The 144,179-nt window shown below is 38.9% G+C and overlaps 5 protein-coding genes across 11 annotated transcripts in view; 1 reads left to right on the forward strand and 4 right to left on the reverse strand.

Annotated features, from left to right (window-relative positions):
- Nucleotides 1-7,314, reverse strand: part of LOC117411060 (DNA polymerase zeta catalytic subunit-like) — a 60,811-nt gene extending 53,497 nt beyond the window's left edge. For both annotated transcript variants that reach the window (XM_059025832.1, XM_059025830.1), the window contains exon 1: nucleotides 6,374-7,314. In XM_059025832.1, the coding sequence (XP_058881815.1) occupies nucleotides 6,374-6,512 (139 nt within the window). In that variant the 5' untranslated portion in view covers nucleotides 6,513-7,314. The remainder of the gene's footprint in view (nucleotides 1-6,373) is intronic.
- A 14,211-nt stretch (nucleotides 7,315-21,525) lies between these two features.
- On the reverse strand, nucleotides 21,526-33,465 carry LOC117410939 (probable G-protein coupled receptor 139). Its single transcript, XM_034017903.3, has 3 exons — nucleotides 33,305-33,465; nucleotides 26,005-26,125; nucleotides 21,526-25,636 (listed from the first exon to the last, which is right to left on the reverse strand). Exons 2-3 carry the CDS (start codon nucleotides 26,078-26,080, stop codon nucleotides 24,645-24,647), a joined length of 1,068 nt encoding a protein of 355 aa, XP_033873794.2. The 5' UTR covers nucleotides 26,081-26,125; nucleotides 33,305-33,465; the 3' UTR covers nucleotides 21,526-24,644.
- A 7,076-nt stretch (nucleotides 33,466-40,541) lies between these two features.
- LOC117410990 (tyrosine-protein kinase Fyn) lies at nucleotides 40,542-115,516 on the reverse strand. 5 transcript variants are annotated; one of them, XM_034017975.3, is made up of 14 exons: nucleotides 115,297-115,515; nucleotides 91,330-91,396; nucleotides 63,734-63,990; nucleotides 62,438-62,534; nucleotides 60,790-60,888; nucleotides 56,371-56,474; nucleotides 55,501-55,650; nucleotides 53,450-53,614; nucleotides 53,039-53,194; nucleotides 51,516-51,695; nucleotides 44,691-44,767; nucleotides 43,819-43,972; nucleotides 43,346-43,477; nucleotides 40,542-42,243 (listed from the first exon to the last, which is right to left on the reverse strand). In XM_034017975.3, the coding sequence occupies exons 3-14, from the start codon at nucleotides 63,978-63,980 to the stop codon at nucleotides 42,035-42,037; spliced, it is 1,770 nt and encodes a 589-aa protein (XP_033873866.1). In that variant the 5' UTR covers nucleotides 63,981-63,990; nucleotides 91,330-91,396; nucleotides 115,297-115,515; the 3' UTR covers nucleotides 40,542-42,034. The 5 variants fall into 5 exon arrangements, with proteins under 5 accessions (XP_033873866.1, XP_033873868.1, XP_033873869.1 ...); XM_034017977.3 differs by lacking the exon at nucleotides 115,297-115,515 and adding an exon at nucleotides 102,986-103,236; XM_034017978.3 differs by lacking the exon at nucleotides 91,330-91,396 and having other exon boundaries at nucleotides 115,297-115,516.
- Nucleotides 115,517-132,222: 16,706 nt separating this feature from the next.
- LOC117410938 (cellular communication network factor 6-like) lies at nucleotides 132,223-138,943 on the forward strand. The gene is made up of 5 exons (XM_059025835.1): nucleotides 132,223-132,339; nucleotides 134,657-134,936; nucleotides 136,234-136,446; nucleotides 137,422-137,615; nucleotides 138,662-138,943. Exons 1-5 carry the CDS (start codon nucleotides 132,292-132,294, stop codon nucleotides 138,941-138,943), a joined length of 1,017 nt encoding a protein of 338 aa, XP_058881818.1. The 5' UTR covers nucleotides 132,223-132,291.
- Nucleotides 138,564-144,179, reverse strand: part of LOC117410766 (tubulin epsilon chain-like) — a 7,934-nt gene continuing 2,318 nt past the window's right edge. The window contains exons 6-12 of one of the 2 annotated variants that reach the window (XM_059025834.1): nucleotides 144,085-144,179; nucleotides 143,542-143,729; nucleotides 142,817-142,989; nucleotides 142,463-142,603; nucleotides 142,050-142,190; nucleotides 140,773-140,947; nucleotides 138,564-140,291 (exon numbers count right to left, since the gene is read on the reverse strand). The exon at nucleotides 144,085-144,179 is cut by the window's right edge and continues 27 nt beyond it. In XM_059025834.1, coding sequence (XP_058881817.1) covers nucleotides 140,133-140,291; nucleotides 140,773-140,947; nucleotides 142,050-142,190; nucleotides 142,463-142,603; nucleotides 142,817-142,989; nucleotides 143,542-143,729; nucleotides 144,085-144,179 — 1,072 coding nt within the window. In that variant the 3' untranslated portion in view covers nucleotides 138,564-140,132. The remainder of the gene's footprint in view (nucleotides 140,292-140,772; nucleotides 140,948-142,049; nucleotides 142,191-142,462; nucleotides 142,604-142,816; nucleotides 142,990-143,541; nucleotides 143,730-144,084) is intronic. The other variant, XR_009328970.1, reaches the window with a different exon arrangement.

Consider the following 144,179-nt stretch of genomic DNA (forward strand, 5'->3'; position numbering starts at 1 on the left):
ACTTTACCATAGATGTGTTGTCCATATAGCTGTGATACATTTTAATATTCTAATTAAAATGTGAATGGACAAATCAGCTGCAGAAACCAAGAATATTTTTCACTGGAGAGCATACGCCGGGAGAAAAAGGGTTTATTTTATGAGCATCATATACTGTAGTGTTTCCTTCTGCAATACTGCAAGTTTTCTCTTTTCACCACAGCCATTCTTTTCAAATGAGGACATCAGCATTGTTGCAGGAGGGAGCGAGTTCTGGCTACTGTGATGCTCACGGCAAGACAAATTCTCTCTTTCCTGTAAACTTTCCTTGCGTAAACTTTGAGTATTGTAGTCGATTTATGACCCATGTCAATGCAGCCAAAACGAGACACAGCAAAGGTACTGTACAGAAATGCATACATGAGATACAGCAAAGGTACTATAAAGGAATGCATACATGAGATACAGCAAAGGTACTGTACAGGAATGCATACATGAGATACAGCAAAGGTACTGTACAGGAATGCATACATGAGATACAGCAAAGGTACTGTAAAGGAATGCATACATGAGATACAGCAAAGGTACTGTACAGGAATGCATACATGAGATACAGCAAAGGTACTGTAAAGGAATGCATATAAACACTGAAAACGGTTCTGTAACGCTCTTCAAGTCAATGGGACACAGAAACCATTTGAACACACATACAGTCCTGGCTTGCTGCTTACGAAACCTAGCAACACACAGACCGCAGACCTGTAACTCGTGGTACTGGAAGATAAACATGCGAGTGGTTTCTTTCACCCTGGGTAAAAGGACCTCACTACCTTAAAATGGGCCCCACTAGGAGGCTAGTACACAAAAAACCATTACCCCATTGAGTGGCTTCTTTTCACAGACCAGGCCTGATGAAATGCCATTCAGTAATTATTTTGGATAGATAACCGAATTAGAAGAAATACAGTATATGCATAAAACCGCCCATTTCAATTGACCACCAGCTGTATCCAGAAAGGCATTATTCAATTAATTTAAAAAGGCCTGCCTGTTCTGCTGAAAGACAGCAGGTAGAGAGCAGACACACATGAAAGCTGCAGCGCCCCCCACTAGTTCAATGTCAATACACAATAGGATACATGGCTGACTGTTTACTACGTGCATTCTCTCCAGTTACTCTTCTTTGGGCTCTTTCCTAGTAACACGTCTGTTTGGCTATCCAGTTTGTTAAAATTCACGAGAGGCACTTTAATGCTGAAAACACACAAGCTTTGTTCACTGGAAACAAAAGAAAAGACAATAAAAGAACTTGGTATCATTTCATCGCATTAACAAGCCCAGCAGCATCTTCCCTGTTTCGAGGTGCATGGAATTGATGGAGATTCTATTGGCACGACTCCCCGGCCTGAAAGCAGCAGACAAACCTCGTCCGTCACCAGCTGTTCTTTCAAAATTATCTTCACCCCTGACAGCAGGGTGTTAATGTCTAGTGTGGCTGTATACGTTTAAAAAACAACTCAAAACAGCATAGTGTACTTATGGCAGGTCAAGAGACAGATACACACACGCACACACATACGCGCACCCCCCCGCGCACCCCCCCCCCCCCAAAGCAGCAGCAGCAGGAGGTGGTTTCCACATTATTAAAATATAAAGAGTTTATCAGAGCCTAGAACATCCAGCGTACTGTACAAATGGAAGTGAGACAGAAGTGTGGCAGCACAGTTCAGAGGGCATAATTACAGTAGCAATCCCAGCACAGCAAAGCAGACTAGATGGTGTGAACAATTTAAATTGAACATCATTGAAAAATCTACACATTTGTGAGGAATTATGGAGAGCGTTGGCATAACAAAAAGACAATTAGTAGAAAAACGAAGTGCAGCACTTTGTCCACACCACTTCCCCTGTTACAACAGTGCATAACATTTCAGCTAATTGGTAAACGTACATTACAGCACTCACAAAGTGCCTGTTATGCAGTGAAGAAAGGAAAAGTAAAGAACAAAGTGTAGTTCACAGAACAGCAGCAGACTGCAGACCCGTTAACCAAGGAGCCTCCTGCCATGAACACCCATGAACCTTTTTCTGCGGTGTCACACATCAACATGTGAATCACAGGGCTGCACCACTAACCATGTAACTGGACGTGATCAGATAACCAGCACAGCAACACATAACAATAATACACCTGAAGCTGCCATGATAGACGACAGAATATTTAAATGTGTTGCTCCAATTCTGTTCTATTACAGGCAAAGTTATGACATATAGCAGATTCATCCTTCATTTACATTGTGATCTGGCTCCCTTGCCTTCTGTCTAAACCGGTCCAGAGATCACCCGTAAATGCTTTTCTTTCTCATTGACACCTGGGGAATGCGTGGGTATGTTCTCTATCCAAAATGGCTTTAGACAAATAGCACCTAATCCCGTCATTCCAATAACTACTGCACTCTGGCAGTCTGGACCTTGCACAGCTACTGTTACTACACCAGTCTCAGTCTATTTACACAAACAACTAAGGAAAATAAAACTGCACCACACCACTGGTGATCCCAGGACAACCAGTGGCAGTTTGCAGTTACAATGTATCCACTGGTCGACCACAACTGATTTAATGCCAATCTGTATTGTGGGTGGTGTGACAGGGAGACCATGTCTCTGGTTCTTGGGTGCATGTGTGCCTTTATGAAAGTAGCTGGGGCGCGTTGTTAAGGAAATAATTGAGCAGGTAGGTCACTCGTCACTGAGCTGACCGGGGGGTCCAGATTGGCTAGGGGGCGTGCCCAGGGAGGTTGCACGGAGTTCAAAAAGCATCTGCGCTAGCTCCAGGCTACTGCACGGCCATAGTCATACAGACGGGCGCTGAGCAAAAGATTGCTGTGTTTTGTTTAGCGTTGTGTTGCAGACTCGTATCAACCCGGGAGCTGAAGCTATGGAGCCAGCACTAACCCCGGGAGGACCTACCCCTGCACACAACCACAACCCAGGAGAGCATCCACGTCGCATGATTAACTACTACACAACCCTTCAACTGCAAGGCGGTGCTCATGAAGGCATTGCCTAGCCAAGGTTGTGTGAAGAGGCAGGAGTCGCTGTGACAAAGCTGGGACTCTGGGAGCTTGAACAGGAGCAAGACACAAAGCAAAGCTTTGAACAGTGGCCATATAAAGGCTGTGTGCATGTGCTGTAGGGGTGTGCTTGAGGTATAGAGGGGGATATAGCTGGATTTCTAAAAGTTCCTGGCTAGAGGGAAAACCAAACTGAATTACAAGAAGTCGTTTGCTACAGAAGTTTAAGACACAAACCACCGAAAATATTCCCCAATATTATTTTTTGTACAGCTTAAATTGGCTTCCTCTTGTTATTTGCTTTGAGTTATTTAGGTTTTAAGTAAATTACTCAAATTCAGGAGATTCCCCAGTTCAAATCCCAGCCCAGCCAGTGAGTCATTCTGTGATATTTGCCAAGCCGTTTGAACGCTTTCAGTCTGTGTCCCACCCAGCTGTGAAACTAGGCAGGCCCGGGACACCACAGGAATCAAGATGCCACATCCCAGCTTGACTTGAATATCAATGCAGGTTAATCATTTCTAAAAGAGATATCTGGGCCAAAACACAGGCTTCTACTGTACTTACGCTAATGCAAAGCTTTGTGAGGGAAAAAAAAAAGGATTCTGTGTTTCAGAAATCCTGATTGTCTAGGTCAGAGATAATTACATTTATTGGTGTGTGCTGGATGTACTAATATATCAGCTAAAATGTGAACATACAAACTAGGAACAGACTTTTATGCTTTAACTGAAGAAAATAAACATCAGCTACCCCATTTTGAAGCAAACAATATGCTGCTGTAGCTCATTTGTTAACCAGAGCCTACTTTTCATAAAGCCTTGTATTTAATTGTAGTGTATCCAGTACCAAACAAATAAATATTAATAATGCAACACTACTAATAAAACAACAACAGCTGTTGATAAGGTGTGTAATAAAGTATTTCATAGCATATATTGGTTGTGTATTGAACAGGTCAGCCATGGTGCTACTGCACTTTACAGTACAGTAAGTAGTTCAATGCCGGGGTCTAGTCTGTATACTGCAATCTGCAAAGCAAAACACAAAAGAATCCAGGCAATCTAGGACAAAGCACCAGGAGTGAGATAACAGACATACAATTAGATTGTAATCTCTTAATTACCAACTGTGTCACCAAGTTGCATTACTGGTATACTGTGAGGCCACTGCTGCTCAGAAGAGAGAAGCTTGGTGTGTATTTGGAATATTAAATAGATTTCAAATTTTAAAATGGATGGTTCACAGACCCCTACAGGGCACTACTGGTAATATTCTTCTTCAGGAATAGAGAGGAATTAGATTCCAAGTGCATTCTGTGGAGTTCATCATATTTAATAATACTATTGCAGGATTATAAAATGAAGGCCAGTGGATGTGGGAGGTATTATTCAGATTAGAATAGATAGTCTTCTGATTTTCTACCATACATAACAGGATCCAGAACAAACTGAAAATGGAGGAGACTTAAACATGTGGCCAGCAGTGTCCCTGGATCTCAAACCAACATGAACCGCTGCATGTTGAAACAATACCAAATGCATCACGGTGCCAAACTAGACATTTATTGATGCAGGAGGACGTTGCCACCTGATCTCTGCTTGGCTCAGATACAAACTGAGTCTTGCTGGGTAGACTTGCAATTTGTCCCTCATGTTCAAGATGTGCAAATACCTTAACCAACACAGCAAATGGGTGGTGTTTTTAGTGCTCGGAGAGCAAATCAAAAAATCTCATATACATTTTGCCTTAACTAGAAAGCAAAATAAAAAATAACCCAATGACACGGTTTAAAATCAGTGCAGAGGGACCCTAAACACACGATTCATATAAGACATTCCTCCGAGAATGAACTATTCTACTTGTAAGAAATGCCAGTATGTTGGAATCCATCTCAATTACAGGACTTAATAATTTAAGCTTGCATTATGCATATTACCTTCGCTGTTCACTTTATGCAGGAGGTGTGCTGGTGGGAGAACACAACGTGCAACATGTCTATGGCAGACACTGAGCTAATGCAACACTACGATATGAATTTCTGGTTCTGGTTCAAGGCTTTGATACCAAACGACAAGTCAGTTGGCCACATTGTATGTATTATTGCTATGGGAACAAAATGATGATGCCATCTGTCAAGAGGTGTTGGGTGTCCTTGTGAAAATACTGCATTCTTCTGCCTGTTATTAATGGTCAAGGTGACGGAACCCTTCCTTCAGACAAAAATCTGTGCTCACATTACAATAGCAGATAATACAGCTCTTCTGGGCCTTTAACTGTACGTTATTTATCATTTAGTGTAACTCCCCTGTCAAGTATCACTGCCCAGCAGCGAAAACTGACATTTTAAACACCATGTACAGGAATGTGACTAACAATAGGACTACAAAATCAGTAGTGTACAATCGGAGTGGCTCACATGGCTAAATTAACTCCCTGTCCTACTCCCAACAGAAGGATTTGCATAGGAGGCAGAGTGGTCCAGTGGTTAAAGTCCAGGGCTTGTAACCAGTAGGTCACCGTTTCAAATCCCAGCTCTGCCATTGACTGACTCACTGTGTGACCCTGAGAAAGTCACTTCACCTCCTTGTGCTCCATCCTGCGGATGAGATGTTAAATCAGTGTCCTATTGTAAGTGACTCTGCATATAATGCACAGTTCACAGCCTACCTCTGTAGAGCGTTTTGTGATGGTGGTCCACTATGAAAGGCGCTATATAAAAAATATATTATATATTTACAAACAGTCTTGTCTCATCCAGTCACTAGTGCCACATGTGAATGTTTTAATGAAGTGATTCATATATCCATTAAAAGGTCTAGTCTGTGTCACAAATTCCAAATAAAAACATACCTTTGAACACTGGCTATTCTTGCAGAATCAAGGCGCCCTGCATTCTGAACACTTAACAGCAGTGGTATACAGTGAACAGCCATGTGTTTTCTTCAACTGCCTAGTAATGGAAATTCAGACAGTTTGCTAGATTGGGTCACTTATAGATGCCTTTTTCGATTATCAAAATGTTGAATGATAGAAATCCCATTCATTAAAATGCAGCAATCACCCCTAAACACAAACGCCTATCCCATTCAATAAAGGCAGCAATACCCACTAAAACACACGACTATCCCATTCATTAACTTATCAATTGCGTGTTTTTTTTTCAATGGGCTACAAATGCATCACGAGAATGATGTGCACCTAGAACTGACCTCCCCCAGAACACAGGTTGAAAACCGAAGTGATATGAAAACACATCACAGGCATACTGGCTGCGTTTCCTTCTTCCTCAGATTTAATTATGAAATCCACAGACATACCTGCGGGTGTTGCCCCGAAGATGCGAACCACCGGCACTCTCTTCACATGATCTTCTCGGAACTCGGAATAACAAACGTCCAGGTCCTTCAAAGGATTAGCCATGTAGTAATCAGCCGTGACTATTCGGACGGCAAACATGATTGCCAACGGGTAGTGTTGCTGCGACTACTAAATACGATAAACTCAAAACAACACGTACAGATACGGACATGCAGTTAAAGCTGGTGTTTTTCCTTTGTCCTAGTGATAGACAGAGATAAGAAATCCTTTTTTTATAGTATTATTTATTTCGTTGCTATATTATTGCAAAACAAAATCTCAGCTGTTTAGTGTCGGGGTGCACGTAGCTTTTCCCCGTATTGATATCTGAGAAACATCAAGATGCATAATCCGGGCTGCAGTAGTTGTAACCATAAATGGCAGGTTATGGTGCCTGGTGCTTGTTCTGTCTCGCTTTTTAGCAGATCGTGAGTTTAGCACCGATTTTCGAAGGAATTATGTGTGCACCAAGCTCTGCTTAGCATGCCAGACCAGATTCCAGCCACCACTACTCCTCTCCACGTATCACGTGTACTGCTGGCTAAGTAATCGCTTCACCTTGGGGGGATTCAGATCACTGTATGAAAAACAAAATGAATCCAAACGTGTCTTGTGTGGAAATCCTTTCAGTTTTGACCGTGTCCTCCCAGTAAGCGATTAAATACATAGTTGTTCCCCCACCCTCTCTATGTAATATGAGCACAGCCCTCTTGAGTAACCATAATCAACACCATTCCTCTCTATGAAACCCTCCTCTCTCCTCCTCCACAAGCTCCCGACCCACTGCAGCTCCAACCACAACACCATTGCAGGTCAAGGGGCCTCGAAGTCGGAAGTACCACCCGAATCCGTCACATTTCTACTATTGGCTCACATCAGTGACCTACATTCAAAGAGACTGACGCTCTCACAAATTATCAAAACAAACGGGCTTTACTTTGCGCATTTTTATTTTACTGTGCTCTGATTGGAGGGACTAGACTTTAAGCCCCTATATGATTGGACCGAAGTGTCCAGAATTATGACGACACTGAAAAAATACACACACCGTGCCGGTTTCTAGGAGCTTTGGTTGGTGGTGCATCGCGCGCGCCGCGCTTCTGCTGTGGGGCAGGTCTTTTTGTTTGCAAAACATTAGGGAACTTGAGCAATTGGCCGTTATGTATTCCAGGATCAAAATACTGTATTGTGACACCCCATTTTGACACGTTTATGATATGGTCGAGAAATGGTTTGTGAGTAAAGAAACAGAAGAAATACTACAAAAGACTTTGAACGGTGTATATGTTTGTAGTCTGTTATTAAATAAATCAGGCATTGATTAGTGTTGCTGTGTCAGGTGTTACTGTATCACACAATATCCGCTCTTATTTTGTGGTGCCTACCGCAGAGGCAGTGTGTAGTTGTCTTATTTGTCGTATCGAGTGTTACTGTAGCTTATCACAAAAGCAGGGTTTTTTTTTAGGCGCCTGGTTTATTAACTGTTACTGATTGATGTCACATGTAGCACTGGGATATTAACAAAACAGAACCATACTGCTGCTGTCTAAAAAAACATTATATTATGAATGGTCAAATACATCATACAGTGCCTAATTTAATAACTAATGTAAATAATGTGTTGTGTGTTTATAGATAACGCTGACCAGCATGTATGTGCATGTTTTGTGGCTTGTGATCGGTTATGGTACAAAGGGGTATGTCTTGAGAACCGTTCGCCTAAATGTGACTAAACTTTGCATGAATTCGTCATGTAGAGCACAAGAGAGAGAGAGATAAAAAAAAAAAACTTATTTGTATTCACCATGGTAACTTGCATTTTAATCGCATATATTTTTTTGCTTCAGTGCATTAAGTCTGAGTTTGTTCTGAAAGCCTGGCAGTGATAAAATGAACCAGTTTGCTCATACAACAGCAAATGATAAATGTAGATGCAGCATCCTGGTGTATCTTATTTCTCAGAGAACAGGCTTTGTCTAGACAGGTATACTCAATATAAACACTGCATTCCCTAGAACATAAATTACCTTTTCACTTAATAGTACAGTAAATATGGATCTGTCAGAACAAAAAGTATTCAAGCAGCAAATGTATTTCCTAAGAATTGATCTTGGCACAAACTACCACGTTTCTTCTCGAAAAAGTGAAATGGTTCATAAACCAGTATTTGTATCTCCCAACTGTTGTATCATGTTAGTGGGTGATCACAGAAAAGTATCTAAACACCAGCGGTTTTCTCACAGATGGATGAATTGTGTACAGGTAACCACAAAACAAATACTTCTGTATTTTTTTTCTTAATCTTTTCAAATCTTCTTGTTATTGTGTAGTGAAAGTAGCTCTGAAAAACTACAGGCAAAAAAAAAAAATGACAGAAAAATCACAAGAAACTTACTGTGTTGTGTTAACGAGGACATTGACTGACAACTGCTGCTCACGTGACAAAGCATGTCTCCAAAGAATCCCATGATAAACCTCTTGATGGAGTGGCAGCTTGAAAGGTGTACAGCTGGATGGGGCCCTGGATATGCCAATATACAGTGGCTCTCAAAAGCATTCACCCCCCTTGGACTTTTCCACATTTTATTGTGTTACAACATGGAATCAAAATGGATTTAATTAGGAGTTTTTGCCACTGATAAACACAAAAAAAGTCCATAATGTCAAAGTGAAAAATAAAATCTACAAATTGTTCTAAATTAATTACAAATACAAAACAGAAAATAATTGATTGCATAAGTATTCACCCCCTTGAGTCAATATTTGGTAGAGGCACCTTTGGCAGCAATTACAGCCATGAGTCTATTTGGATAAGTCTCTACCAGCTTTGCACATCTGGACACTGCAATTACTGCCTATTCTTCTTTGCAAAATTGCTCAAGCTCCGTCAAGTTGGATGGGGACCTTTGGTGAACAGCAATTTTCAACTCTTTCCACATATTCTCAATTGGATTGAGGTCTGGGCTTTGACTGGGCCACTCCAGGACATTGACCTTTTTGTTTTTAAGCTACTCCAGTGTGGCTTTGGCTGTATGTTTGGGGTCATTGTCCTGCTGGATGATTAATCTTCTCCCAAGTCCCAGGTCTCTTGCAGACTTCAGCAGGTTTTCCTCCAGGATTTCTCTGTACTTTGCTGCATCCATTTTGCCCTCTATCTTCACAAGCTTTCCAGGCCCTAACACAGAGAAGCATCCCCATAGCATGATGCTGCCACCACCATGCTTCACGGTAGGGATGGTGTTCTCAGGATGATGTGCGGTGTTAGGCTTGTGCCAAACATAGCGCTTAGCATTGATGCCAAAAGCTCTATTTGTGTCTCATCAGACCATAGAATCTTCTTCCTCTTGGTCTCAGTCTCCCACATGCCTTCTGGCAAACTCTAGCCGAGATTTGATGTGAGTTTTTCTCAACAGTGGCCTTCTTTTTGCCACTCCCATAAAGGCCAGTTTTGTGAAGCACCCGGGCTATTGTTGCCGTATGCAGTGTCTCCCAGCTCAGCCGTGGAAGGCTGTAACTCCTGTGAAATGTTCTTATATCCTACCCAATTGGTGCTTTTGAAGAACCTTATTCCAGATTTGCTTTGAATGTTCCTTCATCTTCATGATGTAGCTTTTGTTAGGAAATGTACTAACCAACTGTAGGCCCTCCCAGAGACAGGTGTATTTAACTTGAAATCATGTGAAACACCTTAATTGCACACAGGTGGACTCTATTCAACTAATTATGTGACTTCTAAAGACAATTGGTTGCACCAGAGCTTATTTAGGTGTGTCATAGCAAAGCAGGTGAATACTTATGCAATCAATTATTTTCTGTTTTATATTTGTAATTAACTCCTAATTAAATCCATTTTGATTCCATGTTGTAACACAATAAAATGTGGAAAAGTCCAAGTGGGGTGAATACTTTTGAGAGCCACTGTATGGGTGATATTTCTACTAGACTGGAGTACCATGTAATATGATGACTACGGTAGCCCATGATTTTGGTTATTTAAAAAAAAAAAAAAATAACCCAATGTTTAGTGATGTAATTATTCACTATTTGCAAGCAGTCATATTTGAGGTACCAATAACATGTGAAGTATGACAGTAAAAACAAGGACATGTTTTTGTTGCACAAATAGCTTTACAACCAGATGATAATAATAAACATAGTGAGTATAAGTAATTTAGTAAGACATTTACACTGTAAAGTGCTGCTGAAATCCAAGGCTGTACACTAGCTTGGGGTAGGAACTAGAACAGGTCCTGCCTGCGTAAAATGTTTATACAGTAGACTGTTGTAGACGACTTTGTATTTATGTAATTGGCATCTTTCCCATGTTTGCAGTTCACTTGAGGATGCCCGTATATCTTTATGCCTCATTCTTCCCTCCAGCAACCAGTCGGATTGTTTGCTATACAAGTGTTTGAAGCCTCATTAGGATTTAACAAGTAGAGCTTGAGTTAGTGAACAGAATACAATGCCACTGTATAGTATCAGCACAATATAGCCTTCAATATGTGCTTGCTAATCATGTCGGTACTGCACTGTGAAAAAGTACATTCAGGTTCACTAAATTTGGCCAAGCAGTTCTGAAAATATTCCCTTCACGAGCCTAGAATATATGCTTGTTTAAATGTATCCACTTTTTAAACTTTAGCTCAGTAAAGTGATGCTGTAGAAATATTTATGCATAAAATGTGATTTCCCCATTTTTAGTCTCAGAACATAATTAAGAGTTGTTCGTACCAAAGTGTATGTTGGTTCACATTCATTTGACATTTGAGCGTTATTTGGAGTTCTCCTTCTATACAAAACCAAAAAGATTCAAAAACTAAACCCTGAAAGCATATCAGTACTCTGCAGCATTTGATATGTGCTGCTATTGGGTCTAACTTCAGAATCGGCAGCTGTCTCAGATGGTCATACTAGATCATCTATCAAAGAGTAAAAGCTCCAGTTTACAGTACCTGCAAAAATCAAACAGCTGTATTTCCAGTTATTTCATTCATTGTGTGATGTCATATCTCCTCAGTGCCACATTGCTACTTAGCAATCCTTGCACATCTCAGCCTCTGCAAAACCAGCAAGACGGTGTAGTGAATGTACTCTGTCTCCGTTTTGAAATGTCTGCTATTTAAAAAAATGTACTGCCTTGGGCCAGACTACATCATCCTGCATTGCACCCCCGAAGCCTGCTGAGGCCACGTTCAGCTCTGAAAGGCGATGTATGTGGACTCATTCCAGGACTGCAGATTAGGGTTCATCTGTTTGCTTGCATTCCCCTGTAGGAGACAAGACACTTTGCATGAAAATGGTACTGTATGCTACACTGGCGTGTACTTCCAGGGCTTCATAGCTAACATTCAGTAATTTTTAAGGCATTTCCCACTGCAAGTTTAACCAAATAGTGTTTTTGTGAACATAAAATGCATTCTCCAATGATAGTAACGTGTAATGTTAAACGAGTGCTGTGAAATGTTCATATTTATTGCACTATATATTCCCTCTAATGAAAGCTGTGGGTACCGGACATTGAGAAATATTTTGGTATTAGTTTTGGTCTTATCTAACAAGCAGAATGTCACATGGACGCAATGTGACACACATATTAGGGCAGAGGTCAAGGTTCAGTTCAACCCGTAAATATGAAGTCTTTGTCTAAAATGGTTTCAATAGGGCTGCTAATTATCAAAAGGACCTCTGTCTAAAATTCCACAGCTGTGGCCAAAAGTTTTGCATCACCATATAGAATTAACTGATTTTGCTTCAGAAAGTCAAATGAAACCTGCTGAATAATGTTACATTAACAACTTGAATTACATACTGCTTTGTAGTTTTCTATATACTTAATGAAAAATGTGACATTTCAAAATCTAACATAAAATAGTGTACTACTATGACTTCCGGTATACTTTTCTAGTTTCTTTGATTACATGGTGTTAAGATCTAAATTAGGTTCATATAGTTTTTTTTTTTTTTTTTTAATTGTCTCAATCCTAAAATTCTAGGTGATGCAAAACTTTTGGCTGTAGTTGTACCCTTGAGAAAATGTGTATTTATAGAGTAGATGTGGTTTTGCATTGTGGCTTATCTGTGGGAACAGTTCTGTAAATAATGCACCTTATTTGTATCCAAGATAAGGGTTCTATTGAAATATGGTAGACTTCCAGCAATTGTTTTTTTTTTTTTCTCTTATAGTTTACTTACATTATGTAAACCGTTTTTACTACTTTGGTATCTCTGTTTAATCACAAGGTCTGGTATGCATGTATGTTTTGATTGCGGGCAGAGTAATTTATAGATATGCCACTTGCTACACAAGCCTGTTGTAAATGATAGGATTCCATATTACAATAAGGAATGTCTCAGCTTCAGCAGTTGATTAAATGTACATAGAGTACATTATTTACATGAATTGTAAGTACTAGCCTGAGTGCACACTGCTCAACCAACTGTAACACAAAGCAACCCCAAAAAGAAACACGAATGTAGGGACTTCATTTATCATGCATCACAACTTAATCTTCCAAACCACATTGCTGTAAGCATAAACCTGTATACTGTGGCTAACTAACACTGCGAGTACACACACGCACACACACACACACACACACACATATATAAAATGGAGCCAATCCCAACGTTGCTAATGCCAATGAGACCCGGCCTTTAAGCTGTGTTTTTAGAACACGCTCCAATCAAGACAAAAACCTTGTGTTTACATGATTATTAAGAAAAAAAAGATTGATGTTGACATTCCACAGAGCGCGTGCAGGAAAGGAGTAGTTACACTAGCAGAACCTGTGGTGGAAGATTCAGATTATGCCGACAGCTCCTCAGTTATTTATAAATCACTGGAAAATGGAAATGGAAGCTCATTCAGTCAATTTCACACTGCACATTTCACACCATTTGTCTCTATACCCCTTTGTGCCTCATCATCAGTAAAACCTGGTTAAGCACTCCATGCTATAGATCTTTTCTGTGCAACCCTTTCATATCCTGCAGCTTTAACACAGATACATATTTTCTAGTTGAAAAACAGAAAACATACAGAGAAAACAACATCATTTGTATGCATCGATTTTCCCCCAATCCTGACACAAAAATAAATTTTTCCTGGTGTATAACTTGAATGGTTTGTGAGCATATAGATTCTACTGAAATCTGGACAGATGCTAAATTCAGTACATTACAGCAAGCAAACCAATCAAGCAAACAGATAAACAGGTGTAATCTATATACAGGTAAGTACCATTTCAACCAGAATGGACACATTGCCACCTAGTGGTCAAATATTATTTAGCCCTGACAGTTTAAGGCAACATTTTGCATTCAGTGTTTTGTTCTGTTTAATATCCCATTATGTGAGTCAACAGAATCCTATACCATATATTGTTTATAATATATAGTTAACTAAGAATAATGTAAACAGTATAGCTCATTTTAATGTGACATCGTTTCCATCAAACTATCTAACACAAATATATTTTAGACGGCTGTATCACATCAATATCACGGTCTAATGCACGTACTTACAAAAAACTGGGCTGTAGCATGCGTACCCATGCTTTATCATGCGTTCGCTATGCTGTAATATACTTTTCTTCAATGCCTTTACTATGATGAACTTCTATAAGGGGCATCTGGAATAGGCAGGTACCTAGAAGAGTCTGGTCCACCACCATAACAACACAAATATATATATATATATATATATATATATATATATATATATATATATAGTATGTTGCTTGCACAGAGGTTATTGCAAGTCATTTCCTTGTAGTAAAGGCAGCACACTGACCATTGATAAAGACCTAGGTGCGGCTACAAAAAAAAACATTCTAGAAAATAAACCTAAGAGCCAGAACACCGCATGAGTAAATATCCCCCAGTATTTCTGTACCCCTACCATGTGCTCTGTTAACGACAACAGCATTCCATTTGTAAAAAGCTTTTAATGCAAGAGACACCTCAGAAAACTGTAAACTGTAAACACAGAAGCTACTGTTACAGAACACAGACCTAAACAGCAGCAAAGAGATACAATCAGGCAAGGAAGGTGTTGTATCCCGAGTGAGGTGTGAGGGACAGCACTGAGGCTTGTTAAGGAGTCACGCTGGTTTGATCTGGCAGGTGGGTAGCTTCCCCACGTGGGGGGGGGGGGGTGCAGGCAATGTATTCCACCTTAGCAGGAGCCGCTTCTCATCCAGGGGCCACCTGTAGATGTGTGTACTCCATAACCAGCCAGGGAGGTGCTCCTACAAGCACACAAACACATCGGAGGCATTTAAAGACAAGAACAAAAGGCTTCAAATACAGTTTCATAGCAGGTTACCCCCTTACCTTTTAATGCTGTTTGCAATCACCCTGTGGTTCTTATTCAGATGCTAAAATACTGTTGTTTTTTTATTTGATAAGGCTGTGTTGAGGTGCTTTGGACTGAGTTTAGAAGTGGTTCTTCAGTTATATCTGCCAGCCACAGACATGTGTACGCTAGATCAGCCAGACTGTCTTTATGTTAGGAAACGCCAGCGCCATCTAATGAACATCAACTCGTGTTTCTTTTTGTTTTGCAGGCCATACAGAGTAGGTCTTCACAAGATATCATTGGTGCTTTACTAACAGAAAGACAGTGGCCGATCTAGCCTATGTTACATACAGAATATCTTTCGATGCAACTAGAGCTGAGGGAATAATATGACAAATGCATTGTAAAGCATGGTGAAAGTGTAGTGGAAGTATGGTATGCATGCAAGGTAAATAAAATCTGTATATCGTAAAGCAGCGACGCAGTGTTGCCAACTTCACAAAGCAGGAAGTCGCCAGAGAAACCTCACATTCTAAAGTCACCAAAAATGTCGCTAGACGATTTATCACTCCTCTCGGAATTGCTTAACCATTAAGAGTAAACATAAACACTATTAAATGTATTAATGATGGCTGATCATTTTTAAACGTGTTATATTTGTATGGATTATCTACCCAAACAGAATCAGTTTGATGTAATTGACTAACATTAACTTTATTGTAACATTATGCATCACTTATCACGGATTTAGTACATTATGTGTGTTTAAATAATTGATGTCGTTCTCTTCCGTTAACAAGGGGCAGCTGTAGTTTTAGTCGTTATTTACATTATGATTAGCAGGTCACTCGCGATCTCTTTGGTCCACAGTCGCAACCAGTTCCGCAGCAACTTTTCAAAGCTGTGCTGTGCAGGATCTACAGATTTCTGCAGGTGGAGTTGAGGGACGTCACGCAGCAGCCCTCGAAGAACGCGCATCTCCGCGATTCTGTCCAGAACTGTGGAAACCTGCGCTACAAGAACGCCACCACTGCACTACTTCAGGACGGGAGAAGCGTGGTGTATTGAGCTGCTTGTGACTGATGTTGTGATGATACAAGTTGGCGACTTCTTTTCCTGAAAATCATTGTTGTCGGCAGTGAAAGTCACTAGATTTGTCGCTAGTCGCTTTGACAATGTTTTTGTCACTAGGAGAACCCAAAAGTAGCAAGATCTAGCGACAAAATCGCTAAGTTGGCAACACTGCAGCGACAGCGAACCTATGGCACGGGCCTGGCCAAAGTGGCGCCTAGTGAGCAGCTATCTGCTTTTTTTTTTTTTTGCCCGCCAACTAACAGAGCTGAGTGGCCCTTTGGAAAGCCAGTCAGTTTGATTTGCTAGGATGGCCCCGCCCTCAAGTAACTGAACACTGCTTACTGTAGCCGTTATTATCTGCGCGTTCATGGTTGGTTGTTAATGCTGGTGAGATGCTTTATTCAGACACTCGCGGACACGCGGGGAGGAAGGGATCGTTAGCCTGACGCTTGTGGCATTTTGCTGACAGTCATCTCCTGTACTAAATGGAGAAATGACCACAATCTTTCATACTTCACACAAGGGGTCGGGGGTCTGCGATCCTAAAACAGGTCGGAATTACATAATCCGAGCCCTTTCGGGTTACGTCTTTTCTAAAAAGATGTACAACTTTCTGCACGTGCCTCTGCAGTCTGCAGGTTTCACTGGCGGCAACACGTGTATTTTTGCATTGAATTTAAAGCAAAGGTCCTACTCTGTTTTGATTGTCAAACCTTTTCCTTGTCATAAATACCGAAAATATATCTCACTGTCACATACTTGTATCTCAAACTATGTATTAATTGTTTGATGCATTCTATTTTTTTAAATAGTATTTTAATCTTCAAACTATGGGGAAATGTGTCAGAATGTGTTACCCCTCTTCATACTGTGGGGAAAAGCAGGTTGTAAATGCTCAAAAAAAAAAAAAACCTTTCCAATTAAATTATGCCTCTATTATGTACAGTACATTTGTGGATGCTCCTTCTTTTCAAGGTAGTTTGACACCACAGCAATATTTTTCTAAAAAAAGAAAAGAAAAAATAAACAATGCCATACAAAGTATATTATCACCTATTAGTCTTTTAAATAGTTATTTTACAAAATGTAAAAGCAGTAGATATGTCTTAAGTAAAATATAGCACCTCCCTGTCTGCAAATACTAAACTAGAACAATCTGCATTACAATAATCCAGTAATCCCAAAAGCACGTATTGTAACTGTTAATGTGGGTTTTAACCACCAGGGGGAGCCCTTCTATCAATTAACATACATGAGGATGAGAAATATACTGTGTGCTTTGGAAAGAGACACATGATCAAATGCATGTCCACCGAATGAAAGACAATACGAAAAAAATAATTGTAGTATGAATGATAAATTAATTGAGCAGGCAATATTCCCTACAAAACAGCTTGTCCCAATCATTTACCCTAAAATATAATTCTCTCGTATGTTTATTACACTGATATATAGTTTAGTCTTCTGTTTTATGTTTAAACTTGGTGAGTCACCATGATTTAGCTAACATTTCCAACAAATAAATCTGTGAAAAAATACATGTAACTTCAATCCATTTTTTTTTTTTAAACAGATTTTGGTAAAGGTGCAATCAATTGCGATGTGATGTGTTTTAATTCTCAAACGAGTACACTTACCATTAATTATACATACTTTTTTTTTACAAACCATTAATTATACTTTTTTATTTTTGCCAACGTAAACTGGAAAAAGACAATTTCTCTAAAAAGAAAAAAAATGACGAACAAGACAAAATTAGTCCACCGCAAAGTTGCAGAAGTAAAAAAAATGTACACGACCCAATGTATTGCATATAATAAATATTCACATAATCATTTCTTAATGGTGGAAAATATGATAAATTCAAATTAAAAAGATGTAAAAGACGAAAACTGCATAACGTACCAGATTTCAACGAGCGCGTCCCTGCTTTCTAAGCGGAAGTTGTTTAGGCATGCGCAAGCAAGCGCAGTGCCCGGCTACGTACCACTTTTTATCCGCGTACCTGAAAATAACACCACACCGGTATATCTGAAGCTAACATGCAAGCCCACGCTCATTGATGCGTTTGATTTGGCATTGCTGCGGAGCTGCCTTAATTACACTCCTACTTTTAACAATGTGTTTGTTAACATTTATGTATTTAGCTAAATCTGGGCTTTCTTTTGGGTTAACTCTAGGAAAAAAATAAGCCATTTACATTAAATCCCGGAAAAAACACATTAGTGCATTCCATAAATGGAAGCCGCCATTTCGGCTCTGTTCACTGCAGTTTCACTGACACTCGCCACTTCATAATTTCTCTGGTTCTGCAAGTCCTAGAGCGATCGTCAACAGCTCATTTGAAAGGCAAGAACTTGGACTAATTAGCTGTCATTTGTGTATTTATTTAAAATGTTTTATCATTTCATTATTATTATTTTTTGACAGAACTGCCCCTTTCTTTAGTCATAGTCGCTCCCACCTTGCCGACTCTCCGCACCCCACACTGTGCGCACCATTGACTTACAGGCACGCTAGATAGAGGCCTGTATGACAAGCTATCATTTGCATTGCTTTTGAACCACTTACCATTGTGTGGGTGTATTTGGTGTGCAATCTGTGACCCTCTGAACTGCTCCAAGCCTGTTCCCACTATGTCTTGCTTACACTTTGGGCTCACAGCTACAATTATCACCACCAAGCTCTACAATACAGTGGAAATTGAACAGGTGTGTTATATTGACTTCCTCCTCTGCTACTCAACCCAACAGATCCTTAATAAAGCGGAAATACACTAAAACAGACAAAGTATAATTGCTGGCCAGATGATTTTCTCAGCCGTCTGGATTGCAATGATACCCTCATCCATTGGAAGTTCTCTGTTGACCCCTTTAGTAAGTAAAGTTTATTTGTTAATGGGGGTTGAAGTGCACCCCTAGTGGTCTTTTTTTCTGTACTGGCCTTATTACAGAAATCCCACCTTGCTCAAAGTTGATTATTATTATTTATTTATTTATTTATTAGCAGACGCCCTTATCCAGGGCGACTTACAATTGTTACAAGATATCACATTATTTTTTACATACAGTTACCCATTTATACAGTTGGGTTTTTACTGGAGCAATCTAGGTAAAGTACCTTGCTCAAGGGTACAGCAGCAGAGTCCCCCACCTGGGATTGAACCCACGACCCTCCGGTCAAGATTCCAGAGCCCTAACCACTACTCCACACTGCAGCTACTTTATCAGTGATAAAGGAATAATATCTGTTTTTTTTAACACACCAAATATCCATAAACAGTAGTAAAGTATATATAAGAACATATGATGGGATAATACACAGATATACTCAGAGAATACAAATATTTAGTAACTAATACAGTTGTAAAAACTGCTAAGAACTATATTCTGGGCATTAGTTGATTAATCGGTAGACTAACCAATCCACATTTTTAATAAAGGTAATGATCTTATAGCGGTTGTCCTGCAATAGAATCTATAAAAAAAAAAAAAAAAAAAAAAAAAAGCCCAGTGGGAATTTAGTCTTTTAAAAGCCTTTTTATTATTAAATTTTTTTTAGTAAATGTAACAAATTTTCACAGAACAACTCTTCATTCGGGCCACTGTCAGTTACATACCTGAAAACATAAGACAGCTGGGCTGCGTTTATCATTACAGCTACGTACTTGGCTTCCTTTTCCCCTTTTTATCGCATCTAGCAAAACCTGAGACACCGACGAGATAAAGTCGTTCTGAATCTTGTTAGAGGTATCCGAGAATACTGTGGCTATTGACAAGTGATTGCTTAACATGCTGTCGTAGAAAGTATCAGAGAAAGTAATTCCACATAATTACCTCTATATGAGGAATTGGTGTCTTCATTGTGCCCTCTGAAAGCCAGTTCTTGCTTGCTCATTGTGATGTATTTTATCCCTACATTTCTGCTCATCCAGTTGAACATCAGTCCGGGTTTGTCCGAAGGTTTTGAGTGTTACAGTGGCTCACAAGTGACTTTGGGAAAGCTCATGTTTTTGTGCTGACTTGGTTAGACATCCTAGATTGCTGTAGCCAGAGCTGTTCCTGTACTGAACAAAAGACAGTTCCAGCAGTATTATTTTTTTTTAATTGACAGCTACCGGTAAGCTACGGATACCTCTAATAATTTAAATGTTGGAAGTGGTGAGTATATCCCTTCCCTTCCTGTGTCGGTTTGGGTATTTGTGGTATATACTTCCTTTTTTTTTTAACAATCTAAATTTTTTTCTATGAAAATTGATTCATAACCAAATTGACTACGATGCCTCTGTTGTCTGATGAATTTATTTTTTATTTGTAAAAAGTAAATCGAAATATTACTTCGACGTTCTCAATATAATTCTCGATAGCGCTGTATAATAAGCAATATCTCGCAAAATTCAGCTATTCTTACACCACTTAGGCCTAGCATATTTATGTCCCGCCTCTGCTCACTCATGATTGCACAGCTGCAAAACCAGGGCAGATCTTTGACTCTCCCATTGGTTAAACTTACTCAAGACCATCAGCCGATTAAATTGTAAAAAAAAAATGAATCTGCGATCAACTCTTTAGTTGATTAATCGGTCCGATTAATCTGTTTATCGGAACAGCCCTAGTTTGTACACAAATCTTCTGCAGCTATTACGGTACAATGCAGGGTATATTATTGAAGGAAACTGTTTAGAGCTGAACTTTGAACTTCTTGCTGAAATCCGTTAACTTTGCACTTTATTATTCTTATTGCTTCCTGTTAGATCAAAGCACTCAAGCAACATCATGGAGCTATATAACTAGGTACGCACAGGATTACTGCTTTGAAGCATAAAACAATAACACATTAAGATCTGTAAGTAGCTTCATATTTTATTTCCTATGTTTTTTTTTTTTTACAGTCTCCTTATAATCTTACGTTTTTATGATGTTTGCAGTTATCCTGTATGATTCTTATTGCAAGTACTCAACGACACTATTTTTGTATCTGCGATAAGGTCTGCTCTTCAGTTCTAGTTGTCTGTCATAAAGATATGTGTAACAATGGCTAGAGTGCAGGGGGGTGATGTGGGTTTTGCTGAATCCAAGCCGTTCACAGACTTTGCAGAACACCTTGAATTCAAAGTTGCGCCCTTGATCCGAGTGGAGTTCCTGGGGGACCCAGAATCTAGAGATAGAACCCTTCACTGAGGGTGTCTGCCACTGTCTGTGCCTCATGGTTTGGCAACGCATATGCTTCTGGTCACATGGTGAAGTAATCCACCACTGCTAACACAAACCAGTTCCCTGTTTTGGATGTGGGGGAAAGGACCCAGGACATCGATAGCGACTCGCTCCATTGGCCCGCCAACATGGTACAGTTATAAGGGGACGTGAGACTGCTCCTTTACAATATATATATATATATATATATATATATATATATATATATATATATATATATATATATATATGTAAAACTGGCTTCAAGAGAACAAACTACATAGGAGTTATTGTGGTATATTTCCTCTCAATACTTAGCCAATACCATTAATTGGCCCAGTAAGCCTGAAAAGTTGCAATATAAAAAAAAAGTATAGGGTGTTAAAAGCCCTTTCATAAAAGGATGCGTGAATGTTTCTTAACTTTATTTGATCCTTCGTCAGTGGCACCCCAGTGTGTTTAAAATGAACATACAGTATTATACAGTTTGAAGAAATTCAGAAGGAGAAGGTCAAGGAGAAAACACAAATGGATTAATTCGCTATTCCAAGCTAATAACATCTGTTTGTTAGTGGCTGCTCTTAAGAGCCTGCCTTGTAAGAAGCTTCATTAATATGTTATATTAAAAAATGCTGTAGCTGTAATTGATAGAATTCAACAGCTGCAGTAACAAGTTGTTTACTCTGTAAATACTTTTGAGGCAACCAGATAAGAAGCAATAGAAAGTAAATACAATACTTGGTTAGAATGAAGAAACCCGCTTCAGTGAAGGGTGAAGTCAATCATTCACCAGGGCTTTATTAGCAGTTGAAATAACCACAAAACAAAAACACATTTAAACAAAAGAAACTGCAGCAAGAGCTAAGAGCTGATGCATACACACAGATCAGCCTCAGCTGAAGCCCTGAATTAAACAGTGACAAAAGGATACTCCAAATATTTGCTGCAGAAATGACGACAGCAGGCCATTAACAGAATAAACAGTGTTGAGACAAGCCTTGTTCTTCCACAGTATGCTGTCAATCACAGTGTATTTGTACAGGGATGGAGCACTCTCCAAAGATGGGATCAAACTCTCCTGAAACCTGGATTAGGCCCATTAAGCCATAACTGCGGGCTGCAACATCTAAGCACATGAGCCCAAGTACACAGAGTGTTTGAATCCAGAAATGCAGCTCTTTGGAGTTCAGCCTATTTCAAGGGCCTTCAGTTTTCATAGATTCACACTGGATTTGCCAGAACTAGTGGAGAGGTTATGGTATAACTAAAATTATATTCGTAATATAAAAACACTTAGAAGCATTAGCAACAATTTCACGTTATAGCTTGATTGCTCTGATAAGAATGGTTCAAGGCTAACTATCTACAGAAGCATTAGCTGTCTGAATTCATTTCATAGTCACAGTGTAGAAAATCTGAAACATCATGTTCATTCTAACCTCCCACGTCCTTTATGGTTGAAAGACAAGATGATCAAAAAAAAAGAAATCAATTCCTGTTTAACATGGAAAGTCCCATTGACAATTTACAATCCCAGAATGACATTTCAACATTGTACAACAAGCTGCATTAAGACATAAAGGTACATGCACTTAAATACAAGACAACAGTTTGTTGAGAGGTATTTCATTACTTCTGTTTACAAAAAAAATGCTTTCCAATATTATTAGTGCTGATCGCTACATCATATTCAGTTTTATGAGATTTTTAGATCCATTTGGCTAAAAGCATTAGTTGCTTAAAGTTATTTGCTCGTTTGCGTTTGCAATCTTTCCTATTGATTATTCCATCACCTAATTGTTAGAATAATACTATCTTGTTTATTAAAGCCTTATATATATATAAAGAGAGAGAGAGAGAGAGAGAGTGAGTTGTAGTCAAAAGTTTACATACCCCAATGGAAATGTATCAATTTTTAGAAATTTCTCGAGAACAAAGAATTATAGAATTATAGGAAAAATCTTTTGTAGCAAGTTTTGCGTTTGTAGATGAAGAAAAAAAGTCACAAGAAATAAATGTCTACAATTATTTATTTCAGCATTTTTTTTTTGCAAAACTCAATAATTCAAAAGTATTCATACCCTGACAAGGAAAATGAAATTAATTTACTGCCCTTTAAACCAAGTTTTGTAGCAGAGGATTTGAGATGATTAGCCAATATCTTTTGGTATGCTATGGAATCCATTTTACCATGTATTGGAACTAAATGTCCTGTGCCATTAGAGGAAAAACAGCCCCATATAAGGATATTAGCACCTCCATGCTTGCCAGTAGGTATAGTGTTCTTTTCTTTGCACGCCTCACCAGACTTTCTCCAAACATAATGACTATCAGCGTGACCAAAAAGCTTGATTTTTGTTTCATCACTCACAAAACCTTTGACCAGAACTAATATCCATCATTCAAATGCCATTTTGCAAAATTTAAGCGATTGTCCTTGTGACATTTTCCTGATTGTTTTTTTCCTTTCCCTGCGACCATTGAAACGTTCACCATACAATACTCGAGCTATGGTTGAAATGGAGACCCCTGTCCCAGTTGCAGCCAATTCACTTTGAATATATTTGGCAGTCAATCTCGGATTGTTATTAACCTTCCTCCCAATTCTTCTACTTGTTCTTGGTGAAAGAACCTTCTTTCTTCCAGACTGAGGGAGCGTTGTGACAAAACCATGAGTCTTGTACTTCTTGATAATAGAAACAATAGTTGAAATTAGGATACTCAGATAATTGAAAATCTTCTTGTATCCTTCTCCAGCTTTATGACAATAAATAATGTTCTGTCTAAGGTCTTCAGACTTATTGGTAATGACAGCAATCATCCTATGCTTAACCCTTTTGTTCAGCTACAATCCAGCATTTTCTAGAATTAGGTTCTGCATTATCATATTGAAATTTCTAGCGCCTTGTAGACAATACTATCATAGCATCAGAGTGTATGAATACTTTTGAAATAGCATTTTTGGAGTTTTGCTTAAATAAATAATTGTAGACATCTAAGTCTTGTAACTTTTTTTTTCCTCATCCACAAAAGCAATTTGCTACAAAAGAAGTATGTGCGTGTGCGTGTGCGTGTGCGTGTGCGTGCGTGGTTGAAAGGAGGTATAGGTGCAGTGTACAAAAATGACACACCATATAAAAATACTTTTAACATCCAACAGTTCTATATTTTTCACATGGCAGATAGAAAGAAGAATGTGAAAGGAGGAAACTGGAACTGTCACAAGTTGGGCAATGTGTTAGTTTGGTGTGATGCATAAAGTTGACAATGTTAGTAGAACTTTGAGAATAGCTGACACTTATATATTTTTTTACCTTAATACCAGAAATATATCATTTTTTTCCCTTTGTTTTCCACCACAAAAAGCTCATTTTTTTGCTGACCCAACACTACACAGTAGTATATGTTGAGTGTAAAGTTCTTTGTATTTCTGCTAGCGAGGCAGTCTCGTAGTGTTAGCTCAGTGCAATGAAGTCCAACTCTGTTTTGCATTTGTTTTGGAAAAACAATCTTCCTCAGTTTTTATTTCTTCTAAATGCTAGTTTACCTAAACGTAGTTATGTTGTATTATTACGGATGACTGTTTAATGTAGCATGAATATCTTCAGTTTCGGGTAGTTAGGCAACATGAATTAGTAGGGGGCTCTGTTTTGTCTACACATGCTAGTTATGTACAACATCGACGGGATCCCTGGAGCGATGCATTTTGCTACCCGTTACCGAAAAGACTTTCATGGTTGTCTGGGTGAAATGGGAGCCCAGCTCTTTCGCTCTTGTGTTGGGTTTCAGCAGGTTCCGCAGTTCCTGCCTGAACCCCTTGCTCACCATGCAGTACAAGAGGAAGTTGGTGGTGGAGTTCAGATTTTGCAGCATGATCGCAATGTCGCCGAAGACATTGATAGACAGGTTGTAGTCATCTCTGTTGAAATCTGGGTAGTTGTATGCAGTCCTCAGGATGCAGTAGGTCACGAAGCGAGGGAGGCACAAGGCAACAAAAGTAAAAGAGACTGTGAAGAGAAGTAGGATGGTCCTTCTGACCATGCCTTTGGTGGTGACCCCTTTGATGATCCTCTGCTGTTCCTTGGTAAACATCTTGCTGGCCTGGGTGAGATGGTATCCAATGAGAGAGTTGAAAACAATGATGAGGGTGAAAGGGATGCCCCCAGAGATGAAGGTGTTGATCCAGACCACCAAGGTGGAGAACATAGTGTTTTCATAGAAGCACCTTGGTAAGGTGATGTTCTCTCCATCAGTTGTGTAGTTAAACATTGTGACACTGTTGATCCAGTAGTCTGGAATTGCCACCAGGTGACAGAGCAGAACCACAGCCAGAATTATCCTCACAGTGGCTTTGGAGTGAGAGAAGTGCATTTTGACCTTTGTCATCCTCAGGACGAGGTAGCGTTCTATGGTGAAAACCACCACGATCCAGGTAGAGCTGAACAAGGAGCCATACTCAAGGAAGGTGAGGATCCCACACCAAGGGTAAGCATGCCAGAAAGGGTGATCTAGGAGAAAGGATAGGGACAGGTCCAGAAGTGCCACCCACAGCAGGTAAAAGCAATCTACAATGGCCAAGGCACTAAGGTAGATTATAGCTGTTTCTGACATCTCACATTTGCGAAACCTGATCATATAGAAGGTGAAGAGGTTGACTGGGGGGGAAAAAAAGAGAAGAATGATCAGGACTTGTTATTCTTTTAAATCCTTTTAATATCAATTCAAAGTGATTTACAACAACACATTGCAATAATAAAAAACATACACCCAATATTATATATTGTGCTATATACTTCATATGTGGGAACATTTCAGTAGTGTCCAGCAACTTACTTACGTGTACACCTTCTATCTGGTGTATTTGTATTTGTTTGCTTACTTACTAAATATCTGATTACCATGAATAAATAACTGTCCCCTCCTGACATGCAGAATGGTTTGAAAGGACATTCTCAATACTTGCTGGCTAGGTAATAGAAGGCTCTTCTTTCTTATAGAATATAAAATCAATACTAAAACATACCTGGAATCCCTATACCAGATAGTATGGGGTAAAAAAACTTCTGAAATGTGACTAGCAGATTTGTACTTGGCATCATCCAGGCTTTTCAGTAGCCTCAGGCAGAGACATAATCAATACATTCCTAAAACATTAAGAAAACAGGATTAAATCTGATCTGTAGGGTAGTTTCTGGTATTATTACTAGAATGAGAGCCCAAGGACAACTATGCTGCTGCCAGTGTTATTTTGCACTGTAAATAAAGTTTATTGTGCTTGTAGACAGTCTGAAAAAAAAAAAACTGTGATGGGGAAACATGATATTTAATTTGTGAACAATCTCAGTTTTGTTATATTTCTGCTCATGCTTGCAGGATAATGAATAAAGTAGCGATTCCCTCAGGACACAGTAGATTGGAACAGATATCCTTGGGAACAACCTTAATATATCATGTGTGTGCGAGCTTGCAGAGCTCTGTGTTGTATATGTTTCCTTGGATATTTGGATGTTTGTTTCCTTGAATGCTTGTGATTCATATAACTTCTGAACAACTTGTTGGAATACATACACTGCTGTGCAAAAGTCTTAGACATGTTGCATTTTTCTACTCTGATACATTATGAGCATAAACAATTTACTCAAAGCCTCCACTAATGTTTTCTACTATCATAACAACCTTGACTTGCATAAAGAAGGAAAAACATTGAGTGAAATAGCTTGCATCACTCGATTTTCAAGGTGTGGTATCCAAAGCATAATCAACAAGTACAGAGAAACATCATCTGTAATTGACAAACCCAGGACTGGAAGACCCAGAAAGCTGTCTAACAAGGATGAGCAATACTTGAAGATAATAGCCTTAATGAATAGAAAGAAGACAAGTGTTGAATTGACAACAGAACTGGCAGAAGGCACAGGTGTCATTGTCCATCCATCAACAGTCCAAAGCACCTTAGTTCCATAGTCCAATTTCTGTGTTCTTGTGCATATTTTAGCCTTTTAGTCTTGTTCCCCTTTCTTAACAGAAGTATTCTTACAGCAACACATCCTTTTAAGTTGATTTCAAGAGTGATCTTCGTACTGTTGATGGATGGACAACAACACCTGTGCCTTCTGCCAGTTCTGGTGTCAATTCAACACTTGTCTTCTTTCTATTCCTTAAGGATATTATCTTCAAGTATTGCTCATCCTTGTTAGACAACCTTTTGGGTCTTCCAGTCCTGGGTTTGTCAATCACAGATGATATTTCTCTGTACTGTTGATTATGCTTCGGATACCACACCTTGAAAATCAAGTGATGCAAGCTATTTCACTCAATGTTTTTCCTTCTTTATGCAAGTCAAGGTTGTTATAATAGTAGAAAACACTAGTGGAGGATTTGAGTAAATTGTTGATGCTCATAATGCATCAGAGTAAAAAAATGCAATAAGAAATTGTGGCAAAGTGCCCCGCCCCTGTGTGCATTTGTGTGATCTGTGTTGTATGTTGCGTGCGTGTGTGTGTTAATGTTGGTGTATAGATTGGTACACGGGATATAAACGGGTCTGTGTTTCACGTATATTTAAAGTGTAGATTTGTATTTAGGCACGAGGAGAGCACAAATCACTTCACGTGCTGGTTAAATGTAATATGTGAGCACGGGGTTGCACAGAATTAATTCACGTGCTGGGATTCAAGTGAATGATTAATTAGTAGTTGAATCCCAGCACAACAGTATATATAGATGCACATTTTCACTCAGTCGTGGTTGGTGTTCGGTGAGTGGAGAACGGGAGAGAGAGGAGAAACTAGAAAGTGAAAGAAAGAGAGAACGTAAATATTGCTTTACTCACCGTGTTTGTTCGTCCCTGTTTGTTAGTGTGTGTTCGTTTTTGTTTGTCTCTTTATTTTGGCGCAAGTGCCGTGTCCAGTGTTTTTGTGTTTCAAACCTTTTTATTTTCTGTTTATTAAATGCTGAGCGCGATCACGCGCCCAGCTTATACCAAACCACATCTCTCTGTTTATTTACTTCCTGTTTCTGGTCTGACGCCACCCACTCTGGCCGTCTTTGTGACACGTGGTGTCATCGTGGGATAACAGCGCCTCCAAGCGTCAGACCAGGAGAGGGGGTTTTGTGTTTAAAAAAAAAAAAAAAAAAAAAAAAAACCACAGGACTGGTTTCAAAAAAAAAAAAAAAAAAGTGAAAATGGAAGGCTGGAGAGACGGCTGCTGGGACCTGGAGGACCTCCTCGGGGGCCTCGAGGACCAAGGCTGGTGCATGGTCTGTGGAGTCTACGGACACACGGTGGCGATCTGCCCCTTCCAAGGTGAGGAGGAGGAGGAACCAGATAAAGAGGTGAAGGACAGGGAGGAGGAGTGCCGCCTAAGGGCCAGGCATCCACGGCGATGTAACAAGCCATCGCCGGGGTGCCTCCTCTGCGACCAGGATCACCTGTTCGCCCACTGTCCCTTCCGCAGCTATGGGGAGGAGCCTGAGCGTCCACAGACCAAGCGGGAGGAGCCTGAGCGTCCACAGCCCAAATGGGAGGAGCCTGAACGTCCTACGCCTGAGTGGGAGGAGCCCGAACGTCCTACGCCTGAGTGGGAGGAGCCCGAACGTCCTACGCCTGAGTGGGAGGAGCCCGAACGTCCTACGCCTGAGTGGGAGGAGCCCGAACGTCCTACGCCTGAGTGGGAGGAGCCCGAACGTCCTACGCCTGAGTGGGGGGAGCCCGAACGTCCACAGCCCAAGAGGGGGGAGTCGGTGCGTCCACAGCCCAAAAGGGAGGAGTCGGTGCGTCCACAGCCCAAAAGGGAGGAGTCGGTGCGTCCACAGCCCAAAGGGAGGCAAGTCGGGGCTTCCACAGCCCTGGGACCCAAGCCACCAGCAGAGGGAAAATGCCTGCTGGTTCAGCCCCAAGGGCCGGAAGGGGAGGAGTTACAGGCCCAACCCCCTGGAAATTTTTGGGGGGGAGAGGGGCAGGAGGCTGGTGTCCCCCAGCAGCCTCTATTCATGCTGCTGAAGGCAGCACGGCGCGCACCAGCCCAGCCGCCACAGCGGAGGGAGCCAGCGCCGCCAGGAGCAGAGGAGCTGCCTCTGCCTCCGCCACCTCCACCGCTTCCTCCACTAGGAGCAGAGGAGCAGGAGCTGCCTCTGCCTCCACCACCACCAGGAGCAGAGGAGCAGGAGCTGCCTCTGCCTCCGCCACCTCCACCGCTTCCTCCACTAGGAGCAGAGGAGCAGGAGCTGCCTCTGCCTCCACCACCGCCAGGAGCAGAGGAGCAGGAGCTGCCTCTGCCTCCACCACCTCCAGGAGCAGAGGAGCAGGAGCTGCCTCTGCCTCCACCACCTCCAGGAGCAGAGGAGCAGGAGCTGCCTCTGCCTCCACCACCTCCAGGAGCAGAGGAGCTGGAGCTGCCTCTGCCTCCACCACCGCCAGGAGCAGAGGAGCTGGAGCTGCCTCTGCCTCCACCACCTCCAGGAGCAGAGGAGCTGGAGCTGCCTCTGCCTCCACCACCGCCAGGAGCAGAGGAGCTGGAGCTGCCTCTGCCTCCGCCACCGCCCGGAGCAGAGGAGCAGGAGCTGCCTCTGCTGCCCGTACCTCCGCAGGGAGTACGGTGGCCGGAGCCCCAGAAAGGGGAGCTGCCGGCCACGAAGAAGGGGGACGAGGTCTGGAGACCACTTTCCCCAGCAGCAGTTTCGCTGCAGGAGTTCTTGTGGCCGGAGCCCCACAGGAGGGAGCTGCCGGCTACGAAGAAGGGGGAGGTCGGGGGACCACCTGCCCCCGCAGCTTTTTCGCTGCAGGATGGGACCAACAGGCTGTCAGCCGTGCCACTACCGGCAGGGGTGCTGACAGCATTGCCAGCCAAGGGCCCACTGAAGCCTCCCTTCCCAGCCCGAGACTTTGTTCTGGACTGCTGGGTTTTTAAGGGGGGAGGTGGCCGTTGAGGCCATGTGTGCTGCGCACAAGGGGGGGTATATGTGGCAAAGTGCCCCGCCCCTGTGTGCATTTGTGTGATCTGTGTTGTATGTTGCGTGCGTGTGTGTGTTAATGTTGGTGTATAGATTGGTACACGGGATATAAACGGGTCTGTGTTTCACGTATATTTAAAGTGTAGATTTGTATTTAGGCACGAGGAGAGCACAAATCACTTCACGTGCTGGTTAAATGTAATATGTGAGCACGGGGTTGCACAGAATTAATTCACGTGCTGGGATTCAAGTGAATGATTAATTAGTAGTTGAATCCCAGCACAACAGTATATATAGATGCACATTTTCACTCAGTCGTGGTTGGTGTTCGGTGAGTGGAGAACGGGAGAGAGAGGAGAAACTAGAAAGTGAAAGAAAGAGAGAACGTAAATATTGCTTTACTCACCGTGTTTGTTCGTCCCTGTTTGTTAGTGTGTGTTCGTTTTTGTTTGTCTCTTTATTTTGGCGCAAGTGCCGTGTCCAGTGTTTTTGTGTTTCAAACCTTTTTATTTTCTGTTTATTAAATGCTGAGCGCGATCACGCGCCCAGCTTATACCAAACCACATCTCTCTGTTTATTTACTTCCTGTTTCTGGTCTGACGCCACCCACTCTGGCCGTCTTTGTGACAGAAATATATATATATATACATATATATATATATATATATATATATATATATATATATATATATATATATATATATATATATATATATATATATATAGCCTTCATAATGGTGGTGGAACATGCACAGCTGTTACATCAACAAAGCCATCCCCAATGATACTGAAATCATCTTCTCACTGGTCATTAATTAATCTATGAACATAATCAATTGCTGTGTTGGGTAAACACCCTTCCATTTATTCTGATTGTTTTATTATGTTTGCCTTTTGTGAACTGCGCTTCATTATTTCTACAGTAAGCCATTGCAATCGGAACATTTTGAAAAGCCTATCCACTGTGCTGCCGAGAATGTGTATCAATTTTATAAAAAGGTAAAACGTAAAGAACAACATTTGTTTTAAACATTAAATCCCCCTGGTTTGCACTATCTACAACTTCACCACACAGACATCCTGCATGAAAGAGGCTTCACAACAGTGAAGATGGATGATTATAAAAGGATTGGATGAAACATTAGAAACCTCCATCATACTGTGTGGAGCCCCGGTGGCAGCCAGGGCACCATTGATTCAATGTGACAAATCTGAAAGGCATTTGAATTGTCGTGAAAGAACACATGCCATTCCTGAGTGTTGCCTCTTATCCCTGGGGGTGGAAACATGAGGCAGTCTGGTCTCCAGAATGGCCCATAGAGACATAAGCAGTGTGTGCAGTCTGAGTACCTGCTACCTGCTCTTTATCAAAGTCTGCAAGATGTGCTGTCTTGCCCATTGTGTGATTTTGTATTAGTTTTTTTCCCATTTTCCATGATTCCTTAATGTTCTTAGTCTCTATGCTTGGCACATATAAAGCATCCTTAAATAAACCAAGAAATGTGTTACTTTTAACACATTTAGTACCATTATGAATGGGCCTCTCTTTATATTTTAATAAATTTAGTAACATTATTAATGGCCACTCTTTTAACACATTTAGTAACATTATTAATGGGTCTCTCTTTATATTTTAATACATTTAGTACCATTATGAATGGACCTATCTTTATATTTTAACACATTTAGTAACATTATTAATGGGCCCCTCTTTTAACACATTTAGTAACATTATTAATGGGCCCCTCTTTTACCGTGCTTGGAATTTTCAATTCTTCACCTGTTTACGTTTTCAGAAATTCAGGATATGCAGCTATTTCCAATCCAACTCAATAGGTAAAGTGCTGCATCCTGGGACCCTTACTGTAGGACACATGGTCTGATTGGAGCTGGATGATAAGGGAATACATACTTTTCATTTATTGTGTTGTCTTTGAGATATATGCATACTCCAAATTGAAGTATAAAATAAAAATGAAAAAAAAACAAGCATCTCTTCAGCAGAAGAAAAGGGGTGCAATGCTAATATTAAAAACCTTGTAAGCCCTCCTTAAAGAGCTTTAGATTTCTGCTATTAACCTTTCAAGTGAAATGGCTTCTTGCTTCCTCTTCAATATGTATACATGCTCCAGAGTGGCGCATCCAGTAAAGGCGCTCTGCGTGTAGTGCAGGATGCACCCTATAGCCTGGAGATTGCAGGTTTGAATCCAGGATATGTTATTGCCGACCGTGACCGGGGGTTCCTAGGGCGTACAATTGGCCGAGCACCACCCGGGTAGGGAGGGTTTAGGTCGGCAGGGGAGTCCACGGTTCACCACGCACCAGCAACCTCTGTTGCAGATAGGGCGCCTCCAGTTCTGCAGTGGAGCCATCAGATCTGTGTTGTCCTCCAGCACTATAGGTCTGTGGCATTGCTGTGGATCTGCTGTGCGAAAAATGACGGATTGGCAGGAACACGTTTAGGAGGATGTGTGTTTCAGCCTCTGTTTCCTGAGTCGCCAGGAGGTTGCAGCGGTGAACCGGGATACAAATAATGATTGGGCATTGCAAACTGGGGAGAAAACCGGGGTAAAAAAAACCATTGGAAACGACTAAATTAAAAAAAACAAACTAAAAACTTGTATACGTGGTGACATGTGACCATTTAAAAAAAAAAAAAAAAAATAAAACACGGCCCGATATTATAGTTGGATTGCTCTTATGGTCCAAAGATCAAACAGAATTTGCAAATCCTGTTTTTTTTTAAGAAAATGGTTGCTTTTTCTCTTACATTGCATTGTTTTCTATTCATTGTATTTTTTAAGCCTGTGATTCAACTTGAAAAATGAATTTCATTAATAACCAAGATACTGTGTTTATTGTAATGATTTTATAAGTAATTACAGATTTCAATAAGCTCTTAGAGTGGCTACTGTTATTATTGTTACTTATCTTTAATAGTTACTATTATTATTATTATTAGTTATACAAAAATAACAAAAACGATATAGCTATACTTTTATAATTGTAAACAATCTAATTTAATTGGATTTATGCAAGATATATATGTATTGTGAATGCTATTATAAAAGGTACTGTATACAATACTATATTATATATGTACAGTTTAATACAATAACATTCATTTTTTCTAATTATAAAAACAAATTAAAACATACAATGTATTTAGTAATCACTAGAACATGATTTCAAACAAATATCTAAACACAGAAGTAATCTATCAATTTCAATAATCCTATCTTTCTAATTATCCATTTAGAGAAGTTTCAACAGTATTTATTTAAAAACCTACAAAATACTTTCCCAGCCTATCTGGAAAACTATACATCACTGAATAGTTTTAGGTGCAGGATTTCAGAACATTCACCTACCTTTGCAATATAAAATGTTCACATCTCTATTTTCCCCTCGACGAATACATCAAGCAGCAGGTAGTAAAACACATCTTTATACTAGGTGGTGTGTTGGTCACTGAGGGGAAAAATGATTACTCGGAACAGTAAGTGCCTCTGTGTAGATTAGGGTTAGGATTACTGTGGGGAGGGATTTCATAAAAGCAATTGCCAAAATCTTTAAATACACATAAGGTACACACCTGTCTTATTTAGAGTTACTCCCACATTTAAAATATATAACTTCCCTATACATTTAGTTAAAAGAGCCAACCTCCCAATGTTTAACATGCCTTTATATATATATATATATATATATATATATATATATATATATATATATATATATATATATATAGTTGTAGTCAAAAAGTTTACATACCCCAATGGAAATTTATAATTTCTAGACATTTCTCGAAAACAACGAATTTTAGGAAAAATCTTTTGAAGCAAAAGTTTTGCTTTTGTGGATGAGGAAAAAAAGTTACAAGAAATAGATGTCTACAATTATTTATTTAAGCAAAACTCCAAAAATGCTATTTCAAAAGTATTCATTCCCTCTGATGCTATGATAGTATTGTCTACAAGGTGTTAGAAATTTCAATATGATAATGCAGAACCTAATTCTAGAAAATGCTGGATTGTAGCTGAACAAAAGGGTTAGGCATAGGATGATTGCTGTCATTACCAATAAGCCTGAAGACCTTAGACAGAACATTATTTATTGTCATAAAGCTGGAGAAGGATACAAAAAGATTTCCAAGCATTTGAGTATCCCAATTTCAACTATTGTTTCTATTTTCAAGCACAAGACTCATGGTACTGTCACAACGCTCCCTCGGTCTGGAAGAAGGAAGGTTCTTTCACCAAGAACAAGTAGAAGAATTGTGAGGAAGGTTAATAACAATCCGAGATTGACTGCCAAAGATATTCAAAGTGAATTGGCTGCAACTAGGACAGGGGTTTCCATTTCAACCACAGCTCGAGTATTGCATGGTAAAGGTCTCAATAGTCGCAGGGAAAGGAAAAAAACAATCAGGAAAATGTCACAAGGACAATCGCTTAAAGTTTGCAAAACGGCATTTGAATGATGGATAGGAGTTCTGGTCAAAGGTTTTGTGGAGTGATGAAACAAAAATCAAGCTATTTGGTCACGCCGATAGTCGTTACGTTTGGAGAAAGTCTGGTGAGGCGCACAAAGAAAAGAACACCATATCTACTGTCAAGCATGGAGGTGGTAATATCTTTCTATGGGGCTGTTTTTCCTTTAATGGCACAGGAAATTTAGTTCCACTACATGGTAAAATGGATTCCATAGCATACCAAAAGATATTGGCCAAGCATTTGAAACCCTCCGCTACAAAACTTGGTTTACAGGACAACTGGATGTTCCAACACAACAACCATCCAAAGCACACATCAAAATGTACTTCAGAATGGTTAAAGAAGAATGAAATCAAGGTTCTGGAATGGTAGTCAACGTCAAGTCATTCTCAATCTAAGTCCGATTGAGAATCTTTGCTATGAGTAGAAGAAGGCTGTGCACAAGAGAATTCCTCAGAATTTGAATGAACTGGAACAATTTTGCATTGAAGAATGGTCAAAAATCACTAAAGAATCATGGCAAAAGTTAATTGACAAATATCCTAATCGTTTGAAATTATTATTATTATTATTATTTATTTCTTAGCAGACGCCCTTATCCAGGGCGACTTACAATCGTAAGCAAATACATTTCAAGTGTTACAATACAAATAATACAATAAGAGCAAGAAATACAATAACTTTTGTTCAACTTTTGTTTTGAAAGACCTTATTATTGCTAACGGTGCCTCAACTAGCTATTAATTTAATTTTCCTTGTCAGGGTATAAATAGTTTTGAATTAATAATTGTAGACATCTACTTTTTTTCCTCATTCACAAAAGCAAAACTTTTGCTACAAAAGATTTTTTCTAGAACTATTTGTTTTCGAAAAATTTCTAGAAATTATAAATTTCCACTGGGGTATGTAAACTTTTGACTACAACTGTAATTATATATATATATATATAATTACATATATATATATATATGTAACAAGTAATGGGTTAACAACTTACAGCTGTTCTGCAGCAATGGAAGTAAATTAAGCCTTGAAAGTTGATGCTAACAATTCCTGCAGGTGTCCCAACTTTTGTTGATTACTTACAAACCCTCTGTCTGTATAAAAGCAGTGTTGGAACAGACTGTGTTACTACACCCTCTTAAGCATTATTTGGACAGTATTGTACTGCAGGAAGTAGTATATTGCTCTCATAATGGCGAGAAAGAGGCAATTAACAAAGGAAGACAGACAGACCATTATAACCCTTAAAAGTGTAGGTCTTTCCTTTAGAGAAATTGCAAAGAAAGCCAAGGTGTCAGTGAGTACAGTTTCCTACACCATCAAAAGGCACTTGGAAACTGGAGGAAACTCTGACAGGAAGAGGTCTGGCAGACCCAAAGCCACAACAGAAGACAAGTTTCTTAGAGTCAACAGCTTGCATGATAGGCGGCTCACAGGACAACAGCTTCAAGCACAGCTTAACACTGGTAGAAGTAAGCAAGTCTCAGTTTCAACTGTGAAGAGAAGACTTTGAGCTGCAGGTTTGACAGGTCGAGTGGCAGTAAGAAAGCCATTGCTAAGATGGCAAAATAAGAAAAAGAGGCTTGCCTGGGCCATGAAGCACCACCAGTGCACTACTGAAGACTGGAAGAAGGTCTTATGGACCAATGAATCAAAATTTGAAATCTTCGGTTCATCACGCAAGGTTTTTGTACGCCATCGAGTAGGTGAAAGGATGGTTCCTCGGTGTGTGACACCAACTGTCAAACATGGAGGAGGAAGCGTGATGGTCTGGGGCTCTTTTGCTGGATCCAGAGTCGACGACTTGCACAGAGTGAGTGGCACCCTGAACCAAAACTGCTACCACAGCATTTTGCAGCGCCATGCAATACCCTCTGGTATACGCCTAGTTGGTCAGGGGTTCATCCTACAGCAAGATAATGACCCAAAACATACCTCCAGGCTATGTCAGAACTACCTTAGAAGAAAAGAACAAGAAGGTAGGCTTCAAATCATGGAATGGCCAGCACAGTCTCCAGACTTAAACCCCATCGAGCTGGTTTGGGATGAACTGGACAGAAGGGTGAAAGCAAAGCAACCTACAAGTGCAACACATTTGTGGGAACTTCTGCAAGAGTGTTGGGAAGAACTTTCCGAACAATATTTGATTTCCATTGTAGAAAGAATGCCACAAGTGTGTTCGGCTGTTATATCTGCAAAAGGTGGCTACTTTGATGAGTAAAAAATTTAGATTAAATTTTGTTAAACAAAACGATTCCATGGTTTCTTTTTTTTATCTCAAATTGTTTATTTGTTCTATGCTTTAATTTCAGAGTACATTGAAACATTAAACTGCGTAAATTTCAATAAAAACTGGAAAAATTGAGGTGTTCTAAAACTTTTGTGTGTGTGTATATATATATATATATATATATATATATATATATATATATATATAATTAACATTGGACATGGATTCTCTTCTCTTTCTTTATCTTTGGTAATGCTGAATCACTGTTGTCTAAAGCAGGGCTTGCCAATGGTTGGCTATTGATTCATAAATGGTTAATTGAGCTAAAAAATATAACTCTTCTGAATGATGCTATTTAAGCTTTTTAATGGGCTTGAAAAGAAAACAGCTGAATCTGTAGTTGTAGGTCAATGTACTGTGCAGTCAAAATACCGCATATTGAGGTTGTGTTCTGAACAAGCACAGTGATGAATGAGCAGAAAACTACTGCAGCAGTGTTCTAGTGTATTTTCTATTATTAAATCAGCTATTACACACACACTATATATATATATATATATATATATATATATATATATATATATATATATATATATATATATATATATATACACACACACACAAGTAGAAGCCTTTGGGCGACTTTCACGCAATTTGATTGGCTATTGGAATGCTGAAATGTGAAGATCATAACTGGTTAAATACCAGCATGCTGCACCCACAAAAACACATTGAGATTCAAAACAGGCACAACCCATTTGCCTGTTGGACCGTTCTGTAGTGAAAAAGTGACAGACCACATCTTGTTTCCAGGAACAGAGGAACTGAAGCCTGTTTCTGAGAATTAGCCAGGGGAGAGGCTATTACCCCAGCTCTTGAAAAATGTCATTGGCCACAGAGTGGACCGGACCTCGGTTTAACGACTTGCCTGAAGGATGGCACCCCCTGCAGCACAGTGTCCTTTATCACCATACCAGGGTACTGCTTGAGCTCTGACTCCAATTGCACGTCCTGCAGCACCTGGTTTTACATGGAGCACCGGGCTCCAACCTCGCTTACCTTCTGAGAACTGACACAAACAGATGCCACTAACAGCTCACCAAGGCGACTGCACGTTGACAGCTACTTAACAGGAGGCTGCTTAATAAAGATGCAGCAGTGTTTTAGTGTATTTGTACTATTTAATCATCTTTCACTAGTGTTGAAGAGTAAGAGGGGGTGACTGCTTAGTACAAGTCTTACTGTGCAAGCCATGCTTTTTATACAGTCATCAAGTCCTTTTCATCTGAAGTGTTTTATCTATGCCTCTTGGTTCCAACCGTACACACATGTACCCAACAGAAGTGAGGTACAAACTTCCCAGTTGATACCTTCCCAGTGGTGCAGGGGAGAAAACAAGATTTATTCAGGGAACAATTATATATTTTTTAACACAGCACACAGAGTTGTAAATGCTGTGCCTCTAGTAATCCTGCTTTATCCCACTCTTTTAATTCACGTACGCTGTTTCAACATATAGAAACATAATTTAGACATGATATTATTATGTCTGACCACCCTTGACGTAAAACTACAGGAAACTAAGGGCCCAATTCAATTACATTTAAAATGATAGGTACATTGACATAGAATCCAGTTAATAGCAAATCGGCTGGTGATCCGTGTTTCAATCGGCTGGTGATCCGTGTTTCAATCGGCTGGTGATCCGTGTTTCAATCGGCTGGTGATCCGTGTTTCAATCGGCTGGTGATGCGTGTTTCAATCGGCTGGTGATGCGTGTTTCAATCGGCTGGTGATGCGTGTTTCAATCGGCTGGTGATCCGTGTTTCAATCGGCTGGTGATCCGTGTTTCAATTGGATTTGTTGTTGATTTTCAGAGTTTCCCCCTTGTTCCTGGTTCTTGCTGTGTGTTTGGAAAAGTAGGAAGAGTAGGAAAACATATGCTGCTAAAAGAAAGATTTGGCTAAAAAGGCAATGTTTGTCCAGAATAAACAATAATGTTTACCAATTTGGGCACAACTGTCTATTTCCACACTTTATTCTGACTATCATTAGTCTAGATGGGATTTTGGCTCCTATATTTTTTATACGGTACCACATTGTACCATGTACCATACAGTCAGATAGAACCTTGGCTCACAGCCTTATTTAAAAGCATTTGGATTAATCATTCTAATCATAGTAGCAGAAACTTTTTTTTGTCTTTGCTAAACAGTTTTGTTTGAACTCCAGGAAAGCACAACCCTAACCTTTGTGAACTTGTCCTATACACTGTAACATGTAAACCAACAAGTTGTGGAAAAGGTAGAAAAGTACATGAACATGTAAATACTTTTCTAGGCAAAATGCTTTTCTACTTTTTTAGAGGCAAAATACTTCTCTACTAACCTTAAGATGTTCTCTCCAGCTGCCAGTACTGCAGATGATTTCTGAAAATCTTCACAGAGGTTCAAGTTATCCCTCCTCAAGATTAGTGTTTATCCAAACAAAAAGGCACCAGGTTCATTTTGCATTTCAATTGCAGCATCCAGATCCATTATATGTCTCCATTATCCAATCCATGTACACATGCACGATTAACCTGGATCTTCAGTGAGTAAACAAGCAAACAATTCATCTCCAGATGAATCGGTTATCATGCAGTAAAGTGGGTGGTATTAAGGTGTAACAGCTGCTTCTGCAGTGATTTGTGGATTATTGTGTATTTTATACTAACTGCATGTCTCTAGGTATGACCACATTTCTTAGGTCTCTTTCAGAACTTAAAGTATGTTCAAACAATGTTTCAGGAGTGAAGCCCATGTAATAACCATCATTTTCATTCTCTAAAGAAAATGGAAATGATTTCGCTTTGGTGAAAATTGCTTGATAGAATTTGGAAAGCGAGCAATTGTCTCTTGTTATCTTTCTAGAGAATAGGGCTCAGGTGGAATTATTTAAACGTTACACAAAGCATGTTTTTGTGGAATCATGAATTATGAATGGCAATGCTTACTGTCACATATAAATACATAAAAAGTGATTTTGCATTAAGGCTTGAAAGTTTAAAATGATAAACGGAAATAAAAAAATTAAAAATAATTACCAACCATACAATTAACTATTTTACAAGGATCAAACCGCTAAAAATGCAGGTTTATAGCCCAATAAGGTCATTTCCCCATGGTGCATCTTTTCTGATTGAATGCAGGTCAGCATGGCCACACATCATTGTGACTGCTGTAATAAAGACATTGCAAACACAGAGTATAACCTGGCTCTAGATTCTCAATAGGCAGTTTCTCAGTGATGTGTCTTGGGTTTCACCATCTTGCTGTGCTGCTGCAGTGCTTGGTAAGATTCCTGTGGGCTGACCCACTCTTTTATTATTGACAAAGCAAGACTATGGATTGCACAGTAAGTAACATCAATGGAAGCATTTTAAAAATAGAAAAAGAAACTTGAGCTAATGTATTCCTTACCTCATGTTCTGCTCAACAGTGACGCATCTACTTGCTCTACAAATCACTCAACTCAGGGGAAAAAAAAGATTGTTAAATAGGTCTATTTCCATGGTTATATATTCAGTAGCCCAAACAATTAGAGACTAGAACTCGCGATTCTTATAACATCCACACCAGGTTTCATCCAAACTGGATGAGCAGTTGAGAAAATAATTCTAAGTGGTTTCATAGGATTTTTCATCAGACTACACAGGAACAGAGTGTATGTATTAGCTTATATAGTCCACTGTGACTCAAGATGCTACATAGCAAATCAGCAACTATACAAGACAATTATTATTATCTCAAATGAGACTTTATTTTTTTCTGTAGCCATCTATTGTTAAACCCACAAATGCTGTATAGAAAGCCTTAAGAAGAGATGCCTTTTGTGAAATTAAACTGAACCGTGTAAAATGTTTATTGTTACCTTGTTTTTAAATGACAGTTATTGAGTTAACAAAAGCAATGTTTTTACAAAAAAGAAAAAAAAGAAGGAAAAAAAACAAGCAAGCAAATAAAAATTATAAAAATAGATAGGAATAGATACCAGGAAAGTTACTGGCATTTTAAAACCATAATGTAGGATTTAGGAAAACAAACAATAAAAAAACAGGAACAACTCAATACAAGTGAACTATTGTATTTGGTTAAATATTTATAAATGTAACAAAACTTTGATCTGATAAACATGGTCAGTTGAACATAAAAAGAAGCCAAGTGGTTTTCCAATGGAGAGGTGCTATATTTGCTGTTTTAGAAAGGTGTGCATAGTAACACAGTGATTGAAGCAGACACAGACAGGATCATGACTATCACTGATTGCAAGGAGCATAGCTTGTAAACACTTCTTTTTTTTTTGTTATGTATAAAATTAAGTAAAGCACGAACACAAGACAAGTTGGAATGATTCAAAACGTTACTCTATGTACAAGGCATGATACGATGATTAAATGCAATCACACATCTTTTAAATAGACCTCATATCAGTTCAGTATACATACTTGCGGTGGAGAGAAGTACTCTTCCACCATTCCAGTTAAAATGGCAGCACTGTTACCATTCGGTATGGTTTGATCTTTTTAAGGGAGAGATGTTGAAAACGCATCATTTTTACACATTTGGTTGTAATAACATAAATGTAGTTATTTTTTAACATTGTTACAATGTTAGCTATACATCTATGGACTTTAGAAAGGAAATAGTTTTAAACAAAAACAAAACAAAAATTAAAAGCAGTGCAATATTATTTGAGGACGTTGTCATGCTTGACACAAGCCAATAACACACTTGCGCCAAAGTCTGCACATTACTGACTCGACAATAAAATAAAAGAAACAATAAAACATGGGATTTTTTCTTTTAAATTGCAGTAAAGCATCCTAGAATAGCAGGGTTTGTTTTTTAAAACTGGGAATTGAGGCAACTGCATGCCTTAAACAGCATCATATTATAATACTTTAGTTAAAAGCAAGAGTTTACTAAAAGCCAAGGAAGAGCAGTGGATTCTTTATACATCAAGACTCGAAGTCTAGACAAATGTACATTAATTGTTTAGATAAAAAAAACAGGACCAAAAAGGGATAAGTAAACAAGCAATTACTATTTACATTGAATAGACATTTCATCTTTATAATTCCTTCATATTCCCCAGCCCCTCCCAAAGAAAAGTACCCACACCTCTTTGTCAACCAGTTCTTAAGTTATTCTCATTTAAATAGAGTATTTCAGGTGTTTAAAGACAGTGGCAATGGTTGAAATCACTGGAAGCTGTACATGTCTCAGGTACTGGGCATTGCCCCTTTTTTAGGCAAAAAGTCAGAAGCTACAAGGGATGCACCTGAAGAGCACAGTCTGTAAGCAAACAAACAAGGGGGGAGTCAGGGGGCTTTAGAGGTTGTCTCCAGGCTGGTACTGGGGCTCGGTCGCAGTGAAGTAGTCTTCCAGGAAGGCCTGCAGATATTCAAAGGTGTGTCTCTCTTCAGGGTCCTTCTTCCAACACTGGACCATGAGCTCGTGGAGTGAGCTGGGGCAGTCTTGGGGACAGGGCATCCTGTATCCTCGCTCCACCTGCTCCAGCACCTCGCGGTTATTCATTCCTGCGCAAACAAGAAGCAGCTTGATTTCATATTGAACTGTAATGGTTACATGTAGGTAAATTCAGCGCATATAGTCAATATGAATGGGGGGGGGGGGCCCAACCAGTACTGAATGCAAGTGTTATCATCTACAGTGTGAAGCCGGTTCGTCCCTCAACGCAGTGCAATGGAAACGTTTGCAGAAAACCATGACCATAATGCACAATTCAGCAGGTCATGCTGCACTGGGCTGGCAGACAAGTGAAACGTATGGGCGACAGGAAACAGATGTGCTACAGTGGCCCAAATCACAAAAACTGGTCAAGACTCGTGTGTTTCCACTGCAGCAGTGCACTGGGAACTATGTGTTGTGGGTTTTGGTAGCAGGTCACTCTAATTTTTGTCTAGGCAGTGTACACTTTACACGCAGTTATATAGAATGCCAGAAGAAAACAAAACGCTAGGGAAACGCTAGTAAGATATACAGGAGATATCAGTGTGGTACTGTAATTATCTGTCTCACGTCAGATGTGGTAACCCACAAACCAGAGAAGCATTCATTCTGCTGCAGGACAGTGTTCTCAGTATCACTATTTGTGGAGTCAAGTACATTCTGTGAAGCACTTTCAGGAATTGAGTATATATAGTGTATTACAGTTTATGCTTAGCTTTGAGTTATGCAATGCGAAGGGTGATACACACACACACACACACACACACACACACACACACACACACATTACATAGTAGCTGTTCTATTCTAGAGGACAGAAAGATGCTCTCGCACATAACTTTGACAATTCATTTCAAGCAATGATAGATATTTTAAATAAAGATAATAATAATAAAAAAAGAAAAAAGTGACTGTCCATAATTACCATGTAAATAACAAAGATGAATAACTTTTCTGTAAATGCTTCTTAACCCTACCTCCTCATTCATATGCTGATGTTGCTACTGGCACAATTCTTAGTGACTTCTGTGAATGAATGAGCTGAAATTGTACATTAACAATCTGAGTGTGAAATACATACTAACATACAGCGCCTTTGTTATCTACTTCTCTGGATACAGGGCAAATAAAAGTGAAACATTATTAACAAAGATGATTTTAAAAATGTACCTGGGTAAGGTACTCGTCCTTTTGTCACTAATTCTGTAAGGAGAATTCCAAACGACCAGACATCTGACTTAATTGTGAACTTGCCGTAGAGGGCAGCCTCTGGAGCGGTCCATTTTATCGGAAACTTTGCACCTAAAATGAACACAGAGAACATCACAACCATGCCATGTGAAATAGGACAAGTAAATCGAAACTTATGTCATACTGTATATGAGTTATTTCTTGATTCATGTAATGTATTATTTATAAATATACATACATTTTCATTTATGTATAAAAATACCATAACCTACAGGTACTGTAAAAGCAGTTAACAAAAATAATCCCTACAGGATATTATTTTACAGAAAGGTTGAGTCTGGAAACAAAAGTCACATCACCTTAGTCACCAACACAAACATCAAGAACCGGGTTTCAGCATTTCACTCCTGGAGTGAATGAGCAAAGAGACCTAGATAAAGTGAATGCGCTACCTTGTCGAGCAGTGTACTCATTGTCTTCTATCAGTCTTGCCAACCCAAAATCAGCAATCTTGCACACTAAATTGTCCCCCACCAGGATATTGGCGGATCGCAGATCTCGATGGATGTAATTCATTCTCTCAATGTAAGCCATGCCAGCAGCAACCTGGAATAGGAGGAACTCATTTCATGTTTTAAAATCTTTCCCTATTTAGAAACATTGAATACCCAGGACTATTCCACTGCGGGCAAACTGAAGGCAAATTGCTGGCTCCATAATAAAACATATGATGCAGACAGTTTGCCTACATTGGAGAATTGAACCCCTTGTGCCAAAGTTATGTTTTAAGTGATTTTGACTGTTTTAGCCTGATTTTGACATAATTCATATGATCTTTAACATTTTTGTAATGCAGCAGTGCTCTTTATTACATTTTAAAAGATCATATCTGGCACTACTCTAGGTAAAGAAAGTTCTCAGTTTGCTTGCTTTGCCTTCCAGGAAGTCTGTTGCACGTCATTGTACTTCAGTGCTGTCTTTGGAAGCAAAGCATGTCCGTCATTGGCAGCTGGTTGGTTACAGGAAAGACGGAGCGGGGAACAACTCTACCCTCCAGGTGAAAGTGAGGCATGCTAACAGATATTTACTTAGCCGAGTGTAGCACCAGATATCACGCTTTTAGAATTCAATTACTGTAGTTTTGTTTTTTTAAAATACTACACATTTGAAACTATATGGTGAATAAATGCGCTTGCCACGGAACATTCAGGGAATTGTTTTGTTAACTGCAATCACTTTGAAGCCACTCGAAGTATAGCATTTCTTTTTGGAAATGTCCCAGTCTTTCATGGAAGGCTTTTCAATCAGAAAGTTAAGAACTCACCTGTCCTGCCATGTCCACTAGGTTTGGCAACTTCAGTGCCCTCCCTTCTCCGTCTTTCAAGAAATCTAACAAACTTCCTGAAATAAAGATGTTCACTTTGTGACTACCGTACTTGAAAACCAGTTAGAGTGGATTACATTGTATGATGAGCAGATGTAAAAACTTTGTTTTGGGATGGCATTTTATTCAATATAATTAAACGAGGCTTTCTCCTCTTGTATCTCTGTCACCTCTACCACTCATCCATAGTGTAGTCTTGTTTCATTGTGCTGAATTCAGACACACCTTTAGCCCAGTACTTGCCTGACTGCATTCTCTCATTCACTGTCATTCATGCAAATCTGTCCTCTGCTACATCCGCCCTTTCATTATTATTGCTGCCGTTTGCTTTGTATTACATTACACTCGCATGCATCACCATCAGGCTGTGAGAGTCCATGTGATCTCATGCCTCAACCAGCATTGGGCTAGTTACAGATAGTCCAGTTTAAATGTAGTACTTCATGTCATAATAGTCATATGTACTGTTGCATTCCAATGTGTCAAAATGTCACCCTGTGTCCTCGTCTATCTAAACAATTGCCTTGGAAGCTGGGGTGGAGTCACAAGTAACAACAGTCACAGTCCAGCCAACACGCTTCATCAGGAATATTTTAAAACAAGGAAAAAAATTAGGTCTCGTCCGTCTGATAAACTTTCCAATGTATCAAGTTGCTATGGCCGTTGCTGCTCTTTGCACCCTGTCTGCTTGTGTTGTTTACAGTGACTTAAAATGAACACCAGTATGCTTGTTTAGAAGCTTCCTGTTTTATGACTTGCTACTGGCTACTGGCTACTCATGAATCACACACACGACCAGAACTTCACAGACTGCCAGTTGAGGTCTGACCTCAGATCTGTACATGCAGAACCCAATTTGCAGTTTCTGCTTGGGAGAGAGCCTGAGGACTGAATGATCAGGTCAGGATTCCAGCTCCCAGAGTGCAATGCTGTTCTGCTACACATTACATTTCTCCATGACGATTTCAGAATCATTTTCCCATCCTGTTCACTTTATCAAACAGACAATGCCTTATTGTGGTGAGATGGAATATTTTCATCTGTGTTACTGTCATGTGCACAGGGATCAGTATTAGGTCCTCTGCTATTTCTAATCTACATTAATGACTTAGATTCTGGTACAGTAAGCAAACTTGTTAAATTTGCAGAAGACACAAAAATAGGAGGAGTGGCAAACACTGTTGCAGCAGCAAAGGTCATCCAAAATGATCTAGACAGCATTCAGAACTGGGCAGACACAAGGCAAACGACATTTAATAGAGAAAAGTGTAAGGTATTGCATGCAGGCAATAAAAATGTGCATTATAAATATCATATGGGAGATAGTGAAATTGAAGAAGGAATCTATGAAAAAGACCTAGGAGTTTATGTTGACTCAGAAATGTCTTCATCTAGACAATGTGGGGAAGCTATAAAAAAGGCTAACAAGATGCTCAGATATATAGTGAAAAGAGTTTAATTTAAATCAAGGGAAGTAATGTTAAAACTTTACAATGCATTAGTAAGACCTCATCTAGAATATTGTGTTCAGTTCTGGTCACCTCACTACAAAAAGGACATTGCTGCCCTAGAAAGTGTGCATAGAAGAGCGACCAGAATTATCCCATGTTTAAAAGGCATGTGTTATGCAGACAGGCTAAAAGAATTGAATCTGTTCAGTCTTGAACAAAGAAGACTACGCGGCAATTTGATTCAAGCAACAAGGATGAGTGGTCACAAGTGGAGATTAGATAAAGGGGCATTCAGAACAGAAAATACGAGGCACTTTTTTACACAGAGAATTGTGGGAATCTGGAACCAACTCCCCAGTAATGTTGTTGAAGCTGACACCCTGGGATCCTTCAAGAAGCTGCTTGATGAGATTCTGGGATCAATAAGCTACTAACAACCAAATGAGCAAGATGGGCCGAATGGCCTCCTCTCGTTTGTAAACTTTCTTATGTTCTTATGTGTGGCGCAACTCTGTGTCACACAGCAAGAGTGGAATATATAAATAACCTCATATTGATCTAACACTAAAGTGCAGAGCCCTGTCACGTATTTCCGTGCAGTGCCTGGTGAGAATAAGCCTTAATGATGATCTAAAAGCATGATTCACTTACCTAAGCCTGTCAAATGCATTCTGCTTCATCTAACTGATGTTCTTGTCATAGTGCTGATTGGGGCATCTAATCCTCCAAGTACAGCCAGTTCTGTATGTCAATTTGTCTGTGCCATAAAGCAATGCAATGCAAACTTGCTGTGATCTTTTCATACTACAGTAATTGCTTGGTATAAGTCCTTCTTTATTTGTATTACAATGTTTACTATACTAAGTTGCAGTTGGCTTTAAAGGTTATATACACTTAGCAAGGGCAGCATTTGGTGTAATCCCATTTTAAATCATAAACCCTTAAGTGATTTTTTGCAGATAAAATCAAATCCATTGTCCAAATGCTTGACAGAGAACTTCAAAGCATTGTTAACTGGAAAAACAGCCCATATTCAAATGTTATCAGGTCAGATATTTAGAGCCTCTGGCTTTTTCATTTTATTATTTTTTGCCAGGTCTAATGTTTTGCTGGTATAATACAAATGCATAAAAGTATACGAACAATGCAGTTTGGTTTTTGTGGTTCATTTCCATAAATTTTACCCTTGTTTTTCCATCCTGTTTAAAATTCCCAATTTGAAGGTTGCCTCACTCCTGCAACAGTAAGAGACCTGCTGTAACTCAAGCAGAGCAGCAAACATTTCCAAGCTGCTGAAGCTTTGTGGGCACCCGACTTCCATGAGGTGAACAACTTTAACATTCAATATAGTAAGAGACCCTAACAAACATGGTCATATTCAAGATACTAAGAGACCTTAACAAACATGGTCATATTCAAGATACTAAGGGACCTTAACAAACACTGTCATATTCAAGATACTAAGGGACCTTAACAAACATGGTCATATTCAAGATACTAAGAGACCTTAACAAACATGGTCATATTCAAGATACTAAGAGACCTTAACAAACATGGTCATATTCAAGATAGTAAGAGACCCTAACAAACATGGTCATATTCAAGATAGTAAGAGACCTTAACAAACATGGTCATATTCAAGATACTAAGAGACCTTAACAAACATGGTCATATTCAAGATACTAAGAGACCTTAACAAACACGGTCATATTCAAGACACTAAGAGACCTTAACAAACACGGTCATATTCAAGATACTAAGAGACCTTAACAAACATGGTCATATTCCAGATACTAAGAGACCTTAACAAACATGGTCATATTCAAGATACTAAGAGACCTTAACAAACACGGTCATATTCAAGATACTAAGAGACCTTAACAAACATGGTCATATTCAAGACACTAAGAGACCTTAACAAACATGGTCATATTCAAGACACTAAGAGACCTTAACAAACATGGTCATATTCAAGACACTAAGAGACCTTAACAAACACGGTCATATTCAAGATACTAAGAGACCTTAACAAACATGGTCATATTCAAGATAGTAAGAGACCCTAACAAACATGGTCATATTCAAGATACTAAGAGACCTTAACAAACATGGTCATATTCAAGACACTAAGAGACCTTAACAAACACGGTCATATTCAAGATACTAAGAGACCTTAACAAACATGGTCATATTCCAGATACTAAGAGACCTTAACAAACATGGTCATATTCAAGATACTAAGAGACCTTAACAAACACGGTCATATTCAAGATACTAAGAGACCTTAACAAACATGGTCATATTCAAGATACTAAGAGACGCCAACAAACATGGTCATATTCAAGATACTAAGAGACCTTAACAAACATGGTCATATTCAAGATACTAAGAGACCTTAACAAACACGGTCATATTCAAGATACTAAGAGACCTTAACAAACATGGTCATATTCAAGATACTAAGAGACCTTAACAAACATGGTCATATTCAAGATACTAAGAGACCTTAACAAACACGGTCATATTCAAGATACTAAGAGACCTTAACAAACATGGTCATATTCAAGATAGTAAGAGACCCTAACAAACATGGTCATATTCAAGATACTAAGAGACCTTAACAAACATGGTCATATTCAAGACACTAAGAGACCTTAACAAACATGGTCATATTCAAGATACTAAGAGACCTTAACAAACATGGTCATATTCAAGATACTAAGAGACCTTAACAAACATGGTCATATTCAAGATACTAAGAGACCTTAACAAACACGGTCATATTCAAGATACTAAGAGACCTTAACAAACATGGTCATATTCAAGATAGTAAGAGACCCTAACAAACATGGTCATATTCAAGATACTAAGAGACCTTAACAAACATGGTCATATTCAAGACACTAAGAGACCTTAACAAACACTGTCATATTCAAGATACTAAGAGACCTTAACAAACACGGTCATATTCCAGATACTAAGAGACCTTAACAAACATGGTCATATTCAAGACACTAAGAGACCTTAACAAACACTGTCATATTCAAGATACTAAGAGACCTTAACAAACACGGTCATATTCCAGATACTAAGAGACCTTAACAAACATGGTCATATTCAAGATACTAAGAGACCTTAACAAACACGGTCATATTCCAGATACTAAGAGACCTTAACAAACACGGTCATATTCAAGATACTAAGAGACCTTAACAAACATGGTCATATTCAAGATACTAAGAGACCTTAACAAACATGGTCATATTCAAGATAGTAAGAGACGCCAACAAACATGGTCAAATTCAAGATAGTAAGAGACCTTAACAAACATGGTCATATTCAAGACACTAAGAGACCCTAACAAACATGGTCATATTCAAGATACTAAGAGACCTTAACAAACACGGTCATATTCAAGATACTAAGAGACCTTAACAAACATGGTCATATTCCAGATAGTAAGAGACCCTAACAAACATGGTCATATTCAAGATACTAAGAGACCTTAACAAACATGGTCATATTCAAGATACTAAGAGACCTTAACAAACATGGTCATATTCAAGATACTAAGAGACCTTAACAAACATGGTCATATTCAAGATAGTAAGAGACCTTAACAAACATGGTCATATTCAAGATAGTAAGAGACCCTAACAAACATGGTCATATTCAAGATAGTAAGAGACCCTAACAAACATGGTCATATTCAAGATACTAAGAGACCTTAACAAACATGGTCATATTCAAGATAGTAAGAGACCCTAACAAACATGGTCATATTCAAGATAGTAAGAGACCCTAACAAACATGGTCATATTCAAGATACTAAGAGACCTTAACAAACATGGTCATATTCAAGACACTAAGAGACCTTAACAAACATGGTCATATTCAAGACACTAAGAGACCTTAACAAACATGGTCATATTCCAGATACTAAGAGACCTTAACAAACATGGTCATATTCAAGATACTAAGAGACCTTAACAAACACGGTCATATTCAAGATACTAAGAGACCTTAACAAACACGGTCATATTCAAGATACTAAGAGACCTTAACAAACACGGTCATATTCAAGATACTAAGAGACCTTAACAAACATGGTCATATTCAAGATACTAAGAGACCTTAACAAACACGGTCATATTCAAGATACTAAGAGACCTTAACAAACACGGTCATATTCAAGATACTAAGAGACCTTAACAAACACGGTCAAATTCAAGATAGTAAGAGACCTTAACAAACACGGTCATATTCAAGATACTAAGAGACCTTAACAAACATGGTCATATTCAAGATACTAAGAGACCTTAACAAACACGGTCATATTCAAGATACTAAGAGACCTTAACAAACATGGTCATATTCAAGATACTAAGAGACCTTAACAAACACGGTCATATTCAAGATACTAAGAGACCTTAACAAACATGGTCATATTCAAGATACTAAGAGACCTTAACAAACACGGTCATATTCAAGATACTAAGAGACCTTAACAAACACGGTTCATGGTCTTCAGTGCAATTTGTTAGGTTTACAGAACTAGTAAACAGCTGTGAGTCCCTATATTAACTTTCACAATTGCTGGCTGGTTTGTAACAATTTGCTTTCAACCTTGCACAAATTTGACTTCAGAGTAAACCTCCCCTGATCAGCCAAGCCCTCTCTTTGTTATATGTACAATGCATGCTACATCGGCTAGTAAAGGGTATGAGTATGGTAATAGTGGGGTGCAAGTGAACATCTCTACTCCTATTACTACTCCTCCTCTTTGTGCTTTTAAGAGCAGTCCTCAATCATTATAGAGTTATCTTTGGTTACTTTGGCTAATCCCTGGAATTCATAGTCTCGTAATATACATTATGCCAATATTAAACACTTTACATTCTTGTGTTCAAAAGTATACATTTTCTGTCACTTTAACTTGTACTGGGAGGTTAAGGATTAATACCTCACTATTTACAGCAAAACATATCTTGTTGGTAACTAGAACTGTAGTTTAGTTAGATGTTGTAAAAAAAAAAACCTAGGTTACTAAAACTGAAGCTGCAGAAATGAGGTAAACCAATCCCGCAGCTACTGTAGTTTCAGATATCCTGTCATTCTAGAATTCTTGAGTACAGGATGGCACATTTTTTAATGTGTAACCAGCATGCACTACATTAATATTATAAAGTGTTCTGGTTGTAGGACTCTTATCAGTGGGAATAGCATCCTATTAACCAGGGCACTGCAATAATGAATGAGCACAGGACTACTGAGGATCAGTGACGTCTCACTGTGTCCCCCGGCGCACACTGACCTTTGCACATGTACTCGGTGACGATGTAGATGGGCTCCTCGGACACCACGGCATAGAGCTGCACCAGCTTGTCGTGCCGCAGCTTCTTCATGATCTGAGCCTCTTCCAGGAAGGACTCTGGAGACATGGTGCCAGGCTTCAGGGTCTTCACAGCTACTTTAGTGGTGCCGTTCCAGGTGCCTGTCATCGTGTAAAACACAGCAATCAGCAACCCAGGACAGCCTCGAGTCTCCACCCAGCACCGTTAAACACTCAGTACTGTTGAATTTAGAAATAATCAAGAAACTCAATAAATCAAAATGCAAACGTCTTCGAAGACGTTGAAAAAGACTTAGAAATGTCTCTCATTGGATTTATTACATTTCGTTTAGTATTTCTAGACTCTTTACTTCAACATAAATTGAACCAAGATATGCAATGAACTTAAGGCCTGTCCATTTAACCTTACAGGTATGGCTGTAATATTATTATTTTTAGTACTAATAGTAGCAGTAGTGTTCATATTTAAAGTGACATTTCAATTAAACTGATACCCTAACTTGTTTGTAATGTACTCTATAGGTTATATTTAAAACATGTGCTTCCATCATAAGGGTTGCATGCATTTCCAGTTTAAAAAGAAGCACCAGTTAAAGAGTTTCCAGAGTAAATCAATTCAAAGTGCTTTATTTTTTTGCAACCCCCTCAGTTTTGAAATGGACACACCCATAGTTCATGCTTACTGAGCACGTGCATATATTGGTACATTTCTATTGAACAGTCTGTATGTATTTTAATATGTGAAAAGAAAAGCATTTTTCACAGTTGTTTGTTTTACTGTTTGGTACTATTATAAAAGATGAAGTGAAGACAACGCTGCCGTAATTGAAATGTAAGCCTGGGGTTAGAGGCGCTGGATCCATTAAAGGATTTAGTACTGTATGCTAACAATGTTAGTTCCTGAAACTACGCCAGTGGGGTGCTGTTCGGGTCATGCTGCTGGACACAGAGGCAGGGCAGTGACATCTCTACTGACGTTGTATTGCCACAGACATTCTAAGAATGTTGTGAGGTCCAAATTATTCTTTATTTTATATCTGCAACAGGGAGGATTCAGCTACTGTATAACCAGTTTGATTATTTCAAGCTAAACAAAGTATATATGTATATAACTGTGTGCAGTGGAATTATACCTCCTTTCAAATAAACACACACATATATATATATATATATATATATATATATATATATATATATATATATATATATTATGCACTTTCTTCCAGGTTCTTCACTCTTTTTTCACAGCAAATACAGATATCCAGAATAACCATAACCATACAATAGTTATTTTTTTTTTACTGTATGGTGCTTTTTCTTAACGAGTGCGAGTGGTTACCTGTAGGTATTATCTGTGCAGAAGTAATAGTTTCTGCAGTTCACATAACCTGCACATTCAGGTCAGGTCACAGTGATGGTGGTGTCAAATTGAGAAAGAAGACTTTAGTAAAGTAAACCTCTATAAACAATGGAATTTGTCTTACCATACCACACATCAGCAAAACATCCCGCCCCCAGTTTCTTTTCCAAAGGAATTGATTCTCTTGCAACTTCCCATGCATCTTTAGTCAGTCCAACTGTTTGTGGTGTATTATTCGGGCACACAGCGATTAAATTAAAGCACAAACCATCAGCTTTGTCTATAAAGAATGAAGGTAAGGCAAAAAAGGATTTATGATCAATAAATGAAACATGCGCAGAGGAAGATGGAAGGTGAGTCACCTGAAGTGCCATGACTTCTCTTTCGTACGTATCCATGTAAAACAGTATGAACCTTGGCATGACCCCTCTGATCAGTGATGGCAGGTGTCGGTTGTGTTTAAAGTTTAGTGTCTCTTGAGCCCCACCTTCCATCTTGCCTCTGATTAGTGTATTGTAGTGTTTCATCTCCATACCCATCCAAACTTCCCCAAACTGCCCATTCCCGAGCCTCTTTATCAACTGCAGGGACTCCCGAGGGATCTCCCACACGTCTTTGGTTTTGACAGACAGGTCAGCCAGCCTCGGCATGCCTTTATGGCAGGGCACCACTAAGCGACAGCACAGACCCGCAGCTCGCTCTGAGAGTGGACACAAGCACATAGAAGCGGAGAGCGCTTTATAGAGAGACACAGAAAACATACAGCAAACAGCTAGAGCAAAAGTCAGCATTGGACAATTTGGACGACACATCATTTAACAGAGAAAATTACAAAGAACTGCCAGTTCCTGAACCAGAACAGAATCAAAATAAATAAACATTGTTCCAACTTTACATAATACCAAACCGGAAGGGGCAGAAATGCCAAGATTTAGTAGTGAAGTTAGCATTTACGGTAAGCAAACAGGATAACGACAATAATCTTATGATAATTAGGCTGCATCACAGAACAGAATGCCATGAAGACATTCTGTCATCCATCCATCACCAACATTAGAAGCCTGCAATGTTTCACAGCAATGCAGAATCCTTTATCAAGTATGAAATCTCAAATGACTCCATTCGTTTTTAGCTCTGCATTGTTTTTTCAAGCTGAGCTTTATCAGTTATCAAAATTGTCTTTTAAAAATGGCACACCACAATAAAGTTTGTCATGGATGACAGCACAGCATGGGATTATAGTTCTGAAGGACTGCAGGGACTGGGCATAAAGACTGTTGAGGAGGCCACACTGCACGATTGCCATCAGCAGAGAGTCATACTAGTTACTTTGAAAATTAAACACAGAATTCAAATTGTGATTGCAGGTGGTGATGAGATTCACCTTTCCTGTAGAAATACATTTAAATGTTATCATCACATTACCTTGACAATCATTACTATGCTTGTAACACATACAATAAGTACTGCAGTCATTTAAATGCAAAGACACAAGCACGTATTACATTGTATGTAGTTTTAATTTTAGTTCAGTGAAGTTCCTCCATATCTCCTGGCTGGATATCTTTTGAGCTGGTTGTATCTGGGTTAAATGTATCGTAAAAGCATCAATTTTATGACCTATCTGCACTAAAATAGATCAATATTCAAACGGGCAATGCAAGAAGCCATTAATGCAATTGCACATGGATTACAAATGGGATTTTACTGCACCGGTTTCACATATATTTTTATATCACACCCAATGCAGACATGACCATATCTCTTGTTGCTATATTAACAGTATTGCACCATCGCCTTTAATCAATTATGCACTGGCAACCATGACTATAGTCAATCATCCGCTCTGAAAACCTTATTTTACTGTATACTCAAATGGGCTTTATTCATATTTACCATTTGTCTTAATTGCATTGGCGCCCTTGAGACAAGTCAGGTATATCAGATTCAGATTTTCTAATTGAACACAAAAAGATGATCCTTCAAGTTTCAGATCACATTTCGCATTAATAGGATCACATTTAACTTCAAGTTAAAATCTCATTATTGGCACAACTTTTCAACAAGATTGTAATGCTTAAATATTCACGGCCAATTATGGATTAACCCTTGTTCAAATATTTTAAGCCATTACAAAATACACTGTTTTATTTAACTGTTGTAAAGTTTTTTAATGCCAAGTGCCTTTCTGTTTGTACAATACAGCAACCCTACACAGTATTAAAAAATATTAATAAGAAGTAAAAGTAACTTCCAATAAGTGCTTTTTTATTGTCACATTAGCTTATTATTAGTAATGCTTTAAATGTCTCATGCTGTTGGAAATCACACAAGACTTGAATCCTATCCTTTCTGATTAAGGGCCTGTTCACTAGAGGTTTGTACTCTAAACCCAGCAAACAAAATTGAAAAGTCAAGTTAGCTGTAGGTCTGCTATTGAAAATACCTGTCCTGACAATGCCACTTTAAAACAGTGTCATTACACATCATGATCGCGGTGTCTCAAGAAAAGCTTTTCTGGTCAGGAGATACAAATTGTAAAGTCCAATAGCGTTGATCCTGTTCATTTCAGTGACTCAGACCTACCTGAATAGTGGTGCACCAGCTGCTGAAGCGTTTCAAACTGGGCTCGGGTTGTGATGTAATACCCACCACTGTCTAACTTCCGAATTTTATAGTGTTTAACATGATCTCCTTTAATGTCATCCCAGTCACGTATGGAGAGGGAAAAGGCACCTGAACTCAGAAAAAAAAAAAAAAACATTTAAATGCAGGCGGATGTACATTAATGTAAAGCAAATCTATAGATTCTAATGGGTTTAGAACATTATTGCTTCTACATTGTCCTCTTTATCTGTTAACCGCAGTAGTCAGTGATACTTCTCTAAAAATCAATAAAAAGTACCATGAGGTGCATGCTGATGAGCGACAGGATAGCAGCAACAGGACAATCAGTAAGAGTGGATCAATATAGGTTTTGAATGTTTCCCTGCTTTGGTTCATATTTTAGACTGACCAACAAAAATACCCAACATATGTTTCAGTGGGGTCTATTCAATTAATGTAAATGGTGACTGATCTAAAAACCACTCTCCTCATAGGCTTAGTTCAGAAATGTGAATTGTCTCAATAGCTGTTTTAAATCCGCCATCGTGGATACCACTTGGTAAGTAGTCCCTGGTTAATTGCACTGTACATGAGTAAATGCAGAGTGTTGTGTTAACAATGTGATCATCTCAGATATGTGTTTTGATCACAGCCCCTCCTACACGTTTCATAATCCCTGCTTGCATTTTGTACCTCCATGCATGTTTGCGCTTGATCACATGGATATGGTCAGAGAAGTGACCCAAAAGATTGCCTTTGCATTTGCTACCTCTTTTATGTGAAGGACTGTTTGTCACAGTGAAGCTCAGTTTAATGTTGTAGCAATGTGTTGTGCTTATCTCTCATTACCTTTGGTGGTCTCACTCTCTCGGATGAGAAAGGTACCTCTGGGGTTTCCACTGGATAAGAGCTGTCTCTCGGCATCTTTACGGCCAAGTTTACCGAAGTACCACCTGTGACGGGACAAAGCACATTACAACACGACCAAAAAACAATGACAAAACAAATGTATCCCATGTCCCACTGCAGGGTCTGTGTTCAGGAGCAGGAGCTTGGTGGTCTCATCTGGTCCTTGGTTGTGTCTTATTATTGATTGCAGTGGCATCCCAGTAACAACCGGACACCCTGCAGATACCTGCAATCCAACTGCTTTCTCCAAAGTCGCAGGTTGTTTTGTGAAAATGTACTCCAGTTATTGCAGCAGTGTTACTGGCGATAGTGGACTTATCTTATGGATAAATAACACAGTGAAAATCATATGGAAGACGGGCTCCCGAGTGGCGCATCCAGTAAAAGCACTCGCTAGAGTGCAGGATGCGCTCTATAGCCTGGACGTCGCCGGTTCGAGTCCAGGCTATTCCACAGCCGACCGTGGACGGGAGCTCCCAGGGGGTGGCGCTCAATTGGCCAAGCGTTGTCCGGGGGGAGGGAGGGTTAGGTTGGCCAGGGTGTCCTCACCGCGCACCAGCGACCCCTGTAGTCTGGCCCGGCGCCTGCGGGCTTGCCTGTAAGCTGCCCAGAGCTGCGTTGTCCTCCGACGCTGTAGCTCTGAGGCGGCTGCACGGTGAGTCTGCAGAGTGTAAAAGAAGCGGGCGGCTGACGGCACACGCTTCGGAGGACAGCGTGTGTTCATCTTCGCCCCTCCCGAGTCAGCGCAGGGGTGGTAGCGGTGAGCTGAGCCTAAAAATAACTGGGCATTTCAAATTGGGGAGAAAATAATAAAAAATTAATTGGCAACGACTAAATTTAAAAAAAAAAAAAAAAAAAAAAAAAAGAAAATCATATGGATACTACACCAAAAATCAACAACTCATGGAAAAAGTAATTTGTAAAAAAAAAAAAAGAAAAAAGAAAAGAAACTATTTTACTTTATAATGAATGTGTTTATCCTTCTATATAATTTAATAACAGACATCTGATAACTTTGTATTAACTCAATCCACTGCAGTCAGATCTGTGTACAGTACCATGCACATTTCTTTCCAGCTTAGCTAACAGTGGGTTCTGGCTTACATTACAAAGCCACCTCAGTGTTTGGAACATCTGACAATTGCAGCTCAAGTGAGGTTTTGGATCGTGTGAGGGTGCCAGCTAAGGCGGGGGCTGCGATTCCAGCCTTTCGACAGAGCTATTAAAAAGAAGGCTACAGAATACCCTTTGCAAGTTCACCAGAATGGTAAAATGTAAGTGTGCATAATTTGAAAAGCAGTTCTATACATCTATGCAAAACTCCAAAATGACAAATAGAAAGCCAGTCAGATGCACCGACAGACAGCCTCCATATACCTTGAGATAACAATACATTATAGAACTTCTACTAAAGAAGGTCCTGAGCAATTGGATAAGCAGCTCTCTAACATACACGAGTGCTGTAGAGCTGTATACTTAAACAAGAGCAGGTAATATTAGCAATATATATATATATATATATATATATATATATATATATATATATATATATATATATATATATACAGACGTGCTCAAATTTGTTGGTACCCTTACAGCTCATTGAAATAATGCTTCATTCCTCCTGAAAAGTGATGAAATTAAAAGCTATTTTATCATGTATACTTGCATGCCTTTGGTATGTCATAGAATAAAGCAAAGAAGCTGTGAAAAGAGATGAATTATTGCTTATTCTACAAAGATATTCTAAAATGGCCTGGACACATTTGTTGGTACCCCTTAGAAAAGATAATAAATAATTGGATTATAGTGATATTTCGAACTAAATTTGTTTCTTTAATTAGTATCACACATGTCTCCAATCTTGTAATCAGTCATTCAGCCTATTTAAATGGAGAAAAGTAGTCACTGTGCTGTTTGGTATCATTGTGTGCACCACACTGAACATGGGCCAGAGAAAGCAAAGGAGAGAGTTGTCTGAGGAGATCAGAAAGAAAATAATAGACAAGCATGGTAAAGGCTACAAGACCATCTCCAAGCAGCTTGATGTTCCTGTGACAACAGTTGCAAATATTAAGAAGTTTAAGATCCATGGAACTGTAGCCAACCTCCCTGGGCGCGGCCGCAAGAGGAAAATCGACCCCAGATTGAACAGAAGGATAGTGCGAATGGTAGAAAAAGAACCAAGGATAACTGCCAAAGAGATACAAGCTGAACTCCAAGGTGAAGGTACGTCAGTTTCTGATTGCACCATCCGTCGCTTTTTGAGCGAAAGTGGGCTCCATGGAAGAAGACCCAGGAGGACTCCACTTTTGACAGAAAAACATAAAAAAGCCAGACTGGAATTTGCTAAAATGCATATTGACAAGCCACAATCCTTCTGGGAGAATGTCCTTTGGACAGATGAGTCAAAACTGGAGCTTTTTGGCAAGTCACATCAGCTCTATGTTCACAGACGAAAAAATGAAGCTTTCAAAGAAAAGAACACCATACCTAGAGTGAAACATGGAGGAGACTCGGTTATGTTTTGGGGCTGCTTTGCTGCGCCTGGCACAGGGTGCCTTGAATCTGTGCAGGGCACAATGAAATCTCAAGACTATCAAGGCATTCTGGAGCGAAACGTACTGCCCAGTGTCAGAAAGCTCTGTCTCAGTCGCAGGTCATGGGTCCTCCAACAGGATAATGACCCAAAACACACAGCTAAAAGCACCCAAGAATGGATAAGAACAAAACACTGGACTATTCTGAAGTGGCCTACTATGAGTCCTGATCTGAATCCTATCGAACATCTATGGAAAGAGCTGAAACTTGCAGTCTGGAGAAGGCACCCATCAAACCTGAGACAGCTGGAGCAGTTTGCTCAGGAAGAGTGGGCCAAATTACCTGTTAACAGGTGCAGAAGTCTCATTGAGAGCTACAGAAAACGTCTGATTGCAGTGATTGCCTCTAAAGGTTGTGCAACAAAATATTAGGTTAGCGGTCCCATCATTTTTGTCCATGCCATTTTCATTTGTTTTATTATTTACAATATTATGTTGAATAAAAAATCAAAAGCAAAGTCTGATTTCTATTAAATATGGAATAAACAATGGTGGATGCCAATTACTTTTGTCAGTTTCAAGTTATTTCAGAGAAAATTGTGCATTCTTCGTTTTTTGTGGACGGGTACCAACAAATTTGAGCACGTCTGTATATATATATATATATATATATATATATACACACATTCATGAAGGCAATATTTGCACACAAGCCATTCGAAAAAAAGGCATAATACCACAGTAGTGACGTCAAAAAGTGATAATTCCTCTAGAGGAAAATATACTTGAACTTTGACCCATTCAACTCCTCGAGACCATCACTTTCAATTCAAACACAAAATGTCTCATTTTCAATCACTTGACAACATCAACAGTACAGAAATGTTCATTAATGATCAACAAAATGAGAATACGTAAAAAAAAAAAAAATGATGTAAAGCTGGTACATTCGTATCTCAGAGAAACTGGAGAGGAACGGGGAATTAAAACTAGATAAAGGCAATCATCCAAATAAAGCTAAAGCACTGATGGATAAACAATTCCATCTAGTGTTGCGGTGACAGTTTATAAATTACTTGACCTTGGAATTATTTTCCTGTAACTCACTGAAGCCCCTCTATTATATACACACACACACACACACACACACACACACACACACACACACACACACACATATATATTTCAAGCTCTGAACATCAAGGAATCATGGATCACTGTACATTTGCAGTGTGTTCACAAGTGGTGCAAGCATACATATTGTTTGGTTATTATCTTACCTTGAAGTGGTATACATTGCTTATTTCATGTATTAAATCTGACTACAGCAAATATGTTCACTGAGATCGGGTTAAGAAATAGGTAAGCAGAATGCTCTTTATTCATTCAAAGCTCCAAGGGCTTCAGTGAAACAGAAGGCGCAGCAGACCCCAAAGGTCTAAGTCTGTTTCAAAATGATCTGCTTTGGCAATGGGCCTTTCCACTTGCTTATGGTACACTAACTGAAAACAAGACACAATATCGTAACATGTTGTAAACGTTCCAAATTCATGACCTAACATTCCCCACCCAGCAATCTTGGGGGAAGAAAATGTAAAACACAGCCAAATTTTCACTAAGTACAGCCTTAAGCTGAAGAGAAGAGCTGATTCCCTTATTTCAGGAATATTCCTGTACTCCAATTCACCCCCATAGGACTCATAAGAACTGTTAGATTAGCTCCCCTTGCCCCTCCCCCTAAAAACAACACATAATAAAATGACATCAACGTTAATGTCACTTTTCCATTTGTAGGGATTAGCAGGGAAACAAAACTTACTCCTCGGCTTGGATAGAGTCCACTGGAGCCACATAATTGCTGGGAATGTAGCCGGTTCCTCCTGTCGTCAAAGACCGGGCCTCCCACCAGTCCCCTTCACTGAGAAACAGAAAGAAGCATATTGAATGACAGCGAAGTGCTACAGTAGCAAACGCAGGTGGATAAATCCAATATGTTTCACACGGTATCTACTGTTTATATGCAGACACAACTAATGGTGTTAAAGAAATGTCACTGCAGTGGCCTGCTGAAGCTCTTGGTGCTGGGCGCAGCCATGGCATTGTATTCATGCTTTTTTCTTTGTTCATAAAACTTGCACCACAGATTTGAAACTGTTAGCCAAGGAGTTACGAATCTGCCCCCTTTTATTTTTTCACAGTTAAGACCATGTTGTTTTATGTTTAACAGCAGAGCTGGAGGGGTTCCTGCAGATCTATTACCAGGATGTCAGTGCCAGTTGTGGCAGGTGCTGGTGGTGGTGTGAGAGGCACTATAGGAATGCAAGCTGTAACTGTTCTGAAGCTTCACAAGTCTTTTTACTACTACTGTCATTATGTGCTCCAGTGTCAAATGGGCTCCAATGATACCTCCTGGAATAGTCTAACCAATACACCCTAGCGAACACCGATATTGAACATTAAAGTATTTCATATCAAGTTCTTAGTATTCAACTTCTTTCTGGTTTAACTTCCTATTATGTGTTTGCTGTATGTTTCTCTACTGTTTATTTCTCTATTGTTATTCATAATGTTTACCAAGTATTCTGTCAAAAAGTGCTTCTGAAAGGATTAGAAGGGCTGATTTCGGGCAAGAACGGTGATGAAGCGTATTGGCGTTGTGCTCATTGCTCAATTCAAAGGCAGAACTAGCGTACAGATGGAATTTTATTTGAAATGCAAAATTCCAACATTCTGCAACTGTCTTAAATTAACATAAAAAAGCTGTCTATGGGGATTTCATCTGAAAAAAAAATATTAATAATTATTTACTAAAAACATATTTATTGTGTGTATGTGTTTAGTGTTTAAATGCACATCAGTAAATTATATACAATAGTCTATTTCTTCTCACTTTATTCTTAGCATGAAAATTCTGCTTTCTGAAAACAAAATGGCAGTCTGTGTTTGATGGCTCATGGCTGCCTGCCACCTCAGCAACACACTGCATGGGTTCTGGTCCAGACATTTTTGATCTTACAGTCCTTCTAGCCCAAAGACAAGTATGTTTTTTTTTTTTATTAGAAGATATTATTTGGTGTGATAAAATACTTCAAAAAACCCTCAAGCAAACCCAAAACTATATGTTACTGATTAGCTTGAAAACAACCCCCAGAATAGCATAGATTATTTGTTTACACATGTAACAAGATACAAAAACACACCACATAAGCAATGAATTATAAAAAATTGGTTTTGTGTTAACATTTTTGATTAATGTTATGGCAACTCCAGCAGATGGCAGCATCACACAAAGAAGATGGTGCCAAGACTGCTGTAGGTGGGCATGCCGAAAGACAGCACATTTAGGTGTAAATGATGGAACAGTGTGTGGAAACCCAAGCTATAACAACAAGAGCTACCGCTGTTCTGTGGGTCAATAGATGAAAGACTTGCAATACAAGTATAAAACAATTTGTCCCCATACTCACGTGCTGTTCAGTATCTGAAACTTCTCTCCTTTCCTGAAGCTAAGATCATCCTCAGTTCTGGCTTCATAGTCATAAAGTGCCACAAACAGAGTAACCCCTAAAACAAACAGAAGGAGGAACAAGTGTATTATTCAGTTACTTAAACTACAGCTTAAAACATTTTATCTGTGGGGTTTTGCATACGTCACTCAGAGAACTATAGAAACACGCAATGGTGGGATATGTAGCAATACTGAAACATGGTATTTCTGTCTCCCAATGTCTTCACTTGTTATCTGTCTCATATTTTCACTCTATATGTTAAGCACCTTTCTTTGGTTTCCTTTTCTGAAACACACACAAAGAGGACAATCGACTGCTCCTTTAAAACTGCAGCAAGCTAAGAAGTTCCTGGCACAAGCGCAAAGTCTCATGAGCCTTAACAAAAGGTTTTTAATGACCTGCCCTGTCAATGCAGCTGCACTGTAAACCTGAAGAAAAGATACAGTCGGGTATTCATACTCCTAGTGAGAGGCCATCTAAGTGGCAGCCCACAGCAGTGATGGTATTATTTCCCTATTGTAGGCATGGGCGGATTGTCAGATGTTCTAAACACTGGGGTGGCTTTGTAATGTAAGCCAGGACCCAATGTTAGCTAAGCTGGAAAGAAACGTGTATAGTACTGTACACAAATGATATGGGACACAGTGCTTGCAAGAGGAGCTAAACTTTCCGTAGCACTCAAAACATGAGACAAAGTAGCTCTGTGCTTGGGTGTTGAGGACTGTGTTCGGGAAATGGAAATACACAGTCAGGCAAACCACTGTTAACTGTGTGTAGCATGTCAGAAGCATATCAGAAGGAGTTTGTATTTTTATTATGATGAATAATTTAGTAGCAGAAAATCCCATCTGTTACTTCTGTTCTGTTTACAATATGTATTTTATATTCAAAATAAAAACGGGTTACTCACTGTACATTTACTTAAATATAGGTGATATTCTTCCAGTTATGTTAAGCAGGGAGTAGTGACTAGTAATTTGGAATTGTTTTATTGTATTATTGTAGGATGGAGTATTTAGGTCTCTGTATTAGTGCTCGCGCTATTGAGATTTACCAGTGCTAGCCCTGCGGGGCGTAAAGTGAATAGACTAACTAAACTAAAGGACTCGTAAAATGTCATCTTGCCATTCTCTTACTGTAAGGAAAAGATTGCTATTGTGAGGTCACCACTCATCAGTAAAACTGAGTGCAAGAATGTCTTCAACACAGAATTCTCCCTCGCATTGTGGAGCCCCCAGAGTCCGTGTACCGTACCTGTCCCGCCCCGCGAGCGCAAGGTCCCAGTGTGAGAGGAGGAGTTCACACCCCCGAAGACAGTCACCCCCTGTGCGACGGGCGCGTGGAAATTGTTGAAGTTAGGAATTGCCGTGGCGCCGAAGCCGGGGTAGTGCTGGGGTGTGGGGTCGGCGCCATAGCGATAGCCTGTGCTCGGGGTTCCACTGGTGTCCCTGTCGCCTGTTAGTTTTGCTGCTTCTTTATCCTTGCATTGCACACAGCCCATTATCTAAATTCTGCAAAGAAAAGAAAACAATGTATGTAACATATAATAACAATATATAGTAACACATAATAGGAGGCAGTACTTTTGACAAAGCGAGTCACAACGTATGCAGTAAAATATCCAAGTTTTACTTTCTAAGATATAGTCTTTAACAGATTAGTCAACCAGGGATCAGTATGTCATCACAACCTACATTCATGGCAACCTACATTCATGGCACGTGGTACTGTATACCAGTGGAAGCTCCATACAGCAGGAAAGGGAGGCAGTGCCTCCTCAAAATGTACTGATTTTCATCAGAGGAGAGAAGCCTCCGTTACAAACTCCTATCTGCTATATAACCACACACAGTACTAGCAATGGCATATGACGTAGTCCGATACCTGATTTTAATTGGAGGAGCAACTTAAATCCTCCCGCCCCCTGCTGAAGCAGTGCTTAGTATGCGCGATTATGAGTGAAGTGGAATGAGATTTTGACCAGAAAAAAAATAAATCCATCACGACGGTAGGAACATTTAAAAAACATCTGGGGAACTGCATCACTGTTCGATAACGTGGAAAATCCCTTGACTGTTTAGGCCCATTAAACCAAAGTTAAATGTGGAGGCACTTTTCTTGACAAGCGTGGATTACGTCAGTTAAATTGTAATTTTCTTCTGCGTTTCTGCTGATTGGAAACACCTTTCAATGTATTTCTACTATTCCCAGAAGACACTGCGCGCCCATATGCCCATTGCATTGTGACACTGATAGCGTCAGTGAAGTGAGATATATTTTCAAAGTTTCATATTATGATACCACTTGCTTTCTCTGGGAACAAATCTAGTTGTTGGTTTAGTTTTCTCTGTTAGTGTTTGTTGGCAGTCGTATTTATATTATTTTAGCCTTTCCCCAGCAGTATTTGTTTATTTTCCCCAGCGCAAGCAAACTCGTTCACTCTCTTTTTGCCTATACGGTATATAATTATTTTGTTGGTCATTTATTTAAGTTTAGCAAATTAAGTCAAGTCGATAGGATGTGCTTGATTTTTTTTCTGCCTTAACAACTTTGTTTAGAAAATATTGTATGCAAAGTACGTTGGTGATGCGGTCTTGAAATCTAAATGCTATATTCATGTTGTATACAGTGCGTTTTTAAAACATATGCTGGCAGTGTGTAACAGTTAAAGGGTAGATAAGGACCTTTTTATTTTATTGTGTTACATGTTCCCATGTGATGCTACAACTATTTACATAGCGTTTAAAAGGGACCAAAAACAAAGTACACAGAAAGAGTACTTGGAACTGCAAACACAAGTCAAAATGGAAGTTAGAAAGGCCAAGAGAGAGATAGAAATCAATATTGCTAAGGGGGCTAAAACCAATTCCAAAATGTTTTTCCAATATTATAACAGCAAGAGAACATTCAAAGAGGAGGTTAAATGTCTAAGAGACACAAATGGCAAAATCATAGATGAAGAAAAAAAATAGCAAATCTATTAAATGATTACTTTTCACAATTTTTTACAAAGGAGGACATGGACAACATGCCCCACATGTCGACCTGTTCCTATCCAATTTTAAATAACTTTAGCATAACAGAGGCAGAAGTGTTAAAGGGACTAGCATCTCTTAAAATAAACAAATCCCCTGGGCCAGATGTGATCCTCCCAATAGTACTCAAGGAAATGAAAAAAGTTATTCACAAACCGCTAACCAAGATCATGCAACAGTCTCTTGACACAGGGGTTGTACCGACAGACTGGAAAATTGCAAACGTAATACCGATCCACAAAAAGGGAGACAAAACCGAACCAGGTAACTACAGACAAATAACCTTGACTTCTATTATATGTAAACTTATGGAAACTATAATAAGATCTAAAATGGAAAATTACCTATATGGTAACAATATCCTGTGAGACAGTCAGCATGGTTTTAGGAAAGGGAGATCGTATCTAACTAACCTGCTTGACTTTTTTGAGGATGCAACATTGACAATGGATAATTGCAAAGCATACAACATGGTTTATTTAGATTTCCAGAAAGCTTTTGACAAAGTCTCGCATAAAAGATTAAATCTCAGACTGAACGCAGTAGGGATTCAAGGAAATGCATGCACATGGATTAGGGAGTGGTTAACATGTAGAAAACAAAAAGTACTGATTGGAGGAGAAACCTCAAAATGGAGCGAGGTAACCAGTGGAGTACCACAGGGATCAGTATTAGGTCCTCTGCTATTCCTAATCTACATTAATGATTTAGATTTTGGTATAGTAAGCAAACTTGTTAAATTTGCAGAAGACACAAAAATAGGAGGAGTGGCAAACACTGTTGCAGCAGCAAAGGTCATTCAAAATGATTCAGACAGGATTCAGAACTGGGCAGACACATCGCAAATGACATTTAATAGAGAAAAGTGTAAAGTATTGCATGCAGGCAATAAAAATATGCATTAAAAATATCATATGGGAGATACTGAAATTGAAGAAGGGAACTGTGAAAAAGACCTAGGAGTTTATGTTGACTCAAAAATGTCTTCATCTAGACAATGTAGGGAAGCTATAAAAAAGGCCAACAAGATACTCAGATATATTGTGAGAAGTGTTGATTTTGAATCAAGGGAAGTAATGTTAAAACTTTACAATGCATTAGTAAGACCGCATCTAGAATATTGTGTTCAGTTCTGGTCACCTCGTTACAAAAAGGATATTGCTGCTCTAGAAAGAGTGCAAAGAAGAGCAACCAGAATTATCCTGGTTTTAAAAGGCATGTTGTATGCAGACAGGCTAAAAGAATTGAATCTATTCAGTCTTGAACAAAGAAGACTACGCGGCGATCTGATTCAAACATTCAAAATCCTAAAAGGTATAGACGAACCAGGGGACTTTTTTGACCTGAAAAAAGAAACAAGGACCAGGGGTCACAAATGGAGATTAGATAAAGGGGCATTCAGAACAGAAGATAGGAGGCACTTTTTTACACAGAGAATTGTGAGGGTCTGGAACCAAATCCCCAGTAATGTTGTTGAAGCTGACACCCTGGGATCCTTCAAGAAGCTGCTTGATGAGATTCTGGGATTAATAAGCTACTAACAACCCAACGAGCAAGATGGGCTGAATGGCCTCCTCTCGTTTGTAAACTTTCTTATGTTCTTAAAGTGTGTGTATTGTTTTATTTTATTTTTTTTTCATTTTGACCACTTTTTAAACTTTTAAATTGCATTCCCTGCCTCAAGATGGCTTCCCATCTCAGAACTACATTTCCCATCATCCTCCTGCTCACATATGTAAGTGGGCGCGTTAAGTAAGTGAGCCGCTCAGAATGAGAAAGTTCAGAAAGCATACTGAGCAGATTTAAATGACTTAACGCTCTGCTCCACGAGAGCGCTGAGCGACTGTTAAAAATGGCAAATACCACGCTGAGTTCGGCGCTCTGTTTGGACTGAACCTCATATCTGGCTGTGTTTAATACCGACAATACCGACATTAATAATGAAAATTATGAATAATATGAATAGTACAAGCCTAATAATAATACATTAATAACTATAAAACAGCTCTACATTTAAAAAAAAATGAAATTAAATGATACAAATTCGAAAACAACAATTTTCACCATCTTATTTAGCCAATTAATACACAACTTCATAAGTCGAAACCAGTTCATCGTTCTTGACAAACGTATTTGTCAATCCTGCCTGTCATCTCGAATTGTTTCCTGCAGGTGGCCATTCCGTCCGCTCACTCTGATCACTGATGAAAAATGCTCAGGAGCGGCTCTGAGCGGCTCAGCGGGAGCGGAACTGAGTGAGTCGTTAAGTTGATTCTTTTACTGAGCCGCTCACTTACTTAACGCACCCACTGAGATGATTTACCAGTAAACAGGAGGATGATAGGAAATGTAGTTCTGAGGGGTCCATGCTGGTATATGGGAAGCCATCTTGAGGCAGGGAATGCAATTTAAAAGTGGCCAAAATGTAAAAGAAAAAAAAAAAGAAAAAAGAAAACAATACACACACCTTACGTAAACAGTTGTAGCAACACATGGAACATGTAACACAATAAAATGAAAAGGTCCTTATGTACCCTTGGCTTATTTTAGAATAAACTTAGTACACATGCAAACTAACAACACACAAGTACACATGGCTTCAAATGCACACTAGCCAAGCATCCAGTCCTGGGTTTCCAAACTACCTTCTACCTGGCACCTGGTCATTTTAATAATATATGTAAACCAAGGAGGTTCTTAAACCCTGGGCTGTGTGCAGGGCGAGTTTGAGATTCAACCCTGACTACAGTATTCAGAGGTGATTGAATGAAATCCAGTGGATATTGGTCCTTTTTTAAATTGCACTTTGTTCAAAGTCTAAAATGCCAAACTTGGATTTGAAACAGCTGAAATAAGATTAATGGAATGTCAAAATAAGTAGTTCTGGGGGGGCTTCTGAGTGGCGCATCCAGTAAAGGCGCTCCGCGCAGGATGTGCCCTATAACCTGGAGATCGCAGGTTCGAATCCAGGCTATGTCACAGCCGACCATGACCGGGAGTTCCTAGGGGGCGGCGCACAATTGGCTGAGCGCTGCCCGGGTAGGGAGGGCTTAGGTCGGCAGGGGAATCCACGGCTCACCGCGCATCAGCGACCCCTGTGGCCGATAGGGCGTCTGTGGTTCTGCAGTAGAGCCGCCAGATCTGTGTTGTCCTCCGGCACTATAGGTCTGGTGGCATTGCTGTGGATCTGCAGTGCGAAAAATGACGGCTTGGCAGGAGCACGTTTCGGAGGATGCGTGTTCCAGCCGCCGTTTCCCGAGTCGGCGGGGGGGTTGCGAGCGGTGAGCCAAGGATACAGATAATAATTGGGCATACTAAATTGGGGAGAAAAACCGGGGTAAAAAATTGGCGATGACTAAATTGAAAAAAAAAAAAAAAAAAAAAAGTAGTTTTGATGTCTTACCACTAGAGGACACAATAGAAAGAAACACACAGCATTGTCACGTCAAAATTCTTGATCCACAGTTTAGGAAATTCCTGGAGGATTATTTTTAGGTAAGCTGTTCATTATACTCAAAGTCTCTGAAAGCATGCACATTCTTAAAAGATTCATAAAGAGAATCATACTAACTGCCTGAAATTCTTATAGTGAAACTGTGACGTCTTCAACCAACTGCAAACAGAACTCTGAATTTATATTTTTATATTTGAATTACAATTGTATGTAAACACATTTAGGAATGCAGAAATGTTTATTACATGTTACATATGTTCAGTAGACCAGCTATTTCTTTCTTTTTGTTTCACCCACAAAAATCCTTCAATCATTTTGTTTGAGAACCACATGAAAACGTATATTCCCCGAAGATGGAAGTTTGCGAGAGCCTTTGGTCCAAGATTCTTTTCCGCCACACCCACTTTACAAAATCCTTTTCCTGACAACAGTAAATCACTTTCCTTTGCCAAATAAAACTCTGGGTGTTGGTGGCTCTGTAGGAAACACATTCACCTCACGGCTGCAAGGTCACAGGTGTGATTCCTGCCAGGGACAAAACCAGCACATGCTGCATTTACCATCACCCAAGCACAGAGTGAGAAGAGCTGTTAGAGGAAGCTTCAGAAGACTTTGAAATCCCTCCACAGGCAGTGATAGGGGGTGAGGCTCTTCACAAACAATTACTCTCCAGGCACAGAGTGAGAAGAGCTGTTAGAGGAAGCTTCAGAAGACTTTGAAATCCCTCCACAGGCAGTGATAGGGGGTGAGGCTCTTCACAAACAATTACTCTCCAGGCACAGAGTGAGAAGAGCTGTTAGAGGAAGCTTCAGAAGACTTTGAAATCCCTCCACAGGCAGTGATAGGGGGTGAGGCTCTTCACAAACAATTACTCTCCAGGCACAGAGTGAGAAGAGCTGTTAGAGGAAGCTTCAGAAGACTTTGAAATCCCTCCACAGGCAGTGATAGGGGGTGAGGCTCTTCACAAACAATTACTCTCCAGGCACAGAGTGAGAAGAGCTGTTAGAGGAAGCTTCAGAAGACTTTGAAATCCCTCCACAGGCAGTGATAGGGGGTGAGGCTCTTCACAAACAATTACTCTCCAGGCACAGAGTGAGAAGAGCTGTTAGAGGAAGCTTCAGAAGACTTTGAAATCCCTCCACAGGCAGTGATAGGGGGTGAGGCTCTTCACAAACAATTACTCTCCAGGCACAGAGTGAGAAGAGCTGTTAGAGGAAGCTTCAGAAGACTTTGAAATCCCTCCACAGGCAGTGATAGGGGGTGAGGCTCTTCACAAACAATTACTCTCCAGGCACAGAGTGAGAAGAGCTGTTAGAGGAGACTTCAGAAGACTTTGAAATCCCTCCAAAGGCAGTGATAGGGGATGAGCCTCTTCACAAACAATTACTCTCCAGGCACAAGAGCAACGCTGTACAAACAGGTGCACCTTTTAAATGCAGAGTAAGAGTCTACTGCTTAAAACAATAAGGAAAAATATGGGTCAGGTGTTAGTCCCCTTTTTACCGCTGCATCCTGCTTTTCTTCAAATGCTGTTCATGGAAAGTTTCCTTCAGACCTAACTGTGCCCATATTAGACATAAAGGGTCTATTCCATTTACTATCTAAATACGGCCACTGTTTAAATAGTACAAATAAGCCCAATCCTGGCGTTTTACTTACTTTTAAATATAACAGTACACTGAAGAGACCCGCACACACTCTTAGTCTCTGTGTACAATCCAACTTTCTGTACTGTAAGCAACTGAGGACGTACTTTTCTGTAACAGCTGAATGAATATTTCTCTAAACAAAATATACGGATTCACTGAAGATGATGTGATTTTTATCTCTGGTAAGTGAATAAGATATGTTGTCATCTCATCTGACCATCCTACCTGTGAAATCACAAAATCAATCAAAATGATCATTGGTTGTGCTCTGAACTAAATTGTTTTTTCAATCCAGTATTTCAGAGTGATTACAGACAACAAATGTGGGGCAAAAGCTGTCTCAATAATGCACAGACAAAATTCCAATTATTCATTAACACAGTCTGAGTTCTCAAATGCATGTAAGAATAACAGCAGTGGTGTAGTCATAGTTATGAAACCACATTTATATGTCTGGGTTAAAAATCCATAACTGGAAAGAATCTACTATCAGAAAAGCTATTAAAAAAAACACATCTCAACCCTTTGTACTGTACTTCCACATGGCACATGTACACAAAAGAATGAACTGCATGAATGAAGGATGCCACGCTGTAAGCAGTAAACTACTGTACAGCCAGCCACTGAGAAAGTGAGTAATGCAGCAAATAGTCTGTAGTTTACAAAAATAGCCTGGAGATCTGAGAAGCCAGGGGAAGACGCCAGTTCAAAACACAGCACAGTCTGTATTGTATAATAAGGAGTCTAAAATGTCAGAATATCTGAGTGTGAAAGTGACTAAGGGGTATCGCCTTACTGCTGAGCATCTGCACTGTCCACAGAACAATCTGATCAAGAGCTCTTACCCATCAATCACTGCTGAATATAGCATCTGACTCTCAGATGTGACGCACCTACCTCCTGGCTCCCAGAAAGCTTTCATTACACATATGTAAGGCATTAAAAAAAAAAAAAACATTAATAATGCATGTTAGAACGATAGATATGCCCACAAGGACAGCAGAGTATAAATATAAACATGTCTGAACACTTTCCTCCTCTGGAGCTACTAACACGTGTCCAAACCCACTCAAACTCACAATTAGTATTATTTTTGTCATTGGAGATGTTTGTCGTGAGAGCATATTATAATAGAGAGAGAGGAGATTCTTATAATTGTTTAGTTCAGGTGTCTGTACTTTGAAGTCAAGAAGCAGTCCTCCGGAGCAAGACGTTGTAATCATTAGTCATTAGCTAGATGTAGTAATAATGAGGTCCATACAACACACTTCAATGGGCAGATACTAGGCTATAGCTAATACACTGTATGTATCTTCTGCATGAATTGGTAATCATGGAAGAAGGGGCATGTTCTGTAACCTTTCATTCCTCCAACCAATCACGATCCAGAAGTCATTGAGATGCAGGTCACCATGGCATTACATAGATCAGCGGTTCTCAAACCTTTTGGGCTGCCCCCCCTTCCTCTGTGGTACAGTTTACTGATTGTGACCAACGCTTACTACATAGTAAGCTGATAAACAACGTACATCAACAGATGGCAGCAGGCTTCATCCAAAAATACGCAAGCTTAAAAGTCACCAGTAATTCATTACAGCATTTACAGTAATTCGTTATAGCATCTACAATGTAACTGCAGCAACTTGGAGAACAACAAAGAAGGCCTTCTAATCAGTTACAGTATTTATCGTTCTTATATGGCCCTTAATTTTAAGAACTAGTAAACTTATATGATAAGCATTTGATATCTCTCAGTTTTAAAACTATGGTTCACAACATAACACAGTGGAACGATCACAGTACTACCATGCAGTAATTGTAGGGCAGTATTGCCACGTGTGAAACCTTTAACAATAAAGCCAAAACAAAAATGCTTTTATTTGCTTCGAAATCATTTCAAACTGGTTAATGGACTAGAAGCACTGGCAAAATCAGCTCAGTTTTATACGGTGCAAAACGTTTTAATGTTTTGTTTTGTTTCTGGACTTTGCGATACCTGCACGATGCCTGCATTAATAGTCATATTGACAATAACACACAAACAATTTTGGCTGTTACTTAATTAAAAAAGAACACATAAATGCTTAACACAGTAGCAGTTTCTGATTGCATCATCAATTCCACATTTTTTAAATCCATTGATGAAAATGTCCAGTCTACTTTTAATGTTTTCAAGCAAACTGGCTTTGTCGCTGCAATTCTCATATCCACTTTGATATCTGACACATTATTTCTCTTGTCCAGCACTTCTTTAATCTGTTCTGTATACCAGTCTGACAGAGGGCAGGATCGCTACGAGTACTGTCTGGAGCCCTCTGATTGGTGGAAGTATTATAGGCGATCCAATCAAAACAGCCATTAAAGCCCAAATAAAGTGTCCACCTGTTATACGATATAGCGTGGGTTAAGATGTGCGCTGTACACCCCCCAGTTTGAGAACTGCTGACCTAGATTATGAAGCCATCAAGAAATTGTAATAATGATCGGCCCATATCATGCTTTAGTTTAAAAGCACTGATCCATACAACAATGATCAAGTCTGGTGGAGCCCACAGTGATGAAAGTGGCGAGACAGTTTAGGACAGTTTAACTGCACGATTATTTCCAATAAAGAGGAAGAATGCAGGGTGTAGCTTTGCGTTGCTGACGTCTTTTGAGAAGAAAAGTTAAAAGTGCATCCAGGAACAAAGACCTGAGAAATTGCTTCCAAAATGGTGACACAAGACATTTCCTGGAGGTCTTTTCATCAGCTCAGGCAGCAAGTTCTAAGGATTTGTTTCTTCTTCATTGAAACAAATGACGAAAAAAAAACAAAAAGAAAAAATAAGATTGCTGTTATTTTTGACAGATACTGTACAGAACACGTCAGCCACATGAAGCAGTTCCTTTCAGTTTATTTAACCTTGCTAGCATTCAGCCCACCAGTGTTACTGTAGCAGCAGACTGAAAAACAGAAATGGCAACAAGCAAATATTTATTATTATCATTTTGTTTATTTAGCAGACGCCTTTATCCAAGGCGACTTACAGAGACTAGGGTGTGTGAACTATGCATCAGCTGCAGAGTCACTTACAATAAATATCTGCCATCAGTACTAGTCCAGTAATATTCATATTCAATGACTACCCTAGAATAACAAACAACTGATCAAATATGAGCCTTTTTCACAGTATTATTATTAGCAGTAGTGTTTGTCTTCTTCTTTGTGACATTGCCTGACCTGGCCCAGTTAACAGCCAAGTAGCTTCTGGTCTAACACTATGAAGACCGACCCCTGATTAAGCAAAGCACAGTGTTAATAGCCTTGAAGAAAAGCCTGGTAATTACTGTACCGTTAATGATTGCATTACTCATCTGATATCATTCCTATTGCGCTTCGTCTGTGAAAGGCCTGGTTTAATTTTATTCATTAGCAGCTCCGAGGAAGTGGAAGTGATCGTTCCATCCGGGCTGCAGCGTCGGAGATTGACTGCACTTGCTGTGCTTATCTAAAGAGCAGTTGTTCTGGTAGATCTGGCCCGCTGCCTAGAGGTCGCAGGGTCAGCTGGCAGATCTGTGAAGAAGCCCTTTAGCACAAAGCTGCTGTTTGAGCAGTAGTACTCTCAAAAACTCCCCCAACGCAGCGGCTGCAAAAGGGGGTAGGCTCACCCTCCCGCTTTCAACAAAACACCACTTTGCCACTCTTTCTGATTTATTTGAAGAGCAGCTTATGCCACATAATGTGGGATGTTATTGCTCACTCTTCTTTGAACGGCTCTTCGTGGAAACAGTAGATCTGTTTTCACCCGGCTGGTATGTCACATTTGAATCCAGAAAGAGGGAAGAATGCGTTGTTGTACTTGATTCAAGGCCTCCATGACAGATGTGTTCTTGATTCTTTTTAATTAAAGAGTGACAGAGAACCTACAGCAGAGAATTGTTTTCCTTGTGCTGCAGAAGCCCTTCCAGTGCTGTAAATTTCATGAAGTGGGCTCCTGCCACACATTGGGAGCACAGCCTGTGATATCTGCTCTCCATTATCTTGTTTGTGGTACCTTTTACAACACAGAGCCACTGAGACGCTGGCTTGCTGCTGCTCAGAATTCCCTAATTAAAAAGCAGGCAGGGACCATTTTATTCCCCACAGCAAATTATTCATTTTCTAATGCTGCTCCTTTGGGATGCATATAAGCAGTGCATTCTACTGTAATCTGAAAGAATGACATTTGATGGGACTTAGTTTTTCCATTCTATTTGCATTGGAAATGTTAATTATTATAACTGTTCTATTATATCTTTAATTTAGCGTTGAACATTTCCAAATTGATGTGCTAAAGAATATGTGATTTTGTAGCGGAAGTCAACTTAGCATTTCTTGATGAATGAACTTGTTTCCTTCATGTTTCCTTTGTGTTTGCCTGAAAAAAGTTCATCCCTCTTGTAATATACAGTGTGCAGTTTTCTTTTTGCTGCATGTTGAATTACAAGCCGTGATTTGTATGGAACTGCATTATGATTTGAAAAAAAAAATACTGTGGATAAATATCAGGATCAAGCTGAAAACAAAACATGAAAGAAACACATGCTGTACAAGACCAAGAATTATTTGCAACTGCAAAAATATGCAAGATACTGTTGATTTTACATTGAGTGGTTTTTCTTGGAAGGAATTTATTAAAGTGGGTCAGGTTGGCAGTGCATAATCAGCATGTTGAAACATCTGGTGGGCTAGCAGTGACACAATTACGCCATAATGGTTCAACTTTCTCGCAGACAGGAGGCTAAGGACAGCGTAACAGTGTAGCAGACAGGAAGAGGCGACAGTGCTGCGGCAGTGAAGGGCTCTATCCTGAGGGCATTTTGTTTTCAAGCTCCCCTAGCTGTAGGCCAACAAGGATTCCTTCCCATCCTGTCATCATCAGGCCGTCTAAATGTGTCTGCATCCAGGCACTAATCTGGAAACAACGTCAGCATTATTTTACAAGGTCAATCTTCCTCCCACAGAGAATAAACCAGTTCTACAGTGCCTTCTCGCACACCGCTTCCTGTTGGATGAGGGTCTGGAGCAACTGTGGCAAGACAATGGTATTGGTTAGCCAGTTAGTCACAACCCAGAGAAACTGCTGTCCACTGTCACTTGTGCATCATGTTACTCACACTTTCAGGTTCTCTGCTGGTGTACGCACTCTTGACACTAGATTCGTAGGTCAACCCATTGCAGTGCTGAGATCCTTACTCTTTTAAGAGTTAGGTGTTAAATTACCACAAATGGACAAAACAGAATTAAAATTACAAAATGTATGTTTTGCTTAAATAATAATAATAATAATAATAATAATAATAATAATAATAATAATAATAATAAAATGTTATTCTATATAAATTAGGCAATATGGAAGCTGAAGCAGGGAATCTCAGTTCAATATTACAACATTTAGTGGGTATAACGCTATACACAGCTTACATCTCTTATTTACTGAAGTCAGCTGTGACCGGCAAATGAAACAACGACCCTCTGGTTCAGACACCCTAAAGCTAACAAATAAGCCCTTCTAATGCCAACCTCCCACAGGGCAAAAGCATTCTCAATTATTAAAACAAAATCTGACCAGCAAACAACCCCAGCTTCTATCCCCCAGGACCCCCAATCCAACATTCACAATACACACGCATGCACACACACACACACACACACACACACACACACACACACACACACACACACGCACACACACACTTAATCATTCAAAGGAACACTCAAGCACATGACTTTCTCTTTTTAGAAACATGATTTGAGTTTAGAGGTTATAGTGCTAGGGAGTGGCAGTCTTTATACTGTATCCTGCGCTCAGATCCTGGCTCAGCAACCTTGTGTGAAAGTTTAAGGCAGCTTATATTCTTTGGCTTCAGCGGTATAATAACACTGTAGAAGTAGGAACCAACTAGTTATTGCTAAGGTTAACTGTTCAAATATATTGTCAATGTATATGATATGCAGAGAATACAGTGCTTATTGCTAAAGCCCTGTACTCCATTTTAAATGCAGTGTACTGTATATGCCAAGTAACCGTAACATATACATTAAACGTAATCAATTCAGTTAATTCTGTGTATGGTAAATTCTTTAAAAAAAATTAAAAATAAAAATAAGGTTATGGTTGGAAATGTTAAAGAATAATATCAATATGCCTTGTCCTGATTCAAAAGTACTGAATGTCATTGCATGGTCTAGTTTGTCTTGCAGTCACACCATGTATGGAACCAGTTAACATACCGACACCAGTTGTGAATCACTATTTTGATAAAGTCAGCCTACATTTTTGCCACTTAACCGCCACGTCATTAAAAGTGGTCATTTTGAAACACTGATCTGGGTCTGGGTGGAATTGGAATCTTAAGAAGCTGCCTCGTTCAAGCAGCCCTGTGTGATGTTAAATAAGAGATAACATCAAGTGCTGCTTTAACTCAGTGGAGAAACGTGTGGGTGTTGGATGATCTTAATTCCCCTGCAGTGAAGATAAAAAAATTTCCCCTAAGAGGTTCTAATGGTTATTACTTGGTTAGATGTGGTAAGGGCTTTTTCTTTTTTTTTTTGTTTTCTTCATGAATCAATCAACTGTACAGTTATCAAAAGCATCAATTTACACACAGTTTGTCACACAAAACCTCTTAACTGAAACAATAACAGTAAAAGCACAAAACAAAAAATCACCTTCAGTCACTGTAATATCTCTCCTTTCAGAAGACTTGAATGTACTGTAGGGCTTGTGGGAATAGGCTGGTTTCCCATCTAACGTTACAATACATTCCCTTACCTGGCATTGAACGTGGTTGAAATGGTTTAGGATCACAATCCATGCCATGTGGGCATCGAAGGAAGAGGCCCTCTATGCATGCTTGTTTTTAAGGACCACTTTCCAGCTTATTACAAAAAATTTGCTAAGAAAACAAACAGTCAGTCTACCAGTCTGTGAGACGGAAGCAGCTGTTGAAAAATTAGGAAACTGGTAGAGGCTGATGTCAAATAATACAATTATTATCTATCCTGATTATTCTCTAGTAACACAGTTAGTACATACTTTTTCTCTTAGTACTGTAAACCGGAATCTGACAACACACAGTATCTGCATTACTAGTAATAAGACGATAGAAGATGGATAACTATTCAAATACATTTGTTTTGTTCCAGTGCAAAGTTTGCAACATTTTGTCTTTCACTAAAGGGTAGACTAAACAGCTGATGTTATGAAACTGTAAAAAGCCAAACAAAAAACAGCAACAACTTACACAATTTCAAAACGCTAAATCATAAATTCTGAGGTAAAACTTAGAAAAAAATGATACAGGTGGACAAATATTTCAACCAAACCACATGAAACCAAACCACATGTGAACTGCGCAGCATGTATATTTGCAGACCCCTCAAGACTATTATTGTACACTACAGAGCAGCAACTTGATCTCCAATGTTTATTTTATAGTACACAAGACAGAGCCCAGACCTAAAGGCTCTATAAAATGTATAATATGTCACAGGAAGTATATCTCAAGGAAGTGATGTTAAGCATTTGTATTTACATTGTTGTAATTTCCTATGCTGCTGTGAGGCTTAAAGTGCTTGTTACAAATGACACTGCTGTTATTCAAGGTCAAGCTGACCTTACACCTCCAACACATTCAATATAGTGAACAAAAATACCCAAATAGTAATAGATGGTCAAATCCTTTGATCCTCTAGCTGTCCATGAATAAAGTGTTTTTTTTTTTTTACACATACATACATGCATGCAGAATTTACACTTCTCTGAATTGGGGCTAGTGCACTGAACCTATGGAGCACGTAACTCTTGTGTGAGGGTAATTATAAAGCGAATTCTACCTCACACAAAGTTTAAGCACAGTAGAGGGCTGCAACGAAGGGTACATTTTGACTGAAGGTTCAGAACACATTACTGAAGGAAGGTTTGAACCGTCGATGGTACTAATTTGCATACTTTACTGGTGACGTCACCATAGCTACTTGTTTATATTTGATTGAAATCCTATTTTACCGGTAATCCATATAAATGAAATAAAACATTCACATGTAGTTTAAAAATATGGTATATAGAACAGTAACAAATACACATTTATTTACATGTAATTGATGCTGCTTGCGATAAGCTTGCATTGCAGCAGCACCTTATTGTGGGCAATTAAAAAAACTGCAGCTGATTTAGGCAAAACAAAGCTTTATTTAACAGTCACCGTTCCAAGCAGGTTATCAGTCACAGTCACATTTTACTACTACTAAAAATATTAATAATATGGGCTCCCGAGTGGCGCATCCAGTAAAAGCCCTCGCTAGTGCAGGATGCACTCTATAACCTGGACGTCGCCGGTTCGAGTCCAGGCTATTCCACAGCCGACCGTGGACGGGAGCTCCGAGGGGGCGGCGCTCAATTGGCCGAGCGTCGCCCGGGGGGAGGGAGGGTTAGGTCGGCCAGGGTGTCCTCGGCTCACCGCGCACCAGCGACCCCTGTAGTCTGGCCGGGCGCCTGCGGGCTTGCCTGTAAGCTACCCAGAGCTGTGTTGTCCTCCGACGCTGTAGCTCTGAGGCGGCTGCACGGTGAGTTTGCAGTGTGTAAAGAAGCGGGCGGCTGATGGCACACGCTTCGGAGGACAGCGTGTGTTCATCTTCGCCCCTCCCGAGTCAGCGCAGGGGTGGTAGCGGTGAGCTGGGCTCTGAATAAGGTGACCATATGGCTCTGTATTCAGCGGGACAGTTTGGGACAGTTCAGGCTTTTCAACTCAAAACCCAATGGACTCTTGACCGGAGGGTCGTGGGTTCAATCCCAGGTGGGGGACACTGCTGCTGTACCCTTGAGCAAGGTACTTTACCTAAATTGCTCCAGTAAAAACCCAACTGTATAAATGGGTAATTGTATGTAAAAATAATGTGATATCTTGTAACAATTGTAAGTCGCCCTGCATAAGAAATAAATAATAATAATAATAATTAAAATAGATCTACTGTATTTGTATTCTCCAGCAGACCTTGACCTTGTCATTCATAACCTCCTGCTATTGTGAGCAGTCCAGCAGTGGGAAATGCATGTTCTGTTCAGTGTGACAGCGTGGGGAGAAGTTATCTAGGAGTCCGGAAGCTTGTGGGCCTGCAAACTGCCTTCAGGGAATGTAAACAAAAAGAACAGCCTTTATGATGTGTGACAGGCTCAGTTCTGGATAAAAACTGAACCAAAATGTTTCTCTTAGTTCATGTCTTGGTGGTACGCCTTCTCAGGGATGGGCCGACTCGATAGTAGGACGAAACAGGAAGTCGTCCATCTTGGTGAAAGGGCATAGCTGTAAGACTACTGTGTGCGCAGCGACTGGATAGAGAGTGGTGCCGTACTGATCAATGGGAGAAGTTTAGCAGTAAGGGGATGCAGCTACGCGAGTACGGCCCCGTACGCGGACACAAAACAAAGCCGGATTGTTGTTGTTTTGTTTTATATTTTGGCAGACGAACACCACGGGAGCTGAAGCTACGGAGCCAGCACTACCACCCCACCTCAACTGTTATAGCACCACGGAGCACAGGCACTGCACCCTGGAACTGTATTTATTGTTTTATTGTTTTTGGGCCCTCAAGCCCACTGTTTACCCCGACAAGGCCCAGGCTCTTTATTTGGGAAAACGTGATAAGACATTTTGAAAAACTGCTCAGTATCACCAAAAGAAAAATGCACACAAAAATCAATCTTTTCCCACTGCAAAGATCTCGGAAGAGCACAGCCTCAGAGTCCAAAATGACTGATCTGTTTAGCTGTTAGTCTGCTTACAGTATTAGCCTTTGATGTGTCTGATAACCTTATGTATTGTATGGAATTCAGAATTTGCTCTGTCATGCAGTGTTCTTTACATGCTCTCCATTTATATTGCAGGAAAGCATGACAGAAAGGAGAGGGAGAGAGAGAGAGAGATCGATTGACATACATTTATTTAAAAGCTATTTTACTGGATGCTTCACTATGGAACACCATCTCATTCTCAATAATGCGCTCTTGGCAGCCACAGGTAGAAGTGACATATTAAAAAATATATATTTTCTATTATCAAGAACTACAAGACTCATGGTACCGTCACAACGCTCCCTTGATCTGGAAGAAAGAAGTTGTTGTGAGAGTTGTGAGAAAGGTTAATAACAAGAGTTGTGAGAAAGGTTAATAACAATCCGAGATTGACTGCCAAAGATATTCAAAGTGAACTGGCTGTAAATGGGTCTGGGGTTTCCATTTCAACCATAGGTCGAGTATACGGACACCCTGAAGGGCCTTATTACATTTATAATCCAGGTTAAACAGTGGATTTGAAAAAAAAAAATAGCATAAATCATGTTTAGGGCAAACAATTATTATTATTATTATTTTTTTATTAAATATCCTTACACCAATAAAGTAGTCCCATTTATAACTTTAAACTACACACTAAGTTAAGCCGAGTAAATTAATTTTATTGGAACATGCAAAAGAAAGTACATCTGTATTTTTTGTATTGTGGACATTGCCATTGAAAAGATACACCAGGGGACGGAGTTGAGATGGCACTGAGTTACTTTCAAGGTATGTGCCAGAGAGGGGTGGATAATGTGCAGAAGTGTCTTTTTGTGTTTTTTTGTAGCATTTACAAATGCTAAAAATACACTATTTTAAGTGATAAAGTCGGGGTAACTGAGTATAAAGGCAGCGATTTATTTATGTATTTGCTATCTTCCAGTTCATTGAATTGTTCTTCATCCAAATCGACATGTCTACTTACTACTTTGGGATTTTTTGCAGGTAACTGGTCACTCAGTTTCATAGTTACAGCTGTGCATCTGTAACTGTAAAAGCATGATGGTTACCGTCCGATACTTTAAATTCTGTGAGGCATCGCATTGATTTTGGGTATGTGACAAGGCTCCAACTGTCCGTATCTATCCACGGACAGCTGGAACCTTGCTTTACCAATCACATTGCTTGTTTCATGTTCCATTGCCAGCCCTGGATTATATATATATATATATATATATATATATATATATATATATATATATATATATATATATATATATATATATATATATATGACACACACACACACACAATTCCGGTGTATAAATTGCATTAGAAAAGGTGGCAGTACTGCAGATAGATGCCGATTGCTTTGACAGTAAACAAAAGCTGATTCGAGCAGTAGTTATATTTTAAATGATGCTCTTTAAAAAAATAAAAATAAAAATGGACAAAACTGCAGTCTAGAAAAAGTAAAAAACACAGGGTAAAGAATTCCGCACTAATTCATTTCACTGGATGGCTGCAGCCTAAATCCAGCCTTCAGACATCTGCCAGCCCATGGATGCTATTTATCTTTATATTACCATATTTAATATCTAACCATTACATCTATTTTCAGTACCTGCGGCGTATATGAACAAAATGTAATTATAATATATCAATATTACAATCCCTCTTGAAATCAATTTTCAAAAATACATACATTTAAAAGAATGTCACCGACAGTTTCTATGTCATACATTTGGAAGTGACAATACAGTTTCAACACAGATATTCATACAGGTAATCTACCTGTGCTCTATGCAGCTTCTGAGAAGAAAAAGAGGAAAGGAAGTGATGTTGTTAAAAAGGTAGGCTACTTCTAATATCAAACTGAGAAATGTGAGGTAAAAATTAAAAAAAAGTGGTTACAATGCTGACTTTTGTTACAAATATTGCAATGAATATACACAATTCTGAGTGGTATGAAAGTTACCCAATTAGATTATTGAAATGAACAATCAGGTCAGAGGTTAAAACAAAGGGGCTTTCAAAGAGTTCATTTTTACTGGACAGTAATGGAAAATAAAAGCATGCGACAGAACTGCTGAGCACATCATGCCTTTATCCAACAGAACAATCCTAATGGCCTACTGCTATGCTAAAAGAAGCATACTAAATTCAATGATAAACATACAGGGAAAATGTCCATGCACCTAGTGTCTACATTATTAAAAGAATAAGGTTCACCTTTATTTTGTAATTATTACCACAGCAGCATTGCTGATTCTATTTTATTAAGTACAAAAAGCAGACTGACGTCTATCTACAGGCAGGAATTCTTACTTAGTAATAGAGCAGGGAGGATGTGGTTAACCTACTTGCACTGTGGCTTGTAAAAGAAGTTTCCACCAGCTACTTCACATGAAGCTTTGTCTTTACTAGAGCTTCATGGCAGCCAGTGTACTCTGTAGAGCTTCACTGCAGCTTGCTCAGGTCCTTCACAGGAAGTTAGGGAATTGGAACCTTCAGAATTACTCCATGAAAATGCGATGCCTGTGATAAGTCATCAATATAAGACTTGTCGTTTCACCAAGATTGTGGTGGTGATACGTCTACCAGATTTCTACCCCAATACACATACATCTGAAGTCTTGGTTTTGCTGTCATCAAGTCTGTTATCAATTGAAAAAAATAATAAAAACTTTGGTTTCCTGTAACCCGATTTACGAGTTATGTACACAAAACAGCAGCTACCAGTGTAGGTTTGGGAATGGTTTGATGACCAATCAGAAATGTTTCCAGTTCCTTTGCTTAACAAACGTACAAAACTTCACAGCAATTGTTATTTCACTGGAAAATGAAACCTAAATTTTAATACTTTCTATGCTCATGGGAAAACAAAAGAAACAATTACGCCACCAACAATCAAGATTACTCAATAAAAAGAAAAAGAAATTAAAGAAAATGCATTTTAAAAAAGACAGCGGTGTTTTCTTTCTTTTAATGATCTAATCCTGCTATAACATTTGTTCCAAATATATAAACAACATGTTTTAAATGTCTGACAGTATCATCTTTAATCAAATGTGTGAACTGCAATTTCAAACAGCTTCTACTCACCCACTCAACACTCAATTCTCCATGCAGCAACAATATTAGTGACAGTTCTTTCTCCTGATCTTTAATTTGCATGTGCAAAACATTTGCATTAACAAATTGGTATTTTGGGGTGCTTAAATGTGAGGGCAAAAGTGTTTCTAGTTATAGATGGACTATTCTTGTTCTGCTAGTTAACCCCAGCTCGCGGTAGGCTTTACCATACCTCTTGGTGCTTTAGAGCATCGTTCCCAAAAGTGGGGGTCACGACCCAAATATGGGTCGCAAAACAATCAAAATAAATATAACGTTCAGTGCACACTGTTAAGATTTAGTTTCACTATACAACTTCTTATGCTTATATTCAAAATAAATATAATTTGCATACAATCATTAGCAGTAATGATGTAAACAATGTATTGTTTTATCACCAGTCTTCTGCTTTAAATATGAACCAAAAAATAAAGTATAAGGAGGACATTTTTATGTGCGTTTACTTGTGATTTTGAAAACAGTTGTTAAAATGGATGAAAAACGAAAACATGTTTAATACTACTTGTAGCTCAAAGAAACAAAACAAAAAAAACCTTGCCGCTACCATCTTATATTAACTTTGTTTTTTCACGTGTCATTTGTGGTGAAGTTCTGGCTCACGAAAGCTAAGGCGTTGGCATCTTGAGACGCGGCATCCAGATTGTGTTGGGTAATGACACGAGTTTATCCACAAGAAAGCTGCTCAATTAGCTAAACATCAAGGCGTTCATAAAAAAAAAAATCAGTCTCTGTCTCAGAGAAGGAGATGAATGTATCAATGCATATTGAAAAAAAAAATGCACAACTTACTGTTTGTATGTTTGCAATACTTGATGTTAAAATACCAAATAGTGATTAATTTGGGGTCTTGGGTTCATTATTCCTGTTTTCATTTGGGTCTTTTTTTCTTTAATAATTATTATAGCAGAAGTACAAGGGCACTTTGTTGGTTACCTAGCTTTACCATTAGACCCTAGACCCTGCTGTAATCGACAGGCAGTCTCTGATACAATCACTTCATTGACAAATCAATACAATTCCCAATGACAAAACATGTCAAAACAAGGCTGACCCGACGCAGAGTTTGTCAATACCTTTGTTTACGTGTTTGTGTATTCCCAGTTGCTTACGAAACAATGCAAGACAAACAATGACACAGAAAGCTGGTAATAATTTTAGCAGAACAGCTTCCTGGAAAAAGTGATAAGACAGCCCAGCTGGTTTCTGGTGCGTCACACATTTATTGCACATTAACTCCACTCATAACTATTGTCTACTTTTTCTATGCCTTAGAAAACATACTCAATATATACTTAATAGGTGAGAGAGGTTCAGAAGTTACTGCAATGTTAACTGACAACACAGCAGTCTCATCGATTGTTGGAGCAATTTTGTCTGTTACCAAAACAAATTTCTTTGAGTAAAATCAAATGATGAACAGATAACCCACCCAGTCATTCTGCATTGGTAGTAAAATACTTTGCTGTGATCAAGCAGGCTTCCGTTATTTGTGACCTGTTTTTAAACCATCTCTACCACATATTCAACTGCAAGACAATACAAGATGGTTACTGAAGCAAATCATAATGTGATCAGGGCATCAGAAGGCACCACAAACATGCAGAGCTACAGCTGCACAGATGTTGTGATCTTCAAGAGGTGGCTTTTATTTGGTTTCTAATGGAAAGTTATTGCCTACACATTTGTCACTGTCACAATAATAAAAACGTTGCTATTATTGACCACAATGACAAATGAAAAAAATTGATCTGTTCACCGAAGTATTTATATTATTTAATCCTTTAGATCCCAGAAGGACCGTGGCCAACTTAGGCACTCTGTGGTACCCAAAGGGTTAATACCCTTCAGCTCTTTTGTACAGGATCAAAGAGCATGACATTTTAACAACAATGCCATCACAAAGCAACTCTAGAACCCCACCCCTTCTCATAATGCTTCGTTAACCTTGAAGACCTTTCCAGCTGCTCTTTTAATACAGCACCACAAACCACACAAACCAAACCCAAGCAGGAGGTCACCTGATGTCCCCATCACCATCTCTACAAAACTGCTGGTAGTGGTCAAGCAGTGTTGCTCTGTCAGCAGATATAACTTTCTGTATACTGTGTGTATATTTTATTGCCACTTCTACACAAGCCTCTTCATTGGTGCTCACCACTGAAAAACATATACGGTTTGGGTTGGCCAGCAGCTGGAGAGCAGCTGCCACAGCTGTGCAGCTTACAGGACTCAATACCATGTTCAGCACTGACTCATTTAGCTGCTCCAGTCCCATCAAATCCATTCTTCAGTATACCTATATACTACTTCCCATTTTGAAATGTAGCACGAAATCAGCATTACACTTAAAATCAGTAGGCTGGTACAAGTGGGAGTTTGTGTGAACAAAAACAAAGTATCCCGCTATGGAGTCTATAACAGGGCCAGGAGCCCTGTACATGAAAAGGGGGCGGGGCAAAGCCCTGCCATAAAATGTGGGGTTTTTGTATTTGTTTATTTTAGAACGGGGTACCCCTCCGCCCCTGTGCAATTTATTATTTTGTATTTGAGTTGTTGTTGTGGTGGTGGTATTATTATTATTATTATTATTATTATTATTATTATTATTATTATTATTATTATTTATAAATGTAACGGCTGAGCCATATATTTTGTATTGTTTTGCAGCGTGGATGGGAAGCCCCATCCACATTAAAAACCTTGTGGTAATGTGTGGCTGTCAGCCAGTGCATTGTTAAACTAGCCGGCAGTCACACGCAATTCATAAACTCGTGCAGAAAATTTTAGTACATATGCCACGGTATATAAATCTGCAGCGCTCTCAATTGAGGGCGGGTGTACAGAGGAGAGTACAGGAGAGTGCGGGAGAGAGGAGAAGTTAAAAATTATACAGGATCAGTGACAGCATCTGCCCAGCCTGACCTGTGTGTTTTGTGTTTGTGATTTGTTTTGGTTTATCTTTTTATTTTGCTCTGTGAGCAGTGTGTGTGTTTTTTTGTTAAACCTTTTGTTTTTGTTATTGTTTAAATAAACGGCGCACGCCACGCCTTTTGTCCTGCAGTACTGCGTTTATTTTCTTCCTGCATCTGGCCTGACGTCCCCACTCAGCCATCTCTGTCACAGGGTCTCTCATAATTCCAGTCTTATGATCTGTCACACCACTACTGTATATGTCTTATGAATAAACCTGTCATTTGAAAAAATGCATAGGCATTAGCAAATAGAAGGATGAAGAATTACAAAATCTGCCTGAGATGCAGCAGCTGAAACTTGTTATCTACTTGCTTGGAATTAATTTGAAGTTATACTGTATAATTTATTGTTTGAAGTTGATATTGCTAGATGAAATATTAAAAAGTGAGCCAGTAGATTAAAAAGACCAGTTTAATACAGGTCAAGTGTACAGTTCCGTTTCTATAACTTCAATGAAGCACAAAGCCTGTCTAATGACATTTTATATAATTTGTAAATTCAAGTTATGTTGTCTTTCCCTTCCCATCTGCTCCTGCAGTGCTGTGGGATTACAGCTCAGCGGAATTGCATTTCCTGGAGTTGATACTGCTGGTAGCAAATTTCAAAGCGGAAGAGCTTTGGCTAATTTGATCCCAGTGGCCCACTCAAGACTCTCATACAGTAGAGCTACATTTTCACACCTAATCCAAATGCAAAATTTCAAAATATCTCCATAGCCTTTCCAAAATGATCAGTCCGAGCAGTTACTGAGGCTACAATGTCTAGCAAGTGTTCTGATCTTACAAGGAGTCTATCACAAACAATGCTTGTCCAGATGGCCAGCAGTCTTAGAATGGATTTCTATATGACCATTGAGGCGAGCCTAGCTACTGTGAAGGCAGATCAACAAACAATTCACTCTCCTACAATGTGGAATGACGTCTTGTGGTCTCATGTGAAAATACACTTCTGATAAGGAATTTGCAGTTCACAGCATTATCTTTCCACAAGAAAAAGGCTGTAGAGCTACTGTATAAACAGGAAGCCTTTTCTTGTGTAGCACAATGAGATTAGTGTCTGTGTGCTCCACAACTCTTGTTACTCATCTCCAGGTAAAGCTGCACAATCAGAAGTTAACACGATCGTGCAAGGCTTGAAGTCCAAGATAATGAGGTGATTGCTGTTCTGAACACTTTGTGGCAGAGTATTATTCTGTAAGCTACAGACTTTCCCTGACAATAAGCTTCTCCAAACGACAGGGGTGGCTAACCAAAGCAAAGCCCACTGTCCACTGGCTACTGAAAGAAAACTGCAACCAAACGGAACAAGATATAGTTTCAAATGCGGAAGGGTGGAATGACACTCTTCTGGCTTTTCCAAACTACAACAGGATAATTAAAATCCCAGGCACCTCAGAATCAGCTTTGAGTGAATAACTTTACCACACTTGAGGAAAGTCCTGAACCCTTTTTTAGTCACATACAGTATTCTCCCATCCTCTTAACTTCTGTGTCTCATAAGGCTCCCCTTTTTCCTGTTCTACTCATCATTATGTTTTCTAGGGATGGCAGCTTGTGGCTCCCTTATCCAAGGCGACTTACAGTCGTAAACAAAAATAATTTTTTTCACAAATACATTAATTCATTGTGACCTAGACTATAGATGAAAATAAATAAATACTGGGGCTCTTATGTCTAAATATAAACACAGTGCCATAAATGAATTTCATACATCAGACCAAATTTTTAAAAAATAAATAAATAAATACATTGGACTAACCTTTCAATAATAATAAAACCATGCATGGATTTAAGAAATAATAACAGATCATCTTGTGCAAGGTTCATGCATTTGATCACAGATGGCAGATGCAAATATAAATCCTTTATTGCCACTATGTTTGTTCAATTAGTGCAATTGCTATTTTTTTATGGTTCCTGCCCACCAGGTACATTCTGTAATTTGATGAATGGTATATTATATGGTATACATGTTGGAACCTTCATTTCAGCACTCTGGTTTACTATCAGTGATTAAGAAAAGATAACGCACATGGAACAAGCTAGTTAAAGCACAGTGTGTTTCTGTACATGTTCAGATTATCAACATTCCTACACTGTATTCACTTGTTACTTTTAAGATACAAAGATAATATATTGTTTAAGATATGTTCTACTATGTAGGCACACAGTATCCTGTAGTTGATGACTCTTTGGGCCGTTCTTGAACATACTGCTGCACCCCCAATCTTTCCTGAAAGAGTTCAAGGCATTAACTATTTGGGATACATTAAAGTTTCTCTAATAACACTTGTGTAGTTACAATGACACAACATGTTCAATTACCAAATTATTATTTTTAAGTTACTTGTGTCTTTTAATTACACAGCATTTGTATGCAAGGTTGTTTACTTACAATGTAATTACTATGTTACCAGACATGTAATTACAGTATAGTTAGAGACACTAAATGTAAAGTGTTTTTTTTTTTTTTTTGTCCTGTATGTATCAATGGCAGGATTGCAAATACCTGCAATCTCCCAGTTAATTAGTCTACTCTTCAAAGCTAGAGACTGGTTTCTATAACAAGTTACAATAAAAAAATACATTGTAGAATATCTGTTTGTTACAGACATTTTGCTCTACTGACTGCATTGATGAATGTCACATTTTACCTACATGTGCACAGCAGAAGTGTGAACATCCGTTTAGTCTAAAAATCAGCATTGTGTGCTTTTCTGCTGTTAACATGCAGTGTTCAGACCTTTTGTTAACCTTCATTCCTGTTCTTGTGTCAACAGCACACTATTAATAGGCACATACAATTCTGTAAACACCGTTCTGAAAAAGCTGTGGTTTGCAAACAAACAAACATTCTCCATACCTGCTGTACACTGGCAGATATTTCAAGAAAATAAAACCCTTAAGGGGTTTATTTCAAGAAAATAAACCGCTTAAGCTGCACTTCTATTAACATATCTGGGAAAAAAAGCAGTCAAGTACTGTACTTTAAGCCATCATTGGGGTTTAATGGGTCTGCAGTGCACATTCAGCACCGCCCTGTGTTTCCATGGTTTTAATTTCATTAATGCACTGTGGTGTATTCTGTCATGAAAAGCATTCCTTCTAGGCATCAAACAGGCTTCTCTCCAGCACGTCTGCCACATTAAACCCAGTTACCCACCAACAATTTAAATGACAGTGATGTGTTTCTAAAAAGAACCAAACAAAAAAAGAAATAAAAACATGCAGACAGCTAAATGGACTAGCCACCAAAAAGGATGGGACGGTTTAGACAACAAAACAAGCTGAATCCAACAAAACAAAACAAAACAAAAAAAAGTATTGGAGTATAATTTTCTGTTCCGAGTCATGATAGCCTGGTAACTCAATAGTTTAAAGGCTCTCACATGTGCCTTACAGCTGGTACACCAGTAAGAACTACCATATAGAACAAATGAGGTATTTCTTAAATCCATTAGGGGCAGTGAGGTGCAGCGGGACAAGTTAGACTCTGGTGTACCGTCTGTACCTAGAGAGAAGGCCACATTGAAAGTCACCAGTTTGTGACGACTGAAGCAGAAAAAGATATGCAAAGCTATAAACGAAAAAGAAGAATACATTAGTTTAGATAACTAAGATTTCAGGCCCGTACCAAGTTGCTCCCTATATGCTAATAAGCTGCTATTTGTTTCTTTACGGCCGACACAACTTTACAACATTCGTATATTCTTCATTCTTGGGAACCAGAAAAGCTCCAGAGAATAACTCAAAATATTTCATGAGTGATGATCTTTCTTTCAAGCAAGCTTCAGAGCTTGTAAAGTGAACTGTGTGGTAAGAGTTCCTCCTGAAATTTCATGAGATCTAAATTTAAATACATTTGCACTTGCTTCGAAACAGAGCCCTACAGTATATATTTAGAAAAATGGTATATATACAGTATATAGAATAAGAAAATATAGTACAAATGTATTGATTATTTTACAGAAAAGGTCATATTAATAAAGTACGAGATTATTTTTGTCATGTACAGAAAAAAAATGTATATAAGTGCACATATATTTTATATTGTACAACAATGCAAGAGCAGAAGTTAAACCAGACAGCTGAATCACAGATCACTCACTGATCTCAATCTTCTGTTTCTTGACTACTGAGTTTAGTTTCCAGACCAAAAAAAAAAAAAAAAAAAAAAAAAATCCAAAACACCACATTGCTTGTCCGAGGACTGAAAACAACAGTCAAACACTGTTAGACACAGCTTCTGATCAAGATGTATTCCAAGGTTACCAGCAACTCAGAAGACCACCTGATTTTAATGGATGGAACTTATAACATTTCTGGTTAAGGTTGCCTGATGTTCAGAAAAGATAAAATTACCAGAAGTTGTGCGTTCATCACTCTCAGGGTTCGTTCGCCTTTCTGACCATTACAAACAACTTTTACAAACAACTTTTACAAACAACTTTTACAAACAACTTTTTTCAATGAATTACTTCTCACAGGGAGTTACCTGGTAGTTACCAGTGTCCAAAGTTAATCACATTCTGGTTTAAATAATTGCTGATTAATTGAAGCATTTACCCAACATCCCAGGAGCAGACATTATTGCCATTATTTAAGACTTTTTCCAAGTATTAAATCAGCCACCTGAAAAATACATTTAATAAGAAACGATTTGCACAATTATTGCTCCATATGCAGTACAGTCTAGATACATTCACATTATGATTAATCTGTAACTACAGCTACCAGTTAAACTGGCCGGTGTAAATTCTGCATTCTTTTCACTGAAGTACGTAAACAGTAATTATGCTGCCTGTACTTACCTCAAGTTCCAGTGTATCAGGATCTTATTTGCACCACATTGCTTTGTGCACAACTATAACTGAAGCCCTGTGGGGAGAAAACACAGTTCATTATTCATTAGGTTTTGAATAAAATATGATCATCAAGCAAAGGCAATGTGCACTTCACTCCCAATGAGAGCCTTTGAAAAATGCTCAAAACAGCACTAACATTTTGGCAGCAATGTGACGTTATTGTGACTACAGGAGAAGGGGGAGAAGTTTTCTTAAAGTACCTTTTTATTGTGAGCTAAGCAAGCCAAGCAAGCTCTGATAAAATCAAAGTAATCCAGACGAATCACTGCTCTCATTCTCTTAACTAGATAGGATTGGTTCTTCTGTAAAATGTAAGGCTTATCTTTCAAGTTATTCTAAAGTGTCAATATGTCTTTTTCGTCCTCGTTTTATATTGCGTTAGGGAATCTCTTTCCTAAATCTAAAGCTATCTAAAGCTTTTTTTCCTCTATCTAAAGCTTTTTTTTTCTTTTTTTATAAATTTAGTCATTGCCAATTATTTTTTATTATTTTCTCCCAATTTGGAATCGCCAATTATTTTATTATGCTCAGCTCACCGCTACCACCAGTGCGCTGACTCGGGAGGGCGAAGACGAACACACGCTGTCCTCCGAAGCATGTGCCGTCAGTCGACCGCTTTTTTTCACACTGCGGACTCACCATGCAGCCACCCAAGAGCTACAGCGCAGCTCTCGGGCAGCTTACAGGCAAGCCCGCAGGCGCCCGGCCAGACTACAGGGGTAGCTGGTGTGCGGTGAGCTGAGGACACCCTGGCCGACCTAACCCTCCCTCCCCCCGGGCGGCGCTCAGCCAATTGAGCGCCACCCCCTGGAAGCTCCCGTCCTCGGTCAGCAAAGGAATAGCCTGGACTCGAACTCGCGATATCCAGACTATAGGGCACATCCTGCACTCCACTTGGAGTGCCTTTACTGGATGCGCCACTCGGAAGCCCCGATATCTAAACCTTTTTTGAAAAGCTTGAGAATTAGTTGATGGAATGAACACCTTTTTGTGCATGTACCATATAGACTGAAGGGGTGCTCCAGACACTGACTGATTTTGGGGGAAGATAGCCCAAAGGGAAAGGTCCAGGGGATGGTATACATTGCCTTATCAACTTTAAGAAGGGGCAGAAAGGCGCGACCAAGACTTCATCCCACTCACACCAGGAATTTTACTGCTGTGACAGTGGGTATAACAAGACCTCCAATAAAAAGCTAAACACATTGTTTTGTTCAGAAAAAAAACTTTTGTTTTTAAATTACAGTGAAACCCTTTTACTACCACTTCAGAGAGACTGCGCTTAAAAGGTTAAAGACTAAGCCTGTTATTTATCCTCGGAGCACGGAAATGCTACATTACTGAAGACAGTTTGATACTTTAGCTTTTCTCCAGTGTGACTCACCTCTGACACAAACTGGGGAAGGAAGAAAGGGTGTGACTAAACAAGAAAGCAACTTTAGAAAAGCACCACACACTGCCATTAATATAAAACCAGAGCAAGGCTGCTGGCACAACAGCAGCAGCATTGCAGAATTAATGGGATTTCATTTCTCTTAGAACTAAATTTACATCCTATTACACCAGGTCCCTAGTGGTCGATCCATCTGCACTGGTCGTATGACCCACCTACGCCACCAAAAACGTAACCTTCAAATGGGTGTGCTGTGCTATGCACTGAATGCATTCCACAATACAGAATGATAACAGAGTTCTTGCAGAAAGAATCCAGTGGGGATAGGTGACTGAGTGAGTTGACAATGGGATAGGATGCCAGAGTCATATCTGATTTCAACCCAGCTCAGCAGTGATCAAAAGCAGTTTGAATCTGTTGCTGTTATTTCTACTAATCTGCATATTAAAAGAAAAAAAAAACTCCAGCACAGCTGGATGATTGCACCTTCATGGGCCTTTGAGTATGGGTTGATAAACAGCCATACAAACACCCCCAGAATCGAATACACTCAATTTATGTTCAATAATGTTAATCCCAAGTTTCATCACAATTATACAGTATGGAAAAATATAAAGGGCGACATACAAATGACTGCCTTCCTTGTATCCCTGTTGCTGGGATACGGGGTATGGCAATAATGTGGGTAACATACAGTACACACAGTGGGATGCTGTCAGGACAGTGCCAAGTAAACCGTCAGTCAAATGACATTACATTGCCTCACTTGCGTACAGTGTACTTGCTTATACTATGAAACATACTACTCTAATTATTATTTGTTCATTTGTCTGATGCCTTTATCCAAGATGACTTACAGGGTTTACTAGAGGTTTTTTAAGAGTCTAGGGGTTTCCTGAAGGGGATGTGATCAGCCAATAAGAGATCTGCATTTCCCCCGCATAAGTCTAAAACAACGATCATACACTAGAAAAAAAACAAACAGTTGAGGGTATTCTCCATTTCAGTTGAAGGTCTTGAGGGAGTTTAACCAATAGGCGAGTCGAAGAATGTCTTTTTTTTAGACAGGCGACCAATCAGGAGTGAGCAGAGACGGGCCATAAATCTCCCAGGGAATTCTCTGCCTTACTTGAAGGCCCTACTTTAGCAACCAATGGGAAAGTCAAAGCTCTGATAGCTGACCAATCATTAGTGATCAACCCCAAAACATGAATATTCCTTGACACTGCAGTTAGGAGGATAGCTGGATTTCACACAATATTGCTTATAAATATACATTGATAAATACAAATACCTTTACAAAATCTAAGTATTTTGAATTTTATTTTACACTAAAATAAAAATAAAATGTGAGAAAATGGAGACATCATAGTCGATTTGGTTACGAATCCTTTTTCAAGGAGAACTTTCTCTGAAAAATTGGAGATTGTTAAAAAAGGGAGATATACACCACAGATCCCCGAGCTGACACAGGAAGGGAACGGATATACAGCACTTTCAGAATTCAAATTATGAATGGTATCTGTGGCTAACAGGTAGCTGCCACTTAAAAAAAGGAGGGGGGTGGGCGGGGGGGTTGTGACGACTCTGCTACCCCAGTCCATTTTGTCATGGCACGCCACTGACAGTAGGCATATAGTACTGTCAAAAGGCAGAAAGAAAAGAGATCTTAGCCTGACAAGATACAAGAAAAAAGAGGACTAAAGAGGAGGTAGCCATCACTTCTCTTATAATATACATCTCATAATGAAGGCCTACAGACTAAAACAGTGCTTCAAGACGACAGTTTTTTCCCCAAACATGTTTAATTTTTCACATCCCTGTGATGCTCACTGTTGAAGTGCACCCCCTTCCTTTTCTGCTACATGTGACACAGTCGATTAGAAGAAAATATAACCTGATTATTTTGTGTGAAGATTTCCCACATGGATACACACTCACAACTAAAAGAAGAAACAGACCCTTTTTCAGTAATAGAGCTATAAAAGAAATCTAAGACTTTCCTATAATGTGAGTTGAGTGAACGCGACACTGTACAAGCAATTTGCCCCAGCATATTTTACACCAAACTTCATCAAAGGCTGACAGCCCATTAAGATTGTTACACACGTGTTGTAAATTACACCTTTATGTTGCACCATTAACATCTGTGCTACAACTTTCAACATATAATAAATCTTAATTTCCCACAGAACACAACACTATCATTACACTCAAAGGAGATGCACTATACTATAGTTGTGTACTCAAGGCGTTTTGCCACTGTGAGACAGGAATGTGGCTCCTCTGTGTTTCACTGTCACCTTGAGTTACATAAAAAATGAAGATAAATTAGATTTACAAGTGTGTCAGTGTTTTATGAATCTAAATCCTGGTGATTTGCATATGAACCCTGCATAGAAACACTTGTAGGTTGTAATTACTGGATCATACCAATCTAAACAGCAATCTTCTGCTTGCACATGGAAGCGCCCTGTTATACGGTATGGTATCTATCAGATATATAAAATGTATGAGCCAAAAGTGGAAGGAGGTTATGTGACAACAGTATTGTCATGCAACACTGTTTGTTAAATATTGTTATAACTAGGATGTATCTGTCTGTTTTGTTAGCTTTTAAATTTGTGACAACAATGCATATGCAATACTAGTTTTCAGTCTTCAAATAAAAGCAGTAAAACAAACAAAAAAAGGCTCTTATTGTTCTCATAGACTTTGGGTTAAGGAACTGTGAAAATAATCTGAGAAGTTCTCAGATTGTGGATTGTGTCCACACCCTACAAATTTTTTTGTTATTTTTTTATAAATAGATATACATTGTAACATTTGTTAGTCTTCAATAACAGACTACATGCATGGCCAGGACTTTCTGGATACAGCGGCGTCTGTGTGTTACGATAGAGCCGTCATCAGAAAGATCTTGGACTTGCTAGCGACATTGATGATTTATCAGTGTAACAAATCCTGCCAACTTTTTAAAGTGGTTTCAAGGGACAGTTTTCCATGCAAATAAAGATGGCAATGGTCGAAAACTTGCCATAGTGGCGCTTTACATTACACAAAAACCAGCACATTTTTCATCCAGTTTGGAAAAGGTACTGATGCACAATTACAGTAAGCTGTTTGAACAGCAGATGCAGATACATAAGAACATAAGAAAGTTTACAAACGAGAGGCCATTTGGCCCATCTTGCTCGTTTGGTTGTTAGTAGCTTATTGATCCCAGAATTTCATCAAGCAGCTTCTTGAAGGATCCCAGGGTGCCAGCTTCAACAACATTACTGGCGAGTTGGTTCCAGACCCTCACAATTCTCTGTGTAAAAAAGTGCTTCCTATTTTCTGTTCTGAATGCCCCTTTATCTAATCTCCATTTGTGACCCCTGGTCCTTGTTTCTTTTTTCAGGTCAAAAAAGTCCCCTGGGTCGACATTGTCTATACCTTTTAGAATTTTGAATGCTTGAATCAGATCGCCGCATAGTCCTCTTTGTTCAAGACTGAATAGATACAATTCTTTTAGCCTGTCTGCATACGACATACCTTTTAAACTCAGGATAATTCTGGTCGCTCTTCTTTGCACTCTTTCTAGAGCAGCAATATCCCTTTTGTAACGAGGTGACCAGAACTGAATATAATATTCTAGATGAGGTCTTACTAATGCATTGTAAAGTTTTAACATTGCTTCCCTTGATTTAAATTCAACACTTTTCACAATATATACAAGCATCTTGTTGGCCTTTTTTTATTGCTTCCCCACATTGTCTAGATGAAGACATTTCGGAGTCAACATAAACTCCTAGGTCTTTTTCATAGATTCCTTCTTCAACTTCAGTATCTCCCATATGATATTTATAATGCACATTTTTATTGCCTGCATGCAGTACCTTACACTTTTCTCTATTAAATGTCATTTGCCATGTCTCTGCCCAGTTCTGAATGCTGTCTAGATCATTTTGAATGACCTTTGCTGCTTCAACAGTGTTTGCCACTCCTCCCATTTTTGTGTCGTCTGCAAATTTAATGAGTTTGCTTACTATACCAGAATCTAAATCATTAATGTAGATTAGGAATAGCAGAGGACCTAATACTGATCCCTGTGGTACTCCACTGGTTACCTCGCTCCATTCTGAGGTTTCTCCTCTAATCAGTACTTTCTGTTTTCTACATGTTAACCACTCCCTAATCCATGTGCATGCATTTTTGACTCCCTACTGCGTTCAGTTTGAGAATTAATCTTTTATGCGGGACTTTGTCAAAAGCTTTCTGGAAATCTAAATAAACCATGTCATATGCTTTGCAATTATCCATTGTTGATGTTGCATCCTCAAAAAAATCAAGCAGGTCAGTTAGACACGATCTCCCTTTCTTAAAACCATGCTGACTGCCTCCCACGTTACTGTTACCATATAGGTAATTTTCCATTTTGGATCTTATTATAGTTTCCATAAGTTTACATATAATAGAAGTCAGGCTTATTGGTTTGTAGTTACCTGGATTGGTTTTGTCTCCCTTTTTGTGGATCGGTATTACGTTTGCAATTCTCCAGTCTGTCGGTACAACCCCTGTGTCAAGAGGCATAATCTTGGTTAGTGGTTTGTAAATAACTTCTTTCATTTCTTTGAGTACTATTGGGAAGATCTCATCTGGCCCAGGGGATTTATTTATTTTAAGAGCTCCTAGTCCCTTTAACACTTCTGCCTCTGTTATGCTAAAGTTATTTAAAACTGGACAGGAACAGGTCGACATGTGGGGCATGTTGTCCGTATCCTCCTTTGTAAAGTAATAATTTAATATATTTGCTATTTTTTTCTCTTAGACATTTAACCTCCTCTTTGAATGTTCTCTTGCTGTTATAATATTGGAAAAACATTTTGGAATTGGTTTTAGCCTCCTTAGCAAAGTTAATTTCTATTTCTCTCTTGGCCTTTCTAACTTCTGACTTGTGTTTGCAGTTCTAAGTACTCTTTCTGTGTACTTTGTTTTTGGTCCCTTTTAAAAGCTCTGTAAAGTGCCTTTTTTTGCTGAATATTTTTTTTAATTGAACTATTAAACCATTTTGGCCACTTTGTTTTAGATTTAGATTTGTCTACTTTTGCGATAAATGCACTCACTGGAATCACAATTACTTTATTTATGTTGGGTGGACTGCCAGAACAGGCCTATTCCTGGGCATGCTAAAAGATAAGCAAGCTGGCGGAGAGTGAAAAAATAATTACAGGAATCAGTAGTCTGTATCATGCTGAATGACAGGCTGCTGTATACAGTACAGTGCCTGAGTTTTTATTGCAGTAGGTTCATTCCGTATGATTTTGCATAAAGATCACATGACAGTATAAGTATAACAAATGACCGTTGACCCTCCAGCATCCAATTTTTCCAAACAGTAACAGCTCAAAGACTAGCAGTAATACCATGCCAGGTTATTCTACATGAATATCAAAGCTAACCAGGGATCTTAGAAGGCCCGCTGCTGCCCATAAGCAGGAAAGAGACGGAACACACGCTACTGCAGCAGTCAATAAAAATGTCTGACACCCTGCAGATGCCACTACAGGTTTAATAGGTCAAATTAAATAACTACCCACTTGGATGAAGGATTCATTGATTTAAACAAAGAATTGGCCAAATTTGTCCAACCCTTGCCTGACAGCATAATTAGAGATTCTCTTCTTGGGTGCAATGCGAGTCTAATTAGTAATTAGCACAGAATATACAAGGTGTACCTAATTAAGCTCAGCTGTGCCCAGTTAAGCTCAAACTAAAAGCTAGAATGGCTACACTACCAGGGTTCGACATTAACCACGGCCACGTGGCAATTGGTGTAGGTGCCCTTCTCAATTGCCGCAATGCCCATCAAAATGCATGTCTATTCACGGCTATTATGGCTGCAGTGCCTTTTTGCTACAGCAACTAGAGATGCCTGAACATACCAAATTGCTGTATTGGTGATGCCCATTAAATTATATATTGTTCCTGGTAGAATAATAAATACATGCACTAATTACAGCTGTAAATGCATTCATCTGCTAAATAAGCAATGCATAAAAAATAAAAAATAAAAAAAACTCCTGAACCAGTGGACCGCCGCCACTGATTACACTGGCAAAGTGTCAGGGCAAAGTTATTAATTACAAACTAAGCTGAAAGGTTAGGTTTCGGTTTGAACATAGAGAAACATAATAAAGGGCACCTACTGAAATGTTAAACAGCTTGGAACTGTAATCTATGGACCTAAACATGAATGCACACTATACGGTCCTGCAGCAGGAACAGTTATTAAACACAAAGCACTCTGCGGCCTGTTCCTATACCGTGCAGTATCTGAATGACTGAAAGGAAAAGACTTTGAAGTTCAAGCACCAGATGCTGTACAGCAGGCCTGCCAGCTTACAGAACATTATCTTAATTCAAAGCGAAATTCTCTTGGCACAGTTCAGTTGTACTCCTTCAGTCCAACTGGTCCCACTGAAGTACAGGCAGAATATTCCACACATGGAAAAATCGACCTGCAGAATGCTGCTGCTCGTTGTAGTACTTTACTGATCAGCTACTCATATTCACGGGGATAGAACCCTGCATCTCACCTGAAATGACATGTCAGTCCTCATTTCAACAATAACGTTTTATTTGATGGTTTTAGAAAAACAAAAAGTAGACTCACACCCAAGCAGCATAGCCGAGGTGCCGGAGAACGGAGCAAAGCTTAAATCAACGAAGAAAAAAAAAAAGGGAAGCCGCACACTCAAACATACTCCTTAACGTTTACAAAATGTACTGAGAAAGAAACCAACGTTTAGGCTGCAAAGCCTTCGTCAGGGTTTTAAAATCTTGTGGCTTTCTTGAGAAGGACACATGCAAAATGAAAGCATATCAAAAGACAGATAAATATTGAAAATGTTTTTTTTTATATATATATATCAAAACCATAAATAAAATTATATTCTATGGTTTTTACCTTTCATTGCAGTATAAAAAAAAATATATATATATTTGAAACAAGAACACCCACTTGATGTTGTCACTTCTTTTCTTTGACACAGGACAACACCTAACCTGCAGCTGTATAGCCTGTATACCACCAGCAGCTGCAGGAACACGTTGAGCTAGTCACACACACACACACACAGACACACACACACACACACACACACAACAGAGGCTATGGGGCGTCACAGATGTTAAACAACACATGATTGCTACAAAGCTCTTCTGCTGTTGTTGCAGGCAAATGTCAAGGCAGTCATCGATGTTGTCTAATTAATCTTGCCTTTTTTAAAGCATCAGTTAATAAAGGAATAATGCACGGCAGTGCATGTGTTGTGCTGGGATAACATCACGCCTCGGGTGGCTGGGCATGATGCTGCAGGCCGAAAACATCCAACACCTGAGAAGTGATGTTATCCCAGCACAACACACAACCTGGAGTGCATTATTCCTATTATATAATGGCGTACACTGTAAAAAACAGCAAATAAGACTCATTTCATGTTTAAAAGTAATTTTAATTAGACAAATGACATTAAACATTCTGCCTCATAAAATAGTTCCTGTTTTCCATTTACAACTGTAGTAAAGTAGTAACTATGATATTCTAATAGATACACTAAAGTGTTATTTCTGTTTAAAGTGAGTTAAGTTTTTTATGTATGCCATGAACACATTGTTGGCAGAGTTTAATATCCTGAGGCCCCACACTACCCTCCCACCCCACCCTCGTTAAAAAAATGACTTACATTTTCCCACTCAAACCATTTTCAAGCGAGGGGGGTGTGACAGAGACCAAATGAATCCTAGTCAACAATCTCCCTCCCGACCTGTGAGGGTGCTGTATAACAGGAACAGTGTGCCCCGGGCTGGATGGTTTGGCAGTTAATTCCAGGGTCATTTGAAAGTTGGCCAACCAGAAAGGGGGCGGAGTCACAATACCAGAAGTCATCGCCTTAATGCGGTAGGCGACGTGTCAGTCATGGATTGGAGGATACGTGATTGCACTCACTACCGAAGGGGGCGTGACTGAAGATATATCAGGGGATGTGGCCAAGCAATCTGTTCCTTTGTTATATTTGTGAAAAGACCTGCAGAAGACTAAACCTGGGAGCTGTCGCTAATCAGCCAGCATCAAACCCAGACTGCACTGCACTGCACTACTGTTTCACTGTTACTGTATAAAAAACCACTTGCACTAGGAGCACTCACTATTGGACTTGTGATTGTGTGTGTATAAAGTGTGTGTCATTAATAGCATTATTATTATTTCGGGACTGAACCCCGTGGTTTACCTGCGCTATACACATCGTTGTGTAGAGCCAGGTGTTATTATTTAAGGTTGCCAAACAAGCAGCCCAGCACAAATAAAGAGCTGTTTTTCACCGTGAACTGTGCTGTATTTGTTATTACTGAGCACTGCATCACCTCTACACCTGCACACTGCAAACCACTTTGCCACTGGGGTGTCAATTGTTATGAAATAAAAATGTAAAATTGTGAACAGTATTTACTGCTTACAGTGATATACATATACATTCTAAGGTGCTGTAAATAATACAAATGGAAGATAAAATATGTAAGGTCATAATAATGGGCCCCCATAGTTTTCTGGGGTCTCTGGGCCTGGGCCCCGTAGGCCCGTCCCTTAATATGGCCCTGGTCATAGAACTGTATTAAGGTGACAGTTTTCAAGTCCATATTTGTGTTACTCTCACTCACCCAGTCATAAAAAACTGTGACTGCCCAGCTGGTTTGTCATTTCAAGGATGCTTTATTTCTGTCAGATTCTATCTAGTCCCTCAGAGTCTATCTCTAGGTGTCTTTTTAAATGTTTCTTTCTCTCATTGAGAGGTGCTGTCTGGTCTCCTGGCTGCTCTGTGTTTGAAGGCTCTTTGCCAAACGTGGTTTCCATAGTTGTCATGTTGTTTAAGGTAAAAGTATCAAGAAAGGTAGTTGTTAAATTCTCTCAATATTCTTTTATCCTCCAATGCTGTCAATGAATTTTAACGACCACGGATTGAAGGTCTTAGCTTTGTGTGTCAGGGTTTAATTGACAGAGCAAACACTATTCTTTTTTTTTCACTCTTTACAGCAATTGCATCAGCACTGCAGAGTAATAACTCTACAGAAAACTGGGACGCAAAAAAGAAATCTGCAACATGTATATAAGGCTCTTTGAAACAGAGATAACGTACAAAGATGTGGAAATGGTACACCCACACACTTTCCATGCTCACATTGGAATGGTTTGTTGTAGACAAGATGAGTCACATATGAAATGACATGTGGTCCAAATCCTCTTTGTCAATAGAAGAAACATACTGTACCTGCATTTTAAAATCAACAGTACTTTTAACACAACGGCTCTCCGTAATAATGCGTTCTGTTCATATGAGAAGCCTGAAATTCAACACATGGAAAGTATGTGTAACGTTGAAACAGAAAAAAAGCTTCAATATAGCAGTAAACAAAATCGGCAGTTCCGTATATTCAGAGAGCTAACAGAATAATGAAATCCCTACGATATCTTTATACAGTAAGTAAAATGCTAAGCATGTCCTTACCCAGTTCTGTCACATAACCTCTTCTCTATATGCTGTATATGTACTGTAACCATGTGACAAGTATTTCATGTAATGTACACAGACCAAGATATAACTGATAGTCATCAGGGACACTTATTCAGACCTAGTCAGCATGTACTACAATGTAGCTGCAAGTGAATTTAATCATAATCTGGTCTGTTCTGTTTCAAATAATGCAGTGCTCTAAAATGCACTGGAAGCAGAGTCCTCTGTGGTATGTACTGTAGGACACAGCAGATTCCAGCTTGAGCATCACAGCGTGGGTGCCAGGAGGAATGGTTTCTGCAGAGTTCAGATAATATAGGAAAAACCACATCCTGCTGCTCATGGAACAGTTTTCTGGAAGAAACACTTTCTTATAGTAAACATAATATCCCACTAGGAATTTAAATTGTAGAGCAGTCTACATTTTATAATAATAACAATAATAACAATAATAACAATAATAATAATAATAATAATAATAATAATAATAATAATAATAAAGCACAGAGGACTGCAATGTTTAAACTATCAAGGTCTTTTAGAGCTAGGAAATGAAAAGCAATGGAGACCATCCAATCTTTAGACTCCCTAGTGCGGATAAAAGCCATCAGTGCAAATACGGATAGATGAATAGAAAATGGAAACTTTCACTTACCTCTAACATCTCATTCACGGCACATAGATTTTATGTGCTAAATTTGCTTACATCAGCCAAAAGAGCACTAATAAAGCCAGCAAGGAATGAAGCCAAACGACCAAACATCAGAGGCAGTCGTTAGTCCTCAAAGTGACAGACACAGGCTAAAGAGGTGCCACTCCATCTTAATTCAATCAGAGGAGAGGAGGCAAGGTCAATGCAAACTCTGGAATGAAAACGCTGACTGCTGGGTTTACTGTACTGCTCACACAACCACACGTACCTGTTCAGATACAAAGTCCCTTTCTACATAAAGCACTGCTACGTTTCTATAGGTTACCACCAAATTAAACCTCCGAGTTGAATCGTAGTTACTGGGAATAGAAAATGACTTAAATTGAACACTCGTATCTGGCATCTACAGGAAGTGTGACACCAGTGCTATTCTGCTGCTTCCATCCTGTGCTGCCGACTGCAATATTTTCAGGCTTTTGCTATACACTACCTGTACTGCAGATTAGCAATTAGCAGTCAACAGTGAAACAGAGCCTCAAAGGAATCCTGGTGTCAAAGGCCTATTCACCCTTGAGTAAAAAAACTCCCAGTGCTTGGTACTGTAGTAGGCACCAGCTCCCATTATCTACAGAAATAGGGCAGGGTGTGTGGAGTAGTGGTTAGGGCTCTGGACTCTTGACCGGACGGTCGTGGGTTCAATCCCTGGTGGGGACACTGCTGCTGTACCCTTGAGCAAGGTACTTTACCTAGCTTGCTCCAGTAAAAAATCCAACTGTATAAATGGGTAATTGTATGTAAAAATAATGTGATATCTTGTAAAAATTGTAAGTCGCCCTGGATAAGGGCGTCAGCTAAGAAATAAATAATAATAATGTGTGTAATTTGATAAGTCATGATAGAGCTACATGGAGTCTGCAAAATAAGTGTTCATGTTGAAGTGATTACAGAATGCAGGCTGCACTGAGTACTTATTTCTTCACTTTTCAAATTTCCACAGGAAGCACACTTCTTGCTGATTGCTCCACCTGAACTCCTGTATCACAAAACTCAGGGCCTTTGCTACCGGACGAATCACCAAGATCCCAGTACTGGATAGGATGCATCTTTCTCAATAGTTTTACATCTGAAGTTTTTTTTTATTAGAAAGTTAAATACAAAATGACTTCAATAAAAGTGAGAGGAAGTCAATGTTGCAACAACTACCCGGTATCTCCACCTCACATATAATCTTCAGTTGCCCCCATTTGTGTATGCATTTCATGAATGATCAATTAAGGTACAGTATCATTGATCCAAGATCTGAAAATAAAAAAAAAGATTTGTATTCGACTCATTTGAATCATTCACACTCTGAACATTCATCAATGCAACCTTGTTGCTAATGAATGTAATGTTTGTCTAATGCAGGGCTAGAAGTTAACTTTAAGGCAGTAGTGAGGATTTACTATTCAAGTAATAATTATATATAAAAAATAATTTTAAAAATAAACACCTACCTACTGTTTTAAATAGACTGAAAAACCCAAAGTATCACATAGTAGGCCTATATTTAAATCAGAAAGTATTTATTGAAAACCACCTTATGCTCAACTAAGTAATGAAAGAATGCAACCATATCTGTCATCTAAGCATTTGATATGCCATCAGTACGGTTACCCAGGTTATATTTCATCGGTGCAAATTAAGTGGTACGAAATCTTCAGTTGTTGACTGAGATTTCGGTAACTAACAAATCATACACACCTATAAAGCGATTTAAAAAAAAAGGTATTCACACACACAATATAGATATATAGATATATACTGAGCATCAAAAGAAACTTATCACTTATATTTGGATAAAATTCACTGACTTTTTATTGTGCTGATTAACAATTCACATCACGAAGATGCTGCAAAATGATCTGTCGATCTTGGGCAGGTGTTGTGCTTCTTGGTCTCCCAGTTCGTGGCCTGTCATTGACAGAGTGTGTCTGGTTATACCATCTTGCCAGGTTTGAAATTGCTGGCTGTGAGCACCCAAGACGACGAGCCACAGTACGCTGCCCTAGTCCAGCCTCCAACATGCCAATTGCACGAAGGCGCTGCTCTCGTGACAGACATGGCATATTGTTTTTTTTTCTGTGATTTTCTTTATTGCTTTTTCATTCAAGCTTACAATAAAACAGCTGAAATCACTCCATATCCAGTGTCCAATCAACTGTCTCACTAATTAGGTGATTAAGTACATACGCTTCAGTCATAGTCACTCAAGCGTGTCATGGTCAAGGATGAATGATCGAGTGATTAAAAAGAAACCAAAAACATTTAGTCCATCATTTATATACCTTATTTTTTTTGCTTTTTTTATAAACGTGTTATAATAGTGATAAGTTTCTTTTGATGCTCTCTCTCTCATATATACACCCACACACACACACACACACACACACACACACCTCATTATACTGCGGATTTGGATATATCGCAGTCCTGGAGTTGGCTCCCCATTTTAACAGTCCAACTGCACATACCTTAGCTGCAACACACATAGGCAATTTCACTTGAATTACTGTTTGTTTTATTTTGTACAGTGGTATCGGTGCTATGCTTTAGTGCGAGAGGTCACAAGTTTGCGCCCACCCTCCGCCTGTGTGTGGATTGCCTTTCCCTGTGTGATGCGCCTGCCTGCGGGAACTGAGGTTCGCTACAATATATATAAAGGTAAAGCACACGTTTATCTAGTTAAACAGGAGAAGTAAGTAAGGTAGTGATAATCTATTATAAAAAGAAAACAGACAGATAAATGAATGTACCTCAAGATTGTACTTTGTCTATTATTCGTACTGATAAAAAAAGGAAGCCGTTACTTGGATCATGGTAACGTTATAGCTCTTAAAAAATCACAATGTTTTTACAATTATTTAATTTTACTTTCATACCTTGAAATTGTATCCACGTTGTGATTTATGACAGTATGTGTACTCCACTGTCCAATACGATTTGCATTGTGCGCCTCACATGTATCTACGTGGGGTGGAACAAACTTCAGTCATCTACAAATCAGGAAGCTTTATTAGCAATGGTTTCCCGCTTTATGAAAGATAACATATGTGTTTAAAAAACTAATACCGGTAATTATGTACGTGTTCACTCAGGGTCGGTCATATAAACTGCAGCGTAAGGTATCAGAAAAATGCTATTGCATAAAAAAAAAAAAAGCTACCAAATATATGTTAATGTCGAGCTTTGTCTAAAGCCTATTGACTTAATTCTTACTGAATAATCACTCAAGTCTAGATCACCTTTAATTCAATATACATTTTACTAAAACAAAAACTTTACTCTAGCGTTCCCTCAGAGCTTTAGAAACAGTAAAACACTAAATGTTTTACTGTGTTTTAGATAAATGTAATGGAGACCCTAATATATTTGTTGCACATCTGGCAGTAGTGGCTATCAAATTTTAGTAATATAATAATAATAATAATAATAATAATAATAATAATTACAGTTTAACCCTCTGAGACACAAAATCTCGCTTGAAGGGATGCCCTTGGCAACTGCAGCATTTACTCAAACATACTCATCAGTCAAAACAATTTATTTTGCACATAAAAAAGGATACACAAGCCATTCTTGTCGTATTCAATCATGCTTGTATGGTGGGCAGGTATCCAGATCACAAAGCCACTAATACTGTAATCCCCATTGGGGGCAAGCCCAGCAGAGGATGGACACAGCAAAACATTTTTTTTTTTTTTGTAATCTCATAAAATCTGGGTTCAGTACCTTTTATCTCAGGGTTCCTTTTTTTCTCCTGAAACCTTCCCCAGGGAGACTGTTCGAAGGAGGCCATGGGTAACAATAAGCGTCGCTTGAGTGAATCAGAAATGTAGGCATGTTGCATTAAGAGGGCTGAGAGTGGGAAGACTGTGGCTTGCAAATACACATGAATGGAAGGAAAGTTAAGCAACTGGGTTATATTTTTCAGGTTTCCAGTAAACTAGAAGAGTGACACAATAGGGTATATTCAATAGCTCGGAACAGTTGTCAGACTTAAATTCTGTACTATCTCCGTTTAAATATTAAAATCAGATCAAACCTGTCATTTTACATACAATTAAAAAGATAAAAATACACAACGATTGTGGTACTTAAGCACCACCCCATTTAGATCAATTGAAACAGATGATGTTGTGTTTTAGGGGCTGTTAACCCACCTGGACCTCCTATGTGAATTTGTCTTTGACCGAGTCTGCATAAGAACAGGAGTTAACATCATTAAATTAAACCCATAATCCATTCTCCCCTGTCAGGTATCTGTCACACTCCCAAGCATGTCCAAACACACCCTGCTATAGTCCAGCCTGCAAGCTTCACAGACCACATTGAAACAGCTTTGCTAACAGTGGAGTTCTAACAGGTAAGAGAAGCTCAACTCCAATATGTGTGCAGCATCTGCAGTAGTGGACGCCTGTTCCATTAATAGTGCTGTCCCTTCACAGGCATTTCAAAATAAAATAAATGTACTACAAATGACCTGGAAGGTTCAACTGCATAACTGCTAAAGGGAGTAGTGAAAATGTTACTGAAGCTAATAAAAGGAGTAGACAAATGTATTTAAACCCTTCGGGTCTACATCTTCAATGCGACTTTTTAATATAAAAACACAAAGTGGTAATGGCTCTACTGGCATCAAGATTTAAGGCGGTCCCTGTTGTATTATGCAGGAATGCTATTTACAGCACTCGCGTGACAAAAATCTCTTGCGCTAAAGTACTTTTAAAAATTAAATACAATCCAGTAGGGACAAGAACAACAGCCGTCAAACCGAAAGAGAATTCATTCGGCTTGTTGGAACTAAAGCTCGATACTGAAAGCAGCGTCTTTACTTTTTCCACAGTTTTGTAATATATTATACTATTCACGCTCTAAAATTAATGCAGTTATGGGGTCTATAGAAACGGTTGTCTTTCTGACATGTTTTTGCAGGGTGTTAGAAAAAAATAGGACAGGGAGCTCATCTTTGCTTTCCTCTTTCAATTAACTGCGCATGCTGAAAATCTGAAAAGCAGGGCAGTCAGGAAAATATAACGATGGTTGACGATGCTTTGTTTTTCGATTTCTTCATTCTGAAGCAGGATTTCCTTCAGTGTTTAGCAAACTGCCTGTCTAAATGTCAGCAGCTGTGAGTAGGAGGAGGAGAAGGCTGTGTTCTGAATATTCACAACTAGAAATGGGAGTTTTCTGTGAACAAAAACATGGCATCCCAGGTAGCATACTTGAAGGTGCAGGTCATATCAGCTCTAGTGGTTTGGGAACATGAAGTAAAAAGGAAACGTGGAAGATTAATCATCGATAAATGTCCAGAGGTTAAAAACACTGTTAAAAGGTTAATTTCTACTGCGCACCACTTGTAATGGAATTGTATTGACAGGATCACAGAATACAGCTTACAAAACATAGTCTGAAAGCGAGTGGTTTGTATAATGAATATGATCAAAGGTTAAAGGCATGTGGCATTGCACAGACAATATGAAGCTGCCAGCTGAAAGGGTTTATAAGATATTAGCAGTAGTAGGTGCAGCGACGGGCTCCTCCTCACAGTGACCCTTGATCCTTACAAACATTACAGGTGGTCTCCTTATTCCTCCCATTAGTTTCAGGGCATCGACTGTGTTACCATTCAACCATGCTCATACATTTAGCTCTTACAGTACTTCTTTAATCTGACCGTCAGATTAATCAGGATATCCATGGAGACAGTCACCTCGTGCACTAGTTCGGCACGTGGTGAATTTTTAAATCCCATCACTGTCGTCAGCAGAAGCTTTTCTATTTTTTTCCACCTGGCTGTCAGTCAGCAACTAAAATGTACTATCAGAATTTAAGTGCAAAGTATTTGACTCTGCTATACCCTGAGCAGTCAGTGCACTACAGGATGTCTCCTTTTTATTCCTCCCATCATGCAATCCTCTCGTTACATCATGTCTAACAAACATGGGGAAGTACTGAAGAGCGTGAGATAGCAGGGGAATGTAGTGCAGGGCAAGGTGGGGCAGGGCATGTGGCCGTCAACATAACCTTTGAAGCGAGAGCATTTGTGTACAAACTTGATACCACTGTAGTTAGAATAAAATATGAATTGCATTAAAGGAAGACGGGTGGATTGCTAAAGGAACATGCAGGTCTAGGCTTTCTCCTGGAGTCACCAGTTTAGATCTAGGCCTAAGCAGCAGGACTCTTCTTTGAGGAGGCCCTGGCCCAGTCCAAGTCTCAGCACACTCAAAATTCAAAACCAACATTACATATTAATGGAAGGAACGCCTGTGTAAGCACAGCTAAAAACACTAGTTTATGGCACTGTTGATAGAATAATTCAAATGCATTGGTGTCCTATTGATTGCCAGAATTGGACTAGGGATTGGACTAGGGATTGAACTAGCTCAAGTGTGGGGATGATCATTTAAATAGCAAGCGTCATATTCTGCTTCCTTGACTAGGTACTAATCTGAATTAAAAACACTTCTTATAATTCATTTTTTAGATTTACCAATGTCCTAATTAACCAATACTGAAACACATAGGCCACCCCCCTTCTGAAGGACAAGCTCAATCTTTAAGACACCATTTCTGCCCATTTCAGTGCTGGGTTTGTTAAAAAAAAAACTAGGAGAGGTCAAAACTATCATTATGGAAAAAGCCTGTTTGAATTCTCACCAATCAATTCAAATTGAAACTCACACAAGTCACATCACCAGAGATGAACAATGGAAACTATTTCACTTCAGGTCCATCAGTGGGCACACACCAGCAACCCCACTTTGCAATGACGTGTTTACTGATGGTTCTCTACAGTTTAAACCCACCGAGTCCACATCAACAGAGTAGGTAGGAGGCAAGACTTTGAGCTTCAGGAACCACTCAATACTTTAGAGATTCCTGATCAATACAAATAACTGGTTATTCCAGGCTGGTCACATGGTTTCATTCAGAAACAGCAATGAAGCTCATCTACAGCAGGGCTTGCAAAGACTGTGCATTAAACAACACAGGCCTTGACCATTTAAGACTGTTCTATAGTGTGACCATCCTTGTTTTATAATTGACTCTCAAGAATTGTTTTGTAAGACTATGCTATTGGCAATCTGGTCCACTTTGAAATTGTACCCTTAAAAGGCAGAGGTTATCAAGGTACTTACAGTTTAGAAAAAAAATAAACAACAATACAGGATTCAGATAACACCTGGTTTATAAATAGAAAACATTAAGTAAAAGCCCTGTTTCACGGAGACAACAGCTGAAACTAGTGTAGAATTAACTTACACATTTAGATTTTACCATGGAATTTCTAATTGAGTGTTTAAGTTATGGAAGGACCAACTATCTTCAGTAAAGAATCCTTGAAAACCAGGGTGTTTTATAACATGTATGCCAATTAAAAAGATTAAAACTAAAATAAAAACATTTTCAGGGTTTTTTTTTTAATGTTATGAAACACATGTATAAAGACACTAATGTTGTAGGGGGGAGTTACATATGAATTTATACAATTTTTTCAGTTTTCTCCTGTTTTTCCCCCCACTATTATATCATGCATTTCCCATAGATTACCCTGGTTTACCATGTTTTTAAATATGCTTTACCATATCTCTGTTTTACAACCTTACCTACTGTATGCGTTACCACGTTTTCACTGTGCTGAAAAATAGCACACAGCAAACCCTTTTCAGAATGTGTCTGATGTCAGCATCATCACACAGCAAACCCTTTTCAGAATGTGTCTGATGTCAGCATCATCACACAGCAAACCCTTTTCAGAATGTGTCTGATGTCAGCATCATCACACAGCAAACCCTTTTCAGAATGTGTCTGATGTCAGCATCATCACACAGCAAACCCTTTTCAGAATGTGTCTGATGTCAGCATCATCACACAGCAAACCCTTTTCAGAATGTGTCTGATGTCAGCATCATCACACAGCAAACCCTTTTCAGAATGTGTCTGATGTCAGCATCATCACACAGCAAACCCTTTTCAGAATGTGTCTGATGTCAGCATCATCACACAGCATGACATCAATATAAAGATATGCACATCATACACATTTTAAATATTTCATCAATTGAAAATAAATCTTTACTATACAACTGGTCCCAAATGACCTATATAAATAACTTGTATTGTACTGTGTTTAATACCAATAGATTTGTTAAATAAGCCACCTAAGGCACAGCACATTTTAAAGGAACAAGACTAATCAAAACACTAATCAAAACAGTGTGCTGAAAGAAATCGAAGGACATGCTCTTACAGTAATTAAGCATTAATCTGCCTGTGAATGTGAACTCTTGAGATATAGTTTAGCATGGTAGCAGTAGCAGTGGTGGCCCCAAAAACTGGGGAGGCATAAAATACTGGCAGCGGGTCTGACTTTTTTGCTAGTGTTTTTACATTTGAAATGACGCTATTCAATACAAATGCTGCAATTTACCTAAACACTTCTGTTTATTTACTATACACCAACAAAGCAAAGCGCTAATAACTGATTATGCAATCGTAAAAACAGGCAATACTACCAACACGGAAACATGGAGAAACCTTTCACAAAACTGGTACAAACTGTTATATTATTTATGTGTTGCACTCCACTGTAAAAAAACACACTACCCTCCAATAAGTATTGGGACACCTACAGTACTTTGAACCTGAATTCAGTCCAATACTGCATTCCTAACATGAAGCTAAAGAAAGACAAGTTTTAAAACTATTTGCAGTTAAAAAATAAAAAATAAATAGACATCAATTTAAAACTGATCAATTAAAAAAAAAAGAAAAAACCTTTTTAATGCCATTTGCGGTTAACTTCAAAGTTGTTGGGGTTTTTTTTGGCAGTGGCTATTGACAACAGGTTTCTGCATAGAACTGAAAATACAGTGAATAGTTTGTTACAAAAAGAAACAGTATATTTTAAAAGGTTCCTCCAGCATTAAAAAAAACAAAAAAAAACTATTTCTTCCCCTTCTGCCGAAAGCCACATCCTTGAGAGAGAGCCTATAGCTTCAGTTAGTAACTTCAAAACCATGCAAGATAATTACTTACTGAATCGTGGTGCAGTGCAACACCTTTGTAAAAGAGAAATCAGTATTTGAATTCATGTATTTTATATACTGCATACATGTACGAATAGGTGCTATGCCCGTGTTGACGGTAATCATGGGTGAACAACAGACTCATTTATTTGAAACCCCCCTTTGCTTCTAAACGGACATGTTTTAATGTCAATATGAAATATGCTAATGCAATTTAAAGCTTTTATAAAGAAATCACTGATCATTAAAAACAAAAATTACAACATTGTTACATCATGTAAAACATATGCAACTAATTTACTGAAATTGTTTATATTGTAGCGTACACGAGGGAAGGCAGCAGCAGGGCTGGTAGGTGACGTAATCACACATGGAGACATACCCGATATACCCTCGTTGTTCTTTTGTACAGCGGTATCGGTGCTCTGCTTTAGTGCGAGAGGTCCCGGGTTCGCGCCCGCCCTCCACCTGTGTGTGGATTGTCTCACCCTGTCTGATGCGCCTGCCTGCGTTAACCGAGATCCCTACAATATTGATAGAAACACCAGTTACTGAGACTTAGAAAGATTTCTGACCAATATTTGACTTTTTTTTTTTTTTAGGTCCCAGCCAATACTATGCTAGAAAATAATGTTGTTTATTTTCTTAGAAGCGGCCCCAGCTGCCAGTGCATACCTTTTTTTAAAGCACTTGTTTGTTTTTTTTCAGACAGCAACCATCAATTTTACACTGAGTTTAAATTAGATTGGATCTGTTTACATTGTTCCTGGAAATACCCAGAAAACCTGCTTCCCACTATACAGAGTGAACACTGCCCAGACAAATACTGTACATAAAACATGTTTAAAAAAGGGTTCCTCTTAAAAAAACATATTTTATGATCCATTTACCTAATTTGATAAAATGAAAAATCAATTTGTGGCAGTTTCCTTGTTTTGAATAGTTTACAGCCAACTGCTGCTAATACTTGCATAATGAAGCAAATAAAATTACATTAATTATTTTGTGGTCTTCAGAAAATGTAAAATTTATAAAACTTATAACAAATAAATAATTCATTTTATTAGTGCAAAGACCTCTACAGATGTTACAATTATATTTGCTTGAATCCTAACATTAGGCTGTGTTTTGACAAAACCAAAGCAGAATATCTCTTTTGAACTGATACGTTTCATTTGACCCACATATTTAAAAAACAGAAAAATCCCACAAAATCATCCTGATTCATGACGTCAGGCTTTGCACAGTCCATGAGAACACCAACATGAACAGGAAGTGATGCGGTGAGGTTTGATGGCTGTGAGGAAGGATGTAACGGATCTGCAGGATGCAGGGCTCCATTTATCTCAAGTGACCCTCATTAAAAGGGATAGCTTTTATTTAGGCACTTTATTTAGGGACTTTTTATTAACACTGTAAATGGTAGTAATCACGTTTTGATTTAATGTTAGTTTGTTTTGATTTTATCACCTTGTTTTAAAGCACGTTTATTTTGTATTCGAGAGATTGGATTTTGTCGTGGATGTGAACCCGGGTTTATCTGGTGTGGTTGGACGCACAGCCAGCAGGAGCAGAGAAGGAATTAGACTTGTTTGTGTTTGGCGGTGGGTTGGGGAGAAAAATGACTGAAACAGCCGCCGACATTTACAGCGAGGCTCCTGCTGTGCTTCCTGTCTCCCTCCGTGTGTGTGTGTGTGTGTGTTTAACTGTTTTAGATTTAGTATTTTTAAAAGACATTGGGGGTTTTAGAGGAGTGCTGGAGACGGGGGGCTTTAAAGGATTGGTTTTATTGTTGTTTTTAATAAGCCCCGTCTCCGTTATCGTATTGAGCAGCCCTGCACTTTGTTCTTGAATTGTAATGCTTTATTTATTGTTTTTATTGAACAGTACAAACCCCATGCCGTGACTGTGTATTCTAGACTTGTCCTATTTGTTAAATATAGTTAAGCACCTGTATTTAATAACACGATGTTCGTTGCCCTGCATATTGTTGTGCTCTTAGTTTATTTCCGTCTGCTATTTTTCCTGACTGATCGAAAAGAACGAGTGCACCTCCCGGGTGCTACATCAAATCTAAATTCGTGTTCGGCCCAGCTAAAAATACCTCCCTCTTATGTATTTAATAGAACAGAAATAATTAAGTCGAGACAAAAGAAAGCTGAAATAGTTATTTATTTTTTTGTCTCTGCATTTTGTTTTTAAGATGCATTGTTCCATAAGGTTGTATTGGTCCATATTTAAATATTTTAAAAATGTAATATCTCTATTGGCGATGTAATATATAACCCCCTATTGCTGCAAGGGCTAAATGCAGCATGCTTATTTGGCACACATTGCAAAGTAGTGACAGAGTGGTTTTAAGGAAGAGGACGTTTTTTTTTCTTGGAATGTAAACAAACTGAACTGTCAACAAGGGCTTTCATTGAGCGCACAGAAGGTTAACGAGTGCAGGAAAAATGTCATTGTATTCTAGTAGGCATAACTATTATACATACAAGATAACATCCACTCAACAATGTTGGCCATTCATTCAAATAGCAAAACGTAGTTGCAATCCAAGTTATGGTTAACTGGCGCTTTAAAAAGGTCTTGCAGCCGGATTTGAATCAAATGCAATCCCTGATAGTAAGTGGTGGTAAAACAATGTTGCAGCATGCGTTTATTTGTAACACAAGAGAAATCGGAGACATCGCCGTTTGCAACACAAATGCTACATGTAATTAAAATAAACAATGGCTCATGGAATTCCACGTGGGAGACGTAGAAACAATCCACTTATTGGTCAAGTCGTGTACAGCAAGACTACCTCTGCCCAGGCAGAGTTGGAAAAAAATACGGTTTGCTGCCTTAGTATTCGCAGACACAGCACACTGATTTAATTCACTTGTATCACAAATACTGTACTTTAATTCGGCCTTGTCTGACTGAAAGAGCACAGGCTTCCACTCATGCAGCCTTAACGGCAATGCACAATGCACACTGTACAAATGCAATATAAAACCAAACGTTTTGAAGCACATCAACACACACTGCAGGACACAGAAGATGCATGTTTATTTATTTTTTCCGATTCCCAAACTAATGATGAAGCAATCCGATGTTTCAAATAACGACTAGTATTGCTCATTTCTGTTTATTAGTTTTTGTTCCATCAAAACAAATAAATAGATTTTCCGAATCTAAAGAAATCTTGGTAATTATGTATGCTAGTTTTCCCTGAAATAAAAAAAAGCGTCTTACCTGAAGTGCGGCTGGTTAATTCATATCCCCTCTAAAAGCAGCTTCTTTCTTTCTTCGTTTTATGTTATATATGTATGTGTGTGTGTGTGTGTGTGTTAAGATCGTATGATGTTAAAAATTACGTTCCCACTGATTATTCTTCTCTGTCGCTGAGCTTAACGGATGATGGCGCAGCTGCAGCAAATTCACAATGAACTAACGGGACCAACCCAGTAATAGACAACGTCTGCAACCAATTGAAGGGTAAAGCGGACTCTCACAAGCCAATCGTCTTCCATTGCTGGAAAGAGGGGCGGGAGATTGATTGGTAAATAGGTTAGGTGGCGTCTCTGGTGACCTGGGCTGATAGTATAGAGCGGCAGGAGTTGCTTATAGCTGTGTGTCATACGGTATTGAAAGTCTGATGGCAAAAAGAGGTAGGCGTGAATGCGTAAGATGGGATGTTATGTTGCAGTGTTCTGTGAAACAAGAAGAATAATTTGCATTCTGCTTATGCACTGTTTTTAATAGAGCTATATAATGTGTCATTATTTTCTATGTTGTAGTTTGCTGCACAACGCGATAGGAAAAACACACCTTTGGGACGTCCATCTGTCTAGTGCTAGACTACATCAACACTACATCAATTTCCACTACATCAATTTCCCATTCACATCTGTGTTTACATGGGTGAATATTCCCAGGCCACAGCAGCGATCGATCTGCTGCTGTGTCTTCCAGCGCTGGTGATGTCATGTTTCAGCCATCTCCAGTGTAAATCGTGAGCTACGCCAGGTCGCATAACCAGATGTTGAGCGTGCTGTCATCGTCAGCACACGTTGTTAACACAGAATCTGTACTTCACCTCCTCGGTCATTTTACCTCACTTCAATGTCTTTGAGACCGTTCCTCGTGAAAAATCAGTCATTTCTATTTTGCAGCCCAATATATTTATATCCCACTTTGAAAGGGCTGACTGCTTTATCTAACTTTGCTGTTCTCAAATAACATTGCAGATTATTGGCATCCTCTACTGGATCTAACTCTAAAATGCAGTGTAATTCAAACCAGTTGTCATTGATATTTCATCGAAGAAGCACGAGAAAGTGATGTGTAATAACAACTCCCAGACACTAACATGTAGCTTTCCTGTGGCTTTTTATAATCGAAAGGGAAACCACTTAAAGTTGTATAAGCACAGGTATAAGAAGGACTAAAAGCAGCGTCAATTAAAATTCACCATGGGCTACTTTTATTATTATTTATGATAAACTAAATAAACTTTATTTTTAAGTGTCTTTGTTATTTCCCTATGACAAAACAACATTGTTCGTATTTTTAGTGGAATCTGCAAAAAATTGCATACACATATTTAACAATTGATTGAAACACTGTACACGTAATACATTAGAAAGAAAAAAATATTAATTCTCCCAAAATAATTTCAGCGATATGGCTTCCAAATTATAAAGCAGTATATACTATATACTATTATTACATGATCTAATACTAATGTTTTAAAAATCCATGTGTATTAATATTTAAGGGAATATACATTTTCTGAATATTCAATTTTGTGTCAGATTAATATCATATTTTATTTATGAGAAATTATCACATGGGGCAACTGCATATGCTGCCCCCCTACCAATTGAAAATCTCTATACAATACCAATGCTTGACGGAACAAAAATTACAGCTGCACCCCCTTGTGGCCATACATAATAGGATATTAAACAGGAAGGAAGTTAACATTTAAAAGCAAGTGGATGCGATATAAAATACTATATATTACTTTCATTGAATTCACAGGTACTTGATAAGTTTTCATTTAAAAAAAGGAAACTTTCTATCCAGTCACAGTTGCAAAAGGGAAGAGTAATAGGCACACACCTCTGCTCAAGAATGGTCTTCCCACCACAACAACGGAATGTTAATAAAACCAAGCATACAAGCCAGACCTGAATAAATAATGATTTTCATACTAGGGGATATTAAACCGGTTAGAAAACCTGCATTCATTTTAATTGCATGTAGACATAACCTCTTGAATGTTTTGCCTTATACTTTTCAAAAAGTTTTTCGTCTCTAATTTTAAAGAAACACCACTGATGGCTTTCGTAGACCTGATTAGCACTAATCTGGGAGGAAATGATTAGGGAAGGTTCAGTGTAGGATCATTGCTAACCAGGGTTAGTGTAACCAGTCACACAACTTGGATTGTCCAGGTTTCCATTTGGGATACACACACAGGTTTCAGGGACACCAAACCCCACAAGCATCCATCTGCATCAGCTTCCATACATAAAACAATAGCAACAACAAAAAGCCAATGTACTGTAGTATAAAAATGTAGGATGAAATGATTGCAGACTGCTTGGCCCAGGACCTCGTCTGCTTCTGGTCTGGCAGGAGTCGCTCTCAATTGATGTACGACCTCCAACGCTGGTGAGAGGTCAGCTAAGGTGGGCTGATGGAGAACCATTTACCCCAAGAAGGGAGATACAAGGGAGATACAATTGCAAGGAGGAGGCAGGGTAGAAAGACTTTCAGAACATTTTGTGAAAGGTAGGCTTGGACTTAACCAATAGGATTCGTTTAGTGGGCTGAGCCTCACTCCTACATTTACGACTTTCAATACAATTAGTTGTCAATAATAATAATAATAATAATAATAATAATAATATACACTTAAATAATTACATTAACAGTCTCCCTATGGTTATGGTGATATGTTTTGGGTGGCCCTTGTTTTTGTGCTGTGCCTCAGAGCTCCATTGGTTTTATATTCCTGTTCATCCCAGAGGGGATCATTGCAGTATTAGCCACAAGACTGATGTCACCGCACCTGTTGTGGTTTTGCCTTCACAATGAGATGCTGCATTGCCTTGGAAGACGACCAAATGCTGCAGTAGTGAATCACTCTTGCAGTCCAGCACAGAAGAGTTAGTGTTGTGGGGTGGTGCCAATAGTATTGGGATCTGTAAAAGATTTAGACTATCATATGTGGGAAGCATCACAGCAGTGGTCTGGCCATTGAGGGCTATTTTCAATGAAGACATTTTATTTGCATCTAATCAATTAATATCTTAAAGTGTATTGTCATCAACATTCCGTCTTAATCCATGAATCCGGCTTTCAGTCAACTCGCTAACAAAAACTCATTAAGGAAAAAACATGAGCAATGATGTGATTGAGAGTCACAGCCTTTCAAATGCTAGTATCACATTAAAATAAATAGTCCAACATGTATGTGTGGATGCTATTTAAAGATGTTATAGCTAATACATTAATTCCACAAATCTTACCAGTTGTGCACTTACATTTGTGTTACCAACAAGAAAATAAAAATGTCAAAAGTAAGTGAACTCCTGTGAAATTCTTATTATTCACAAAAACGACGACTGCACTTATTGCACAATATAAACTATAAAGGATTCAGATCTGTTTAACTTGAACATTGCACTTGCAATTACATCAGGCTTTTTTCTGTTATATATTTATTGCTCAAAGTTTTGCTTGAGGCTTGGAACTGTTCCATGCTACAATGCAGCTCGGACTGCATTACAAAAAGAAAGCATTTATACAATCAACAGTATACCTATTAGTTACAGATGGACTCATAAAGGTATAGTCCTTATATTTTAAAATCCCTTTTCCTATCCTTCATTAGCCGTTTCCATATACTGTAAACCGTAACCATTAATCATTATGTAGTTGAATGTTTCAAATTGATTTTTTATTTCACTCTGAAGTTACAACACTAGACCAGCCTTCTCCTGCACGATGGTCCACTGACGGGTATTTAAAAACCTCCTGTGATGACTTGCTGTGTGTGGGGGTACATAAACCAAGCCTGGTGTATTTCAAAGAAAACTCCCATGTGCTTACCACCTTGCGTTGCTACTATTAGCATTTAAAGACATGTAAAGACATGCACAACCTTTAAAACAGCTGCTTCTGACTTGACCTACAGGTTTTGGAGTAATACTGATATCTACTGTACCTTTCCATACTATGTATCTATTTACTGTAAAATATATATCATGCAACAAAAAGCAGCACTATACTTAAAAATACTTCAGATACAGTGTAGTATAGAATATATGTTGAGAATTGATGGAATTTTAGTGAAGTGTGCTTCAAGCTCCGTTTGTGTAATAAGTCAGCTAGTAGGTCACCAGAGATTCATGTTGCTAGTCAATCACAATGATCGGTTGGTCTACATTGATAATTACAGGTACATAAATACAGTAGTTACAACATGTATCTATATACGGTATAATGTGTATTCTTTTCCTTTTCAAAGCTGTAGCTTTAATTGGTGTATCAAAAGATGTAATTATGAATTACGAATGTCAAATGTCAAAAATCGCTGATAATGGAGAACACAAACTTCAAACAATTTAAAAAGAAAAAAATTCACCACCCCCATGTTTTAGTTTTTTATGATGTGTCAACTGTCGCTCTGAGAAAGAGTTATGGATTTTGGAGTGAGTAAGGAATGAATTCATGCATAATGAAACAGCCAGCTCATTGTAAACCACAGAAAGGTACATTTACTACAGTATGACAGCCGTAATAGAACAGATGTTTCCTGCACTGTATAGCCTGTGCAGTAACCGTCTAGTAAAGCTGAACTCCTTGTGCATCAGATTAAATCATGTTATGTTACTTTAATTATTCTTGCACTCATCGACAGGAATAAGCACACCAAAAGACATGCTATCTCTGTCAGAGGTGTTATGTATAGAAGTGTATCAGTTTGAAAAAATCTTGCTTGAATTTTAGAGATATACAGGAACTTACAATAACAATGAGTAATTGGCACAGATAATTACTGCAGAGGAGTGCAGCTGTTGCTTGGGCTTTCTGTTGCCGGCTGTCTTCTCTGCCAGTTGGTGTCTTACTTTCTAGCAGCCAGTGATTCATGCATGTCCTGATCTGTGCCAAGACACAAGGGCACATAATCCACAGTTATATGGGTCAAGGGTTGGAAAACATCTGTCAACTATCATGTTGTACAGATGTAAATGAGCCCAGTAATAACAATATAAACCTTGCTGATCATCTCAGCGAATCAGGTTCCGAGTAGAGTGGTCATCATCCTATGGTAGATTCCCTCTAAAATCTAACAGGACTTTAGAATCCTGTTCGGTATGCACAGTTAAAATGTACCACTACACGACCATTTCAGCACAGTTCAAATGTACTACTACACAACCATTTCAGCATGGTTCAAATGTACCACTACACGACCATTTCAGCACAGTTCAAGACAATTCCATTGGTCTTAGAAGGGCTAATTGCAAAACAGACTTAGCTTAATCTTAACTGTGGTTTGACAGGTACTAAAGCTATAAAAAAAAAAGCATGAACCTGGCACTCCCTCAACAAGTGATAACCAAGGCTTTAAAATATATATATTTTTTTATCTCTTAGTGGTTTTTACACCTTTTAGCGGAAAAAGGTTTGTGAAACTTAGATTTTTTTTTTTTATTTATTATGAGAACAGAATTGACTTCTTACCACTCATTACAGGATTGCCAGGCTGAAAATGGATTTTGCCTGACAAAGTTGTTTGCTTCATTCAAAATTATTTTTAGCCTTTTCATTTTATCCATGACTGAACAATAAACCAGTTGACTTCAACGAATACAGCAGCACTTCAATTTTTGCATGTGGAAGTTGGAAGGGACACAAGAAAGTTTGGAAGCTTTAAATTAAATTTTATTTATTCTCTTCCATTCCCCCCTCACACCATGTTTGCAGTCCTTATCACTCGTTCTGAATTCTGCTGCTCCAATATTGAGTTTCACAATCCTACTGGAACTACGGACTCTTTTTAAAAATGACTTCCTGATTTTAAAGAAATCGCTTGATGAGATGACCTTTGAACTTTACTTCACCTTCTACATGTTGTTGTTGGTGGGGCGTTCCCTCATGCCAGCAAACCAGCTAAATGGTGTCTGTGGTGTGGTTCATTGGAAACATTCTTTTTGAGTTAGTGATATAATAGGATAAGCATGGACCACAGATACATTAAGCATACAGTTTACCAACTTATCGTGGGGCACGTTACTAAAAAAGTTATTACTCGTTACTTCAGAAAAAAACTAATATAATGTTCTTACTTAGTACTTAATAAAAAAGTAGTGAGTTATATTATTACTTGCTATATTTATTTCTCTTGTCCTCCAAAACAGTTGTTGTGACTATTGTTACTATTTAATTGTATGTCTGGCAATGCATTTATTAAATGTGTCAAACAGGTTTTACATTTTTTCGGTAGTATAACAAACAAACAACGCTTAATAATGTACTGGCTATAGCAAATAGTAAATTGTAATCATTTCAATACATGCGACTTTGGGGAAGTCATAAGGAGTGAAAAAAAACAAAAAACTGAAGTTACATAAAGGCTTTTTATGAGAGAACAGCGAGCGTTAGTTGGAGAAAAATGTGCTAGATAAATGACTTAACGTATTGTAATAGATAAACACATTTTGTATGATTTTGTCGGGAGACTCCCGATATAGAGGCATGATCTCCCATCTCCTAGTGAGACACACGAAAATTTTGATTGCAATTGTAATGCATTATTACCTTAGGTGACAGTACTGGGCATCCTGTGCCGCTGGAGAGAGGAAGACGAGGCGCAACAGTTGACATCACGTCCAGATGGTGCTGCTGAACCTGGCCAAGGAGGAGATTGGCAGCTACCACACCCTGGTGGCCACCCTTCGACATTTCGGCAGTACGGGAGAACCAGAGCTACTGAGGGCCCAATTCCGAAGACGGGAGCAGACAAACAGAGATTGGCCACCGACCTGGAGAGAGAAGCAAGGCGGGCTTACGTCAACGCTGCTGCCCAGGAACAAGAGGAGCAAGCCTGGTTCATTGAAGCCATGGCACCGGGTGAGCTACAGAAGTATCTGTGCCTCACCAAACCCTGATCGCTACTGGCCACCCTTCAACTCGCCCAAGAATGGGAGGATGTGACCCGGGAGGAAAGCGGAGCCCGTCCGTGTCCCACAGTCCGGGGGGCCGAACGAGAGGAAAGCGATACCACCCAGAGCATCGCAACACTCACAGAGATCCGGACGGTGGCGGACGCACTCATCAGCGGGTTCTTCTCCAGGTTCGCAGTCCCTCAGGAGCTCCACTCCGATCAGGGGCAGAACTTTGAGAGCAAGGTCTTCAGCAACGTCTGCAAGCAGCAGGGAATCAGCAAGACCCGCACCAACCCCTTTCACCCCCAAAGCAATGACCTAGTTGAACGCTTTAACTGCACACTTGCCATCGCCACCAGCGGGATTGGGATCTGCACCTGCCGCTGATCCCGGTGGCATGTCGCACCGGCATGCAGGAATCCACATGCTGCTGATGGGCAAAAAAATCTCCTGAGTTTGTGTTTTCAAAAGTTATCTATGCATCAATTATACTGTAGTATTTTTCATATCCATGCAATTTGAGTTCTTCAAAGCGTACATTCAGTCAAACTATTTTAAACACTTTGTTTATAAACCTAAATAGTCCTTGTTGTATCACATCAAAAGTAGGTCACTGAAGAAGCGGTTTATGTACCTGTCAGAATCTCAGTTAACCCTGGTTGAGCACACACACGCAATGAGAGCTGTTGTGTTCAGGGTTTCCATGTGTTCAAGGAAAATAGCAGTTACATCTTTAAGTACTGCCGTAAGACAAGTTGGTATTGTTTTTGGTTTGACGGCATGTCATGTTCACTGAAAATACAATTTTACAGTTTATTTTCTGCGAAAAATAACTGCAATATTATTACTCCCATCAAAAATCAAATGCGTTATATTACTAGTTATTGACAAAAGTAATATTACAGTAGCATGTTACTTAAGTAATGAGTTACCCCAACTCTGCTTATTTTATAAGCAATAAACCAGTAGAAAATGCTTTTTAAAACAAGTGTCAACATATACGATGTAATACATCATTCTGTGGTTTTGTCAGATCAGTCTCTGAGACAGAATCACCTCAAGAAAAGGTTGATTACCTGACACAGGTGGCTGGTGCTCAGTGGACATTCAGCTCTGGCCAAAAGCGTTTGCATCACCCTATAAAATGAACGCATTGAAATTCAGTGTGTTACTCGGTTTTCGTTTGCTAGGGCCGGATCTTGGGTTGTGTTTCTCTGCTTGCATAGCAGAGTGTTCTTGAATATTCTTCTAGGTGCATCCCATGTTATCAGATAATAAGTATGTAACCACTGGAGGAGCCTGGTTGTGCAGGCTGTGTGCTAGTGGCTATAAATATAAAATTAAATAGTAGTTCTCTGTACTGTAGAGGGCTACCCAATCTGTATGTAAGCTGTGAAGATTTCTATTGAATAAAAACTCTGTTGAGACACAATTAACAAGAGACTTTGTGCATTTTTCTACACCTACACCGTCTTGACAAAGAATTTGGATCAAGGTTGCCCTGGAGTAAAAATGTAATGAATCTGACCCGTAGTGCCTGTGATGATATCATACCACATTATGTAGTTCTTAATTCATATTTGTAATTAGAACCACTACGTATGATATAAACATCTTAGAAAAAGGTAAGGGTCAGTACAATAAAAAAATACTAATCAGAGGCAACAAAAGCATGTGATTGATATTAGAAAAGGTGATAAAAACACTTGGAGGGCAGTTTTGTGGTACAGTATATCCATTCTTGTTCCGTAAGTCCACAGGCTTGTTTCAGCTTTAGCTAGTACATGAAGAAGATGTACATGGCACAGACTGAATATTATTATTATTTATTTCTTAGCAGATGCCCTTATCCAGGGCGACTTACAATTGTTACAAGATATCACATTATTTTTTACATACAATTACCCATTTATACAGTTGGGTTTTTACTGGAGCAATCTAGGCAAAGTACCTTGCTCAAGGGTACAGCAGCAGTGTCCCCTACCTGGGATTGAACCCACGACCCTCCGGGCAAGAGTCCAGAGCCCTAACCCCTACTCCACGCCCCCTTGAATATCTAAGTAAAAGAAGATAATAAAGTTGTGGGTTTCTTTTTAAGTAGTTACTACAAGGAACATATTCTGAAACAATGGCTTGAACATAATTGGAGCCACTCTGTCTGGGTAAACCACCCACAAGTATCTAAGCTTCAAGATTTACTATCAAGCTTCAAACACACAGACTGAACACATTTGTAAACAAAGGCTCTGATTCTAAACAGACCAGATGGTCTTTTCATTCTCCTGCAGACCATGCAAAGGCAATTAATATTCAAATGAAAGTTTTTTATTTATTTATTTATATTTATTTATACAGGAAATTAAATTAACCCATTGAGGATGAGGCCTCATTTACAAGGGGGTCCTGTCATACACAGACACAATCAGATAAAACAACACAATTAATATTAACAGTAACAACAAATAAGCAAAGGAGCAGTATTTTTTTTTCCAATGTGGACTAAAAGAAAAACAATGGCAAGGAGTTTTAAACAAATCCCCAATACGCTCTTATTATTTATTTCTTAACCAAAAAATGAGAGGTTATCAAATTCCATTCTTAAACCATGCGAAAAAGTGTTCCAGGTTTTTAGGAGTCGATGAGAAAAAGCAATTCTCCTAATCTTGTCCGTATCCTTGGGACTACCAAACTACCAGAATCATGCGATCAAGTAGAGTTAAACTACTTATCTGGCCGGACATCAACAGACAGTGAACATCAAGGGAGAATCTAAAAGTCTATTGAAAGACATTCAAATATAGGATACCAGCACCATCTAGTGGACAGTAAAAGTTACTTACAAAAAAAAAAACTTACAATGAAGGACTCAATCGGAAAATACAAACTGAAATGAACAAAGTAATGACTATTGTTGTGAAACTCCTCAATTTAAAAACATTGTGAACTTAAAATATGAGATGTTTACTATTATATTCACCAATAATTAAACAAACTGAACTACTATGTTTTAAAGTATTTAAACTTCAAGACTAGTACACACACACACACACTAGTATGTAGAGTAATAAAAAGCCCTAAAGATTTGAGAGAATACACCCTGTAATATAAAGGACTTACCATAAGTGGTTATTCATTGGATGTTAAAGATTACTCGTGTGATTGGATGTATTGAATTACCTTTCTTTTATTCCTGGAGAGTTAAAGAGTAAGCAGCAGGGATTCTGAAAAATATAGCGTTATACATGTGTTGCTACAACTGTTTAAATAACATACCTGTAATTTTTCTTTTCATTGTTAACATCCTGTCAGCTTTTTACACTTATAACTTTAAAGTCTGTTTCAAAGCTCTTTTCAAAATGTCCGCTCTAGTGCACTGATAGTGTAAGGATTATTGCCCACGTTGTCAAACAGGTAACACAGCAATAACGATCCATCATGTGGTACGGAACAGAAAAGCCAGAGCACCTGTTATGGGTTTTTTTTTTTTTTTTAAATATAATCGCTCTTCCTGCGGTGATTTAGAGGACAGATCTTAAACGCCTGTGCACTAGAGAGGACATTTTAAAAGGAGCTTTGAAACAGACTTTAAAGTTAAAGTGTAAAAAGTTGTCAGGATTCTTTGAACCAAAAAGGTATATTAAATATTACTAAGTGAATTTTTATCTTTGTATTTTAATTACATTTATTTACATTGAATTGGAACCTAAGGTCCAATAATTAATTTAAATACTTTAAATGTGTTTGAATTACATTTCCCCTTGTCATTAAAAATGTAACCTTAAAATACACCTCACAGCTCAATGGCTCTTGTTCCTACATTTTATTATGGTGTTCTTTACAGTACATACAGTACTGGACTATTTATTTCATGTTTTATAACACCATTGGTGCAAAGATTGCCCTGGAGTAAATGCTGAATGAATCTGACCCGTAGTGCCCACAATGATATCATACCATATTATTTAATTCCTAATTCAGCTTTGATAACAATATTAGCTGGAATAAGTATGTCTTTTCTATTCAAGAAAAGAATAGCAGTGCATTTCTAAAATGTGTTCACAGGTTACTTTTTGGGCTGCGAGTTCCAAGATTCTTAAATCATGTTTGCTTTTAGAGGGCATTTACCATAGGATAGTACTCGGAACCTGATTGGCTGAGATGATCTGAGAGGTAGTAATATAAAATGAGATATATTCGTACCAAGAAAAAATGACCTACATCCACTGTAAGCTCATGTGAAGTTTAGCATGTAGACAGAGGGAGAGATGCCTCCATATAGCCCAGATTCCCCAAATCTATTAAAAAAAAACAAAATAAAAAAAAAACATGTGCTAAATAATGTTCAAAAAGTTTCTACACAATTTCATAAGTGTTCTCTGGATACATGTCAAATCGTGTACAAGCAGATTTATAGTAGATTTATAGAGTAGTGTTTGCAGGAAAATGAAGGAGTCTCACAGAGGATTCGTAGGTTCTTGAATTCACAGTTTATTAAGCCAGGACTCTACACTGGGCAGGTAAAAGAATGCTGCTTTACCAGCCAGTGGTACAACTACAGCTGAGCAGTGTAGTGCTACTCAGACTGTGACAAATAAAAGAAAAGAAAGTGCAAAAACACACTGTTTCGGAAGTGTGCTACAGCCACCGAATGAAGTCTCTGGTTCCTCTTTTCTGTAGTCCCGCTTCTCTTCTGCTGTCCTTGGCCGTTTCTTCTGCATTATTTCTTTCTCTCACTCCAGCTTGTCTCTCTGTCTCAGCAGCAGCAGCAGCAGCAGCAGCAGCAGCCTGCTCCTTATCCCCGTTTCCAGGGCACACCCCCAGAGCACCAGCCACCAATCCCAAGCAGACACAGCGTCCCGCTCTTGGTGGCAACATCTCGTCCCTTGGTTTGTGACAATGTTGCATTTGGGCACCACTCGCGTGACAGCCCCTGATTGGTGCCGATTCTCCCGCCTCTGAACACCTGCTGCCATTGAACCATCACAGAACCTACCTGAACGTGGTTACAGAAGACCCAGGGGTGTTACAATACAGTATTAGTCATGTTTTCTTGCATAGGGGGCTGTCACAGCAGATGCAAGTCACGTCTGAGAACAGGCAATCTGGTAAATTGCTGAAAAAATGAGCTGGCTGTCAAAACAAAGCAAGATAATGTAGGAGTCCTTTACAAGCACCAATAGCTGCTGACTCCAGGTTCTCTCTGCTGAAATAAGAATTCTGATCTATATTAAAGTGAGGACTCCAGTAAAAATATATTTTGAAATTCTTCACCTGGCTTCGTGACATGACTTGTATTTCGATTTGAGCATATGAGATGTTTTTGTAAATGCCTGACACTTCCTAACTGACTTTCACATCCAAACATTTTAAAATAATTAGGTAGGACTGTTACTATTTTTTTTTTCTCTTGAGCTAGATACCTACTGAAATGATTTTTTATTTTTTATTTACTGTGAGACAGCCTGGATTGCATGCTGTCTGGGTCCTGCACACTGTTTACTGTCCAATACTGACATTCTGAAATGAAGGCTGTTATTAAGGAATGTATGACATAATTTGGAGACTGTATTGCTGACAGTAACACATTCCCCAGAGTAAAACTACAGCAATGTAGACAACACAACTGGGAGGGGTAAGCAACATCCAATCAGCAACTTCAATACAAATTGATTGACAAGATTCAAGTACAAATTGATTGACAAGAGGAAAGTACAGCATGAATAGGAACGAAATAGAGGAAGCTATGTATGAAAAAAAGGGGGGGGGGGGGGGGGTAGTAGTGGATGAATTTCGTGGATGAAATGTGCCTTACAAACAAATATCAGCTTGTGTGTTTCCAAACAAATACAAGCATCTCAGTGAATACATCAAATAAATCAAACAAATACGCTCAGTTCAATACTTAATACATACATAGAAAAAAAATCGTGCAATTACACTCACTGTCTGTTACTCAGTTATACTTCAAATGATGTTATATCTTAATACTGATTTGTTAAAATCTATTCTAAAATGAACCCCGCAGTATGTCTTTAATGGTAACGAGTACATGACGTGGTTCAAGCTTTAGGATTTTGTGTTTGTCACTGCAAGGATTTGATCGCTGTTTTGTGGTTGTTTATCTGCTGATGTCAATGTAAATGTAGATACATGTATGTAAGCATGCTGTGTCACCCACCTGTGCACAATGAAGTGCTCTCTGGAGTGAGAGAGGTTGGGGATTGGTCAATTATTCCAGGCATGTGTACCAGTATGCTAGCCTTGCCCATTTGAGTGTTAAAAACACACAATTACACTTCAATCAACCAAAATCATTGAGTACAAATATTTGTATGAATATAATAGTTCCAAATACAAGCGAAGGATTGTCTGCACACCGCTAATAGTGATAGCTTTTGAACTTCAGTAAATAATAACACTTGATTAAAAAAGAGGTGCTGATTAGATTGGGCAGCAGTGTGGAGTAGTAGTTAGGGCTCTGGACTCTTGACCGGAGGGTTGTGGGTTTAATCCCCAGTGGGGGACACTGCTGTTGTACCCTTGAGCAAGGTACTTTACCTAGATTGCTCCAGTAAAAAAAAAAAACCCAACTGTATAAATGGGTAATTGTATGTAAAAATAATGTGATATCTGTATAATGTGAAATAATGTATAATGTGATATGTTGTAAGAATTGTAAGTCGCCCTGGATAAGGGCGTCTGCTAAGAAATAAATAATAATAATAATAATAATAATAATAGATACAGGGGGAGAGCTGACCAGTGGCTTATGTGTTAGTACAGGAATATGCTTCCCAGAATATTTGATTACATGTATGCAAATTCATCTGTATTTATTTACATAATGAAGCATTACACAGTTGTATACTGTATTACCAGCTGGCTTAGCTTTTGTGAACAATATCTCCACATTAAACACTTTTTCGATTTTAAGACATTCCCAAAGTAAATATTCCACAAAGAGTGCATTTCCAATTCCCAACTGGTTCAAGCATTCAAAAGAGTGATGTTTTAAAACTGATAGTTTTTGAGTATGCAATGGATTTTATTAATAACATATTAGTGTACAGGACACAGAGGATAAATTGTACTCAATAGACTCAATATATGTTTTATTTCATGAACTGTACACTTTTGTCCTTAAGCTGTGGGACTCTCTGTTGATAGGAACATTAAAGAACTTGATCTCCAGTTTTTGGCATCAATGGCATATTGAAGCACTTGCAAAGGTGTCAATTCAAGTTTAATATTTTGAAAACTTACTACAGTATATTGAAACAGACAGGAAATGAAAACTGGCTCTGAAGAAGTCTGTGTAAGAGAAAAACCCATTCATCAGCATTTCTCATAAAGCTCTTTTTTTCATGACCACTGAAACAAGACTCACCTTGATTTTGTGTCATTGTAAATGATTTGAAAACACCCACCACTTCTCCTGCTTACCATGGAGATGGCCCATCCACAGTTAGGATAATCATTCTGACTAATTGTTTGACCCATGGATGTGGATAAGTCTGTGGTTATGTTTTTTGAATATTAGAGTCTGTAACATCATGTAATAATTATTTCAAGTTTCTCTGTGAGCGTCTATTTTCTGAATTGCTGTTCTTTGGTCACTACAGGTCAATGAGATTCCTGACTCCTAGTTCAACACTGTATTTGTATAAATGTGTATCTGCAGAGACAAAATTGCAGAGCTGATATATTGACTCATTGTATCGATTCACAGCATTATCACAGGTAATACATGGCAGCATTGATTTTTAAAAAAATAATTTCCTATAACTTGTCTTTCCTGCAGTTTTCCCCCAAATTACCAACCCAGGTCTAAGAGATGGAGTTTACCCAGGCTCCCCCCCAAGGCACCACTGCAGCTGCATTGTGGCTCTTACAACTTTGGTCAGGTGTGAAACAAATTGCCATTGAATGCTACCAAAAAACAGAAAATTACATCATTCTCAAATCAGCTAGTTCTAAAATCTCCCGTTTATGTCAACAATTTCCTTGCCTTGTCTTTTGTGTAGGTGTTGTTTACTATTTCACCGTTTGAGTCAGCTCAGAAACAAGTTGTGATTGTTGATGCTTTATAGCCAGTTAACCTCCTCACAGACTTTAAAATATTTGAATGCCCACCGATTAATTTAAGATATTTTCAAATGACCATATTCCAATATGCATACTTTGTGACTCCCTGAAGAGGATATAGTGGGGACCCTTGTGTGCTGATCGTGTCTGTCTGTTTGTCACACTCTACATGGTGAACATGACAAGTGCCTTGATTTTGCAACGGTCCCTACCAAACTTGAATCATACACTCCTAGCCTCCTACTAACGTTTTGGATTGCAGTTGGCACCGATCACATAAACTTCCAATTTTATACAGAAGATAATATGATAATATGGGACACTGCAGCCTTAATTACCCTTACAAACGTTTACCATAGCAAGCATTAAAGATCCTAAAAGGTATAGACAATGTCGACCCAGGGGACTTTTTTGACCTGAAAAAAGAAACAAGGACCAGGGGTCACAAATGGAGATTAGATAAAGGGGTATTCAGAACAGAAAATAGGAGGCACTTTTTTACACAGAGAATTGTGAGGGTCTGGAACCAACTCCCCAGTAATGTTGTTGAAGCTGACATCCTGGGATCCTTCAAGAAGCTGCTTGATGAGATTCTGGGATCAATAAGCTACCAACAACCAAACGAGCAAGATGGGCTGAATGGCCTCCTCTCGTCTGTAAACTTTCTTATGTTCTTCTTATGTTCTCATTAAACTTGCACAGTCATTTTGCAGTTTTCCCATGCTTTTTCCATGCTTACATACCATATGTACTATTCCATTTGCTTGATCATGCCTCTCTGGGCTTTACCATGCTTTCACTATGCTGTATTACACTTTGCTATGCTTTTACTATGGTAACATTTTTGCAGATCAGGAACAGGACATTCCAGTTCGAAAATAACAAGTTATAAATATACCCTTTTCACCAATACAACATTTCTGCTAGAAACACAGTCCTATACTTATTTCCCTTGGTAATGATCATCCCAACTGAGTTAACAGCTACCACCCTAACCTCCATTCTTCTTCTCCCAGGTTTGTTCTGTTATACAGATCGGAGTAGATGACTGTAAATCTTGATGAGTGGTGGAGGATCTCGAAGCTTGTAGCCTTTGCACAACCTTGGTGTTACTCTGACACACATTGGCTTATTTTCTCACCTATGTATTACAAGCGACTTCTATAGCTGGTGCCACAGATTTCATATTTGTAGCTATGTGTTGGATGATGTTGTAGCCTTAATCAAACTGTAGGATATCAGTTTGTTTAGTGGGCAGATGAGCACGTTTTATTGGAAAGGAAGTTAACACTAAATTTAGAACATCTCAAGTCATCTCCATTACTTGTGGCTACGATCCTTTCTGTATGGCGTATAGTCTAGAAACATCTTCCTACCAAAGCAGCTCCTGTTTTAAAGCCCTGATGTTTGTAGTTGCTGGTGAGCAGAAAGCACTATCATCAAGCAATTGCAGCCTGTTATTATTATTATTTATTTCTTAGCAGACGCCCTTATCCAGAGCGACTTACAGTCGTAAACAAATACATTTCAAGAATCACATCACAAGTAAAAATACAATTAAAAGCAAGATAAATAAATTGTTATGAGCTTTATATATTGACTTAGATGAACAACAGTGAATTAGTCAGTTAATTGATAAGGGTGCGATTGCTAAAACAAAACAAAACAAAACAAAACAAAAAGTTTCTTTCAAATCTAATGTATCACCTTTTGGTGTGGGTGTTTTCATTTCAGTTTGAGTAAAGTCAAGGGGCCGTGTGCAGCAGTAGGTAAACTGTGTGCCTTGAGCATGTATGAGGAAGGACTTTTATGAAGAGAAATATTTTAAGTTTGAATCTGTTTGCTGAGGAAAGGTGTGTTTGGAGAGGAGACAGAGGGGAGCTTTGTGCACTTCCTCATCTAATACAGATCAGCTCTCTCTCTCTCACCCTCTCACTCCCTCTGCTCTCAGAATTCTCACACAGCAAGCACAAATAACATGCTGGGCCTGCTCTGCTATACGTTTCTAGTCACTTTCATGCAACAGGTAAGATCACACCATTTAATCTCCTCTTCAATACCTCAAAGTAGGCAACAACTTTTAATAGACAGTTCATCAAGACTGGGGTCTGGGGTCTATAAAGATGGACTACTGGATTTACAGTGTCATGTTTATTTTCTATGTTTTTTAGAAATTTAGTATTTATTTTCTTTTGCTGTTTAATGTTGTCAAAAGACGAATATATACATCTTTTAAAATGTGAATGTTGTATTTGTTAAGACATTAGAAATTAAAAGTACAGTAAGGTCTTTCCAGGAGGACCACTGCAAATGTGATAATGGCATTCCCAATCAAGAAACCTTGATTGCAAAACAACATCTTCTTTACCATTAGATATTTCGGATTATCTGTACTGTGCTGTAGTGTAAATAAGTTACAGAGGGCTGGTTTGCACAACATTTTCTATGACAGCAGGACAGGATATTTCAAATATCCAAATAAAATAAATCTTAAAAATCACAATAAAATGCATCAGAGATTTAATTACTCAAAGCCTGTGTAGTATCTGAACAGCATGGCCTAATTTTATTCTATACACTTTTTTTGTTTGTTGAAGATTTTATTTTTTAGAACTTTTCTCATTATTGCTTGTCATAAAACAATCTGTATTACAGTCTTAACACAGCATGCAAACTAAATGTCCACTTGCTGTAACCAACTGGGATAGTTTTGTTTAGAGTAACGCAGAAACAGTACTTTGACTTTTCAAGAGAGATAGACTGGGGTCTTATTTAACTGCTGAGGCCAATGTTCACACATCACATTAGTTCAGAGAGAGAGAGCAATAAAACACCGTACTCCATAAACTTGACACAGAGGCTTTAGATTTTGATCATAACCTATAGGACCTTTGAAAGTTATGAGAAACTGTGCTAGAGCAATCCTCCATACATGTCCTGGTATTTTCAGAATAAAACTCACAGCTGTGAGCTAGTACTACACACAATATTGAGAGCTTCATATTTAAGTAAATACATTGGGCTTCACAGAGTATATTTTGTTTTTGCTCTGGCAGTGTGGTGCTGAGTCTGTGAACTGCCTTATGTTCTTTCTTTGAACAGACAGTGATGGCAAGGACACATTTTTTTCCATGTTTTCTTAGCACACATGCCTTTTTCTACAGTTAAACTAATTTAAAACTATGTTTATGCACATAGCTTATTACTGTCCCCCAGGAACCTAATTTCCTCACAAAATCATTATTGAATATAGCTGAACTATGTTAGGGAGTATTTGTTTTAACAAAATATAGTGTAAAACATATCTTGTTCAAAATTCCGCCAAAATCTTTTTGTGGATTGCAAATAACAGCTACATAATGGTTTCTACAGTATCTTTTCTAAAACAACACAGCTGGTTCAAGGGTGAGACACAAGCACTGCCAATGTAGTGAAGGCACTACAGACAGCCAGGGTGCAATGTGTTTCAATTGTGGGATACTTCACCATTCTTCAAAGATTACTGCCACTATTTCCTTAAGGAAAAGTTGGGGGTGAAATCAGCAGCCCAGTCTTTTCTCCAGAATGGCACTTCAAGTCGTCAGTCTTGAGACTGAGACACATAAAATATCAGTGAATTGTGTGGAAACTCCATACTATTACCCCTCTGTCCAAACTTGTCTGATCTGTTGTTTTGGACACTGGGACTGAAACTTGCAACAGGGAGATGCAGCTTTTATATAAAACAGTATACTTGTCAAGGGTGCAATTTTGCATAACAGTCACATTAGGGACAGCCCAATTCCACAAAGATATGTGCTACAGATTGCATGCGCTTCACTTGTTTTGTCAGGCACCTCTAAATGTGATTTTAACCAAAACTCTTCCTTTACAATAAGCCAGATGGTTGAGCTTGAGAATCTCACTCCCCTTGCAAGTTTAATTCCCCTGCTTTCCCTTGTTGTGTTAAAAGTGGATGCATGGCACATGTAAAGTTTTGTGCTGCAAATATGCACATTTGAGTAATGGAAAGCAACAATCTGTGGACCTGACATTTTTTGTTGCTTGGGGACCAGAGGGAAAGCAGCATTGTTTAAGATTCATATTGGAAGGTTTTGCTCAGGGTAACTTTCCCTTTTAGCATTAAGTTAGATCCTCCTGTCTTGTCGATTACACCTTGGACAACAGGGGTTTTACCTACCGGTGCAACATTTGAATATTTCTGAATATTATTAATATGGCATTTGGTATTTATCAGAAATAATCCTGAGATAGAGGCGCGATAAGGCATGTGTCAATCCTAATAATAGTTGCAATGGTAAAAAGAACTTGCTCCTGTTCTTAGTTTTGTATTATATCTGTAGTTTTCCTGCAGAGCACAAAGTAATGGTCAGTTAGCTGCACCGAAGGCTGGAGCAGGCAGCCCTGAGCGCAGGCAGTTCTGTCACTGGCCCTGCAAGTGCAGCATCAAGCCCTTGTGTGCTCCGGGAGTCAGTCTGGTGAAGGATGGCTGTGGATGCTGTAAAATGTGTGCCAAGCAAGTCGGGGAGATCTGCAATGAGGCTGAGGTGTGTGACCCTCACAAGGGGATGTACTGCGACTATTCAACCGACAGGCCTCGCTTTGAGGTTGGTGTGTGCGCCTGTAAGTATCTGTTGTTAGAATTTCACTCAAACTGAATATAACATTTCTCTTTTTTCGTTTTTTTTGGCATAACTGCTATGCAGAACCGGCTCCTTGTTAAGGTATTCTCTTGGACTACAATATCATATACAGTAGCTGGCAGGTAGTGAAAGTGTAAAAGGGTGGGCTGCCTGCCATCTTTATCCACCAAAGACATTGAAGGAGACCCATCCCATTAGCTCTACCATTCTTGAATACTCTGACATGTTAGGATACAAGTGCTGTAAATACAATATTGAGCGTGTCATGGAACTTCCACATGGAAGCATCTCATGATGCTGTACATAGTACAACATAAGAAACATATTCAGTCCATCCGGTTCCCAATAGCGCATTGATCTCAGAACCACATTTAGACAGCTCTTAAAGGATCCCAATGAATCAGCAGCAACAACATGGCTTCGCAACCTATTCCATACACATCTTGGTGTCTTTCCTTCTTTCCTTTGTGTCTTTCTAAAAACACTCTGACATTGAATTCCTTAACCTTTAGCTCCTTTTAGCTGCGGATCACTACTAGCTCTACATTCCTGAAGGTTCTGTGAGGTTTGATACAGTACACAATCAATTGAAAGCCTATTCAGCTCTACTGGGCCCTCCAACCTCTGTGTTTGAGACATACAGCAAGCAGTTTATCATTTCTATCTGGAAAGAAAACAAACTAAAGCACTGAAAAAAAAAAGTTGTTTCAGGTTTGTTAAGAGGAAACTACATTTGGCAGCAAAATGCATTATTTGCTTTACACGAAACCACAAAAACATTCAAAATATTAGACCCTAAATTTTAAACAAACTCACATTAAGTTAAACAAACCCATACATGTTAAAATGAACCTTGAGTTCACATTGTAGTCAAATATGCAAATAAAGAATGCCTTTTGCTCATCATTACTTTCATCCACACATTGGGAGAGAGTAGAACTTCCAGTCAATTTCTGATGCCTAGCCTGGCCTAGATTATGTGTGGAGGAAGCTGGTGACATTTTCAAATAATGTCCAAGTGGATACGTTTTGTAATTTTGTCGTGTTTTGGAGAAGTGGTACATGGTACCACAGGTTCATACACAATAAATAAACTCCATATAGACGTGGACTTTAAGAAGCTTTGAGAATGTTATCTAATAGTATTATAGTTACTCCTGTGAATCTGTCACACCGAACAGTGGCTTGCATTTGTACGGTGTATGTTTTTGCATAGCTGCAGAAAGCTGCCTTTTGCAAGGCAGGCTGACTAATTTAACTCTCTCCCCTTTTCTCAGATATGATGGGAGTCGGATGTGAGCTCAATGGTGTTTTTTATAACAACGGTCAGACATTTCAGCCCAGCCCCCTGTACAAATGCACATGCGTTGCAGGTGCGATTGGCTGCATGCCCGCTTTCGATCAAGGAATTGCTGCTAAACCAGCACAACTCAGTGCTGCCAATGATCCAAGGAAGCACCAACAGGATACAACCTACAGAGCAATGCCAGGTGTGTATCTTAAAATATAACCAAGCACTAGACCAGGAATGATAACTGCAGCAGGGTGCAGCCACAGAGCTGTTGCCCACACTGCCTAATTACCTTGGCACAAGGAAGCAAGGATTCTTTACTGTACTTGGGTTCAGTTCGTGGAGAAACATTAAAAGACACAGTGTTCCTTGGTCTAAAATTGATTTGAATTTGAGGAGGAAATTAGGATGCACAGAGCTTCCTAGGTGTTTTACTGTTTTTCACTGCTACCATTTGAAGCAAAATCGGCTTGTGATGTCCAAATCTGGCATAGTTAAGAGTACTGTATATGTGTGGTTGCCATTATTTTAATTAAAATAAAAGCAATTGTAAGTGTACCCACTGCATCTATGACTTTCTAGCATTACTGAGCAGCAGAGGAATATTGGCCAGCAAAACAAACCAGACACTGCAGTAGACAATTTGTCATCCATATAACGTCTTGCAAAGAGTCCATGTCACATAATATGAACCTCTTACTGCCCGCCAAACAAAGTACTTCAATTTGACTGCCGTGGAATTCACTTTAACTATGCCTCAAATGTTTTTTTTTAGACTACTTTTGAGACATGATATATTGCAAATGAGATTTCAACTGTAAAAGCTATGCCAAAAATCCACGACATCTCATGTTGTGTATATTACATGTCATTCTATGCATAGAACTTATGACAGAATTCAGAAAGTTAAGAAATGAAATACCGGTAACACTTTTTATATTTAATAGTAGTTTATTTTAACTATTTAATAGTAGTTCTGAAGAACAATCTTTGTTTTTGTGATGTATAATTATTATGTCATGTGTAGGGTGTGTCTTATTATAACAGAAATAATTCAGCAGTTTTTTATATTTTCCTATCATAACACAATATATTAGATTCAGCAATGACCATTTTAATCTAGGTAATATATTCATTCGATTTAGCTTTGCTCTTTTAATTGTAATACTGATAGCTTACAGGGGTCATCCTGTATCATGGAAGAGGAGCTGCCTGGTCCAGACCACGCCATGGAGCCCCTGCTCCAAGTCCTGCGGGATGGGCATCTCCGTCAGGGTGAACAACGACAACAGCAAATGTGAAATGAGGAAAGAGCGCAGGCTCTGCTTCCTGCGGCCTTGTGATAGCAATATACTACGAAAAGTGAAGGTACAGTAACTGATGAAACTACTCAGGTCTGGATTCAAGTGCATTTGCATTTAAATGCAGGAAATACACTGTACATGGCACTTACAGGTCCAGTATTTGCATTTGAATGCAGTTGTGCTCAACCCTGACTATTATACGAGTGCACATTGTGTCATACCAGGCGTCCCTGACCACCTTCCGTTGCTTCCTCAAGACCTGTTCAGACAGCATCTGTAAACACTACAACTCTCAGCCATGCTGGACTATATAGCACCCACTTGTACCAGTACTTGCATCAGCTTGTACTTACACTGAACTGCTCCATACCTTGCTGCATTCAACTACTGCTCCTACCTATAAGTACTTACTATATCTTGTATTTGATTTTACTCTTATAGGTATCTGTACTCAAGTTTTCTGTAATTGCTCTTATTTGAAATCATTCCCATCCATTTATCATACTTACTACGTGTTCTTACTGGACTTTACTCATATAAGCAAATGGTTACTATAAGGTTTAACTGCTCTTAGTTGAATTCGCTCTTTATAAGTTACTGTATGCTTTATTTTGCTCTTACTTGAATTGATTTTATTGTATTTTCATATCTGCTCTTATCTGTATGATATTCTGTAATGTGATAACCTGTAACAATTGTAAGTCACCCTGGAAAAGGGCGACTGCTAAGAAAATAATAATAATAATAATAATAGTAATAATAATAATAATAATAATAATAATAATAAAATAACTTAAGTGTGATTGAGATACTTGAATTATACTTCTAATTAAAGGCCGAAAGAATCGCTTTAAACATATGTCCATTGAGTCACAAAAAATAAGGTATTCGATTGACTTTGTCAATCCTTCATTAAGTACACCTTATATTATAAGTTACTCTCTATTTGATCATGATGTGCAGAGATTTACCAAGGGAAAGTGAGCCGCAAAGAAAAAAAATAAGCTACAAAACCTTTTTTTATTTTATTTTACAACAGGAAATTAAATCTAAAAACAATGGATTGTGTGAAGTATATCACTGGCATGCTGTAATTTTGTGTTTTTTCAGATACCAAAAGGAAAAACTTGCCAGCCAAAGATCCAGCCACAGAAACGAGAGAAGCTAACTCTTTCTGGCTGTACAAGCAAGCAAAGCTACAAACTCACGTACTGTGGAGTCTGCAGCGACAAGCGCTGCTGTAGCCCCAACAAATCCAGAATGAGTACTGTACAGTTCAATTGCACTGACGGGGGAATCTTTAAGTGGAAGATGATGTGGATCACCTCCTGCGTATGCCACAGGAACTGCAAAAAGCCTGGAGACATGTTCTCTGAACTCAGATTTCTTTAGTTACCGATAGGACTATCAACATAGAATGACATACCTGGAAACCTAGCAAGGTGGAGTTAAAGATATGTTTTCAAATGGTCTAGAAACAGTTCAGGGTTGCGTTTTCTTATTTCTGTAGTACCTACACTACAGGTTCAGGATTCACATGACAATGCAATTGCTATGGGGGAAACTGCCTTTTATAATTCTGACCAAGATCTGTTCACATCTATTACACATAATGCAATGTGCATTCTGAGGCACACCCTTTTCACGGGAGCTTGTACAGTATGTTCTCATCATAAAAGTATACTGTACATGAAGAAGTTATGCAACAATGCAAGCTGATCCAAATTCATTGCTTTACTGTTGCAAATCTTTTGTTACAGGTTCAGACTACAGAATTCTACCACTACAGATCCACTGCTTTATCTGAGAACTTTAAATAGCACATCTTGGTAGAATCATTACAAGGGATGGGATAGATTGTAGTACATTATGACCACACATTTTTTAAAAAGGGAAATTTAAACAAAGCATTTAGTTTTTTTTGTAGGGTTTTTAAGAAATAAAATGCATTTGCTACAACAATTGTTAGGATTAAAATAATATAAACATCTATACAGACTACACGTGTGTGTTATGTACCTTGTACATAAATAACTGAAATGCATTCTCAGCTGAAGAAGGGACCCAAGTGGTCTTGAAAACTTGTGTTTGATTTACATTTTTCATAATGTCTAATAAAGTTTAGAAAAAACTTTTTCTTCTGTATGCAAGTTAAAAAGGCTAAAACAAATGCAAGAATACAGAACCTTATGTCATGGGTCCTGACATCTGTGATGACACTAGGATCCATTCTTTATCTGGGGATATAATGTAAGGAGGAACTTGTGTGTCTATAAGTACACATCACAATGTGCAGATGTACATGCAGTGCACAGTATGTAGGTCACGGTGATCTCTCATCCTGGCCTATTTAAAATAAAAATACAATTAAAAAAGGGTTTTGAAAAAAACTTAATTAGGTTATTTTTAAATATAAATATATCTTTATTTACACGCAATTTCATGGTCAGATTGTCAGCCGACGTGTTACATTTCTCTGAAAGTCATTGTCAGGGCCATTAGAAACATATACTGAACAACAATTATTTTATTGAAAAATTACATTTGAAGAACTAAAAATACATATTTTAGAGAAGAAACCTTATACAGCGATATTAAGTCTTTGTGCATCTGTCATCAGTAAACCCTTTGTTGCATCCAGTTGATTGTATTCCTCGATGAGAGAGGACAAGGATGAGACTGCTTCTGAGAAACAGCTCTGCTCCATCCCATCTACATGCAAGTAATGGTGAAGGTGGGCCTGGGGTCACAAAATAAGAATGAAAGCAGATTAGCATTTTAAAACGTGGACAGAGCCTTCAAGGGCAGCCGCCCCCCAACTCCCAAACTATGAGGGTATATATATCTCAGGAACCACTGAGGCTAGAGCAGAGAAGCAAAGTATTTCAAAGTTGTTTGTAGGGCACAACCACTATCAATTTTTTCCCCCCGGTTGAAATCAAATACCAGTTGGGTCAATCACTTTTATGGCCTTACTTGACATGAAATGACCCGATTCTGGAATTTCCTTTTAAAATTCAGTAGGGGGCATGTCCTAACTTATACTTCTGAATGCTATGTAACAACTAACAGGCTATTACACTGTTCTGACACTGACACAGAGGGGTCTGTTCAACTGGTCTAAATAGTAGCACATCTAAATAATGACACTGACTGAACCCAGTATGCTTTGTGTTGTGGATGTCAACGCTGAGAACAAAATGCTGTCCATTGCACTATACCTTTTTCTTGTAGAGCTTCATGAATCTGTCTTTCAGTTCTATGAAAGTAGACTTGACACAGGTATTGTTTGCCAAAGCTAGCAGGGAATGGGAATGTCCAACTGGAGGCACAGAACACAGACCAGTCTTCCAGCCTTCCTGGTTCCAGGACACAAATGGGAGAGAAGGTTTCAACCTAGATAAACAAATAGAGTAAACCTATTGAAGCAAAAACAGCAAAGAACCACTCAGGATAATGAAGCAGTCCAACCAAAGTTGCAAAGTCCAACCACTGAGGGTTTCTATTTTTCTTGCTACTTTTATACTCTCACAATGGTTTTATTACTCCCAGAAAAACAGCTTTTTCTGCTTCACACCGATTGAATTATCTACTGCTAAGCATGCTGGGAGATATAGTTGTCTACTTTATTCAGCGGTTGAATCTTTCCTAGGTTTACAATCCCACAACTCACTGCATAGATGATGCATTTCTATGGAAACAAGCAAACCACATACCAGGAAGTGAAATCAAAATGAACTTATATTAAACAGATACAAGAATAAGAAGACAAATAATAAATAAAATATGAGTGGTTTTAGTAAGTTTGATCACGACAGGTTCTACATTAAATCATACTGTCACATTGTTATTGCTTGGTACTCAATAATTGTGTAGACAAGCGCAAAGTGTTGTGTAATTACCAAGGTTTTATTCCATTTAAAATAATAACCAACAACTTCAAACATGTTAAAAAGAATCACTCAGATGTTCCAAGTGTCTGCATAGCCTTAATAAGGACTACAATATAGTGAGGTAATCAATAGTCGCTCAATATGCTTTATTTATGGTGACAAACTTTCACGTGTATATGTATTTTACTGATGTGTTTGGAGGTCCTCCTATGACTAGAATTGCAGTTACATAAAATAAAAATAATGCAGGTTATAAAGTAGAGCAGTTTGTTTTTAGTAGCCAATTTTCTCCCCAATTTGGAATAGCCAATTATTGTTAGGCTCAGCTCACCGCTACCATCCCCGTGCTGACTCGGGAGTGGCGAAGAGGAACACACGCTGTCCTCTGAAGCGTGTGCCGTCAGCCGACCACTTCTTTTACACACTGCAGGCCCAGCATGCAGCCACCTCAGAGCTACAGCCTCGGAGGACAACACAGCTCTGGGCAGCTTACAGGCAAGCCCGCAGGCGCCCGGCCAGACCACAGGGGTCGCTGGTGCGTGTTGAGCCTCAAAAATGTGCTCTCCTGTGATACCATACTAAAATAATGAAACCTTGTGTCTCACCTTTCAATGTTCCTTCTGAGATCAGAAACTTGAACATCCCCTCGCACTATTAGAGCGCATGCCAGGTACAGGCTGTGCTTTGGGTCAGCATGAATCAGCTGGTGATCTTTACTAAAAGCATCAGAAAACATCTGATCCAACCTGCAAACAGAATAAGGGTTCAACTAGTTATGTCTCTGCGTGAGAAAAATAACTTTAAGTGTTATAATTCAAATTTAAAATCAACATCTTTTTTTTTTTTTTTCACGGAACAGAAAGTGCTTTTTTTGCTAAACGAGAGCGCTGTTCAGTGGAGCTGAAAGGGTCTTTTATAGGCACTCATGGAAGACTTCCAAACTCAAACCTAATATTCTGAACTTCTGAAAACACAAATAAACAGTGAAGAAATAAAAATAGCTCAAAAAGTACTGTACCTCCTCGAAGGAACATTAACATCTGCCAGTGTGTAGAGTGGAGATAAACTGGAAACCAGGTAGTGAAGTCTTGGAAATGGAACAAGATTCATAGTGATCTCATTGAGATCCATATTGAGGGAGCCCTCAAACCTGGCAGAACTGCAAATAAAAAAAAATAAATAAAAGGTATTTCTTTGGAAAATCTGAAGCACTTTTAAAAATGCTACTGCCGACATCAGCCTCTAAATACAGTATAGTATTACCCTGTGAAAACAAAACATAGATTTCATATAAATATACTTTTGTAACTATTTCAGGCAGAGTATAAACGTGATAATTTTCTCAGTAAAGAATTAGATGTGTCCCACATACCTGGTTAAATTGAGTAACATGTTTGCCACTATGTTGTTCATTGCATCAAATGGTTTCTCCTGACCTTTGACTCCCCCCTGACCAGAGATTATAGTGCTGCTCTGTTTGATTTCAGCTCCCAGCTTTCCACAATGCGACATGTGCTTAATTTTGTTGACGATATCAACTAAGGACTGTAAGGTGGTACAAAATCAATGAAGTTAAACCTTTTACCCACTAAAAGTCCCTGTGCATAAATCACATACACAAATATTCTATGCCATACTGTAAACTCTTGCAACATTGGCTTTGTTGACTGAAAAAAGATTGTGCTACAAGCTAAGCTCATTCTTTTTTATACAGGTCAGTATTAATGCAACAGTAAAAAATGTATTACCATTTTAAAATTAGTCAAACAAGTAATGTTATAGGAATACAAATAAAAATCACACAAATTAATATTTAATGCTCAGAACTGCGCTATACAAAGAGATATTAATGTGGCAGTCTGGATTTGGGGATGTGATATGAAATTAGAAAGGTTCCATTTATTCTAACTTTAATTATCAAAGACAGCTATAAGTACCCGTATTAAATCAGTATAAATAAATAAACACATATTATAACAAGTTGCCCATATAAAGTAATTCCCTTTGACCACAGTTTTTGCTGTAACATATCATGAGGGAAATGGACCCAACGTTGCAGTGCTTTAATTCTGTACTATGTCTCCATGTCCTACTTACATGGTTTTCTATTGGTAGTACACAGTCTGCATGCTCTGTTAGCTCCCGCATGGCAAGGACACTGTTATAGGGGGAGGTGATGACATCGTCCTCGGCAGAGGGGTAAACTGAAGTGACTATCCTGTAAACCTCGGGGAACTCGTCTTCAAGCACGCTCAGAACAAAAGTACCTAAACCAGAGCCAGTGCCTAACGGACAGAAAACAGAAAATACAGTTTCCCCACATGCATACATGTCCTGATCACAAGGGGCGTGTCCTTTCGCCTCTGCCAACACAGTTCTACTGCTTCTAGCAGCGGCTCGCTAAAAGGAGAGAAGGGTAAAATGACGTTTGTAGCCAGCACCGTGGCAACTGACATCACATTGATTTGTGACGTCTCATCTTTCGGGTTTAAGCCAGGAGACCAGCAGAACTCTTCTGTCAGAGGTAGAGGACAATGGAATGAGGAAGAAGACTCTACCACTCTTTCAGATGAGGCAGTAATGGATTTTATGGAGAATAACATCCCCAATGTGTTCCAAACTGAACCTCACATAACTCACCTCCGCCCATGGAGTGAATAACAAAGAAACACTGCAGACAGTCACAGTGCTCTGCAGCCTTCCTCAGATTCTCCACAATCTCCTCTCTGTATGTG

Source organism: Acipenser ruthenus, chromosome 6 (genome assembly GCF_902713425.1).
Source record: "Acipenser ruthenus chromosome 6, fAciRut3.2 maternal haplotype, whole genome shotgun sequence".
Classification (NCBI taxonomy): domain Eukaryota; kingdom Metazoa; phylum Chordata; class Actinopteri; order Acipenseriformes; family Acipenseridae; genus Acipenser; species Acipenser ruthenus.

Excerpts from the sequence above, each read along its gene's own strand:
- LOC117410939 (XM_034017903.3), bottom strand. The coding sequence starts at position 26,080 with ATGATGCCAAGTACAAATCTGCTAGTCACATTTCAGAAGTTTTTTTAC. Across the intron at positions 25,637-26,004 it reads ATCTGGTATAGGGATTCCAG|TCAACCTCTTCACCTTCTAT; the intron begins GTATGTTTTAGT and ends TTTCCCCCCCAG.
- LOC117410990 (XM_034017978.3), bottom strand. The coding sequence starts at position 63,980 with ATGGGCTGTGTGCAATGCAAGGATAAAGAAGCAGCAAAACTAACAGGC. Across the intron at positions 44,768-51,515 it reads CACCGAGTACATGTGCAAAG|GAAGTTTGTTAGATTTCTTG; the intron begins GTCAGTGTGCGC and ends TCTTTATTTCAG. Across the intron at positions 43,478-43,818 it reads TGAGTACACTGCTCGACAAG|GTGCAAAGTTTCCGATAAAA; the intron begins GTAGCGCATTCA and ends TGTTCATTTTAG.
- LOC117410938 (XM_059025835.1), top strand. The coding sequence starts at position 132,292 with ATGCTGGGCCTGCTCTGCTATACGTTTCTAGTCACTTTCATGCAACAG. Across the intron at positions 134,937-136,233 it reads TGAGGTTGGTGTGTGCGCCT|ATATGATGGGAGTCGGATGT; the intron begins GTAAGTATCTGT and ends CCCTTTTCTCAG. Across the intron at positions 137,616-138,661 it reads ATATACTACGAAAAGTGAAG|ATACCAAAAGGAAAAACTTG; the intron begins GTACAGTAACTG and ends GTGTTTTTTCAG.